Source organism: Onychostoma macrolepis, chromosome 07 (assembly GCF_012432095.1).
Source record: "Onychostoma macrolepis isolate SWU-2019 chromosome 07, ASM1243209v1, whole genome shotgun sequence".
Lineage (NCBI taxonomy): Eukaryota > Metazoa > Chordata > Actinopteri > Cypriniformes > Cyprinidae > Onychostoma > Onychostoma macrolepis.
In genome coordinates, this window is record NC_081161.1 from 14,833,990 (window position 1) to 14,955,885 (window position 121,896).

The window sequence follows — 121,896 nt, forward strand, 5'->3', positions numbered from 1 at the left end:
AGTAGTTTAAGTCTTTGGTTCTTTTAATTGTGATGATATTGGCTCACATTTAACAAAAACCCACCAATACCCTTCCATTAAAGAAAGAAAAATCCACAATGGTCAATGAAATAACTTGAAATTGACAAAAGTAATAATAAATAAAATAAAAAATTGGAAATTAACTAATAAAAATCAGACATTGCTTTTGAATTGTGGTTCAACAGAAGCATTAAAGAAAAAAAGAAAAGAAAAAAAAAACTTATGAAACTGGCCTGGACAAAAATGATGGTATACCCCTAGAAAGGATTTATAATTGTCAGACTGTGTCTCAGCGTCTTGTGTTTCCCCTCCTCTTGTGACCATATTTGGTGTTCCTGTCCTTGTTTAGTTAATTAGTCCCCAGCCCTGTGTAGTTAATTTCCTAGTCTCCCAGTGTTCTTAAGCCCTGTGCTTCCTTGTCCCTGTGTTCAGTCTTAGATTGTCTACATTGTCATTTTGGTTATGGCAGTCGATAGTAGTTTTGTCAATAAAGTAATTTGTTCCACGTCTCCGCGTTTCCCTGGTCCCTACGAACCGTGACAGAAGATGGAAGTCGTCGCCCGCACCAGCCTGCCGCCGCTGATTCGTATGCGGCTGGTCCCGGCCCGCTGGGCAAACCTCAGGCCATATATATATATATATATATATATATATATATATATATATATACACACAAAACCAATTCACATGCACAAAATAAGAATATATATTCATAAAATACATTTCACAAATGCAAAACACAATTCACAGATGTACAACTGTGTAGAAAAATTTAGAATGTTTAAAATTCACGAGTATATTATGAACTGTGAATGTGAATCGCCTTGGATTTGTGTGTATTTTTGAGACTTTCCTGGCAGCGAACTCCTGGGGACCGTTCTTCATACCTCATTTAATACATCTGAGGTGATTTGAAAGATGCCAGATCTTCTAATCCTGATAACTGATCTGGCTAATTTGGTTCTTCAAACGAATTTGCGGATTTGATTAAAATGTCTGGTGTTCTCGTGTTCCCCCGAAAAGGGCAGATATATCGATACTCAAAACCACGATCAGCAATGCAGCGATTGGCTGGCGGCAAGACAGCAACGTAATGACATCATATATTTAAAAAAGTTAGAAAAACTTGACAAATTTCTGGACTTTTATAAGGAAACAGCCAAGCGAACAAAACCACACAAATGGTATAATAGATAAATGAAATGTGCACAGTTTTTATTTTATTTTATTTTTTTACATGATTCCCAATTATTTATATTCACAATTTCTAGTATTTGTACAGACTTTACATTTTTATTTCAATGTTGTAATTAGCAATTAATTTAATTGTATCTTTGAAACAGATTTGGTACGTGACAGCATTAATTAAAGTTTCTTAAGGGTCAAGATCAAGTTATCTGCGCTCTATTAAGCCACTCCCACAATATCTGTCACTACTCAAATTAATGCACAACTCAGATGAATTGTAATACAATTATAAAGTAATTATTTTATCACAAATAAATATTTCAATGAGTAAAACTGGCCGTGTCTATAGTATTATAGACTACACAACATTATTATAGTATTTTTCAACTAATTTTTAAATTATTATTTTAAATTACTGTCCCTGGATCAGTAGGGTACTCTTCTAATAAAGTAGCAGTGGCTTTTAAGTATAAATTCTGCTTTAAAAGATGCAATCTAATCCTGTTTACATTAAATAAGCCTGCAGGTTTAAACTTATGGATCTGTTGCTATGACAGCAATTCTGGGATGAGCTTTGAAGAACCAAACAATCCAAGATCAAGCGAAATCGTCAACAATTGAATCCCGCTAACTGAGTTAGCAACATACGAAGAACGGACCCCTGATGTTTCATTTGGAACTAACTCTTTCAAAACATGTTGCAACCCATGCATTTTGACAGTTTCAACAGATATTTTTAGCCATGCATTATTACTACATTCATTGTATAATAGTACCTATGACCTAAATATTCAAGGCGTAAAGCCTTGTTATGCATTGTTAAATGTTCTTGTTGTTGTTCTGGTTTAATGTTAGAATTAAAACATTCAAAAACATGTCAGTTGTTACAGACGCTGTATAAGATTTATTCCAGTATTGAATGGTTAAAGGGACTTGTTCGAGAGTGGTTCCAAACCTGAAATATGGAAACTAGAAATGAGGGTAAAATATAATCCAAATCCACACAAATCCAAGGCGATTCACATTCACAGTCCATAATAAACTCCTGAATTTTAAACATTCTAAATTTTTCTACACAGTTGTACACCTGTGAATTGTGTTTTGCATTTGTGAAACGTATTTTATGAATATATATTCTTATTTTATGCACGTGAATTGGTTTTTGTGAATATATATATTTTTGTGCACGTGAATTAGGTTTCCTGAATGTGAATTGGGATATGCACGTGTGCATCATGTCTTTTGCGTGCATTAAAATTGAGATCAATCTAGCTCCATAGTGTCCTGTAATTAGCATCACGTGTCTTCAAACTTGTAATCAGTCAGTATGCTATTTAAAAGGTGAAAAGTACTCACTGTGCTTTTTGGTATCATGGTGTTCACCACACTGAACATGGAACACAGAAATAAAATTATAGACATGCATGTTAAAGGTAAAGGCTATAAGACCATTTCCAAGCAGCTTGATGCTCCTATGACTACAGTTGCACATATTATTCAGAAGTTTAAGGTCCACAAAGCTTCTGGGAGAATGTCCTTTGGACAGAGGAGACAAAACTGGAGCTTTTTGGCAAGTTACATCAGCTCTGTGCTCACATATGCAAAAATGAAGCATACAAAGAAAAGAACACTGTACCTACTGTGAAACACAGAGGAGGCTCGGTTATATTCTGGGGCTGCTTTGATGCATCTGGCACAGGGTGTTTTGAATCTGTGCATGGTACAATGAAATCTCAAGACTATCAAGGCATTCTGGAGTGAAATGTGCTGCCCAGTGTCAGAAAGCTTGGTCTCAGTCGAAGGTCATGACCCAAAAGACACAGCTAAAAACACCCAAGAATGGCTAAGAACAAAACATTTGGACTATTCTGAAATTACCTTCTATAAACCCTGATCTAAATCCTATTAGACATCTGTGGAAAGAGCTGAAACATGCAGTCTGGAGAAGGCACCCTTCAAACCTGAGACAGCTAGAGCAGTTTGCTCATGAGGAATGGGTCAAAATACCTGTCAACAGGTGCAGAAGTCTCATTGAGAGTTAGCGAAATCGCTTGATTGCAATGATTGCCTCAAAAGGTTGTGCAACAAAATATTAAGTTAATGGTACCATCATTTTTGTCCAGGTCAGTTTCATTAGTTTGTTTTTTAAAATGCTTCTTTTGAACCACAATTTAAAAGCAACGTCTGATTTGTATTAGTTAATTTTCAGTCAATTTTTATTTATTATTTTATTTGCAGAAAATGACAACTGGTCAAAATAAAAAATAAAAAACATGAAGTGTTTTCAGATCTCAAATAATGCTAAGAAAACAAGTTCATAATCATTTTAAAAAACACCTGATTTTCAATCACTGCTTTCATGCATCTTGGCATGCTCTCCGTGAGTCTTTCACATTGCTGCTGGGTGACTTTATGCCAATCCTGGTGCAAAAATTCAAGCAGCTCGGCTTTGATGGATATTGACCATCCATCTTCCTCTTGATCACATTCCAGAGGTTTTCAAAGGGGTTCAGGTCTGGAGATGGCCCTTCATCCACACCTTGATTGACCTGGCTGGGTGGCATAGAGCATTGTTCTGCTGGAAAAACTAATCCTCAGAGTTGGGAAACATTGTCAGAGAAGTAGGAAGCAAGTTTTCTTCACAAAGGCGATTGTACCGATTCCAGCCTTGCTGAAGCACCCCCAGATCATCACCGATCCTTCACGAAATTTCACAGTGGGTGCAAGACACTGAGGCTTGTAGGCCTCTCCTGGTCTCCATAACCATTAGATGACCAGGTGTTGGGCAAAGCTAATAACTGGACTCATCAGAGAAGATGACCTTACTCCAGCCGTCTACAGTCCATTACTTACAGTCTTTTGCAAACCTCAGCCTGCCTCTTCTTCTGGCTTCTTCTCATTGATGAATGGTGTTTTTCTAGCTTTGCATGACTTCAGCCCTGCCCCTATGAGCTTGCTTCAAACCATTCTTGCCGTGCACTTCACCCCATGCCATTTTTTTGTAGGTCTCTTGATGTCATCCTACAGTTGTTGAGTGACATTCGAATGAGTTGGCGGTCATTCCGTTCAGTGGAGAATCATTTTTTCGAGTCATTTTCAGATCTTTGCCTGTCTGTAGCTTTGTTGTCCTGGTCCCCAACGTCTGCAGCTTGACCTCCTTCTTATTAACTGCTGTCTTTGAAATTTTAAGGATGGAAGCATCCTGACACTCACTGTATCCCTCTGCCAGTAAGGCCAGTATTGAACTCCCCTTCTCTTCCTTCCCTTCCAGCTGGTCCTGTTGCAAGAAGATAGTGATGACCACAGCAGCGGTTTTTATACTTTTCCTTGTTAAATAAGATTTGGTTGAGGTGATCATGTAATTAGTACTTCATTAAGCAGAATGAGGTGTGCCTGTGTTGGAATTCAACAGAGACTGGAATGAATGGCTGCCATACATGTAGAGATGCTGATTTAAAATTTGGAGTGGTCTCTCAATTTTTTCCAGAGCTGTGTGTGTGTGTGTGTGTGTGTGTGTGTGCGTGTGTGTGCATGTGTTTTTGTGACAAATGAGGACAGAAATTTGTATAATGACATATGTATTACAAGGAGAAGGTGACTTTTCAGGACATTGCCATTTTTCAAAACGCTTATAAATCACATAGAATGGAGTGTATTGAAAATCTGAAATAGTTTCCTGTAAGGCATATGGGTAGGTGTAGGGTTGGTGTAGGGCAATAGCACATACAGTTTGTACAGTATAAAAACCATTACACCTATGGGATATCCCCACTTTTCACAAAAACAAACGTGTGTGTGTGTGTGTGTGTGAATAAGCAATATCACACTCGTAGACATGAGATATGGCTGTATATCGGCACGGCTGTGATTTGGCCGTAGTAATCACAGCCAGCCGATATACAGCCATATCTCATGTCTACGAGTGTGATATTGCATTTATACAACAGTTCGACGGCACGAGTGTGTAAATACATAAAAAAATAACAACGGAGTGTCTTTAAAAGCCCTCTTTTGTGCAGAACTACTTCCTTCCACCACAGATTCAAATCCAAATTTGACAGTTTAACAGCTGAGCCCAAGCCTCCATTACTAATTCCAAAACGTCACTTTAGAACTAGTAACAATAGGTGCAGGGGTGGATTTAGTGAATTGGGGGCCCCAGGCAAATATAGGAATGGGGTCCTATACATTTGCACACATTTACCTAGACCAACCTTGAGGTTCCTTTTTTCTCGTGATGCTTGCTGTTGCACAATGGTGCCCCATAGTTGTATCCACTGTTTCTAAATTTGTCATGTACATGTTATAATGGGATTCTTTCATTTACATTTACATTTACATTTACATTTATGTTATGTGTGGTTGCATTTTTAATGTTTGTGCGTATCTGTATGTATATATATATATATATATATATATATATATATATACACACAGGTGCTTCTCAAAAAATTTGAATATCATGGAAAAGTTCTTTATTTTTTGTAATTTAACATCAATCAAAAAAAAGATTTACAAAACAGAAATGTTCAAGATCTCCAAAGTAGGTTTAATTATGCACTCAATACTTGCTTGGGACTCCTTTTGCATGAATTACTGCTTCAGTGTGGCGTGGCATGGAGGCGATCAGCCTGTTGCACTGCTGAGGCGTTATTGAAGCCCAGATTGTTTTGATAGCAGCCTTCAGCTCGTCTGTATTGTTTGGTCGGATGTTACTTATCTTCCTCTTGACAATAGTTACATTCATGTCAGGCGAGTTGGCTGGCCAATCAAGCACAGTAATATCATGGTCAGCAAACCACTTAGAAGTAGTTTTGGCACTGTGGGCAGGTGCTAAGTCCTGTTGCAAAATGAAATCAGCATCTCCAAAAAGCTTGAAGGAAGCATGAAGTACTCTAAAATCTCCTGGTAGACAGCTGCATTGATTTTGGACTTGATAAAACACAGTGGACCAACACCAGCAGATGACATGACACCCCAAATCATCACAGACTGTGGAAACTTCACACTGGACTTCAAGCAACTTGGCAACTTTCGTGCCTCTCCACTTTTCCTCCAGACTCTGGGACCTTGATTTCCAAATGAAATGCAAAATTTACTTTCATCTGAAAAGAGGAATGTTGACCACTGAGCAATAGTCCAGTTCTTTTTCTCCTTAGCCCAGGTGAGACGCTTCTTACGTTGTTTCTGGTTCAGGAGTAGCTTGGTTCTAGGAATGTGACAGCTGTAGTCCATTTCCTGAAGACGTCTGTGTGTGGTGGCTCCTGATGCGCTGACTCCGGCTTCAGTCCACTCCTTGTGAAGCTGTCCCAAGTTCTTGAATCGGCTTTTCCTGAAAATCTTCCCAAGGCTGCGGTCATCCCTGTTGCTTGTGCACCTTTTCCTACCACTCTCTTTCCTTCCAGTCAACTTTCTATGAATATATTTCGCTACAGCACTCTGTGAACAGCCAGCCCTTTCAGCGATGACCTTCTATGGTTTACCCTCCTTGTGGAGGGTGTCGATGATTGTCTTCTGGACATTGTCTTCCCCATAATTGTGGTTGCATGTTCTAAACTAGCCCAGTATTTATACACAAAATTAATCAAACTAATCAAGCACAAAATGGAATATTTTAATTTTCTGAGATACTGAATTTTTAATTTTCCTAAACTGTAAGTCGTAACCATCAGAATTAAAACAAAAAACTGAAATATTTCAGTTTGTGTGCAATGAATCTGGAATATAAGAAAGTTTCAATATAAGAATCTACAATATAAGAAAATAATATAAGAAAATTACAAAAAATATAAGTTTTCCATGATATTCTAATTTTTGAGATGCACCTGTATGTATATATATATATATATATATATATATATATATATATATATATATATACACAGTTCTTATAAATTCTTACACACAAACAAAAATACAACACCAATGACAACATGGTAGGAAAAATCACCATGAGCTGAACTTTGTCCTTGAAAGTATTTTATTTTCAAAAAACAACTTACAATGTAGATTATACTAATCATAAAATAATATAGTACTTTAACTAAACAGGTTGTCACTGCTCAACATAATTTCATTCTATAACTTTTCACATCAATGGACTATTATAGAGACTAAAAGAGTCATAAAAGACTAAAAAGCTGTTTAAAGCTTTGTAATGTCACACAGATGACATTAATAGTTATGTGTGGTTACAGCACATTCGTGAGACATCATGACATGTTAATTACCCTTTTATTATGTCATTGTACCAAAGCCAAACAAGGTTTTGAGGAAACCTTTAACAAGCGTTGATCACTGTTTTGACCAATTTCTATATACCCTCAGCTACAGTAGATCTAGCAGCACAGCAGTGATTCTAGTAATGTTGCATCTAGAAAATGTCTTGGTGTACATATGCACTCTGGCACTTATTCTGCTCTGACCATAGATGTATTGTAGAGCTTTATAAACTGCTGAAAAATCGGCTTATTAAAAACACGTCCTTTTGTTTACTTACTATGGAATGCCTCTTCAATTTTCTGCTTCACACATGGCCATAAGGACACCTGGGATTCAGTTTACACGATATAGAAATGATTACAGGCATTTCAGCACAAGCTGACAGATGATTAAATAGTCCTATAACAGCCCTGAAGTTATTAGAGTGCTATGTGTCTTAATGTTGATTGTTATTTTTTGGCTCAATTGATGTTGCTAAAAAAAGTATGTTTTAAGACATCGGAATACTGTCTGAAGTTTTATTAAACTGGAAAAAAAAAAACTAAATCCAGGTTAGCTAGTACATGTCTTTTTCCATGACATTAACAGCCATAATGTCATAATTGGTCAGTGTGTACCATGTCCTTAACCTAACCAAACATTTTCACCTCAAATACCACTAATTTCACCTTCAAAAAAATAATAATGCTAATCAATTGGTTTATTTGCTAAATCTGTGGGAAGACCAGCAACTATTTATCTATTATTTCACACAGCACTATGACAATGTCAGTCGACAGATAGAGATGGATCACAGGTGCATGTTCTGCCTCACAAATGAATGGGACTGACATCTGGCACAGGGTTGTACTATTAGAGCCAGCAATGCCTTTGCATACATCAAGGACACCGGAGCAGCAATCAAGTGTCAGATTCTCTTCAGAGACAGAGATTTATGGGTTAATGTGTTGGAAGGCAGAAAACTGGAAAACTGTCAAGTGCTTTCACACATGGGCTTCCAATTGTGAATGAGTAGATTCAAATACTCCGCCTGGACTTTCAGTCTCCATATTGGCCCACACCCTGAGAACTAAGATTTGCTATGGACTACTGAATGTTTAAGATGCATGATGACCATCTATTTCCCCTATTATGCATGTCAGGAATCAAATGATAATTTCCAAAGATAATTCAACAGGCCTGATCATTTCAACAGGCCTATTACATATAAAGAGAAAAAGAGGTAAACAGAAAGTCCTGATCTAGTGACACTGTAATGGGTGCTGCATACCTAAGGCCATTTAAGGAAACATGGCTTTGGAATATATTATGTTATTACACGGCTTTGTGGAATATTTGATTCTGACTGGTCAGTCGTGACATTCCTAGGTGTGTTATTCCTCAATAAAAACAAGTAAAAGCTGATAACACAGGCTCATCCAGGTAACTGATGTCTGCATTATACGCTTGCCAGTAACCGTTTTTCTTTGTTGAAGTTTTGCACTTGGTTAGCTAATAATATATTAAAACTCAAATCAATATTATGTGTACAATTATTTAATTGTGTCATCCTGGTATCACCGACTCGCTCTCTCTTGTTTCATACAAATACAGCTGCAGCCATTTTGCAACAACTGTTTTGTACACTGTAATGGATTATAAGATAACTAATAAACTGGTAAGTTTAAACTTAAATCAATATATTTTATTGCCATAATTATTTATGTGGTGAAATGTCGTGTAATAAGTGGTATACCTGTACTATCTCCCTTAAATGTCTGTTATGTACATTATTCCTTATATATAAGGTGATATTAATCATAAATATCTAATTTATGTAACCTTATTGTATCCAGCCTCTTGATCATGATCTTTTTGTCCTTCCCCTCATATGAGCAGTTAAAATTTAGCATAGAGCTCAGAGTATTATACTGGTGGTTGTTTTGTACAGAGGAACATCTTACCCAATGAGTGTATTTTAAAAGACATCTTTATCTTTAAAATACCTTATGTCTAAGTGGTCTAAGTCTTATGTCCACCCAAACAAAATGACTTATAACTCCTTATTTAGAAGGAAATATATTAGTCTCAGTTTTGAAACTAAACAGATCATAAATAACAGAAAAGTTCCCAAAATGCAAATGTAATAGGTTTAATGTAAAACAATTTGGTGGCCCTTTTTATCCAGAGTGATAAACATGAAGGAAAAACACTTGAGGCACAATTTGGGGTTCTTCAGGCTGTTTCACCAGAGTGCAAATCTGAAGAACTCCAAATTGTGCCTCAAGCATCTGTAGAAATCATTTTTACCATGATGAAAACAGGCTTCGACCTCAATTTGAGTCTAAACTCTTGTACTTAGGCAATAAGCATTATAATTTTCCATAACGTAACACTCCACTTTGCTTGCTGAATGGCTTAATTGTATTAAAGCAGAAGTTGGCCGCCTAACATAAACCATAATTACCGAACAGATTCTTCATCATCGAGGCAAACAGAGGTAAACGCAATGTGTGGGTGACAGTGTCTATAACTCAAGTTATTCATCACGCAATTAGGTGAACACGAATGTAAATTTCCTCTTTACCAACTGTCACATTTACTCTTACTGCGTTTCGTCGAAAAGCGCATCTCTTCAGTCATTTTCCTGCTGTGAAACGCCAATACGGCAATTAAAGCAGAATAATAATGAACAATAATCAGGGTGCATGCCAATGGATGACAAAAAGAGAAAAGTGCAATTCATTCATTCATTCATTGCAATGGGGATCTTATTGTTTTGGAGGATAGACAGTAAAGGCATGCCAAGTGCTGAGCTGTTACCAGTACTAACTCACGTCCTGCCTGCTTTCACTGACGCCAAATGGCAAACAGCAGGTGACCTGCGCGCCACTCATCTCTGACCAGCGCGCACACCTGCAACTCATTATGCTGCCCGAGGTACTTAATGCAGCGCAGGTGGGAAAGTGTTGCATGCAGAGGCCTGGGAGAAAGCACAAATTCACATAACAAATACAAATACACACCTGTCGACACATAGTCCGACATACAGGGTAATTGAAACACTATTGAGCACAGAGAACCTCATGTCTTTAAACGCACCGTCCTGTCTTTACACACCAAATATCATGTTCAGAACACAAATGCACACACAACTATCAACAACATATATGAAGCATATCTCTCATATCCTTTATCTTTCACTTCAACTAGACTACATAGTAATGGTTTTAATTCAGCCACGTCCAAAGTGGCCCAATTAACAAATAGGGGTGAACAAATTACGTGCTCCTCATTGAAATAATAGCTCTCACATACTCACACATGCTCATTCAGTGCAGCTTGTTTTCCCCAATTCTTACTACAGGCCTGAGCAAAATTCAGCTAGGTGATCTGGGAGTACATTTGGCACTTATGTAGCCAGCAATCTCAGCTGGAGCACATATAGTCACATTTAACAGAGTTGAAGTAGAAAACAATTAGTTGCTCTATTGTTTCTTTCTTTTCAATGCTAGACAATGATCTATGCTTAAATATGTTTTTTTCTTTTTTTTTTACTACTGCAAAAATGTTTATTAAAAAAATTTTTTTGCATAGACAGATATAGTGTAAGTATGCCATTTGTAAGTTGATTTCCATATAAAGTGTAAATACTGTGGAGTATACACTATCAAACTGCTTTTTTTTTAATTATTATTTTTTTAATGCTTCCTGAGGCACATTTATAATGTTAGTATAATTTTTACATTAAAAAATGTAGAAATAAAAGTCCATTTTCTACCCTGACTTTAGCCCTCTGATAAAACACTTCATTTAAAGCGCCGTTTCTCCTTGAAGACTTCAGTATGAATTCCCACTGGTATGACTAGGTAATATCTTTGCATATGAAATAAGTATTATATTTGGAACTCTTTTTTGGAAAACGTTTTTACTAATACAGCTGTCGTGATTAACTAATTGCAAAAAATATTTGATTGTAGCATTATATTTAAATCTACTCCAATAGCATAAAAGGCTGCAGCGATGAGCATTGTAGCAGATGGCAGACATTTCTGTTGAGGGCATAAATACATTGATCTCGATGTAAAAGAAATGGATGTGAGCCAAACTAAAAAGTAAATTACCCATAGATGGTTTCTGTCATTTCACGTAGTTCATATCATGCTGAGGTTTGTTCAAGTGTTCACTTTTTTCTGTAAAGTTTGGTTTTAGTTAGTTATTTAATGCTATAAAAACAGGTGCTATAAACACGTCATGATTGTGTGCCTGTTATTAGGTCTGTGGGAGTTTGGGCAGGAGTTTGATACCACGGTTCCACATCATGATCACTTCTGCACAGACAAATAAATCACTACTGCACAAATTCTGTTTGTAAATGACGTCATCAGCGCAAGGTGGAAGCGACCATCTTGGGATATTTTGGCTTCAATTTTTACAGTCTATGGGTGGCATATTTTCAGAACAAGCACCGCATGTCCATTCTGACTAAAACCTCAAACAGGTTCTCCCCACTCAGCAGGGCTGGACTAGTAATCGGGCATACCGGGCATTTTCCTGGTGGGCCGACGCACTGAAGGGGCCGACAGAATGTTTTTTTTTGTTTTTTGTTTTGCCAAGGACCATCACGCAGGGACTACGAGCAGCCAGTGGCCCATTGGTTTGTCTCCTGTATTGACAGCGTAAACCACCCAATCACAATGCGCTATAGACGGAGTGTTTTGCTCCGCCTATAGACCTTTTTCTGAACGCGGAAGTCTCCCCCGATTAGAACGGTGCTTTACATTTCCGGTTTCTAGTCACATTTACATATTTTCAGAGCCGATAATATAATGTGAAACCTATGAAAGTCATTTTAAAAAATCATGTGGCGCCATTGTTTCATCACTTTACAGTGTCGCAATGACCGTCTTTTTGCAGTAAAAGACCAGTCATAGTTCAATGAGTGGGAAGATGACGAAGCGACGCGAGGCTAGCTGCACTGAAAACAGATGAGTGCACATACAGCTCCCGATCGGGGTGAAGTTCATGGGATTTTGTACACAGAATGATAAGAGCAAACATTATTTTAACATATATTATTATTTCACACTCAGTATTTTAACTTAAGCCTGCAAGCCATGTATACAGTGCCTGACAAGACAAATTTTCTGATACGCAAAACAAGTACTTTAAAGGAATTCCTTAGCTTACTGCCGTACTGTGGCAGCCAACAACAGCACAGCAACCCTCCGCACATTTTTATATGTAGTTATATTGAAAAAGTTTCAATTCTATGTAGACCGGAACACGAGAGCACCCAAATGGAAGTTAGAATCCATCATGGCGCCGCTCATCGGTTATTCAGGAAAAAGGTCTATATAAAGAACGCTTCACCCCAACTTCTTCCTCGTCAGCTTTTCCCACGTTTTCACAGCAGCTTTATACTCGCAACGTAGGCAGGCATCTATCCTGTGTGCGCGTGACATTAGTGCAGAATATGCAAACACTTTTTAATAAAACATAAATTCGTCCACCGCGATTTTTTGGCCAAGTCATGTCAAGTGTGTTCATAGAGGTTTCCATGGGCCAATGCGAATAAAAATAGATTTAAATTCGAAAAGACACGATATTGTCAGACCTGGCGTTTTTTTATTGTCCAAAACAACTAGATGCAATGATACATATCTACACTACCAGTCAAAAGTTATTGAACAGTAAGATTTTTAATGTTTTTTTAAAGAATTCTCTTCTGCTCACCAAGCCTGCATTTATTTTATCCAAAATACAGCAAAAACAGTATTATTGTGAAACATTTTTACTATTTAAAAATAATTGCTTTCTATTTGAATATATTTTAAAATGTAATTTATTCCTGATCAAAGCTGAATTTTCAGCATCATTACTCCAGTCTTCAGTGTCACATGATCCTTCAGAAATCATTCTAATATGCTGATTTGCTGCTCAAGAAATATTTATTATTAATGGATTCTTTGATGAATAGAAAGATCCAAAGATCAGCATTTATCTGAAATAAAAAAAGCTTTTGTAACATTATACAATACACCATTCAAAAGATTGGAGTCAGTATAATTTTGGTTTTGGTTTTTGGGAAATAAATTATGGAAATTAATACTTTTATTTAGCAAGGATGCTTTAAATTGATCAAAAATGATGATAAAGACATTTATAATGTTACAAAAGATTTCTATTTCAGATAAATGCTGTTCTTCTGAACCTTCTATTCATCAAAGAAACCTGAAAAAAATATATACTCAGCTGTTTTCAACATAATAATAATAATAATAATAAATGTATTTTGAGCAGCAAATCAGAATATTTGAATGATTTCTGAACGATAATGTGACTGGAGTAATGATGCTGAAAATTCAGCTTTGATCACAGGAATAAATTACATTTTAAAATATATTCAAATAGAAAACAGTTATTTTAAATAGTAAAAATATTTCACAATATTACTGTTTTTGCTGTATTTTGGATAAAATAAATGCAGGCTTGGTGAGCAGAAGAGAATTCTTTAAAAAAAAACATTCAAAATCTTACTGTTCAATCACTTTTGAATGCTAGTGTGTATATATATATATGATGGGCCACCAGGACCAAAAAATGCCAGGGCCGATTTTTTTGTCCCAGTCCAGCCCTGCCCCTCAGTGACACCTCCACTAAAAACCCTGTTGAAAGTGGTATTGTATTGAACTAAGAAACTAGGGGCTTTGCACCGAGTAGTTGTGCGGTGCCCTGAAAACAATTTTTTCCCCTATAGGGCCATTTTCCTGATTGCATTTGCACCACCAGTAGGAACTCCGAAGTGACATAAGCCAGCTGACAATGATGTAATTTAAGCGTGGCATTCAACAATGTCAACAATTGGAGGATGGAGGATGGAGAAGTGCCTGAACTTTGGTGTCAGTCCACCTATTGCTGTGCACATGCGTTCGACCAATCAACGTACACTTACGTCACTGGTAGTTCCTATTGTGCTGGCTTAGACCCTACTCTGACCCTTAGACCCTATTCTCAGATGCCTGTCTATGTGACGTCACACAGACCCAGGCCCCTCCCACGATTGTTGATTGACTCTAGCGTTTTACCTTAGACCCGCCCTGAGTGAGCTGTCATCAGTCCGCCATTGTTTCAACACGGGAACAGGTGTAGACAAGAATGTCTCCTAAGCGATTGAGATTTTCTGTTGTTGGATGTAATAATGAACATAGCAGTCGTCATTTACTCCCGACATCTAAGCTGCTGAAGATGCAGTGGATTACCTTTCCACTGAAGGGAATTCTGAAGGGAATGCGCCTCCCGATCTACCTAAATGCATTTATGTTCGCACAAATCATTCGTGATCCAGCCTCACCTAGAAGTCAGTATAAGGTTCTTTTATGAATCATTGCAAATCGCCTTTCCTAATAACATGCTAGTTAGCAAGTTCCACGGCTAAAGTAAATAATCTCATGAGAACGGCTCATCACCCCACGGAAGAGAGGGGCAGGGTGAGCAGAGCTCATTAGCATTTAAAGGAACATGCACTAAAATGGGTTGCTGAAAACAGAGCTGATTTTGACTGGTTAAAATTTATCAATGGTAGTTTAAAACAACACCCTTTTTACCCTAAGTATGTTATAGACTTTTCATTAAGACCCTAAAGAATCATATCAACTTGTGGAAAATGGGCATCCGATGACCCCTTTAACCCTTTTTCTATACTAAACTGTATGTGTGTATATTAGAATAGTTTAAGTGTTTAATTAATAAAGTCCTGTTTGTATCACACATTTTGACAATCAGAGGTGCATGCTCATATAAGTGTTTGATCAGTATTATATTATCTATGACCAAGAGAGTATACTAATATCCTATATCCTAACATAGTCAATAGACATTCTCACTAAACATTAGCTGGACGAGATTTGGTGGAACAGCTAAGACTGACTCATTTACTCATTTACTCGATCCAAATGTTTTTATTGATCGTAATAAATCTTAACATAGTTCCCTTTGGGCTAACTTGCTACAGTTCATATAAAAAATTGCATGACTAATAACTACTAGTATGGCTACTACTAACTTTAAAACAGAGATTTTATTTATTGGACCAAAAACATCCATCCAAGGTACAGATCCCTACAGCCAGGTTTGAACGCGTCATGACAGGACCAACTGGGACTGAAACACAGCTTTAACAAGAAGGATGTCCATTGTGCTTAAGGCCACTGATAGGCCAGTGGCCTACTACTAAACGACAGCTCTACCTTCATATTTCAACCTGCTAAACAGACTAAAACTCTTTCTTTTCCCACCTAATGCCAGTGTGACATGTCTCAATCAATATCACACTGTGTTCATTCACTAAGGCCAGAGCAGAACTATCAAAATATTGTTTTTGTAGGGACTGAAAGTTAAGTGTAAAGTTTTAAGACTTTGAATAGTATTTGGGGAATATCATGAGAGCAACTCCCAGCGATTGATACATAACAGGAGATCTGGAGAAAAGGTAAATGGGGGTACAATATGTTGTGGCCAATTCATGATGTTGCCCTAAAATGTTCATTAAACAAGTGTTACAGTATGCTCGTTTAATGAACAACAGAGCTTCTTGTACCTGTCTTCCATATGCCAGTGATACTCAATAGATGGAATGAGAGAAGAACCCTTGAATAAACCCTTAAGAACTGAAGCTGAATTTATAACATCTATAAACCAAGTGTTAATTTTTTTTGAGCCAAGGATCTATATGGAGAAATAGATCTGTTATCATACACATTCATCTCAACTAAAGAATGTGGTGTAAAATCTACTTGTTGCTCATGATGTCACACTTCGGCTTGGGCAAGGAGCGAGGAGATAAGGAGAGAATTCAATAATCCTTTTATTGAATATAACACCAGGAACATGGAACTTGGGGGTAGAAAAACAGAATGATATTTATGATGATTTATGATGATTTAAGACTGGACACTGAGGCAGGGAAACACAGGGCTTATAAACACTGGGGAAAACTAGATAATTAATATCTGGAAGCGCGGACACTTGGGGGCGCTCTGGAAGCGCGGAGATAGGAAGACGCCTTCGTGGCACAGGCACTGGGGGGCGCTCTGGAAGCGCAGAGCTGGACGGGATCAGCGGGGACTCTTGGGGGCGCTCTGGAAGCGCGGAGCTGGACGGGACCAGCGGAGACATAGGAGGGCACTTGCGAGGAGCAGGCACTGGCGGGCACTTGAGATTCTCTGGCGGGCTTGCCATACTCTCAGATGGCGGGCTTGCCATACTCTCAGACAGCAGGCTTGGGAGAGCCGCGAACGGCGGCTGGCTTGCGTGGGCCGCGGACGGCGGCGGGTGACTAGGGCTGAGGACGAGGGTGGAGCTATGGAGGACATGGGGGTATTTGGGGTCGGGCCGGTGGTCCGAGCCGTTGGCGCGGTATGTGGGGGTTCATTTGTATTGGGGTGAATACTTAGGGACATTTTGCTCTGTTTTGTTTGGATTCAGGAAATGTAATAAAATAAATTATATTGCCCATCCTCTCAGGACACCTGGAATCAGTGTTACAAGTACCCCAGTCACATCGTTTTTCCATTTTTGAAGCATAAACCCCATAAAACCGATGCGAGCTTCGGATCTTCCAATGTTTCTCTATGGCGCTGGGGGGTGGGAGGGGGTACTTGTCCCCACCAATGTCAAAAGCAAATCTACGCCCTTGGATTAAATCATTAAGAGCCTGATGAACTGTTAAGGAGTAAGAAATAAACAGTATCAATATAAGAAAATATTAAGTTAGATTGAAAATGTTAAGTTAGATACAACTACTATTGATTTTGTATTTAATAATTTATAACTGATATATAATTTTCCATGAAGGCTGGAAGTGAAAAACTCCTTATATTCAGGTGTGCAGAATTATTAGGCATGTTTCCTTTACTGATCAAATTAGCCAAAAAAAAAAGAGGTTTAACAGACTGAGATGTCAAAAATTATAAAATCCCCATGAGAAATATTCAAAACTAATGCAATACAGAAATTGCAAAGTTAATACATGACCACTAGACAGCAAAATTCTCACTGGGACAGCGGGGTCAGGAAAAAACAGGTGGAGAAGAAAAGACACGTTAACTGCAAAAGTATTAAGAATTAATGTGAAGAATTAGGTGTAAAACCATCAAGAACCATTTAGTCTCCAGTGCCACCATTTTCCAGGACTGAAACCTTCCTAGAATCTCCAGTATTACATGGTGTCAGGTTCTCAGAGACTTTGCTTGAGTAAAAAATCCTAAAAAAGACCCTACTTAATAAGAATAACATGCTGAAGTATTATGAAATACATTAAGACTACTTTTTTATAGGCTTTATGGACATATAAGTTGTGAGTGACTCTTGAAGGACTAGCACCACATCCTCTTGTACCACTGTTTGAAGAATTTGTCTTCCAGAATCTGGCAGTAAGTTTTAGGAGCTCATTTTCAGTCAATCCTGCAAGACAGAGTTTTCAGGATAGGAGATGGAATAAAAATTATAGAGTTACACTATATACTGTATATCAAGAAATAACATTTACTGATCCATATTTTTGCTAGACTGCTGTTTTGTTTGTAAATTTGAATTAAATAATACTTACCTATTAATAGTTGCCTTAGTTAAAAACCTACTTATGTTAATGAGTACATATCCAGGATGCATTACTGTTAATAACATTGCTGAAGTGAGACAAAATATTTCTTAAATCATAAAATCAGTTTTTTGATTGTTTGGTGATACACAGCGGTGCTAATAAAATGCAACATCCACAACAGCAAAAGTTAATGTGCAATTCTGCCGAAGTGGTCATCACATCAGCATTACAATGATAAAAAGCAATCATCTGCTGCCTGCCTTGTACGTCCTCCATATTTTTTCACTAAAGACGCAGTGAGCCACAAAACCAGGACAATAAGCTTCCAGAGAATCACTGCTCTTCAGCACTGTAATAACAGACTTTGTGGTGACATCTGCTTTAACTTAGACCCAAACAGCCCAGCACTTAATAAAGCAGCAGCAGTGTTGTATTGGGGATGAGAAAATGAATGTCTGTTGGAAGGAGTGGGGGAGGAATTCCTTCTCTCTTCACCATGTGAACTGCCTTGAAGAAGATCTCTCAGATGTGGGAAAGAAGAGTGAGAGTCACAGAGTTGCCTGTTTTACATTTGTTAGTAGATGAGAATCTACAACAAATCAAAATAGCCAAAAAGCCCTAGACAAAAAGCCCTTTCCTACTCATCCCATACACAAACATAATTGAAAGATCAGCCATGCATGTCTGCCGTTGCAGACACAAGCAGGTGGTTGTCTGGTTTTGGCTCTCACATACATTTGTTTTGGAGTTCTAAACACAGCATTGACATTGCTGATCTAGTCTTATTTAGCCTGGCTAAATGGTTAAGATGTACTGTAGCAATATACGGTGGGAACATGACAAGAACCGGATAACTATCTGGTTCTTGTCATGTTCCCACCATATATTGCTATGGTGATTTACAAAGGTTTAGTCAGTCTACTGATATTTGTGCCATTATTTAACACCCAAAAAACCTGTCTTAACCAATTCATTTGTTGCTAGTAGATTACACACTTGATTATCATTGCCTCTACTTGTTTGTGACCCTAACTCTATTTGCGCTATATTTCGTAGATTGCCGCAGAACGCTCCACTCCCATTGGCTCTTTTATGGGATCGAGCTCTCACTCTAATCGCCCTGTTTAGTAAATCTGGCCCTTAAACCAAAAATGTTGTGAATATGAATACTGTAAATTGTAAAGTTTGGGGTGGGTTGATTTTTTCTTGTTTTAAAAGAAATCTCTTATTTGATCAAAGATACAGTAAAACAGTAACGTTGTGAAATACCACTTTAGTTTGAAATGATTAATTTCCATGATTAATTTTAAAGTATTAATGTCTATTATTAATATCTACTATTAATATATTTTACCATAATATATTATTACCAATGTTTAAGGAAAATTATGCTATGATAGCTCTAAATGACTGATGGCACCACAGAAATGTGCATAGTAATACTTTTCAAGAATTTTTAGATAAAAAGTTCTAAAGTAAATTCTGATCGATATATTGGGTCCTTGCTGGGGGGAAAAAAATCAAACAAACAAAAAGAAAACAAACAGATTTATTTATTTAAAAAAAAGGTTCTTACTGACCCCAAACATTTGATTGATTGATTGATTGACTGTTTTTGTCCAAACAAAGTATTAAACCAAGCCATTTTCTTTCTTTATTTTTTATTTTTTTGAATATCTTTCCACAGAACCAAGAATTTAGCAAGAAAGGTTTTAAGCCACATGATGGTGAGAAAATGATGATAGAATATTCATTTTTAGAGAACTACCTCTTTAAAATAATTTCTTATAGACTTTTTAGCAATGTCTTCATATCAAAATAATGTTTGCTTGAAGAAGAGAGGTACAGTGCAGTCTGAATCTTTTCTGTTTTTGTAATGTATTCATTATTGGTAAGAAGCTTAACTTACACTGAAATGTAATATTCTTCTTTTGGCAAGGAGTCCTAATCCTTTTGCGTTGAGACATAAGGCCATAAGCTCCATCAGCTCCTTACTTGAGACATCACCCTGACTCCACACAGGTAACCTAATCCACAGCCATTTCTCAGCACACCCCAGCTGCCTGCTTTCCCCTTCCTTGTCATCACAATGAGCCCAGTCAGGGTCCATTTGGAATGTGATTTATGAGCTAAGATGGCCGCTCTGATTTGCGACTGTAAATCTAGCATGTCCTGGGTTTTTGTGACTAGCAAAGCATTAAGCAGATTGGGCAGTAAACTTGCACTGTAGAAATGTAAACTGTTGTTGCTGACGTACTATAGACAGCCAACACAATTATCTGGTAAAAACCTCAAAATCTATCAATTTACCTCTCCTTGTGATGGTAATATTTATCAATTTTCAACAGGAATTATTCCCTCATCATTGCTCAGATGAAATCTCACAGAGATCTGGATCAGCATAAGGCCCCTTGTATATTTACAGTGACTCGTGACAGCTGCATAAGTGAATCTAGCAGTTGGTATCGAGAGCAATACCCTTGCTCCACTAACAGCAAAATGTTTTAAACTGAGGCTGCGGAATGTCTTAGGAATCATAAATCAAGGCCTTGATAGAAACTTGGCAGCTGCAGCAGTGCTTCGATGTAATGTTACAGTAAAATGGACTTTACAGTAAAGTGGCTCTGTTTATAAGTTACTAAACAGTTCAGGGATAGACTTTTTAAGGGGGAGGGACAATTTGTATTAAGTGATAATTTGAGAACATCCCTCTTTCTTGTCACTGCGGCCACTGCAATTCAGAGAGAAGGTCCACATTCCGGCAGTAGATAATTACTGAGATCATCGTGGGGATGCACACATCATTCTGTGTCAGCATCTGCTGCCTTTCATCTGCAGATCACTCGCTGTGCTACACCTCAAGCAGACACACACCATATAGAAATCCCCTTCCCAACAAAGCATCCCTGCTTGTTGCAGGAGAAACCCAAGGCTGTGTGAGAATGATGCTGTGGGAGTGGGTGAAATCTATTGAACAGCCAGTCACGGCTCAATATGAAGTTTGTTTGTTGCCTCCCTTGTCTGTGGCATATGCAAATCGCCTGAGTGGGAGGGGTGCGTGTGTGTGTGTTTAGTGGTGTCGGTCTGTGGGAAAGTGAAGGAGCTAATCCTGAGTGTTTCACAGGGGAGGAGAGGACCATTCAGTCACCCGCCTCCCAAGAGCCCACCCCACCACTACAACTCACTGCATGCCACTTCTCAAGACAAGGACGTTGTGTTTTCTCTTTGTATCAAAGTCCCCTCTCACCCCACCCCCCTGTACACACACAAACACTTTAATGCTGAACACCTGTTTCTGTACACACACATCCCGCTGATGCGGAGACATGATAAAATCCCACGCTCCCATCTACCGTGGACCCCTCACAAAACAGACAAGTTATTCAGCATATTAATTACTAAAATATTCAAGTTAATCTGGCATCTAATAGGTATCCCACACTTGCAATCAAAAGTGTCGCACTACAGACAGAGTCTTATGTATTTCTGAAATTATCTCAAGACATTTCATGACTGATATATATATATATATATTCCATTGTATGTGACAAAAGATAATTTTGCATAAAGCTAATTTTGAAAGGAGAGTGATCAACTTTAATTTTTCTTTAAGTTATTAATTTATAGTGCCTTGTTTAAACAAAATAAATAAATAAAAATTATTAAAATTTCCTGTGATGGCAAAGCTGAATTTCCAAGCTGAATATGTCAAATGATTCTTCATAAATCATTCTAACATGCTGATTTGGTGCTTAAGTAACATTCCTTATTATTATAAATGGCGAAAAAATGTTGCATAATATTTTGTGGAAATTGTGATTCTTTGATGAATAGAAAGTTCAAAAGAACGACCTTTATTTATTTGAAATTTATTTTTTTGTAACAATGTAAAAGTCTTTATGTTGTCATTTTTTAGCAATTTAATGCATTCTTACGGAATAATAATAATAATAACAATAAAAATTATGTTGAGAATTATGTTGACTAGTATGACGAACTGGCAGTTTTAACAAAAAAAAATTAAATATATTCAAAAAACAAAAGAAAAAGACTAACTTAAAAGACATGTCTTAGCAGTTTATGCACCTGGTCCCCTGGGTGTCTTCATGTCCATTCTGTACCTTCTGTTTCATGACAGGGCTCACTACACCCAACCTTCAGCTGCCTCTCTCTGCAAAGCCAATCACCCAGAATTCTGCTGTGCCTATTCCCCGCCAAAGATTATCGGTCATCAACATCATCAGATCACCAACAGCAGGCCTTGATAGAAAAAAGAAAGCCTTGGAAAATATGTGAGACACTCTGAGAGCCAAAACCCTACAGACTTCAGCCGCACTATTGAAGCCAGATGTTTACTTAACTGGCCAATTTTGATAAATGGTGTAATGATAACCATTATGCATTGGGGTAATTTTATATCAGCACAGCACCACATTGTTTTTCTTTTGCAGCCAAACAAACTCTGTTTGTGCCCACGGCCAGGTGCTTGTTTCGACCTAATTGATAAGCAGACAGCAGGACCATGGTTTTCATGTTCTTCCAACATGACATCCACAAAGGCCTAAACTGTCTTATCCTCAGGCCTCAGTGAACTACAGCAGAAGAGCTGCTGTGCTATACAAAGTGCTTATATCTTATCTAGGGGACCCAGTGGTGGGTATTTGCTGTTTTTCTGAGTCAAATCAGTCTAGCTTTTGTGTGCACATCTTCCTATCCATAAAAACTTGAACACTGGTTAAGCAAAAAGCATTTTTCCTGCACATACACTGTAGTCTTTGCCCAAAATGCCGAGATTTGCCTAAGGCTCCCATCGAGTTGTTTGATGCTTTGGCTACGTTTGGTTTAAAGAAAACCACAGAAGGAATGATTTCAGTGTGATTATATTTTTCACTTGAAACAATATGGGACATTGTATTTCACCTACAAACAATAGTTTCATATCTAGTCATTGATATATTACTTCTTCAAGAAAAAACATACAACAATGAAAAAGCAATGAGTCCAAACAACAGTTGCTTTGTAGCATAGCTCATTTTATTGTTTAAACAGATTTGCATAGGAAATATATCCACTTCCAGTAATTGACTGCAGTAAAAACAGCTGCTAGCAGTATAGGCTGGATATAACAGTAACAATCACAAAAAAGTCAAGCGTTATTTACACTCATTTGTAATCTTGTGGCATTTTTAGCCCCTGCAACAACTGCAACCAGCTCGAAGGCAAGGCAGTGCCTACTGTTTATAGCTGTGAAAACGGAAAAGCTTGAAATCAACAGAAGAAAATAAAACAAGGCCTTCACTATACAGCTTCTTGAAGGACACCTGTTTTTCTTAAACTGTGAGTAAAAGCACAAAAACTTGATAAATTGATTCTATAATGTACATTCAGAACATACATTAATATTTGCATACAATGCTGTGTTTCCACAATCACTACTAATAATCGTTATGACTTTACAACATTTGTTGGTGTTAGTGTTGTTGTCATGTTATAAACCCACCTACCATAATACCACTGAATTTGCAACGGGCATAAAAGTGTCACAAGACCCCCTCCCCCCTTCAAAAAGCAAAAGAAAAAAATAAAACAACTCTGCTGTGGAGCCGGCAATCTTTTTTTTTTTTTCACCTGACATTTTTGTCATCTACTATAGTACTAAGTGTAGTCTAGAGAAACACACTGCCAAACTATTACTGGGTCTCTGTTAAATAGAGACTGGGGTATCCCATTTGACAAAATTATCCAAAATTGAACAAAGCACAAAAAAACAAACAAACACAGAACAAAGACCAAAAAACAAAAATAAAAATAATTAAAACAAGCAGAAACTTTTGGGGGGATTAAAACATGGGAAGAGGCATCCCATAGATTCTGTGTTGACTGTTTTTTTGTATTCCCTAAAGAAAATTCCATGTTTTCATATTTACAATGGAAAGTCCACTGAGACTTTGAGCTGAAACAGGCACTGCTTGAAATATTTTTCTTTCTTTTTCTCTTTTTTTTTGTTTTTTTTTGGTAAACATCTCATAATATGCTGGTTTTTATGTTACTGTTATGTCAATGATCACTCATGCTGTTGTAAATGCCCTAGAAATGGAAATATGAGAATAGATGTGGACGAAAATGTCCTGTCGTTTCCCTGCACTGACGCACAGAAGAGCTGAAAATACACATCGAATGAGTTCCACTAGTCCTCCTTGCATACATTACTTCCATGTGGCTTCTCAAAAGCCATGACCTTGGCTTTTACAGCTTTACCAGGCCATCACCACTTACTGCTTTTAACAACTGAATTCTGCAACAAAGACTATTTTCTAAAAGATCAGCCCTTTGAAAAAAGAAACTGCTGTATATCGCTACTATGGTGAGGGGAAGTGCTCCAAGCTACTTTGACAACATTCAGTCCAACTAGATACGAACACTCAGGCTAATCAGAGCATCATCACTAGCTAGACGTAATCCAAACAACAAACAATGTGCCAATGAAAGGGGTAGTGGGAACTGCAGAAAGTGCAAATGCTCATCTGTTTTTCTCCCGTGATGGCAACATGGAAAAGACATCTGTGGGTCCACACAAAGGCTTCTGGGAGTACCGAGCCTGCCCTGAAAACTATGCAGCATTCATTCTAACATGTTCATCGCTGCCCACGGCAGACAAATGTAAACACTGCAGAATGGAGGTGCCTACATGCCGTTGTCGGCACAGCAGAAAAATCTCTGTACATGAGATCAGTGGGTCAGCCTCTATTGACGGGGGAAATAACGCACGTTTTATTTTGCACAAGACAGCAGAACAATCTGTGAAGTTGTGTAGCGACATTACCCTGGTATTTTTTGTTGGGAGACTCAAATCAGGTGCCTTTATACTAAAGTGACTAGGAGTTCCCCAACGGATCAAAATAACAAAAAAATAAAAATAAAAAAAAATAATAAAACAAATTAAAATAATGACCCTACAAATTTAAACATTATTCATCTTGTCCTGTTTTCAATATCACATAATCACATCACACACACTCTATGGCCACACTAACAAAACAACACTTCAAACATTTATGAAATGTCTCAAGGATCCAAGTTACTCAACACGAAAAACAACAAAAGACCTTCATCATTTTGTTTTAAACATTTACAGTCCCATACAGGAATTCACTCCACTTTATAAGTACAGCAAAATAAAAATAAAGAATTACATATTCAACCTTTTTATGTACTGTATTGGACAGCTGTTAAGTCGTAACACGAATCTAAAGTCAAAACATTATTTTGTGTTTTTTGAATGCTTTTGTGTTTCACTAAAAAATATGGACATCACTTTCACGAATACATGTCAAAAGTTTTTTTTTTACAAACGGGGAAAGATAAATTTACAGTGTACACACTTTTGTCAACAAGGAAGGCATTTCAATAGAAAGAGCCTCATGTACTCTCCTTTCATAGTGTCAGAATCATCTTGAAACACACACTGACGTATTCATCTACAAACACGGTGCACAAAGCTGCCAGAGCAGATTTTCAACCCACACCGATTACTACTGAAACTATTGCTATTGCCAAACTATTACAATGGTCATCAAGATGACCCCTACCTATGGCCTCCTTCACGACTTCCAGCATGAGAATGATTCTATGACCCTGACACTCCCACCACTCCAGGAGGAAATGCACTTCAGTGGCACTGCCAACGGCCAGAAGGCTGCAAAGCACTTATTTTTCACAAATGAACAACAACAAAAAGACGAAACAGTGCACATTGAACAGGGTGGCTTTTTTTCTAGCTTAATCACATATATGACAAAAAATAAAAAATAAAAAACATCTCAGTGAAGGAGGAGAGATTCAGCTTGACTTGAGGTCTCAGAAACAGACTGAATAGTGATTTAAGGGCTACAATTTAAAACCATGGTGATAAGAAGTGTTATTATAAAGAGGCCATCCATTAATTGATGCTGGTAATGCCCTGTTAAGCAAAACGCCTGAGTTTTTGTTTTGTTTTTTCTTTAAAAAACTGAAACTTTAACTGAAAGACACTGTGGGTGGATGATTGCCTATATGCTGTAGGTGCAAAACCATGTTTGTGATCCTCAAGACCATAAGAGCATTAAGTTATTCCCTTTCACCGGATATTGAAAATAACCATATATAACTTGGGATAAATATAAAATTGATTCTCCCCATGGGGGTATTTGTCTATGGACTGTGATCTCAATAAGGCTGTAAATTTTAACACTTCAAAGGGAAGAATAAAAAACAGTGAAATTTACTGATTGTGACAGATCTAACACGCAGTAACTTTGCGTGACAGTGATTGTAGCGCATTTTATAACAAGTCACTTGTTTGTAAAAATTTAAGGCATTTACTTGGGAATTGCATATAGCTACATTGTTAACCGGAAAAGGTGAACAGGGTAGGGAAGCTATCTGATAAAAAAATGCCAGCATTTAACACTTTGCCCTAGTGTGCATAATTCGCCGGTGATTGTCACTCTCAAGTCAAGCTGTCTCCCCTATGAAAGTCATCTTCTTCCGAAGGTCAAACTAGCACCCCAGGTGGGAAGTTTGAAGGAGTTTGTTAGTCACAGTAGACAAATCAGTGACTTTGCAGCCATATTAGACCAAATGGTGCCTTCTTTGCAGACATGCTTCAAAGTGTAGAAAAAAGGCCTCCCCTTGCAGAGAATACAAAACAAACGTCTCTCTTACGCACCTATCTGCCTTTACACTCAAGGGAAAAAAGACCTTGTCGCACACTGCATAGAAAGCAGTTCCCACTTTGGTCAATTACCAAAAAAAAAAAAAAAAAAAAGAATGGAAAATAACAACAATGTCAACAACATCATCATCAACAACAACATAGAAAGAAAATAAATGTTTAAACTATGTGTATTTCTGTACTAGCTTCTAATAATCCACATAGCTAAAAGCACTACCTACATAGGCAAAACTTGGTATTGCATAATTCTTATAAATCTGGACCCGCCCTCCCCAATAATGACTGGAAGATGGAAAAACAAACAAACAACACATGATTCAACAAAATCAAAAAATGACAACCACCAAAATACTGGAAAAAAAATAAAATAATAATGCTGGTTGATTATAAACTTTAGAACGGCAACTATACACAGCCTTGATACGCACTTTAAATGTGAGATAAAGTAGTAAATGAAGCTAAAAATCAATGTCACAATTTCATCCAGAGTACAAAATATTTCTTATCATAAAAATGTTACTTTTTCCCCTAAAACGGTAATAAATGCAGCAAAAACAAGTGTAGTGATGTTTTCTATAGTCGAAGGCAAGGCACGTAATGTGGACTATATATTTTCGTGCAAATTAAGATTATTGGAAAGATTAATTATATAAATATGTCTGATTGGAGAGGCAATGGCATTGCAAATGCCAAGAAGCAATCGTCGATTTCTGGGACTGCGACAGTTGAAACTACCAAAGTGGGTTTGAAATAAGCACCTTGAGACCTCGCCTCAACCTGCAGGTTAGTGTTGAAATGAGTACAGCTTTACACATACACATCACCAGCCTGCATTCCTCTTGTTTCTCATGATATCAAATGTAAACAGTAGCTTTACAAGCCAACATCTGACTAAACATGCATCTAGATCGGTGAGTAATATGTCAAAAAAAGCCATTTTATACACGCTATGTGTCTGAGTCTTTTTTCATCGACTTTGTTTTCATTTTAATAAATAAAAAAAAGAAAAACTACCCGCATGTTTGGGTACGGCTCAAAGTAAGTGCTGTCTTGTTCATGTTCAGTTATGCTCACGTAAACGTTCGCTGTCAATCCCACTTTTCTCTTCCACCCTCAGCTTTCCCTAGTATCGCGAATCAAGGATGAAAGTTTTATTTTTTATGATTTAGGTTCACTTTTTTCATTAAATTTTTTTTTGTTTTTTTTTTGTTAAATTAACATTTACTCCCCGTTCCTTTAGAGTCTTAGGGCAGACAGACTGTGATAGCTTCCCTTCAGTAAAATCATTTAAATTGCACTTGCCTCTTGTGAGATATTGTCTTATTTTTCTCAAAATCGTTTTCGAAGGAAATAAAAAAAAAAGGGTAGTATTTCTTACCTAGTAATTCAGGCTTTTTCTTTCCTTGAAGGAAAAAAAGTTTTCAGAGTTCTTAACTCTGGATAGTAAATTCCAACCTTTACCTTAAAAGAAAATTAGTACAGGATTGACATGATTACATATTCAAAAGATTTTGCACCATGGGCAAATTAAATTTTGAGGGTAATATGAAAATAGAAACATTCAGTTCATTGAAAATTGTTCCTATGGTTATGTAACGAATACGATGAGCCTTTGTTTGATGATAGTTCGTTCCAATTGCAGCCTGCTTTACAAACCATCCAATCAGCCAGCCCTTGTGTGATCACCCCTTCTAAATCGTTTTGTAAACCAAAACTAGTAATCGTGACATGAGAACAAGAGAAACACTAACAAGAGACTAGCATGTCATGCATATACAGTAAGGCATCTAAAGTTTGTATGGTAAAGATCACAGTATCTCAGTTCAGGGACTTTTTTACACAATGACTGACTGGCGTGGAGTGGCTCATATCAGAAGAGAACGCTTTGACCCAACTCACTCTACTGCGCTAAGCCAATGTCCTTGAGAGGCTGGGACAAAGGTCCATGTCGATTGTATAAGTGCTGCTTGCTGGTTTGTCCGAGGACCTGTCTCTCCTGGGTCCAGTTTTAGGCCCCCTTTAATTGCTTGATTCTGCCTGGAGGAGGGGCTCACCAATGATGTTTATGCTGTAATTCTGGACATTTGTTGGCAGAATCGGAGTCCCGTTCGACACTTGGAATGGAATTAAGCTCGCCCAGGTACCAGGACTGCAGACACACAGGGGAAAGACAGATTTATGAGAGTTATTAAAATCAACATTAAAAAAATTATTCAAATATATTGCACAAGATAAATGCGTTAGACTGATCACAACTAATCACAAACAATACTACAGTATTTATTACAAATACTGTTTACAAAGTAACTCTAGATGCCTTACTGTGGGCATGACACACACACACAGTTTTAAAATACAGTTACATTACTACATGTTTATTTAAAGTTTTCATTAAACATCATCAAATTATTTAAATCTGAAACAGTTCATGAAAAAGAGCCATGTCAGGTCTAGACTTTTTTCCACCCTCTTTTGAAAAATACCGCTTTCCATTAAACAAGATATCCCAGAGAAACAAAGCAACCATAATGCAAATGCACGGGGGAAGTTTCCCGAAAAACACACACCCATCTCAGCCCCCTGCAGCTGACACCCACTTTCAGATCAATAGGGTTAAGTCAGCGGGACTGTCTACAGAACTTTCCTATCTGCATTCAGCACGTTAATGGCACAACAACACGAGACTGTTAATTGCGAGCCGTGGTGCGAATCTCGGCTGCAAAAGCACTGGGGTGGACAAACAGCATGTTGTTCCCTGGGGGGAGGACAGGGGAGCTGAATGGTGCGTACATGTGTCGAATAATTAGACAGGCCAGAAACCAGAGCCCTGGTATGCCCCCCTTCTTTTCCCTAGCCCTGGTCTGAAATACCTGTCTCACCCAATCGCCTAACACAATCTTTCTGCTCACAGATTACAGGCTGTACTCCTGCTCTGTCAACAGTGCCCGGCGCACACAGCCACCTCTTTGTTTTTCCCCCCACTCGTTTCTTTTTTGCCCCTGAAAAAGAAAAGGGACAGGCCCGGGGAGGGGTGGAGGGCGGTTGAGGAGAAGGAAGGAGACAGTTGTGTGCAAAGACTTTTCCCTGGGTTCACTGCTTTGGATGCAGGTGCAAAGCTTTAGTGGGCTTTTCTTTGGGAGTTTGTTGTTTGTTTTCTGAGGGGGAGACAAGGGCTAAAGCCAGTGGCTGGTGAAGGACAGGGACCCAGCGGATGTGGAACAGTGACTTTATTCTTCCTGAGGTAGCCCGGGGTTATACGGCTGCCTGTCACCCTGAATGCAGCTAAGGCTTCAGTCTGAGATTTACACAAATCACTTGAAGCCAATGCCTGAAATCTTGTTTAAACAAAAGAGCTGCAAATTATGATTTCAGCGCACACTGTCAGACTTTAAGGAGAAAGAGTCACAAAGAGAGTCAAGTTGTTGTATCAACGGAAACTAAATCAAATGTGGACTAAACTCTCTTTAAAAAGGGTTAAATATATTACAAGAAGGACTAACTGGGTTCTGTCTCTCTTCTTTCCTGCAGCCCCTCTGCTGTCCTGGCTTGCTTGAAATCATCTAACAGGAAACGAGAGATTAAGTGTTTTAGAGATGTGGATGGGAGAGTCAGACTTAAATCACTGTTTGGAGGATTTATGACTTGACTTACTAAGTATTAAAGTACTTAAGGCTTGATTTTGACTTTGTTGCATTTACCTGTGACTTGAGCTGATGACTAGAGTCTCGTCGTTTCCTATGAAAAATCCAATGGTATTACAATTACACACTGCATTTTTTTTTTAAATCTTTTTTTTTTTTTTTTCCCATTTCTGAAAAATCAAGCAGTATGTACCAGGTAGTCATATGATCTACCAATATCTACCACCAAATAATCTTTTCCCTAGCTAAATCTCTTGAACCTTAGGCAATGTATGTACGTGTATGCTCTTCACTATTCTCTGACTATATTACGCAGTTTCTGCAAAAATATCATGCAGCACGTTATCAGCACTGATAACTGAAATGAGCACCAAATCAGAATATTACATTTCTGAAGGATCAAGCGACACTGAAAACTAGAGTAATGACAATTCATCTCTGCCATCACAGAAATAAAGTACAGCCTTTGTGAGCATAAGAGTTTTCTTTCTGTTAAAACATTACATTAAATATGCAGTATTTAATTTTCTTTCTTTCTTTCTTACTTACTATATTTATTACATTTAAAGGTGTCTTGCTAATCAGCCCTGCTAAAAAGACTATCATTTTCATATTTCCATCTGCAAAAAAATCCAATCAACCAGTTTCAATTTTTTTTTTTTTTTTTTTTTTTAAGAATTCTGACCAGTCTTGATGGTCAGATTAATTAAGGAGCTGGTTCATATATACCAGAATCCCAAACACAACATAATGGTCTCTTAGACAGGGAAAGTGAGCACAAAGAAATAAAAGCATCTGGGAAAAGGATCACTAATGGGCCAGAAAAAACAGACTACCACCCATCAAGCTCGTAAACTGTCTCATGTACTACTGCCCTAAACTTTGCCTTTGCACAGCATCAATAAAAAGTGTCTGATGGATTGCCATGGAGCGGGGTACTACCCCTTGTTTCCCAAGTTCAAGGTTCAGTCTGGTGTTACCTACTGTCTGGTTTCCCCGGCTACCAGACAAGCGCAGATGTGATGGGCCCCTTTCACATGGGAGATGGGTGTTATGTGGGATAAAAGGGAGAACAAACAACTTTCCTCCCTTATCAGATTCTTGCTTCTTCACTAGTCGCTTATGGGTGTCTCATCTCAAAAGTTCACCCTCCTGCAGGAGTAAGCATGGGCCTGCTTCATTTTGGAATCAGACGCTAAATTAGATTATCTAATGCCATTTTAATGGATTGCTGACCCAATTCCTACAGGATGGCAACAAGCAAGTCTGGCTTGAATCCAATTTGTGTTGAGCTGTGGACTGGCATGCATCACACTGCGGCACTGCAGCTTTGCTAGTACATGCAACCGACAAATCACATTTCCAATGTCAATGACCTGAAGTCAACTTCATCTGAAGCACAAAGCACACATTCTGCCTCTATCAACTGTGTTGTAAGTTTGTTTTTTGCAGTTGACAGAAACATGATAATTAGTAAACTTTTAATGAATATTTTGAATGTAACATCTGTGCGTTGTATTTCAATGCTCAATAATGTTAGCCATAAAAATAAAATAAAAAAACATAAAAGGGTGAGCCACTGCTAGGGAACATTTTCCCCTCGTACTCCGTGTGGTCTATTAGGAGGCCAGAAAAGGGGCTGGAAAGAAAGCAGGGGCCTGTAACCCTGATGCCTACAGAAGGAAGTGAGAGTGTGTTCAGTGTGACTTTTCCACAGAGTTACTGCAGTGAGGAAGTGCTGAGCAAGCCCTTTCCCACTGCAGAGACCTGGAGAGACTACAAAAGTGGAAGAAAGAGGATATAGTTCAAGGACATATTGCTCACACTAAGCCCACCTTACACTAAGATTTGATTGCATATAGTAGCAGTGACTACTCTAAGAATACATGGCTTTCCCTTAAAATGCCATAAATATGTGGCAATGATATAGACTATAATATATGAATAACAAAATTTATAGGCACAATATATTTGTGTATATACATATACTGCATGCAACATACATTCACCCTAAGCACACAAGAAGTTATCACAAATCTGTTTTTTTGATTTGGAGAATGTAGACTGATGTGGAGAAAAAATAAAAAACATTTTAGCCTAAGGCAGCAACATAAAATGTGTAAGCCCTGTATGATCCATTATCATCTGAAGAGGGGATTCAAGAAATAGAATTTTCTTGAATTGATCTTGATTTCAATTTAAAATTCTTTCACTGTAAGGCATTTATTTAAAAAATAAATAAAATAAAAAAATGAGAACAGTGCAAAGCTTTAATGCAGACGGGCAGATGAGGTTATTAACCAGAGTAAACAGTCTTGACTGCCTCAGCTTTGAAAACCCATGCTTAGCGGTGACCTTTGCAAATATGCAGCTCTCTCCTGTCAGTGAGCCTTAGACAGATGCTGCTGCACTAATGCTGGAGTTCTGCTCTTTCCCAGCAGTAATCATCTTTCTAACTTCCTGACTTTCCGGAAGGTAAGGATGTTAACCATTAATATATCTGATTAATGAATTCATCAACTGTTCTTCTTTATAACTACAGTAGATAGATATATACTGTAGTTATGAAGAAGAACAGTTGATTAATATAGCCTGCTTGAAGTCTGACAACAAATGTCAAGGGAGGCTGACCAAGTGTGACTTTACAAATATACTGCTAAATAAATCATTAATCATAAACAATATTGTCTCTAAGATGGGCAGAGGCACATAAGGTGCCAGAAGCAAGTCTTGCCTCTGAGACCCATTTGTATCAAATGCTGTCTGTCACTAACAGTCAGTGAATGACAAAAGCATTTATATAGTTAAATTATAGTTTTTTTTTAATTTGTATTTTTTTTATATATAGTAGTTTTTAACACGGGATAAATTCATCTCTTAGTGAAATGTGTCTTATGACTAGTTTGAAACAGGATGACTGGCTATAGTCATCCAACCTCAATAATTTTATCTCATATGTTTATCTTAGTAAAGCTTTTGCTCAAATATTTTTAGCAGCATTTGTTGAATGAATCAGTAGATTTAACTTGAAGATGGCTCTAGTGAGCTGTGCTTTAGCATGCTAACAATAACTGCTTTACACCAGTATATCAAAGCCTCTGAGAAGCTGCATCTCTAAATGCATCCACATGTAGCACCTACAACCATCAAATCCACCAATTTCAGCGAATAATTCTCTCATGTTATTTCACTGTGAAGTTCCTATGAATTTGGCCGCAGATTGCTCATCCAGATGTTCACAGTCTTGCAACAGCCTGAAAAAGGTTTGTGAAGTTCCCTTTATGACACTTTGAGAAACCAAAGTTTAATGAAGGGCAAATGAGATGGACCTAAAACATTTGGAAATATAGTTAGAAGTCAAAAAGCAAAAATAAGCACATATTCAGTTTTCTATCATGTTGTTTGCACATCTTTATCTTGACAATTTTAGCCATTATATAAATGAGTGATGCATTAACAAAATTGAATGAACAAAATTCATCACAAATACACTTCTGCTTTTGTCTGTATTTTTCATTTTATTTTTTATTTTTTGTGATGAGTGTAAAAGCACAGAAAAAGGGGGGCTTGATCTGGACTGGACTGGAAGTGGTGCTGGACAATTGCAGATATAGGTTGTACATGGTAATATTTAATGGAGAGGTGGGTTGAAAATAAAGGAAACGTTTACCTTTGCCAAGAAATCCCCAAAGCCTCCTCTGAGCCATATGACCTGATGTTTTGATTCACGGGCCAGTCACAAATCCTCAGCTGTCAATCAAACACCTCTCAGTCAGACAACTGGGCTAGCACAACGGCACTAACACACATTTAGCATGCAACAAGACCTGGAGCAAGACCTAAGCTCATCTCAACACATATTCTTACATTTATCTGATGATAATCTTACATGAATAGATTAAGAAAACACCATCACTAATGGTCAGGATTAATAATTCTAAATTAGATTTGAAATCTAACGTTCTGGGCCTAATTTAAATTACAATTAGATTCCATTAAAGAAAGTTGCCATCAAAATGTAAATAAACAAAAGGCAATAGTCACAAGTGTCATGCAATACCATTAGTGGTCTAATTATTAACCATCCTGAAAGCAAAAGAAGAGGTTAGTATACAAAAATGGGGGCTGGGTTACATGGAAGCTATTCGTCTATCCCAGAATGCACTGGAATAGGAGGAGGCACATGCATTCCAAGTGGTACATGCAGTTACAATCACTTAATTGCTGTTAGAAATTGTCAAAGCAACCTGTTTTCACTGAAGCATACCTTGAGACATGCAATGTGAGAGACTTATCTTGGTCAATAGAGTCAGATTGTTTTTGGTCACAACTGAATAAAACACCAATTTTTTAAAATTGTAAATATGAGAGGGGGGGGAGGGGATTAAATGGTCATATTTACACACAAGCATGCAACAAGCTGTATGCATGAAAGTGTGAGAAGCCATCCATAAAAAAACAACATCAGAGTAAATCCTGACACTTAGTGAAACATTCCATTTGCTAATGCCACCCCATCACATACAAAAGTGGTAAACGAGTCTTCATCAGGTGCAGCCACTCTCTTAATATTCAGTGGCAGACTGTCAATAGGTCTTGCCATTCCTGGAAAGCACCTATACACTCCCAAATCAAATCCGTATTCTGTTGCATTAAAACTAGGAAGGTGAATTGATTTTCTATATTTACTTCAAAGATTAATGCTCACCCGAAGAGTTTTGGGTGGCTGAAATACACATAGTCTAATATTTAGTCTGATAATCTGATATTTCCCAGGGTGAAAGAAACATAAATCAGGTGAGAAACTCTAACACTGTACAGGAACTTCAATTGTAGCTTGGGGCAGGGCCGGACTGGACGCAATTTCAGGCCGGGAAATCTCACACTCATCCAGGCCACACAGAAAAAAAGAGTCCAAAAGGGTACATACTGGGGTACAACAGCTTGTCACTGGAGCAGTACCTTTAAAAGAACATCTTTGTACCTTTTTTACCCCTAATAGGTACATATTAGTACATTATAGTAATTTGTACACACAAGGTACTAATATTTAGGGGTAAAAAAGGCATCCTTTTTAAGGGTACTGCTCCAGTGACAAGTTTAAAGGTACAATTTTGGCCCCTTTTTTCCGTATATAGCCTATACACCGACTTCAAATTCCGAAATCAAAGATAGCCTAACCCTATTATTAAAATGGCCATCTCGTAAAAAGGTCTAAATCATTGCCTTAGGGTAAATAATTAAAGGTTGTCTCTTCATTTTTCTCTTGTACCTGTCACTTCTTCACCAACATGTCTACTATTAGGAACAGAAATGTGTCCACCTTGTTGCAAAACAACCACCTCATAATTTGTTATCACAGAATGTTATTTATCTTAAAATGACTTAAATACCCAAGATTTTAAACCTATAGGCTATTTCATACAAATATATCAAAACACATTTTCTAAAGGGTCTAAATGTCAAAATCAGTACAATATCTTTTTTGAAAAATCCTAATACTAAACACGCTATTGCATTATAGGCTGTGATATTTTCTGTGTTGCTGTCTGCTCAAGCTCCCTCCCTTCCTATACAATAAGTCCATATTTATTAATGTAACTTTCCAATCGATAATGATATCCTTTATAAAAGTATTCTGAATGATGATAAGAATGGGGTGCCCAGATAGCCTAACAGGTGCTAGTAGTTTAATACTCAACTAGGTTAATAAAGACAAAATCCTTTAGCGTATTTACAGATGAAATTGACCTGCACCTGAAGCCCTGAACAGGTCAGTGATGTTGCTACATTTCGCTGCTTCTTCTGACCACTTCCCCTCCTTCATCGAGTCCCGCGCATCGACTCTGTTCGGAACCGTTTGACGGAAGCGCGGAACAGATGCATGCTGATTCCTATAGCGCAGGGCTGCCAGTCAAGACTAACCGATTTGTGATTTATCATCGATTTGACAAAATCTGAAATGATCCCTTTGGTACATTGAGAAGGCAAAAATATAAAATATTAATAATACAACCCGAATTCCGGAAATGTTGAAAACAAAAGACTTTCAAATCACATGAGCCAATATTTTATTGACAATGGAACACAGACAACATAACAAATGTTTAAACGGAGAAATTTTACACTTCTATCCACTAAATGAGCTCATTTCAAATTTGATGCCTGCTACAGGTCTCAAAAAAGGCACGAGGGCAACAAAGGGCTGAAAAAGCAAGAAATTTTGAAAATTTTCAGCTGGGAGAACATTTAGCAACTAATTAAGTTAACTGACATCAGGTCTGTAGCATGATTAGCTATAAAAGGGATGTCTTAGAGAGGCAGAGTCTCTCAGAAGTAAAGATGGGCAGAGGCTCTCCAATCTTTGAAAGAGCGCGGAAAAAGATTGTGGAATACTAATACAAGCGCCGTCGTGTCCTGTGGGCCAAGGCTCATTTAAAATGGACATTTGGCGCATAATTAAACAAAAAATATGACCACGAACTCTTCAGCAGCTGGAAACCTATATCAGGCAAGAATGGGACCAAATTCCAACACCAAAACTCCAGAAACTCATAACCTCGATGGCCAGACGTCTTCAAACTATATTGAAAAGAAGAGGAGATGCTACACCATGGTAAAAATGCCCCCGTCCCAACTATTTTGAGACCTACAGCAGGCATCAAATTTGAAATGAGCTCATTTTGTGCATAAAATTGTAAAATTTCTATTGTGAATAAAATACTGGCTCATGTGATTTGAAAGTCTTTTAATTTAAAAAACGTCCCAACATTCAGGTTGTAATAACTAAAAAAAAAATTTAAATTAAAACAAAATTAAAAACAGGGCACCCTGCTCCCGATGGCCAGTCCGGGCCTAGCTTGGGGGTCCTGTCAAAAGTTGGGGTTGTAAGATTGTAAGTGTTTTTGAAAGAAGTCTCTTATGCTCAAGGCTGCATTTATTTGGTCAAAAATACAGTAAAAACTGTAATACTGTTAAATATGATTACAATTTTAATATTTTTAAATGTAATTCATTTCTGTAATGGCAAAGCTAAATTTTCAGTCTTCAATGTTACATGATCCTTCAGAATTCATTCTAATATGGCCTACTGATTTGGTGCTCAAGTAACATTTATTATTACTATCAATTTTAATATTATCATTAATATTATTAATATTAACGGTCTCACGTTAATTCCACGAGATCGTAGGGTATCCCATTCATCATTTGTGACCCAGGACTACAAAACCAGTCATATGTGTAAATTTTTTTAAATTGATATTTATACATCATATGAAAGCTGAATAAATACGATTTCCATTGATGTATGGTTTGTTAGGATAGGACGATATTTGGCTGAGATACAAATATTTGAAAATCTGGAATCTGAGGGTGCAATAAAATCAAAATACTGAGAAAATTGCCTTTCAAGTTGTCCAAATTAAGTACTTAGCAATCCATATTACTAATCAAAAATTAAGTTTTAATATATTTACGGTAGGAAATTTGTAAAATATCTTCATGGAACATGATCTTTACTTAATATCCTAATGATTTTTGGCATAAAAGAAAAAATGGATAATTTTGACCCAAACAATGTATTTTTGGCTATTGCTACAAATATACCCCAGTGACATAAGACTGGTTTTGTGGTCCAGGGTCACATTTTAGCATTCAGAAGGGTGCTCACGAGCGCCCTCGATGGGTTAAGGCTAGAAGGGATACGTATGGTGCTACTGGGCATGCGCACATCAATACAGTGTAATTTTTGTCACACTGTACAACAATAATTACTATTTTTTCATTATTGTAAGGGGTAGGTTTAGGTTTGGGGTAGGTGTAGATGTTAATAAAACAAAATCTGTTAGGTAGAAAATTAAATTTCATTGTTCGTTTCCAGTCAGAGCTGTATCCCTTCTTGCCACAACCCCTCGATGTGCACTTCTACTGAGCCCGCAAGCTATGCAGCCGACCTCTACCCAGCAATCAAAGCGGCATTACGTCACAAAAGTGCGGACTCTGAAGAAGACCGTGAGGGTTTAGGGTGCCATTTGGGACAGGGCCTATGTTTGCGTGAATAGCCTATTTAAATACTGTAATTCTGTGTATACTGTGCGTATATTTATTGGGATCGCACGTTGGCAGAAGCATCATTATGTGTGTGATTCGAATGTCAGTCAGTGGCAATACGAGAAGCGAGCAGAGAAAAAGGTACTCCTCTCAGAAAACGTACAAATAAAGAAAATTTTAGATGTTTAATTACTATTTGGGGCCTTGAGATTGCTAGACGAGGGTTTAATGAACTCATTTTGTGAAAACCTGAAATGAAACAAAAATTGATATTTTTTCATCTGTACATTAGCTCAAAATTAGTCAGAGCATATTCCGAGTAATTTTGCCAGCACGGGTCACATGCATTATTTTATCAAAGGATTCTCTGACGGAGAGAATTAGGCCCCGTTTACACTAGTGCATTTTCGTTTTAAAACACATAACTTTTGCTACGGTTATGCCTATCGTTTACACTACTGCAGCATGTTCAAGGTCGAAAATTGAGACTTTTGAAAACACTCCGGGGTTGCGTTTCAGTGTAAATGGACCAAAACAGAGACTTTTAAAAACGATGGCGTGGCTGCCCACATTCGCTCTGCGTATCCTTGACGACCGTGTAAACAATAACATCATGCTCTTTGTTGTACCCATAGATATGTATGGGTAGATTCCCCATTCGACCGCTGCTAGCCATCCGCGTCCGCCATCTAAATAATAGGAAATCTACCTATACATATCTATGGTTGTACCTGGATGAATGGTCATGTGACATGCGTTTTCAGTTGTGTAGTGTAAACAAGATCGTTTCTGAAATGCAGCGGAAACGGCAGTATAAACGGGGATCATTTTCATTCTAAAAAGCCGTTTTAAAACAAAAACGCACTAGTGTAAACGGGCATTAGATTCTCCGAACTTAAGCTTTTGAAAAAAAGTTAAGTGCCATTAAAGCTCGATTTGTTCTGAAGAGTAACTATAGAAAAATATGTGAGGTATTTTCACATTTCTACATGCGGATATCCACCTCCCTCAGTAGCCTACTGCCAATCCTACTTCAACAAACTCTAGCAATAAGCATGTGTGTGTCTGAGAGAGATTGAGAGAGAGAGAGAAAGAGAGCGTTCTCGAGTGACCTGAAGCCAGAAAACAATGGCACTGGGGCAAAGTCTGAGGTCAGCTATCAGACTGTTTTGGTAGTGCACATTCCTTCATCCTGTTTTGGTCGACCTCACACATTGAAAAAACATTCACTCATACAATATGTGCTGAAAGGCTCCTAGATGTGTTGTATTGCGTGTATCCTCAGTGTACAATTTTACTGAGGGTATTAAGAGTGGGGATTAAGAGGGGTGATTTCAGGTCTTCAGATTTGTTTGAACAGGTCGAAAACACAAAAGACATATACACTAGAAAGTGTAAGAAAAACTAGAAAAAAAATGTTACTTGTTAAGAAGTTTCTCCTCTGCAAATATACCTTGAATTTTAGCCTAAGCACAAGCGTGATGTTTCCAATTTCTCTTTTATTTTAGTAGAGCACAGCTATTAGCTGAACTTGACAGTCTCATGTACAATGGAACATCTAAAACACCACAGTGACGCATAAAATGCCATAGTCTGTTATTAAATGCATAATAGGCTCTAGACTCGAGGTCGGTGGTGTTCTCATCACAGGTGCCATCTGTCACTGGCACCAGAGTATCACAAAGGTACACCACGGCACAGCTAGCACCTTCACAGCTGTTAGTGGTGGCTGCTTTAGCATGTTTGCATTTGATAAAGCCAAATGAGATTGTGATCACTGGTCGAGGGTGAGACGGAAGGGAAACGCTGAAAGAAATGAACCCCTGGGGAAAGCGTCTAATGAAATCTTCTCCTCATTGGTGTTTTCACAAACACAATACACAGGGGTATCAGTCTAGAGCAGGTGCTGCTTGGTTATGTGCATGAATTCTCATCTGTCATTCTCCCCTGTGTGTTTGGGTTTGGAGTAAGTTGTGAATGAACTTGATTTAACAACAGTGCTATCGTGATGTTCAAACTATAAGGACATCTGTCAATAAATGGTCTGCTAAACTAAACTACAACTAAACTGAGCTAGACAATGACATCTCTGAATTCAATATTGAAATGCCTTTAACTGAAAATTGAAAATTGAGTGTTTAATCTTATCATTATACATTACTGACACTCTATCCTGCAATTTGATACTGTTAAGTGCTTTGACACAATCTGTATTGTAAAAGCGCTATATAAATAAAGGTGACTTGACTTGACTTGCTATCTGTCTGATGCATTATAGATATAAATATGCACATCTAGCTCTATGAACATCATACCACCAAATCATTAGACAAAACTTATAACTGCACTTGCTATCTATTTATCTTTAAACTGTTTAATCATCTAAACATTTATATGCTGTATATTAATTTCTTTCTGCAGCCAAAAAAACAAAACAAAAAAAAAAAACAATAAAAATTGTTTTTGGAAAGATTGGTTAGAATGATTTATAGGCATACATTTTGCTTTTTTAAATGATTAGTTTCTATAATTTCTATAATTTGATCATTTAGAGTAGTGAGTCATATTAAATTATTATTTTAAAAATTAACTTTAAGCAAACAATATATATTTTTCATACCCAACGTTTATGTTGATCAGCCAGTTGGTTCCAGTTATCATCTGAAGCTGATATTCTCAAAATGGCCAAATATTGGCCTGTAATAAATTTGGGGTAATTATTTAAATTCAGATTTTTTTTTTTTTGCAGGTCTCGTTTGGCCTTAAATTAAATTCTGCATCCTACTTTCTAGATATCGGTGTCAGTCTTTGAAAAACCAATGTCGGTTGACCACTAAAGCTTTCTTTTTTAGGTTCAATGAACACACGGCCACAGCTCTCTGCAACAATGTCACTACTTTGGATGAATTTTCTTTATGGCTTATAACAGGAAACTGTCCATTACTCTAATGGCCACCATTTGAAAGCAGCCACTTCACAGTCTGAGCACCATACCATACAGTGTCATACATCATGTGTGCTGCGACAACAGACAACAAGCACATTATATGAAGGAGAAACATCTCAACATCTCACATAGGCACTATAAGCATAAAGATGGTTCTTGTAAATGAAATAAGCTCAAACAGTTGCTATGGGACCAATAGGAGGAGTGATTATGTATGGACACACCCGATTGATTTACTGACTCCAGTATATGGAGGCTAAAGACAAGGCATGAATGTTTATGTAATGGAGACATTACAGTGATGGTGTGTTTGAACATATACAGAGACCCTCTCTATGCTAGAAGAGAAATACAGAGATAGAGAGAGGGAGAAAAAGAAAAAAGGACAGAAAGGAAAGTAAGAACAAAAAATGAGGTAAAGAGAGAGAAAAAATCTTGGATTTGAATGAACAGTCAGAGAATGAGAGGAGGCATTAGGCAACAGAGAGAAAGAAAGAAAGTGTCCCGCTGAGCGTCTGGAGCTTTCCCAGTTTCCAGACGGCCTAGCTGAGCTGTAGGCAGCACCCTGCCCCACAGCATGCTGGGAAAGGAGTGCTACGGGTCTGTAAGGTGACGCCACGGTGACGGCTGTAATCCATACGCCCCACGTGTCACACCGCACGCTCTGACAAAAGCCCAGCAGGGGAACACAGGTGTCAATACATCTCATAATATCCTATGATAAATCACCCAGAATAAAGGCTGCTGTGTACGGGAGACATTATTTACCCAACGAAAGCGCCTGCTCAATGGCCGCAGGTTAACTCGGGTCGGGACTGGCTATACAATTCTCACTTTCAAGGACAAACAAAAGCTCCGGCTTATATAAACATGATGGATGGTTGATATATCATCCTGTCTACATCTGATCCCTCTCCCGGTTAAGTGAACTAGAGCTAAAACAAAAGGCATTAAGCCAGCCGTATGAGACACTACAGCAGCTGCGGTGCCTGTATGCAATACCTGCTAGAAGATATTCTAATCACTCATTCATCCAGCTCATGCACTGAATCCCTTTTATCAATATCAATTCCTCCTTCTGTCCATCGCTTTGAACTTCTGCATTTTTATAAAGTAATTCTCAATGAAGAAAATATCCCCATGTTTTTTATTTATTTTTTTTTATTTTTTTTTAAATGAGGCCTGCAGCATTGTCACTGTTGGTGAGCTGTGCATTTACTGGCCCTGTCCAAGGATGCCAAAACAGAGAGCAATAAAAGCAAGGCTTGCCATTACTGTAACTCAGGAGCAGGGCAAGAGAAAACCACTAATTATGATGTCGCCGCGTGCAGATGAATTCAATTAGAGGAGGGTGGAAAATACTGGCCTCAAACCAGCCCTTTCATGCTGCAGAAGACTGTTGTGCACGCAAACACACACACACACACACACACACACACACACACACACTACTCTTTATTACTCTTTTTACAATACTAAATGTTTTGCCAAAAAAGATAATTTCACTAAATGCCTTATAAGCCAGGCCCGACATAAACCAAATCACTCAAGTTAAGTACTGCATTTAGCCGTATATCATTATGTCCATCTGAAGACAATGCTAGCTATTGTTTCACAGTAGTTTTAACACTGCAAGACAAGATAAATGTTATGTTGGAATGGGTCTCAAGGGAGGTGATCGCAATAAAAATTCAAGTTCAACAAACGTCCCCTGCTGTGTATAAATCCATCAATTACTTTTTAACATAAACTAAATGGTTGAAAATGGAATTAAATTGGACTGTCTGAAACTACTTTATACTGAGTATAAGCATTACGTACTACATATTATGTATGTCATTTCTACATTTTAAAAGCAGCCCCAAAAAGTATTTTGACACTTTGAACACTTTCTGGTTGTCAAATGATGGTGGAGCATGTCCATAGCTAATGTGAGGCACCTCTGGTTACTCTTCTAGGACACCTGTGTGTACCTGAGGGCAAGTGACCTCATACATCCACTAAAATCAGACTGAAACCAGTTGGTTAATCAAAAAAAAAAAAATTGTTCTGAGAAAATGTCTCAGCATCATTTGTTGTTTTGATATTTTGTATTTTGAGAGTATTTATATGGAAATACATTAAAAAAGGTTTAATCTTAGCTTATTTCTGAGAATTTGGACTCTGTATCTATGAATTTATGGAAACCAACAGATTCCTCGTAAAAGTGACATTAACCCACACTTGCAAAACCATAAACCTCTAAACGTGACTGTGGTTACAGAGCAAGTGGAAAGACATGCTCAATAACAGTGACTAACAGAGAAAATCTTGCCAGGAATGTCTATGGCATTAAACACTTTCTACGCAGCATCTCAAAATATGCTATATGTGCCCAGCAGACACAGTTGATTAACAAATGCTGACACAGGCAGAGAGTTTCCTCCTCATTCTTTCTCAACAGTCCTGTATCTTTACAGGGCCACGACAGTGCCTAAACTTCATGACCAGGTTATTTGATGGGCTACCTGTCTGACAGCTCTGACCCCTGTTGGGAATACAGAACAGTTGGATGGGGATTTGAGAGAGAACAGGGGAAGGGACAGGGAGGAAAAAGAGAAAGGTAAAGGGGATGGGTCATGTCTCACCTGTTGCTGGTGAAGAAAGGCTGGGTCTCTGGAGCTCAGTCCCACAAAACGGTTGGCAGTGGGAGTTCCTGGAGCTGAATAACCTAAATATACCACACACGTTCAATCAGTATTAAATATATTAATAAAGCTTGTGTTGAAAAGTAATACATCAGTGTTCAAAAGTTTGGGGTCTGTACTTTTTCCACAAAAATACTATGCAGAACACTGTTTTCAAATGTGAAAAGAAATGTTCTCATAACATTCCTAACGGTAGTGCAGAAGCGAGATTAACTCACCTTCTGAGGATGTGGTGATTGGCTTGGTGTCAGCCATCGAGAGAGACACTGGTCTGACAGTGCCGTGGTGGGGCGAGGGGGCCAACACCGGCGTGAAGTGACCGGGCACTTTCCCCAGTACCTGGCCACTGCTGTTCGGCTGTGACATTCAAAGAAAAAGCAGTCCCTTAACACACCAGGCCAAACGGTGAAATGTTTTTAAATTAAGCTAATGATCATGTTAACGCATTAATGCAATCTTTTGATGTTATCCCATCTTCCAGCATAGGCGCTAGACAGCTGAGTGTGCATTTTTCATGACTCATTCCAAGTTTATACAAAAAACAGAAATAGAGGGGGTTGAGGGAACACAGGATGGAGAGGCAGACAGAGTGAGCGTCTACCTCCTTCCACTCCTGACTGCAGGAGACAGACTCGACTGAATTCACATAGCGGGGCCCTAAGTTCAAAACTCAAACAGGCCTTTATTAAAGAGAATGGTGTCCATGGGGTTCCCCAATGTGAATAGAATGTTTAATTAGGGTGTAATATAATCTGCGTTAAAGCAAGCATAAAAACATCCTGGCTCCCATCCACCCGATTATATGCCCCGTGTTATTTGCAGAGCGATCTCCCCCCACCAAGCTCCGGACCCCGGCAACGGCAAATATTTACGACCTTTATCGTTCCCTGCGGTTTCTCCCGAGTAACAGTTCCAGCGTGCTATGACTCGTCCAGTCTATGAGCCCTTTGTTTACAGTTCGAGCGGCGGGGATATAAAACTCAGTAGTATCACGACCTTGCTTTCAGTCACACAGTGAAAGAAGAAATCCCTCAGACAATCAGTGCCGTGTTCAAATCACAGCAGATATTTCTTACACTACTTTGATAATAATTCCTAATAAATACATTTGTTTAAAACTGAATTATTTTGGAAGAACAATGGGAAAGTGGGACTGTGATGTGTTAATTGTGATACTACAAGTAAATAAGATAATTTTACAGAATTACCCATAATAATGTAACTATGTTTTTTTTGTTGTTGTTGACGTTCCACACTTTTTCACTTTTTCATACAAAATATGCATCAACTGCTTTCAAGCAATAGAGAACTACAAGTATTAACCATCCACAATATCATCCAAAATGGGAAAAAAAATTAAATATCCCCTTAACAAAATGTTTGGAGAGGCTTGGCCTTTTTTAAGATTTTGTGGTACTAATTAAGATGAGTGGGACAGTCTGAGTTGCTTGGCAGAGATGCAGAAAGTTCTTTAAAATGCGGCCTCACCAAGAGCCCCATCAATCACCTGCTAAAGAGGAGGAGTTAGCCACCATGACCACAGCAGAGTAAAAAAAAACTGAGCATGTTTGAAGTCCTTCAATAGAGTGGAGGAACTATGACGTCACTTTGTAGGCGGATCGGCTGTTAGCATGAAACTGATTCCCTCGACAAAAAGCCAATAGGATTTTTCCATAGGCTTTTGGATAATCGCAAAAAAAAAAAAAGCTCTGTGTTCAATCATAGTTCATGAAACTTACACGTTTTGTCCATCAAGATAATCTTCACAAAATAATATAACTTCGACGAATTTTGAAGCTTAAATAAAAGCGCCAGAACTAAAAAGCTAAACTTAGGCTATAAACGAACTACTGCACCACGGTCACTCGCCTTTAACGTCACGACCACCGTGCTTCTGACAACTTTTTCAAACTTATTTTTAACGTTCAGTGAAAAGGATTTACACTGTATATGAATTTTAATCCACGCTACATGAACCGTTTCATATAAACTGGAATAAATACAAAACTAGAGCCAAACTAAAACTGAAATGAGACATTAGTAATAAATAGTATTGTGAATAAATGAAATAATCTTAACTAAAGGACATTTGAAACTACGTATTTCTGTACATTTCGAAATAAGTAAATAAATCCTTGATTGATATGAATATTTTATTTAAAAATGTATCCCCACGTACTATTCAATAAAATTTGAGTGCATTTAATCTATTAAATTACAGCAGAGTGAGCGAGTTTTTGGATATGGTAAGATTAAACTTATTTTAGTGAACAAAGTACCACATTTCAGCTATCATTTTGTTGGGCAAAATGTTATTTTATCCTTGCTTCTAGGAAATCCTCAATCTATATGCTTTCTAACAGCTTCATGCGGCTGTAAACATTTAATTGTAACGTGGCTTTAAGCACTATGCATCATTAAAGTTTCACTTTCACCACGTAAAGCCGGTAAATGTGGATTGATATGAGTTTACCTTATGGTACAAACCCAGAGTCTCCGCATCAGTAAGTGATAAAACAAGCATCTTCCATCTGAAGACTTGTGTTGCAAATAGAGGTCGACCGATTCATCGATTTTGCCGATTAATCGGCACCGATAGTTGATTTGCGGAACTATCGGTTATCGGCAAAAATCCATGCCGATAGTTTTCCGTGTTGTGTCTGTTGCTGGAGTGGCTGAGAATGGTCTGCTGTCATTATACAGTACGAGAGCGGCCTCTAGAGGCGGAAATCATTGACAGCACGTGTTGTTTGTTTTGGCATGTGACACTGCGCGTTGCACAGAGCGGGAAACTTCAAATGTGCATTTAAATGCAGCCGACAGAATATTCTGCCACGGAACAGAGCGCCATTCACATAGTTTTCCATTAAATAACATTATATTTGTCCCAAATCATTGTTAATTTACATAATGACTTCACCCTAGGCTATAAATTATGTATTGTGCATTTTTCAGCAAATCGTTTGTCTTTCTGTGGCTCTAATACAGTCTGTATGCTTCATATAGAGAGCTGTAATATAGATTGCGCATTCTCTTTCCGTTTACTCTGTTTTTTTAAACACCGAACTACAAACTCATTTATGCCACATAGTTCATTCTTGAAGCAAACTTATGTCCGTTTGGTGATAATAAAGTTTTAGACCGCTGCTTGAATTGAACGTGACACGTCTGTTGTGTGGGACTTCTCCAAGACGCAGCGCTGCGCTTTTGCACAGTGTGTCACTTGCATATTTTTTAAATTTTGATTAGATAATCGTGCAGTGTTCTATAATAGCAAAAATAAAATGTGAGAGTATACATACAATATCAATAACTTGTGCATGTAATTTGAATATGGTCTTGTGTAGGTATTTCAAGATGGCTATCTTTAAGCATGTTGAAATTAAATGGTAACACTTAACAATAAGAGTCCATTTGTAACATTAATGAAAGCTGTAGAAGTATTGTTCCTTGTTAGAGTGTTAATTTCATTTCAACATTTACTATTACTAATAGGCTTAATTTTTTAATTTGAAAGTTTCTTCTTTTAACATTAGTAAACTATGAAATAACTAATGATCAATATAATAATTAATATTAATACTAAATTTTTATTCATTTACAAAGTATGGTTCAGTACTGTTACTGGTTTTTAAAAATAGTAAAGCTCTATTTTAGTTTTCGTTCATTTCGTTTCGTGATTAATCGGTATCGGCCAGTGTGGTCCAACCTAGCTATCGGTATCGGTAAAATCCACTATCGGTCGACCTCTAGTTGCAAAGCAAAAAAACATTGTCGAACAACAATATAAAATGCGAGAAACTATTCATTGGTTATTCTACAATTGATTGAATTACAAATTATACTACAATTGGAAAATACTGTAAATTGATAAACTGTTCGGCGTGATGACGTTGAATGTCTCCGACAGCGCCTGTAGTCCCATTTAGCAACTTGTTAGCAACCGTCTTTTTTAAGAAATATAATGGTTTTAAAAAATCACAAGTGGGGTGTAACTGGTGTGTTTTATGTTGTAGAATAAAACATGAAAGTATCTTGAGCCTGTGTGAACCACAGACCTTATGTAAGGGATTTAACCAAAATCCCATTCAAAAAACCCATTGACTCTGGGACGATGGAACCGGAAATGCTAAAATGCACTCGCTTCCGGGTTTTTGCCTACAAAGTGACATCATAGTTCCACCACTCTATTAACAGGAATGAGGTAAAAGCTTGCGTTTTTTTTGCTTCATACTTCATACTTCATTATGAAGACATAATGGCCTATATAATGGTATTAAATTACATAATAGCACAATAAATATAATAACTATTCCCACTCGTTTTTTATTAATTCATACTTTAGGGGATCTCAACTCCAGTAAAACGTTCAGTAACAGTCGTTTTCATAGAGTTGGAGACACATTGAACACATATGTGTTTGTGCTAATGCGCAGTGGCTGCCCTGGTTGGAGTGTTTATTGACTTGCTTTTGTTGTTACGTTTTTTCCCCTCTTTCTTTTCGTTCCCCTTCGCTTCATTTACGCTGCTGCTGGTAAACAGAGTCACCACAGCGATGGAGAGCCGTCGTTTGGCTCTACACTCGGCTCAGAGCTGATTTAGACAAGGCGCCGACAGAGAAAACCACTAATGATTTTGTGTTCGTTAGCTAAACTGGGTCAATTACCGTGCTGAAACAATGTGGCCTGTTAATCAAACTTGAGCCTGATGCAGTGGGAACAACCAAAGACACCAAGACAGACAAGCAGCCAGAGATAGAGGCAGAAAAAGAAGGAAATGGTGCTAAAGCACCTTTGTGTTTACAGCATATGCTCTTACAATGAGGGTCTCATTAGTTTTAGGGGGTAGAGCGGCTTTAGCTTGCAGTATGGTTAACACATGTGACAACATGATGATCATTATTGGAGAACGTACGGCACACGTGATACAAGTATGCTATACATGTGAGTGAGTCTGCTCTTCTAAGGAAAAGGAGCATTTCAACTGAGACGTTATACCAAAACCCTATTTTAACAGCTGGCATCTATTATGTTTTGTGGACACAGTCACAAGATTTAAAGGCTCCATTCCAGTACAGATAAACTGTACTAATTATGTATGATTTTGTTAGGGTCGGGGTTAATGTACATGTACGTTAGTCTTTGTGCATGTACGTGAGTATTCAGTACTTACCTGGCTGCTCTGTGGGCTGGACGGGTCGTAAGGCTGCATGTAGTTCTTGAGGGAGTCGGGTGGGTTGAGGTGTGGCGGGTAGCGGATGGCGCCTTGAGAGATGTAGGGCGAGGGGACCGGGGGAAGGATGGAAGGGGCAGAGAACTGCAGTGGAGGTGGACTCCTGGTGGAAATTACTGCACATACAATGAGAACAACTACTTTACTAACAGATTTTAATTAGACAATATGCAAACTCAATGAAAAAAACTAGTGCTGTCAAATGATTAAAAAAGTTTTTGTTTACATAATATATGTGTGTGTACTGTGTATATTTATTATGTATATATTTAAAAAAAATATGTTATATTTGTACATTAAATATATGTATATACAATATAAATTATATAAATATAAACATAAAATATTTTCAAAATATATACTGTATGAGTGTGTATTTATATATACATAATAAATATACACAGTACACACACATATATTATGTAAACAAAAACTTTTATTTTGGATGCGATTAATCACGATTAATCATTTGACAGCACTAAAAAAAACAATCATATCGGAGGAAATTTGGCAGACAAAAGGGAAACACTCTTCCTGCACCCAAAAATGTGGGAGTTCAACAAAGTGGGAGTATTTTGGATTCCATAAAAAAGAGGGGCTGTTAGACACCCTAGTCTGCAGAAAGTGCCGATCAACTTCTTTTTGTATGCTTTCATACAGCTGGTGACAAACTCTCTTTCCACCCCGTATTTTTTTCCTAGCGGCAATATGATCATGATAAATGCATCAATTACTGTACACACTTAATTCACATTATTGTGTTTATCTAGCCCTAAAATGCTTTCTGATTTGTCAGGAAGTAAAACATAAATAAAGAATTTCAAATTTAAAAGGAAATTCTGTCATTATTTACTCACCCTTGTGTTGTTCTAAACCTGTATGAATTTCTGTCTTCTATTCAACACAAAACAAAACATTTTTTGAAGAATGTTGGTAACCCAGCAATTACTGATACTGTAAACACTGACTTACATAGTATTTTTTTCCATACTATAATGGCTACCAGCAACTGTTTGTTTACCAGCATTTTTCAAAATATCTTATTTTGCATTCAACAGAAATTCATACAGGTTACAACTTGAAGGTGAGTAAATTATGAATTTTCATTTTTGGGTGAACTATCCCTCCAAGATTACATTAAAATGAATTTCCAACTCCTGCAGTAAATAGGAAATTCTGAGGAGTATTGTAAGGCAGAATAAGCATTCAGAAGGTTGAGCAGAATTTGTTTGGATCAGGGAAAGATTGTGAGAAGTATTTTTAGAAAAGTCGTACCGCTATGGCCAACGGTGGTCAGTCCTGGGTGGTGGTGTTGGGGGAAGGTGCTGAGCCGAGGTGAAGAGTCTTGTGGAGACGTGGGGCTGAATAATGGCTTCTCTGGCTTCTTCATGGTGGGAGAGGACATGTCTGCTGAAAATAAAAAAGACAGGGGAGGTCAGATATAAGCATTAATAGTGTAGGAAATCAAATCTACTGGATGAGCAGAAGTACACATTTTTAAAATTGACTTAAAAAAGAAAAGAAAAAAGTTGACTAAATCGGCATAAAAATTACTGAACTGAGCGTCCAAGTAAAGAGTCAACAACATACGGACATGATTTCTTTTGACATTTTCATGTCTCACTATGCAGTTTCTCTTTTGCGTTCCCTCTCTGTAGTGCAATGCAGTGTATAATCTATCTAGTTTGATTGTGTAAGGAAAACATTATCTTCATATCTACATCCAACAAGAGTCAAGAAAGTCTCTTCATCAGCAGACATGAAGGAGACATTGTGCTTGGCCTGTGTGTCTCTGGCACTCCTCCCTGACAATCATAGATGAGATGAGAAAACAGAAAAGAAGGGGAGGCACACGCAGTCAAATCAAAATAATGAAATAACAAAAACAGAGGGAGGGAGAAGAAAATAGAACCGTGAGCTAACGACATTTCAGCAAGCACTATTCGTGTCTTATTGTGTTTGGACATGCGCAGATGCTAAATATTGAACTTCATAAAAGCTCCATCTCTCTCACTCTCTCTCTCAGTCTCGTTGTTGTGATAGCAGGAAAAAGGTAAATGATCTCACAAAAAAAACACAAAGGCATTGGAATGTAGGGGGATTCCATGTGGCTGTGTGTCCTTTCATGGTCCAAAATTAACTTTTTACCACCATTGCCTCTGACAAGACAATTAAGAAAATTCAGCTGGCAGAAATTTTCCAACCAAACAAATAGAATTTTGTAGTATTTTTTATTTAATTCTATTTTAAACATATTTAAATAATTTTATTTTAAAATGTATATAAAAAAATAAATAAAAAAAAAAACATTAAAAGAGTCACAAATGCCCTGCTCCATATAGAATATGATGATCACATAAAACAATAAAAACAATGTTTCCTAAACATTATCTACAACTAAAATGCAGTTAGGGCATTTTAACAAAGAGCCTGGATACACTGTTGGCTGTAAACGGTTATGAAACCGTATGGATTATGTTTTTTTTTTTTCCTCAACAAAATTTTGAACTGCATTTTCTTGTCTCAACATGTTCGAATTCAACAAAGTTTTTGAATAATATTTTTGTCACACCTGTAACAACAGAACAAGAATAAGCTGTTAGAAGGCAAAATGGTGCTCCCTCAGGAGTGTATTTAAGTGCGTTTGAGAAGAGAGGGAGGGAAGGAAAGAAGAAGAGAAGGAAGCTGGGCGGTATATAGAGAGAAAGAAGGTGACAGGAGGAAAATTTGCTCTCTCAAAAACCTTCACAAAAAGCCTAAACAAACGTGCGTGTGGAGAAAAGGGACCGACAACACACGTCAGGAAAACGTATGTATCTGTTGTTTTTTTTTTGTTTTTGTTGTTGTTGTTTTTCAGGCCACATCATCAATTCCTAGGGCTGTTCCATACCAGAGAAAAAGAGGAGAGAGTGAGAGCTTGGCGACTGAATCGAGGTGGTGGTCCAATGACATTTTCTTTTCAGGTTGATTTGATATTAAATCAGAAAGGTATATTACTGTTTCAGTGTGTTTGTATGTGTTTTTCTGTGCACATGAAGACTGGGTTTTGGCTGATGCAGTTTCCTTCTGTCAAGGCCTCATATGGCTTTAATATCCATGCTTCGCTCCTTCTGATTTGGGTTTTACAAAACAAACCACTTTCTCATGGACTCTACCCTATCCACCCTATCCTCCTCCCATCTCTCACAACAGCTGCATCTAAGAAAAACAATGGCATCAGAAAAAAAAAAAAAAAAGATGAAAAATAATACATAATTTATACTTGATTGATTAAATGAATCAATATTTGTTCAGAAACATCCACAAATTAAAATCATTTTAAGTCACTGTTTTCGCAGATGAGTAAATAATTACAGCAATTGATTCAACTGAGTTTGTCAATGTTTCCAACATAGACTTGGAGGCTGTAATTTTGCATCACCTTATTTTCTTCATTAAAAAAAACATGAACCTGTTAAATTGACAGCCCTAACGTAAGCAACAAAAACTAGTGCACACAAGGAGGAGGTGTGTCCTGTTTTCAGGGAAAAGAGTATGGAACTTGAATTAACTACAAGTGAAGAAAAAATGTTAAAATAGTTGAGTGCTTTCTGTTTCTAGCACACACACACACCCTTACCCTATCCCTACCCCTAAACCTACCCCTTACAGAAAACTACTGGCAATTTTTGAAAAAACAAAAACACCATTTTATGTTTTTTAAGCCATTTGTTTTACAGGGACACAGGAAGTGTCCTCATAAACAATGTTTATGTTGTAGTACCCATGTCATAATAATACACTTATATGTTCTCATAAACCATATATACCAGAAAACACACACACTATACAAATACCATCTCTCTTGACCAAATGTTTCCCAGGGAAAGTTTTTAATATATTAAAACCTTCTTATAGCAATCCTTTGGCTAAATTCTAAACTGTCTACTATAAAAAAAATGTAAATAAAAATAGGTGACAGGCATATGAGCGTGTGAGTAATGAGGGTAACTAATGGTGCAGACTCAGCATTAGAATAGGAGTTCTCTCCAACCAATCCCACAACCCCCTCACCCCCCAAACCAGTTCCCACCTAGATCTGGTGTCTAAACTCGAAGGTCACAACCCTGCTCTGACCTTTGACACACCCATTTTAGAGATCAGGTCAAGTTCAATAGTTGCCACACGCCAGACAAATCCCCCTTATGAGGGGGGAAACATGGCTAATCAATTACCAACACATGCAGACAGGAAACCAGGCTTGTCTGATCTAAATCTAAAGGATCTGTTCTTATATATACATTTAAGTTTTTCATTAACTTTCTTTTTTTTCCCCAAAAATGAAGAAAATGTCATGTCACTATATTGTTTACACTAGGCTTAAATTGAGCCTAAAAAAACATTCCTGTAAATGTAGCCATTAAACCAATTCTGACACACACATGCCCACAAAACAAAGACTGGACAGATCCACCCAGCAGAAATGTGACACTTCTCCTTAATAAATGAAGGTTTCACTCAAAACATAGAACAGGACAAATGACACAGAACATAGAACAGTCTCTTTTTTTCTAGTTATGTTTAACAGCAGCACACTGGAAAGTACCACACAGGAAGAAAAATCCTTGTCTTAAATCCAAAATGTATGGACACATTAGGCTGGATTTAATGTTAAAAGTTGATAAGGTTGATACTCCAATGTGCAGTCACAGACATTGTAAGTGACATTTCAAAGCAATGAAATTTTCAATAATTCAGAATTTTAGGAAATCATTATTTGTTGCTTCAATGTTTTATAAGCATTCAGAAGAACAGCAGAGGTTGTGTGAATGCCACAGGTTGATCCTGACAGATGTTTTTTTCAGTTTTGAATAAAGAGTTCACAAAGCACTGCAAGAGTAAAGACCAGTTTATCAACATTACACTTTACCGAGATCTGAAAACAGAGGGGAGAGAGAGAAGGGGAGCGTTAAGAGAGAAACAGTGCTGAATAGCTCTAAGGAGTAACTCTTGACTATAAATGGTCTCTCTCTCACCTTGGTCTCTCTCATGCCAGGGTCTGCTGGCCGGTGAACTAGGGGACGGGTAGAAGTCTGGCCCAGTGGGACTAGTCTCCATACTGTCCTCTTGGATCGTCTTAGGCCGCTTACTGCAGAGGACATAAGAACGTTTTTTTAATGTGCGTCAAATTTTCACAGATAATTTTTTTTTTAAATAAATAATTATTTCTATAAAATAGTTCAATTTACAAAAATAGCTTCTGTTATGTTTGTTTAGTTGATCTTGGCAAAGTCTGGTTACAAAATCATTTTTGGATCAAAATGACACGAAGACAAGGAGTTTAATTATGTCTGTGTATGTGTGTGTTGTTTGAACATGCATGCTAACCTGCCATGAGGGGACGAGAGGGACCGGTGTAAACTCACTCCTGAGTTCAGGTCTTGATAATATGGCTGACTTGGCATGTCAGCCATAGGGAAGTTCACTCCAGCACCCTGTGTGATAGGAGCTGGTGAGAAGAGAGAGAGACAAAAAAAACAGTGGTTTGGGATAGGTTGAAATGCGGAGTATCTTACATCATACTGTACATTTTGCATGACGAGTCAATCGGCTAAATCACTTTTGAAACACTCTTTGTTGCTCTCGGTTAAAAGCTGTTTTCAGGGCAACATCTGCATGAAGGCAAACCCAAACATGATTGTAGCTGTAACTCAATCTGGGAGAGAACAGCCTGTAACAGAATGAAAGGAGCTGTAACAGTATGAAGTGTGTCAGCGATATCATATCTACAGAGAAACCACAAGAGCCAGAGCACCATTCAGTGGTCTAACCACTGCCACTAGCTTCTTTGTTTACATACAATAGAAGGACACAGCTAGTTTAGTCTTTTATGAAAAGAGAGATCGATACTATATTACGAAAGGTACCAAATTGTGTACATACCTTTCATAATATGCATAAGTGATTTATTAGATGGCTAGTGTATACTCTAGAATTGACACATCTTTCATTGGCAATATTTGTTTATTTATTACGGCAGTGGTTTTTGTGTTCTGCTGATAACCATGTTACCATAAGTTTCTCTGAATAGAAACATTTGCCAACTGCAAAAAAAAATATTTTAAAATGCAAATATTAAGTAAACACATATTAAATGTACTCTATACTGTATAACTGTCCCTAAAAATAAAACAGGAAAAAATAATCACAATTACTTAATAAGATATCAATTATGATGTCTTACCCATGCAAAACTAAAAACATTCTTACTGAATTAATACCCAAGGCTTGTGTAACTGTTGGTGTAATAGTGTTAGTTTCATATTTAATTTCTGTTTGTTTGTTTTCTGCTTTGCAGCAGATTGGGTAGGTAGCATTAAGTTTTAGCAGAATGTGTGTTCTCATGTATGACATGATATGGCCTGAGGGTCTGAGGTGAAAGAAACATGTGAAATTACTGTCAGTCACTGCTGGCGATGAGCCCAGGACCTGCTACTGCCACATGAATGCAGTAAGCAGGTATGGCATTTGTACTTAAAATGAGCAATCACAACAATATGCAGAGTTTTCACTATAACCTTATCTGAACTGCATTACAGGAGAACACAATGGTCACTAAATTATCTATTTAAGACCTTAAGTATGCAGTAAACTGGCAATTTGTTCAAGGAGATTAAATTTATTTATTTATTTTATTTTTGGTGGTACATGCAGTATTCTCTAAGTCATATGGCTATAGTGCTGTTAATGCATGAAAGCCTTTCCAAACAGCAGAGAATCATTGAAGCCAAATTGATGGTAGTGTGTGTGTGTGTGTATGTGGGACAGATCATGAGCGTTGTGTTACATTTAGGTGTGACATGGATCAGTTACAGCGTCACCGAGTGCATTCACCCTTAGGGTGAATACGAGTGTCTTTGTGTTTGTGTGTGTGTGTTTGTGTGTGTGTGTGCCTGTCCTGATAACCCCTTTGGCAATTTGTACAAATCTTGCCTGAGGGCAAAACTGTCCTCAGCCATCAGAGAAAGATTCCTTCTGGAACATCTGTCTTCGTCTTTGATGAAGGCAGGCATGTCGACACATAAACTACTACGTGTTTGTGCACCAAAACTAGTGAACACACACACACGACTCGCCAGACTGGATTTTCCACACATGTTCTGGGCAAGTCCCTCCCTTGCTAAATCAGGAATGCTTAGGCATAAAGCATGCTGGTTGTGTTGCTCTGTATGTTTACTTTAGCTATACTTGTAGGATGAAACTGTCAAAACTATCTGTACATTTTACAGAAATTCCCTTTGAAGACATCATTCCTAAATTAATTTGTAAATTATACAAAAATGCTTTTTAAATATTTTTGAGAGTCACATTTTTGATAATGTCCCAACCCATATAGTTAAAAATGTCAGCTTGTCAGCATATATGAAGTGGTCCACGCTATTTGAATGTCATGTTTTACATTAAATCTATTGACTTCAACAGATTTATCTCAGACTTTAGAGTATCTTTACTTCTGTAAAACATTTCTGTAAAAACAGTGTGTCTGCACTCTAAAAAATGCTGGGTTAAAAACAACCCAGCACTGGGTGAAATATGGACAAACCCAGCAACTGGGTTGTTTTAAATGTTTAACCCGACCTTCTGGATAGTTTTATTTTACAGAACTATTGCTTAAAAATTACTGTATTTTCTGTTTAAAGTGAACCCAAAATAGGTTGGAAATTAACATTTATTAATAAGTTCAATAAATAACAATTAAATAATAACATTTTTAAAGTGCTTATTACTAAATATTCACCTTTTGATTGGGTTTATTTTAAGCCAGCCATATAGTAATTTTTAAACAGTTGAGTTAAATAAAACTATTCAAGAGTTAGGGTTAAACATTTAACCCAACCGCTGGGTTTGTTCATATTTCACTCAGCGCTGGGGTATGAAATGCCCTTACTAACATACAGTAGTAAAATCAGTATGTGTGCGTGTGTGAGTGTATGTGAGTGAAGAGAGAGGGAGACTTACTTCTGGATACTCTAACCAGCTCCGAAACACTAAAGACCCCTGATTTAACAAAGCTGTCTTCCAAGTAAACTGTGGGAGACAAGAGAATTTTCTTCAGATACATGTCCTTACTTAACACATACACATGAGGACATTTCAAATTCTGTGTATTTGGTAAGCAGACATCTGAGTGAAAATATTTTAGATTAGATTAAACAAATAATCTTTTGTCCATATCACCATTTAATCTTTTCTTTCAGGAACATGACAACACTAACTGTGACTTGTAATATGTACAGACTAGATGGATTAGGTTCAGAGAAAGCCAACTAATACTTAACACTGCATTCCAGACTCATGTTTAAAAAAGACCAGCCCCACAGGGTGAGCCTCACAGAGCATGCCAGGATGTCCAAGTCTTTCCCACAATGCACCGCAAACCCCAATAGGAAGTGCAGTGAGGGCCAGGGTTTCCATAGTAGCAGCACTGGTTGGGTCTAAGTTGTGGCCCGAGAGCTTTATTTTACTTGGCAGGGGCAAACGCACAACCTACTCTTGAGGTAAAGAACTAATTACACTCTCCATTATTTTCATTCTTTACACATTACATAGCAGTAACCGCCAACACACACACACAGGTGAGTCCAAGGGAACCAACACAGATTTAGCTGGCATGAGAAATAGACACTGTTACTCGCTACTCGCTCCACATGCCAACAGCAAAACCTGCTCAAACTAAGATCTGACAGGACTGGTGATGTCATGACATGGCTTGTTTTATATAAATGGCAATTTTTGTTTTTCTTGTAAAAATCACAGACATTACATGGTGGCTTTGCAGTTGACTTTAATTTGTGCTGAGAACTAAGTATAATTATGGTCAAAACCAACATATTCTGATCAAATAAGCCTGTTTCTTTGAAAGAGATGAATTTGAGGGCATTTATTTATTAGATTTTTTTGGCACTGTGCAAAGTTCAAAGTTTAGCTGTAATGCAGCTGATAAATAATCTAATGAAATTATATTTGAAGAGTTTTTTGAAGAATTTGTTAATGGAAAATTTTGCAATATATATTTTCTCAATACCCAGCAATAATATCACATCGTGGGGTGTCTGAGGATTCCCACCCCTAGAAAAATTGGTAACCAAAATGAAATAATGAATAATGAGACTGAAACAAACACCTAACACGGATGTCATGCAGGAAGGTTTGTAGATTTATCTATATGAGACCTTAATTGTTTTATAGTGTGTCATTATTAAGGGTACACCAGCACCTGGCAGTAGGTATGTGCATTTCCATATTGTGTTGACATACCTGGAGGGTTCTTGCCAGGCTCATTGTTGCTAGGACTTCCTGACTGTTGCGAGTCTGAAAACACAAATAAAGGTGGTGGATTAAAACACAAAACCGAGAATGATCAGTAGATCTACAGATGACAGTACTGCACTTCACTGTAATTTATCATCCACTTGCAGTGTTTTCTCATGTTTGTTTAGCTCTTATGGTTTTTGTTGATGCCTTAGACATTAACAAAAAAATAATAAACTTAATAAACTGAAATTTTTCAACATGGATTTTACTTTTTTTTTTTTTCTTGATATAAAATTAATAAGAAATATTTCAGATTTTGAACTAGATCACTAACAAAATAAGCACATTTGTGACACTGATCAAGTGAATTTGTACAAATAGTCATGCTAGAGAACATGATCGTCAGGTTTTACATATGTTTGTGGAGTTTGGTATAGCAGACAGCCGTTATGGTCGTTGCTGCCCCTTCGTTGCTTCCTGAAAAGGAAACTACATTTACTGGGTCCTGACAGGACAGGCCAGATGTGTGCAGAAACATGCTTGTTTCTTTCAATGAGGGGGAAGAACAGAAGAAAGGGGAGAGAAAGCAGAATGTAAAAACAGGCAAAGGCCAAGCTGAAACGTTCCTCACAAAAGTAAAATGGAAACACACATGTACAACACTCGCCCCACCTTGTAGGGTGTGAGCAAAAGAAGAGAGTGGGGGAGGAAAAGATGAAAAAATGAGAAGAATCCTGTCTGTTGCTGATGTGTGCTTTAATGTTCACATGATTAATAATGTTACTGTACCTTACAGAACCTTTAGGAGGGCCCTCCCTAGATTCTACTGCTAATGACACAACTCCAAAGGAGCACATTCACCCAGTCTTTTCAGGAACTAATAATTAGCTTTTTCAAGATCAGAACAAGCACAATATTACTGATGCTCTGATATAAAAAAAAATAAAAATAAAAATAAAAATAAATTCTGACTGGTAGCAATAAAGCAAGAAGTATTTTCATGTTGTGGCTGATATTACAATCTAAATTAAATTTAGGTAAATGTTAGATGACAACATAAGTAATCTAAATGTAAAGATAGGAGAAATTAGCTTTTACAATTAATTATGAATTATTCAATATAAGTCAATATACAGTATATCCAATATGGACCAATACAATGCAATGCCTAAACAACCCATCACAGAGGGTAATCTCGACACTGTTATCAGCCAATGCAATCTTAAGATGCCAATATATTGGCTTGGCCAGTAAATACAAAATGCAAAATGAGTTCCTTTTCTCCTTGAGCTCCATTTCAGAAGTGAAAGTTAAAGGGGAGAGGTAAAGAAATAGAGAGAGAAATAAATCCCACCCCCTCAAAAATGACCATTAGGCCTAGCTGCAAATACGGAATGTTCTTGGCTTCAGCTCAACAATGACAAAGAAAGGAAGGGAACAACATACATTAATGATAAAAAAAAAAGCCCAGAGAAAACTTTTGTTTTTTTCTACTGCATTTGTGAGAATTTTAAGAGCTATTTCTGCATTAAGCTTTGACATTTTTTTATTCTTTGATTGGTCAGAAGCGTTATTGTGACACTATTGTGACAGTGCCCGTTCCTATGCCAACCCCCCAATTCACATTCAAGTTCTACACCATCCATCAGTCTGCTTAAAGACATCTCCTACCATGCCGATGCCTCAAGAGAGAGAAAAAAATGGAGGAAGATGAAGGAATAGCTTGCATCTCTAAATACAAACTTGCATAGCTGTTGAGTGATTAAACAGAGAGCACAACAATGTACCAGCTGGCACACACAGTTAAATAGCTCTGATCCAGATACACTGCTAAGGTACACAATGATATAAACTAAATTAACCATGGTTCACTTCAGCAGGATATTCAATATTTTTGTATTAAATATTAAATAACATTTATGTTTTGCCATAATAAAGTAATATATCTACAAATACCAGCTCTTTTGTAATTTTTAAAGACACTGATATACAGTATATATACATATACAGTATATAAACACACACACACACACACACATACACACATGGTAAGGGATTTTGAACAACATTTAAACAGTTTGGCCAGGGTGAAGCTGATTGTGTGTCTATGTGTATGTGTGTAAAAGAGACACAGCTCCCAGAAACACTATAAGCTTCTCCAAGCTCAACAACCCTTGGCACCCAACAGCCCTGCCACTTGTTTAAACAAATAAACTGTCCAAGGAGAGAACAAGGAAGAGAGAGGGCAGACTGAAAAGGGGAAATCCATATTTTCTTTCTTTGCACGGTAACCCATAAGAAATGTAAGGTATAATTGCATTTTTATAAAGAAAATGTGAGCTGTTTGCACGTGCTAAACTCTTCGCCATGATGGTAGGGTGCTCTGAATAGATTCCAGGGACTTGCAGTGCAGTTTCTAAAGTTGTGGTTAGTAGCATGTAATGCGGTTGCTATTCCTGGTGGTTAGGTTTGCTAGTTCATTGCTCACTGGCCCATAAGAGTCAAAAGAGCCCACTCCCAAGTACCATGATATTGTTCCCTAAAAGCTTGATGGTATTTTTTTTCCTGTATTATCATCCTCCAAGAGACAATTAAAAGCCTGATGGGTTAGAAAAGCAGCAGCTGAGTTCTCCTTAAAGGCTGACACACTGTGAACTAGTGGCAATGAAAGCCTATAGCCGTACGTTCTGTGTGAGACGAAATAACTCTCCATACCATCAGTTGGCAGTAGTCTATATTTGTCATTCAAAATGGAAAACTGGAACTAGGACTTTGGATATACAGTCTTGCACTTGTTTATCATTTTGAATACGAGATAACATAGTTTAGGGACCAATTCTCACTTTTACCTAGTTGCTTATTAGCATGAATGTTACTAGCATATTGGCTGTTTAATAGTACTTATAAAGCACATATTAATGCTTTATTCTGCATGAACTTATTTTAGATCCCTTAATGCTACCCCACAATTCAACTTAACAACTACTTCACTAACTATTAATAAGCAGCAAATTAGGAGTTTATTGAGGCAAAAATCATAGTTAATAGCTAATAATGAGAATTGGTCCCCAAACTAAAGTGTGACGAATATGAATCATGTTCATCGGTTGGTCTTCCCTTTCTACAGTCTGTGCCAATTCAACATCAGAGACCCTCAACGATGGCTTGACAACCATCGGCTTGGTGTCACCATACTAAAAAATTCTGTCATTCTTACCATCATGACGTTTCAAACCTGTATAATTTTCTGTCCTTTGTGGAACATAAAAGTCTCTTTTCTTTATCTAAACAATGTAAGTCAATGGGTACCAAAATAGTTTGGTTAACAGTTTTTTTCAAAAATATATTTTGTGTTCAGCAAAGTCTATGCGAGGGAGAGTAAATGATAACAGAATTTTCCTTCTTGGGTGAACTATCCCTTTAAAGTTATGGGTTTGTTGAATAGTGTAAGCAAAAGTAGGCCTAATAGTGACGCTTGCCTTGGCAACTTAAAATCTAGGATGAAGACATCTGATCTAGGATCATCTACATGAATAGAAGCATGATGAGCTCATTGCAGATCGCGTGAGCTTCATAAATACAATGCGTCAATGTAATTGTGCCACCTTATCTGTTGGATAGCAACCATACAGCTGTAACAATTATACCTTCTGCACTTCTTCCACCCGCAACGTAAGGTAATGTCATTATGCAGGATGAATACCTCCAATACCTGAATCTAGGATCTATGAACCCAAACCCGCAAGCGCACACACTTACACTTGGCTCCGTTCCTGTGTAATCTAAGCAGTCTTTGTTTTGTGCGTGGTTGAGAGCTATCACATACTTCAGCAACTTTAATTCAATGTATCACACCCCCACCCCGCTCACGTAAACGCACGCGCAAACAGACCTGACGCGTGCATACCGTCGACATTTCAGGAGGAGGCGTCTGGCAGCCATTTTAGAAAGCTGCACACATGTACTGTTATGTTTGCCAAAGAAACCAGGCCTGAGCCAAGAACACTCTCTCTCTCTCCTCTTACTCTATCCTGAGTCCTGAGCCAAGCAGAGGGAGGGAGAGCGAGAGAGAGCGAGAGAGAGAGAGAGAGCAGAGGAGACCAAGAGGCAAAAATATCTCCTAATTATGGGCAGTCCTGGCCGAAATGTTTTGAACGGTACAGCTGCAATCTTGTAAATATTGTGTGAGTGAGTGACACCCAGCGACTGAGAGTGTGTTTCTGTGTGCTGGTCACCCACTCTTGTAACCTCGCACTATGGCTGTGACATTAGTGCACATACAGCAAAAAGTGCCTACATCAATCTTTCAGATGTGTATCTTTCTCTATCTGTTACTCTATCCACTTTCTCCCTCTCTTCATTACGGCAATTGTTGATAAATCACAGCTCTTTATCAAAGTTTGCTATAGCCCAAACACAGATATAGTGAGCAGCATGCCAGCTCTAGAGCTCTAGAGAGTGAATGTCAGATAAGACTCGTGCCAGCAGGCATCTTATCTAAAAGCACAACTACAGATGAGCTGATGGTCATTTCATAGCGCAGTTAATGCCACCTCACTTCTGTAAATTTAGGTAACCGTTTAATTAACAAAATATCAACTTTAAGAAATATTATGCATGCTAAGCGTAATGTGTCTATACCAAAGTATTTTGTTAATTAATACTACATATATTAGATGCTTTTATGATTTATATAATGCAAAAATCTGAAATGCAAATAAATAAATAATTGCTCTATTCTGCATGAATACTACACAACACACACTAGAATAATTAACTGTTATTGGTCAAACACCTCTTTTTTTTCCTTGTATAATGACCGCAAACCATACATTTTTTATATTTCTTCTCACATAATAAAAAAATGTAACTCAATTTCATAACTGCATTGCTGCAATTTTGCTCAAAACTGCATTGCAGCATTGTTTTGTTTGTCTGTTTTAACAAACTGACTCTTTAAAAATATAAATAGGCATAACATAAATATACTACACAAATGTGAATAAAGAAATATATATTATACACTACCATTCAAAAGTTTCTTAAGAGGGTTGGTAAGATTTTTAATGCCCACCAAGGGTGCAAACATTTGAAAAAAAATACTGTTAAAACAGCAATACTGTGAAATGTTATTACAATTCAAAATAACTGTTTGCTATTTTGATACATTTTGAAATGAATTTATTCCAGTAATGGCAAAGCTGAATGTTCTGCAGCCATTACTCCAGCCTTTAGCGTCTCTTAAAGAAACATTTCTTACTATTAGCACAGTAATAAACAAATAAATACCTTACCCCAAACTTTTAAGGGGTAATGTATATTATACAAAGCAATATTCATTTAAATATTTCTTTAAATAGCCCTATTTAAAATACAAGTAAAGTAAATGTAAATACTTGTAAATGTAAATGTGGATTTCCTGCATTTGAAAATCTTTAGGTCTATCATTGGACTGTTTTTATTATAGGCTCTGATTTGATTACAGCCCGAGTTTTCTCCTATTGAGTATCCTTTCACAAGGGTCTGCACGTCACAGATCAGACTTTACACACACACACAGTCTGAAACATACACTGACCCTCTCTGAGACACAATCTATCTACTTACACACACACACACAACACAGACACGGTGTGAAAGTGGGACCAAAGCCCGAATGACAGACACATACACCCCGCCTCCCCCCAATCCTTTCCAAAAAAAGAAAAGTTTATCCCCAGCCACACATCCTCAGTTGCCCTCAGTTTCCCGCCCGAGTTCAAGCACTTGATTGCAGACATGAAGAGGAGAGGCTAAAGTCAGAATCTCCAGGGATGAATGATTGAGCAGAAAGAGAGAAAGAAAGGGGGTGGGAAAGAGAGACAGAGTTGAAAAGAAGAACCTAACAATAGTAGAGACAGGACGGGCTGTTAAATAGGAGTGGGGTGGATCATGCTAGGACAAACTAGACAGAGAGAGAGAGAGAGAGAGAGAGAGAGAAAGAGAAAGAGAGAGAGAGAAAGCAAGACTGAAACAAAAGACAAATTGTGTGCATTTCAGACTGCCTTCTGTGGCTCAAAAAAGTGCAAATAAAAGAAGTGTCTGGGAAAACAAGTCACTCGGGGCACCTTACACACACACACACACACGTCCAACTTTGGGCACACGTATTCACAATAACACACTGTGTTAATAAAGACATACAGCCATAAAGCGTACACAATGGCTGAGATGCACACTGCATCACGCAGAGAGCGCTGATGTACACATGTTCCCATGTCAGCACAACACTGAACCCAGGGTGGCTCATCCGTCACGTTAAAAATAACCAGACCGCTGTGACAGCACTGTGTGTGTGTGTGTGTGTGTGTGTGTGCACTTTCCACCTCAGTAACAAAGGAAGCCTATAGAGGTCATGTCAAATCAAACTCGTCTACAACTGCTGTGTCTGGCCTTACAAACTTTAGTCACACTTTCTTTCCAAAGGGACCTTAGTTCCTAGTCATCATAACACACATCAATAAAGTTGACAAGTGTCGACCAAACCTCCCAATCCCCGATAGTGTATCACTTCTGCTTGTATTGTTGTTTGATTGGCCTAGTGAACGGTCCATTTGCATGAGTGTGCGTGGAATCGTGGGATGGCACCATTGGCTTGATCCATCCGTAGCTGTGGCAAATGTCCAAGCCTTTTTGTAGCCATCAGACGTGAGGAAGGGAGGAGTGAAGAGAAGGAGGGAGGGAGGGATGGAGAGACTGAGACTATAGATTCAATTATGCATGCACATTTCATTTCCCCATTCATGGAGTTTTCTACGGACGAGGCTGGAGGAAGCAGAAGGGGGGAACCAATGACATTCTGCTGTACGTAGCTCCTGTTGAGAGGAACACTAATGAGGTGACACTCAGTGGTTGGAGTCCAGCCAAAACAGTCCATTAACTCTGCACAAGTAGTTAAGAGGAGGAGAGATGGGGAGGGGAATGGCTTGAGCAAAATGAAGGAGAAGAAAGAAAGACAGAGAAAGAAAGTTGTGAATGACATGACGGGAGGCAAATGCCTGCGTGGAGTATGTTTATGATCAGTAGCAGTATAGTGTATGTGAAAGATTTGTGCAAAACTACGCATACTCAAAGTCAGCTAGTTGACATGTGCATTGAAAGGGTTCTTGAGATGTCTTTTAACCCGACAGTAAAATCAAAGTTACAACTAAAAATTATAATAATAAAAACATAATAATGACTTAAATGATTAATTTGAACAATTAATAAAAGTAATTAAATCAAAATGAAATTCATAAGAAAAAAATCTACGACCTCACTTATCTACTAGTCAGTCATTGGATATCTAAGTTGACAATTGTGAAAACTAATAAAGCTCCACGCAAACCTGTAAACTAAGACAGACCATGATTTCTTCTGTTTTCATCTCATGTTTACCCGGTTGGAAGAGTGCAAGCTAAGAACAAACTTTTCTCTTTCAGAGAGTCTTGGCTTACACAGTGCAAGTCCTGACAAGAATTAACCTTTCACGGGCTGCACAGGTCACAGCTCTCAGTCTTTATTGTTCAAAACAAAACCAATCATCTAAAACAATAGTTTATGCTTATTCTATCAGTTACAAGCTCACCAGGGTGCTATTCTCAAAAATTTTAAATTAAAAGCCAAATTAGCATTGCTCACACATCTATGCATGCATACTTGGACACTCACAGTGTGAGAAGAAATCCTGTTCAACCACTTTGCAATGCTTCCACTGTCAGGACATGTCATAATAAGTGTATCTTTCTTGTACACAATGTGCAGTTACTCTCATTAAAGCTATATTCGCATGAACAAAATAAATGGAATGCCGAGGAATGACGAATCAGACGATGTTGAATTTATGGAGGAGCTGAACTACTCTACAATATAGAATGCATAGTTTATGCTAGCAGTCTAGGTGTCAACATTTGCATATTGTAGCAAACCAAAGCAGGTTAGTCAGGATCTACTCCAGCATGCTTCAGGGGTTTCTGTGGTTTGTTAAAACAACAATTAAAAGTGCATTCTTTATATTTGAATAAAATAAAGTTATAAAAACTGAGAAACACTGAGAACAGACTTAAGTTGCCCTCCACACTGCAAATTTTATGCTAGTTTGCTAGTGATGTAAAAATATGTTTTAAAAATGAACTAATATTGTTTCTTTACGATTGGCACCGTTACTGATTATTTATAAGCACCTAGTAACCACTGTGCAGAAATAGTTGTTATTTATTGTTCAATTAAAAAAAGTTACTTTACCAGTTAACAAGGTAAACAAGTGGCATCCAGTATATCATGTATCAGTAGATCCAATATCAAAGAACTGATTACAAGTGAAGAAAAAAAACAATCTTGGTGAAGAAAATCAGTAAAGATTGTGTTTCAAATCCAGTTGTTATGTACGAGTTGGTAAATGGTTACCTTAAAATTACATGTTCACTGACACTTAAAGGGCATCTATTATGCAAAATCCACTTTTACATGGTGTTTGGACATAAATGTGTGTTGGCAGTGTGTGAACACAACCACCCTACAATAATAAAAATCCACCCACTCCTCATTTTTTAATCCCCTTTAAACCAAGTCAGTCTCACTAGGCCTGCCGTTTTGATTTTCACTGCAGTGTGACGTCACATTTCGGAGGGCCGGGCCACTGGGGTTACACTGTCCTTCATTTTCTCCGCGCTCGAGCAGCTGTAACGTCAACAATGTCTCGCAAGCAATCCCGTTACTCTGTGTTTGGATATAAGACTGAACATAAGAGTCTTGATTTTATCCCAATATCCAAGCTGCTGAGGACGCTGTGGATTACTTACATTTTTCAAGGTAATGCCCCTCAAAATCAACATAAATACGTGTATCAATCCAGACTCCTTTGTGAATGTCATGTCGTTATAGTGCTTAGCGTTTTATCTGTATTTGTGTGCGTACATTAAGTATTTTTAACTGATCAGCGTCGTGCTAGTGAGATTAGTTCACGCCGTTCGTAGCGCGAGATTCGTTCGGTAGCGTGGTCACGCGGCTCGGTCAGTTGATCCACGCCGATGACAGGTTAGCGCGGTGCGAGCTCTGTAACATTGTGCTGTTTTGTCCCACTTTCAGTGTATTTGGCTTCCCATATGTACAGCTGAACACCGGTTCTCTCGCTCTCAGTTATGTTGCTTCTACCGGCTGTTTATTGCTGTAGATATGCAATGCAGAGAGACATATACGTGACGCCCTCTTCTGGAGATGGGGCGGGAATATGCAGCTCATTTGCATTTAAAGTCATACACTCCAAATCAGATCTTTTTAGACACACAGCAAAAAATGACATTTTCCAGCTGTTATAATAAATGATCTGTGGGGTATTTTGGGCCGAAACTTCACAGACACATTCTGGGGACACCCAAGGCCAATATTACATCTTGTAAAAAGGGGCATAATAGGAGCCCTTTAACATCCACAAAATTGTCATCTTACATTGCATAAGGGGTTGTGGGCAATATCAGCATACATGGATTCACACTTTAAATCTAAAATCAAACGCAATAGCATATCATTGACACACTTTTGACTTACAATTTTAACATACTATGATCCGGGTTGTGCTAATTCTAATCTTGCATAGTTTTTAGGATGCACAGTATGCAAACTGGGATACAGGATGGATAAGCACACAGAACAGCATCCCTTATGCAACTGAGTTTCCTTCAGCTAAAAGTCATCACAGTGCCAACCTCAGCTGATAGCCAAGCTTCCGTTTGTGGTGAGGGCCAATGGGGTGTCAGCTCAAGCATAAGGAGGTGGGGCAATGTGCCAGAACAGTAGAGGCATAGTACCCAAGTATGGCCTCACTCCAGCAGGGCCAGAAGCGATAGACAGCCACTGTTTAGCACCCATATACACACACAAACACACACACGCACACACACACGCAACCTAATTAGGATGTTGAGGGAATTATTGGATCATATAATGCCACATCTAAGGCGAGATCTTGGCCCGAAACAAAGAAGAAACAAAGCACACACTCATTTAGACAGCTCCACTGGCACACGTTTCTGGAACAAGATGGGAGGAAACACTGAGTTTAATGTGTCATTACAAACATAAAAACTGACTCCCAACATAGCCAACAGATGTCTGAGCACTTTTATAGTGCTACGACACCACTAATTTCAGTGCACACAGAAAAAACCTCAGCCAGGGCTAAAATAGAGGCTGCAGGTGTCTCTCAGTGCAACAGCACTCTATTACCTGTAAACCACTCTTGACATTCAGTGCCTTGTCCTCACCTACATAAAATGCTGAATTATGAGTCCTTATGTCCCTAGTTTAGTCAGATAGTCCCTTGATTAATGGGAAACATGCTTCTGGTGTCAAGAAAGGATCTCCATAAGCCAATATAAACTGAGAGATCGAATTTAAAAAGCAAGCATCTAGAATTATGTCGCTGTTGGTTGTGGCTTTAAAAGGTGAGTCCTTGACAATAAGTAATCCTCTCAGCTATTGTTTGAAGATTTGAATTTCTTTACATTAATATGCCTCACCATGATATCTGAATTTTCTCTGGAATAGTCTTTAGAGGGTGATGCCTGAATCTATCAGAAGTAGATCAGAGAGAGCGGAGCTCCCTGCAGCAGATGTTGATTTTCCCTTCCACCTTAGTACCTGACAGTCCTTCTCCTGGACCCCCTCCATCGCAAACACCCTCCTGCCTATCAGGTATGTATCAACTGCTCTTAACTCTGCATCATGTTGATATGTATCTGAAGCCCTCTATGGCAGGGCTGTACAATCCTGCTCTTGGAGGTCCAACATCCTGCAGAGTTCAGCTAAAAACCTGCCCCAACACACCTGCCAGGAAGTTTTCTTTAGTAAACCTGAAGACCTCAGTTAGCTGGTTCGGGTGTTTGATTAGGATTGGAACTAAACTCTGCAGGATAGGAACAGGATTAGAAACCCCTGCTCTATGATGACTATTTCTGAAAAATTATACATATTCAAGAATCAAATCTCTAGAGCCTTTTTTGACATAAGGCCGAAGAAGTGCCTGAGCTAAGACTCTTAAATATTGTAACATGCTTACCTCATTGCCAAGCTGCAGATGCACAAAGAACCAAAGTATTACTGAGATTAGCATGTAGCCACGATTTGGTCAACAGCTGCTGTAACTATCAGGTACTGTCTTTCAGTAGGTGTATTTGATATAACATGAAGGAAACATCAGTCTGATTACCCTAAAATCCATCATAAGAACCAACTGTATTTTTACCATGTGGTCAACCAGTGACCTTAACCATAAGTTCCATTTCTCAAAATTTGTCCCCCATAGTAATGTGTTTTTTTTTTTTTGTTTTTTTTTTTCCTGGGACAGTTATGTAATTGAGCTTCTTGAGAAAGCTGTCTTATTTAAAACAAAAAGCTTCAGTTTACAATATTTATTTCTGGCAAATGTAGCAAGTGCATGAAACAGCTTGCAAAGACAGAATGGTGTTCCCCTGACAAAGCCTTTCCTGTGAAGAGTGTCAGAAAGCCAGCGGTTGATGATTAATACAAGCATAATAAAGCAGGCTCTCTTTTCACTCTGGAGAGCGCACACGACCGCTGCAAGGTCAGCAAGCAGGCGATCGGCCAATTGACTGGTCTTGCTGCAGCAATTGTCCAACAGCCTCAAAGAACTCCGGCTAGCTCAACAGAATGGAGCGACGCAATTCCATAATTCACGTGGCAGGATCCCTCATCCCTGGCAGATGCTCAGGCAGGCAAATCCTCCATGTGCTTCTTTGGCTTGCCGGGGTGGCCTTGGGCTTCAACAGTAACATGTGGTTTGGCTCCAGTGCTCAGTTTATATGGGCGATGGTAAGAAGAGGAACCGCTAAATGAATTTCAGATTCTGTTGTTCTAAAACCATAAACAATTTTACACAAAGCCTGGCATTAAAGAACGGGGTCCTGGTGCAAAATGAGGAATGCTTCCAATAACAAACCTATTATGCAAAAAGCTCTGTCTTCATCCTTCTGTAACCTGCAAATCTCTCCAAAAAAAGAGATTGCATCTACTTCTAGTAAAATATCTCAACAAACATCTCATTAAAAGCATGTTCAGTAGGTCATTTGAGAGTGCTGTCTGAGAGATTATAAAAAGAAAAGACTGTTTATTTTCACATTTCCTCTGAATGCTGTCTTTCAGGTTTGATCAATTCTAAGCAAACACATACAAAGATAAAAGGAGGCATTGTAATGGCTTGCAAGAGGTTGCAAGACCATCAAGCAAACAGTGTCCAACTTTTTTTATAAATCATACTTTGTCTAGAATAAAAGTTACAGCAGGCGTTCATGCACAGTGTGGCAACGGCTACCCTCCCTCTCTTTAGGGGATGGAATGCAAAAGGTCTTTGTGTGCGGTTTCGTTGTTGGGGCAGGTTGCCAAAACACTAAAATGATATAAAGAACAATGCCAAGCTGTCATGCAGATGAATTCAGTGGAGGCCTGTTAATTCTCCTTCACCTACAAAGGTGGCATTTCTTAACAAACCTCCTAGCAGACACCTCTCAGAGGGAAAGGAAGCTGAGGAAGGCTTAAGAAAAAGGGGGAGAGCTCAAAGCAGCATTAGGAGGCCTGAAATGTTAGTTCATGGTTTTTGTTCACATGACCTCAAAAGGCAAGTTCACATGTTAATCACATAAGTGCTCTTTTGTGCAAACGTTATAGCCTCTCCTTCATAAGAATGAAGTGGCGGATGGAACTCTTAGTCCCAACAGTCAACTTTTCCAAGAGCCAACTCAGGAATTTCCCGTCCGGCATTTTTTCTTCTCCTGTTGTTTTTTCTCCCACTTCCTCTGTTCTTTGCGACTTTCTACTTGACCTAACGTAAGCAGACCTTTTTCTCTTAACAGCCAAACCTGTCACCTTCCGTGATGGCGATCAACGGGTCAAAGGTGACCGCATTGTCACATGTGGGAAGACAAACAACATGAAGGAGAGACGGGTCTTCTTCTTTGTGTTTTGTGGGATTCAGAGGCAGGGCTCAAGGAAAGAAGTGAAGAAAAGGAAGCGGAGGAAAACAACTCGATACATGGTGTGATGTGATCTAGTTTTTCAACACCGAGCAACCACCCCTCCAACACACCCCTGAAGATCTCCAGTGCACCAACACATTGCCACTGTTCTAGACAACACACACACATTGTTTCCATTCAGTTACTGCTGCATGTTGGGAGATCAGGGCTCAGAGGCACACCCTGTCTCTTCACCTCAAGAATAATTCTAATGGCCAGAACACTTTTAAGCTTTTTTTACAGCCCAGGTATGCTACCATCGTGTGCATTAATTATTATTGCCTTCAGCAATTTTCCATCGTCTGAGGAAAACCCCCAGCTACATTTTACTGCCTTTTTTCTGCCTTGTATGGCACTGCTATAAACACATAAACGTTTGATCAACTACCTTTTCATTTCATTACAGAGTAAAACTGCATACCACACAAATGGATACATCATTGTAACTGTAATATAATTATACAACGCTATAAGGTATGTGTGGTTCCCAACTAAAAGATCCCTCCTGAACTTATCAAAATTGATTTTAATTTAGAAATTAAATACATGTGCATATATGTGAATTCAGGACGCTATGTATGAATCACATTTTTTATTTTATTTATTTTTTATTTATTTATTGTTTTTATTGACCCAAAAGGCAATAATAACAAATGCCTTTGCTCAGCACTGGGTGTTTATTTACTACATGTTCATAACTAATTCACCAAACCAGAAATGGACTTGTTTTACACACTCAGCAGCAAGCTCTATAACTCCTGATGCTCTTCTAATTGACAATATTTGGGAATAAACTGCCCACTAGTTTCTAACCAATTAGCATGGCTTTTGCAAATGTAACTAGACTGTAACCAATGTAAGCAACAACAGTCCAGAAATTTGTTCTCCCCACAATAAAACCGGTTGCTTTATAGAGACTGATGCTCAAGTGATACTCCCCTAGCGCTTCCCTGCAGAGACTGTAAAATGTTATCTGTGCCGGGCCTGGACATGCCATTGCATCATGGGAACTGGAGGGGATATCAAAGAGCCACCATTGGATCTGACACACTAATCCTCACTCTTGGCAACTTTTTGCATGTATGTAGGCCCCCAACCTTCAATACTGGACTACTTTTTCCAAATGTTCCTTAGAAGTGAGGTCAATCTTGTTGCTGACACCAGTGGCAGGCGTCAGGCAGCAGGGCTTCGGCCACATTCCCAGGCGGTTGGCAGAGGTGCTGCAACATTTCCCATCCGTGGCCTAGGGCCGCAATCCAAGCCACTCGAGTTTGGCATGCCTCACTTGGAACAGCCCATGCCTCCATTCGTAAACATTTACTATGGCAAACCCGGGAGGCCACAGTGTCACATCGCTAAAAGTACAGTAAAACAGATCCTCCCCAAAGCTACAGCAGATAAAGAAGGAAAATGCTGGGGGGAGGGCCTTTATTTAAGCTTTTTCATGCCGAGCACACAAAGAACAGGGCATGCAAGGTGGGTTTTTTATCATTTGAAGGAATTATACAGATCGTATGTCACCATATGGAATTCCTTTTACACATAATGCATTTCCTTCATGGAGACAGTCTGTGAGAGGCCATATAGCATGTCTACAGGGAACACTTTTTAGGACAGAGAAAAAACTCCAGTGACTTGCAGTGCACGTGGGGTGGGGGTGGGGGCCTCCAGCAGGGGCGGTCTCTTCTCGCTGAAGAGAAATATGCCATATGCACTCGTTGAACTGGGGCCTGCGCAGGCTCCTCTCAAGGTTATTAGAAAATCCTGCACACCAAGTAGCCAGTGCAAAAACAAACAGTGCAGAAGCAAACTTCAAGAGAGTTCTGCCATGGTCTGTGACTTGATGGGAACTTTCTGAATATCCCCACACAGTCAAACTAAAATTTCCATAATTTAAATAGAAGGAATTCACTTAGTTTGTCGTATCGGACGCCTCATAATGGCAGTGATTTGTCTCTGCCCCAGATAGCTGAGCTGCTGCCTTTGACACAGAGCTTCCTTCCCCTTCAAAGCAGCAAGCGCTGGGGCAGAGCATCCGTTGCTGCACCCCTGGGCCCTCATCCACACAAAGGTAGGAAACGTCAGCCACAGCGATTTACATTGTGACCGGGTCTCTAAATCACATCTTGTTTCATGCACTGCTCTTCATGCAAGTTGCACAAGAGGAAATTATAAATACAACAGTGGCTTATAAAGGTATCTGCCCACAGCCATTAGAGCACTCGGGAAAACCAGGCAACTAATCGAGTAACGCCACGGCCTATTTCAGTGGCATCAAGTTACAGTGTGCTGTAAACAAAGCCTGAACATCTACAGACAAAATTCTGTATAAAAAAAAGATACTATCAGGGCCAGGATGAGCAAATCACAGACAAGTTCAGTTTATTAAGGATTAATCATCAGTTAAAACAGAAACGTTAAGTCTAAATAAAGGAATATGCCACAGTAGAAATCATTTGAAGATATTACCAGCTTACTTGTATTGGTCACTGCAAAGTATATGAACTGCTAGGGGATTCCTGTCAGCCTGCTCTCATTAGGGGGTGGTTAACCTGTCAACATTTCTTCCGTGGTCTGAATAGAGGCATACCTCGATAGGCAGTAAATAAACAAGCAGGTAGATGAATTGGTTCCTTTGCATTAACAGACCATTAGCACCTCGTAAAGAAGCTCTTTTCAGTTTTACTACAGATTAACCCCCGTCTTCATAAAACCAGGCCCAGGAACTCATCTGCCACAGGTATCTAGACCTCACAGTGGGAAAGGGGCTCTGTGATATCAGCCTAAGGAATCTCTGGTCTCTCCAGACCCACAGACATTAGAAGAGTGGGACATTCAAGAGAAGGTCATTCATGTTCACTCAATCATGGCTCATGCCATTTTATCATGTCATAAATTATTGCAGAGAGCAGAAGGGTGGGGAAGTAAGAAACTTCAGGTACCTGGTAAAAAGGTCTTCAGCTCATGTGGTCTTGTGATAAGAGCACACAACTGAAAGAAGCTTAGACAGTTTCAGGTGCTTTTAATTGAGACTGTAAGGCAGAAGATAAACAAGGTCATAAATATCTTGACAAGGCACAACGGCTTTCCAGTACATTAAAGGAACCTCCGCTGCAACACAGAAGCAAAACGGATTAGATATCACTGGTAGATGTTTACTCAAACTGTTCAATTTCACAAGAGACTGTGGGTGACTGCTCCTTGGATTAGTTGTGGTTTTATTAGCCGTCTTCTCTGGCTGCTCTTTGACAAATTCGCCGTTCTTATTAAAAGGTCTTGAGTGCTTCTGCTGAAAGGGGAGGGTTTAAACAAAGGCAATAACTAATCTTTTTTTATTGGAAGTTGTAATCACTCCAATTGCTGGGCTGACTGATAATACACCACTAGCATAACTTACTGTACACAACCCTCCCAACTATCTGAAGTGGGCAGGCTTAATGACAAACCAGCCAAACTTGATGGAACATTTCAGCAAGTAAACGATTTGCTATCACCTTATTTAACCTTGGCAGCTGCGACTAAAGCTCAGTGGAAGACGTCTGGAGTGTTAACCCTTAGTGCACATGAGGTGAAATCCCTGAGCCACTGTGTACTTGAATCAGCACTTCATAAAACACTGGCCTTGGTCATGGGAAGGAGTGTTGAGTGCTTTAAAAGACCAAAATAGTTTCATTAAAAACAAAGCTACAGGTTTTGAAATAGTGACAATCAATTCTCCATAGAGCTCTTTTGAAGATTCTTTTTTTTTTTTTTGCTTTCTTTCTTTTTGTTTTGTGCAAATAACAGAATAATGACTTTAGCAGGTATGTTAGTACATAACAGGTACTGAGCAGCCTCCAACACTATACACATATAAGTAAAGTGTTTTAAAGACTGGTGATATCTGGCCTTTGACATATTAACGGTTTCCTGTCATGTTGAAAAGTGACAATGGTACCAAGAACACTAAATGCTGAGCTGTTTATTTTAGACCTCACTGTGACCCTTCGGCTGGGCCTTATAATCATACACCTTAACAGCATACATACCGTTGTTTTCTTCTCAACTAGTGCTGCTGCTATCAGCTATTGTAATTATTGATTATTTAATTAATGAGGAGAAGAAAAAACACTTTACTGACAAATCTTTTTCCTAAGTGGACTGTATAATCAAAAGTGGTTCAAAATTACACAAACATTATTTATAGAACCTGAAACATCATAGCCTCAGTGTGATTAGAGATGAACATGTTCTCAGGGTTGATACTATCTAAACATTAAAGTTAGTTAACAGCCTAAAGATAAAACCAACTTAAATATCTTACTACATTTGCAGTAGGTTTTCGATGCCATATCTTCACAATTTAGAACAACAATAGAAAGGTTTTAAGGAAGGCAAGCACAGCCCTAACTTCAGTTTGCAGTGAAATCACTGTGCTCATAGTTAGTTGGGAAAGAGGGCCAAGGATAATATTAGGCTAGCATGCTAAGATAGGTGATACAACTAAGAAGTGTTTTGATTGGCAAAATATATCAAGGTAAATGACCACCCGATGGCTGGAGTAAACATTCAGGCAGTATTTTACAATCAACTCAATTCTTTCCCTCAGTTAACCTGCAACAAGGAAATAAATTCCCCACTTCTCAAGGTTTTGCATTGTCATGTCTCTTTTCCTGTAACTCAGCTGCATCAAACAGTGTTTCCTTATGGTATGACTTGATATCACTTGATGTTAGGATGACAATGGCAGTTTCACTTTTTACCGGTACAAGAAGGTGATAGAAGAGGTCCAGATAACACTAAGCTAACTCTTAAAAGCTGTCGATCATGTCTAAGTAGGGCCAATTCTATTAGAGGACATGAAAGCCATGGCGCTAGACTTGGTTTACATTCTGTCTTAGTGGTTTTTACTGTGTGGAAAGAGGATAAGCATCAGCCTGGCTTTATCTTTCCAGCAGCACTCTGTAGAAGACATAAACATTTGTGTAATCAGGTCTTAGAGGCCTCTGTTGGAAAAGGGGTGAAGGCATGCTGTCAAGATGGGAGGTCATTAAAGTAGATTATACTCCCAGTTAATAAAGAGATGATGCTTAAAAGAACTAGATCAAAATTGTGGCTTAAAACACATTGAAGTCTTACAAAAAGAGGTCCAAATTTATAACAGATTCTCATAAACCCCTACTACCATTGCTTGCCCACAAACAACAAGCAGGCACTCATTTACATCCTCTCCACAACACCCATAGTTTTAATATGGTGACCAACTCAGATGGATTAAGCAGTGCGTACAAACAATGCTGCATAAAAAAATTCTGGGAGCCTCTTGCAGGGGACGTGGGGTGAAAAATGACAGACATGTGTATGTGAGATATGTCTACTCATTCAAGTGCAGCGACCAGCACTGCTCCCAATGCTAAGCTTATCACAGTGAAACTGCACAAGTAACTTTCAAAAGCATCAATGGCAGTCTTCCATGTGTGTTATGGACTTTCCTAACAACTCAAAATAAAGTTAACTGGTAAGTATTGCGACTACAATAGGGACAAAAATATGACATGAGGACAGCTAGCACTGCTTTACAATAAGTTTTATTTGTTAACATTATACAACAGTTCTGTGATTACTTCCAGCAGTTGGCCTACAGGCAATTCACAGCCATGCTGATATTCAGCAAAGCTGACCTCTTACTTGTGCAATGTTGTTTAATTATGTCATGCACATTTCACTGCAACAGATCATGTTTTGCTAGCATAAACACACATCTGACTGCCAACCAAATTCCTGAGTGTGTACATGCTGACTAACATAAGACAGCAACGGTGCCTCAAATGGGGCTAAACGAGTCACCATGTTCTCAATCATCTCATTACCAACTGAGCGAACGCAGCCAAGAATCACATCACGCACACTGTAGTATATGTAATGCAATAACTTGAACTAATAAGTTCAGTACATGCTATTTTACATGCTGGGTCTTATTGGGTATAGATTATGAAAGACCACTGCAGATCACTAAAATGCCAAATAAAACAGAATTCTTGTACATTCAAAGATTCCTACACTCCTCCTTTAAACAGAACCAGTGCCATGTCCTGTAAACATGAATAAGTGGACATTTGTTAGGTCAATGAGTCTTTAGTTCGTTGTCCCACAGGGTCCCAATAAAAAAAGAGAGAGAGGACAGAAAGAGTTAAACACTAGGAGTCTCTCAAGCTTGACAGTCAAGTATACAGTGCAGCGTACAGCTATTCAGCAGGTGACTCTCAACTCTTTAGCCTGGTATGCAGCTCATTTCCTGATTACAAGTACATGCAAGTGAAGCTGTAAGAGAAAGAAAGGTTGAGTGAGATGGTGGGAGAGCAGTGTTTGGTTAGTGGCAGTATACATTAGCCTAGCTTTCAATGCTTTAAAGGAACACAAGTACCAACCCCTATGGACACACATCCCAGTGGAGCTTGGGATTTAAAATCTTCTAAGAACAAACACAAACTTTCCAATAGGCTATTCAGTAGTCAAATATAGGTGTGTTCACTATTTTACAGATCACAGGAAATCTAGGGAACTTTGTCAAAGATACTAGCAAAGAAAAAAGCAATGTCAATTTCTCGCCAATTTCAAAGTTCACTAGTTGGCTTACTGATCCTATCTGGAAGACTAGTATAATTAGGCTAGTTTTTGGTATAATCTGGCCTTGAACTGTTAAAAAAAAATGGATTGCAAGGGAATGGAACTGAATGCAAGAGGCTCTATAATGTATTATTATTTTTTATTTAATTTTATATTTATAAAAATGCAACATTTGTGGTGAGATGTTAAAAACAGTGCTCCAATATTTATCTTTGTACCACGAATATAATCACGACATACAGGAGCAGAACACAATGCGCTTGCATCACGGGTACAATATCAGATTCTGTATTGCTCCAAAGTACCACCATGTCTTTGCTTGTCCTCATCTCTGCTTTCAATTTGAAGTCTGGAGAGCCATAATGGCCAGCGTGTTTTTGCGGTTGGTTGAAGCATATGGTGTGTAGTAGCGTGTGGCTTCCACGCTCGGGTGAGAGGAGAAGATTGTGAGATTTATTTCTGTAAAATTACAACAATAGTGCTGGTTTATATTAGTGCCTGATTTGAGTGGAACGGCCTCAGCCACCAGAACATGAGACATGTATCCCCTGTGGAAGGGTCACACATCACTGAGCCACATGTTAAACATCATGTAGTGGGAACGATGATCTAGTAAAAAAAATAATTGCAACTTTCACTGAGGTTTATAGATGTATTATTTAAAGTTGATGAAATGGAAGTAGTGACAGACTTTTCTTCTGTGAATTATCAAAAATAAAAAAGCAGATCGGAGACTTGGTTCTATCTATGCTTGTTCATTGGATGGCAGCAGATCTGAATGCAATCTGTCTTGGGCAAAATGTCTGTTGTCAATTGTACAAGAAATATTACTTTTCTTCCACTGTTTCTGTGTCAAAATTAACTACAAACCACATTTTATATACAAATACAAAACTGTCACTTCCTATTTCTCAAAAAGAGCAAATGTATGAACTGTCTGATCCCATCAGAGCTATTTTCACTCAAACTAAAAGCAGTATAATTACTATGCTTAATATATAAAATACGTTTTCTGTACCACTTTTCACCTGTGTTCAGGCTGTGCCTGGCTGCTTGTAGAGTTTTCAGTTTTCTTTTGTTTGGCTTCTCTTATCAATCCCCCTCCTGAGCTAATCTCTCCTTACAAAGCTCTCCATTTTGTGTTCCTTTCTAGAGATACTGTTACATGCAGCCCAGACACAACTTTGCAGGGCTGTGGTGGGGTGGAGGGAGAGCGCAGGGCCGATTAGCGTACTTCCGCCCTCCAGCAGCATGCGATACATGTGCACTCCGTTTACTCCCTCAGTGCGCGCTTTGTGCCGTACCACCGGAAGAGTGGGACGAGCAACCGGCCGGTGAGAGGAGATGATGTCATTTGGCGGGAATGCAGATGGCCGGATCAGTGGAACATGAAATCGCACAGGGTGGACACAAGATCTTGTGTCACTAATATACTTTACTTCATATTTCTGTTCCATATACAGAGAAATTAGTGTTTTTAGCATACCTTGCAAAGCAGGTCAATAATGGTTTGTAGTATAAATGGCCAGTGTTGACACACACATACACTATATTTTTGATGTTATATGAATTTACATTAGCAAAAGCATCAATGTAAGTCAGAAGTATCCACAAGCATTCATTTCATTTCCCACAAATGCAGCCCTCTGTATGTGTACAGTTCCAGTAGATGGCTATCAGCTAGACTGTGGGGACTTATCTCAAACGCAATTGTGCTATGATCTTATCTGTCTTGTGTGTGTTGTTTATCATTGTTGACATGGAGGCCTGGAGTGGAGTGTGAGGGTTTGGAGTTCCCCTGCACTGCTAATCTAGTGAAACGACCAAGTGTGTGTGTGTGTGTGTGTGTGTGTGTGTGTGTGTGTGAATGACAGTTGGAGATGGGTTGTTTCGAGGAGCTTGAATTGACGCAACATTTAGTCACTCCCCTCATACACCTTCCAAAGATCACATGCGTGCTTTCTGGACAACCTCTCAGTTGACCACTGGCTTTAGGGTCATTCTGCGTGTGTCTTCATTTTTCTTTCTTGGAAAAAGGGAAGGGGGAAGAAAGGAGGAATTTTCTCATATGCAGAGAAGGGAGGGACAAGAGAGACCCCCACACAGCGAGCTGGTATGGAAGACAGCACAAAAGAGTGAGTGAGAGAGGGAGAGCTGACAGGATCTTTTCCTCAGAGGAGAGGAGTGATAGGCCCTGTGTTTACACAGGTGTTTTACGAGCTTAGCAGATTGAGCCGAGCGTTCCGCAGCATCTTACTATAAATACTGCAGTGCACATACATGGACCTCAAATCCAAACCACAAAATGCACAAAACACAGAAAATAAATGTTTGACTTTCAAATAGAAAAATAATGGCCACTGAAAACTAAATGGCTATTGTCATTGGGCTCATGACAGCTCTTATAAACCTTTAATTGTTGCTGAGGATGTACACTGTACAAGCAACTACATTAAAGAAAGAAGTGGCACTTTTTGTCCATCTTGTGACTTCTATTCTTTGGCTAAGACAAAAAAGTTAATACGCATTTCTGTATTCACTGTCACTAGTATTCAACTGAGTAAACCAAAGCATTATCAGCTGATAACACACACTAACCTTTGAACCTTTTGATATGTGGCGTCTTTGATGTTGCCAGACCCAGTTTACACAATATACTGTATATACTGCTTATAAAGTGTGTAAGCATTCTGTCAATGAATAGCACAGTGTCTATGGCCGTTTCTCAATATGTGTTCTTCAGCGATCTTGCGTCCTTGTGTTCTCGTTCTACGTCATCATCAACCGTCGAAGTTCAGTTCCATTTCTCAAGAACGCAAGTACAGAGGACACATCAAAGTTCCCGGATGTGTTCTTGATATCGAGGATGCATCGAGTGCAGACTTGAGAGAATCGAGCCGTCAGAAATCCCAAAAGACGCTGCGGGTGGCCGGTGTACGGAAGCCTGTAAGCTTTAAACTCGCTCTCGCAAATACTTGACGGCTCTTGAAAGTAAACATTTATCGGGTTTTTTTGCTTAATTTTAATAAAGTGGTAAGACCCGGAGAAAGTCTGCAGTATTTTTATTGGCATATTAAAATGAATCTTAACATAGTCATAGTTAAACATATAACACTGTAAAATAAAACTATATACAATTATATGAAAACAATATCTATAATAGTATGAAATGTTTTAATAAGTTATGACATTTGTTTGTAATGTTATGTTATATTTATTGTTCATTGGCCGCTGCTTATGCTGAGACTATGCGGTCAGTTAAGCAAGAACGCAGCACATCTCAATTCTTACAAGGATGCGTTCTGTGTTCTCGCGTCCTTCTGAGTTCGCTCTTCCAAGGAAGCCTTGCAAGACTGGTCTCCACGGGGAAGTCTGTTCTCTGCGTTCTTGGAATTGAGAAACAGCCTATGTCTAACCAGAGGTGTTTGAAACTCTGTGCTAATGTATGTGTAGTGTATGTGGTCAGACTGAAGGAGGGTTATCTTGGCAGTCAGGCTTATGATCAGGGTTGATGGGGAGCATGTAGAGGGGGCGAGTGGAAATCATCCAATCAGCTGCCTTTACTGCTCAGTAAAAGCAGATTGCTCCAAAAACAAGTACCAAACCACCATGAAACCCACTATACAAACAACCATTGAGAGGCCTCTGAAAATGACTCACAGTAATAATTAATCATAGTCAGCATTTTATTTTGAGCAATTTTTGGAACTCATTTTACTGTCTCCTTAGGATAAATCATTTTTGCTCCCCATCTGTAAAACTCTCAAGGTAAAAGAATTAGATAAATTAATAATTGTAAATATTCAGGTTTATAACAACCATGCCAAACATGCTATTTAAATTGTAAAACATTAATGTATGCCTTATTTATTTTATATTATATAAATGTTGAGCTTTTTAAGGTTTTATTATAAAAAGCTATAATCCACTACTTGACAGCCTAGCTCATCTTTTTATCACTGAATTTCATCACTGGAATTTCAAAGACGTCAAAGATATTATATGTTCCCGCCATTTTGTTGGCATGTCATTCACCATCAGAAGCAGAGCTCACCTCAGATTCAGTGGAATGCAGCTGTGGCTCCACCCACCATAGTGCGTTCACCTCAACAAGCCAAAACTACAGCTGTGAGTAAACTCACTGAGGAAATTGCTCCAAACACTTTGCTCTGTCACAGATTACAGCAAAATAAAGCCTGCATGCCAAACACAACACATCCTTTGTACTTGAACTGGTGTTTGTGTGTAAAAATTGAAAGTGTTTGGAATGAGAGAATAAAAAATGTAGACTAGTGAGAAGGTTTTATAAATAAACTTGCCCTTATATACAAAAAATAACACCATACATAGGTGTGTGTTTGTATGTGTGTGTGTGGGAGGTAATGGTAGTTAGTCTTCTAAGGTAAAAGAAAAGAATTGAAGTCACTACAGCTAAGATGTGTGAGCAGCTCATGCAACAGCTCTCTCAAAATGTGCCCTGTGCATCCTAAACAAACCCAGACTCTCACACAGTCATAACACTGATCCCTCCCCACACTCCATAAATACACCTAGAACAGCACTAATAAACTATAATAGTAATAATGTATCTCACTGTGTTGAGTGTTACCTCACTTAAACACACTGCAAAATGCTGTGTTAACACTTCCACACACATACTAACAAACTAGTACAAGATGTCTGAAGACTGAAACCAATACCAGCACTAAAACTAAGCAAAGTTTTGGGAGTGACAGCCACAGGTAAATAATACTTAGGCATTGGTATTGATACAGACTCTCAAATTTAATTCTGATTGGAAGATTTTAGTTACAGCGTAATTTGGCATACATATGAAAGGAATTTTTTCTCTGCTAATTTGTTAAAATACTGTATATAGGACATAGCTTCTTAAAATAACTTGCTCGTAAGAATCTAGCTACACTGGTCATGTTGCATGTTTTTGATTCACTAAAAAAGAACCGCTTAAAAAAGTCATATGATTGTGTATTTAACTATTTTGGTCTTGTTGGTTTTTGAGTGCATCCAAAAGACATTTTTCTCTCTGTCTGTATTCCTCTTTCACTCTTAAACCTTTTAGTTGCTCTGCACATATAAGTACCAGCAAGCCGACAGACAAGTGCCTGGCACTCGAGCTGTTTCACATACACTCAGACACACACACAACCACACACACCGACTGTAAACACTCTTTAAGGGGACATGAGGCCCTATGCAAACACAGCAAGCTTCTATTGAGCTCTCTATTGAGACGGCTGCTGAACAATAGCAGGCCAGAATGTCTATCCGCAGATGTGTGTGTGTGTGTGTCTGTGTGTTTTTTGCAGACTGTGTGAGTAAAATCCAATTATCAAGGCCACAGCATTAACATTCCTGCAGTCTGGCAGGTGACGGCAGAGTCTTTTCAGGCAGTAGGGCCGCCACACCCCGACAAAGGCTGGCGATGAAGATGTATAGACGCAGAGCGGAGGTCTCGCGGGGGTGTGCTCACAAACACAAGGCCATTCTTAAGGAATTCATAGCTTTTGTTGGTGTAGTACAACAAGACTGTCTGTGTCATTTGACTACATGGCGGCTTATGGTGAGAGCTGGAGTTTCTTTGTGAAGACATGGCAGACCAGACGGGAGAAATTTTTGCACTGGGAAGTCAAATTCCATAACAAAAATAAATTCCTGTCAAACCGTAGGCAAGAAAAAAAAATCATGCAAGAGATCTTTAATGAGATCTCAACCGCTTCTCATAGACAGTAACGATATGAAATTTAGAGCAAATTAGCTAAAGTGTTCTGCTTCTCAAATTGTCTCTAGAGAACAAGACCCCTCTAGAGTTACAGAAAAAAATAAACAATCAACAAACAATTAAACAAACTGTGCTCAGATTTGCCAAGATAAAGACTTCAATCAAAAGTCAGAGTTCACTATATAATGAACTCATCTCTACAACAACAAAACCAAATTATCAGAAAATGCTATTTAAATTCATTTGAAAATCATTAGAGGTGCACCATATCAGTGATATATTAGATATTTTTTAATTAATTGAAATTTGTTGATATTGGACATTTATTTGGTCATCCTCATTTCCACAGTTTTTACACCTAAATTACCTTTGTCATCACTTAAAGTTAAACTTTATAAATAAAAAAAAGGGATGAATCAATACCACTTTTTCCAGAAAGAGTATGATAACAATACCAATACCAATTACCAATACCTGTATGTTCTGTATTTGTAATTTTTAAAACTAAAAGAATATGAATCATATTAGTTGGCTTAATTTGTTTTGCAAATAAATGTTTCCCTTAGTTATTTCAGGTTTAATTATTCCCATTAAAATGTATTGTATATATGAGCTTCTTTTACTTTCGCTGTTTATTCTATTGTTCTATCATATTTTTCATTTAATGGCACAGCACACATTTAGAGCTGCTCCAGTGCAGCTTCACAGTAATCATATGTGCTTCACTTTCTTTGCTATTGACATATCTGACCAAACTACAAACTTTTCAGCAATGTCTGTGAGAAAGAGATGTTTGTTTTTCTTTGTATTTCGGTATATATACCAATTAAATTTAATTTAATTTAATTTAAGCATAACATTTCCTAAACTATGAAATAAACAACCTAGCAGCGAAAACACTTACTAAATAAGATATTACTAAATAAATTCACCCTGATGACCCACTATATTAAGTGTCATTTTAACATTTTCCCTAATCACACAATCACGACAATACATACAGTGAATTATACTGAGGTTGCCACTGTGGGTGTGCGTGACGGAGGTCATGTCACATGCTACATGCCAGTCAGTGTCCTGCTCTGAACTTAAGTATATATAAAAAGAGAAACACACATACACACTCCATCAGCATACCTGAGCTCTTAAAGAGATTTTGATGCTATAATAGCTGTAAAATCCTGTGTGATTTATTATATAGCAGTGATGTAGCTGCTGAAACAGCCTTTCTCACACACACACACACACATTCTCTCACAGGGTGATCTGATCTCCTTGGGAGATGCCAGACGTGCGCGGCAGCAGAATGATTGGCGGTGGCCCTTTATACTTTGTGAATCCGCAGGTGCAGCGGATCCCTTACTGAGAAGAACGAGTGTGTGTGCATGTCGTCACAAAGGCCTGTGCTGTTCTGCTTGCTGCACTCACACATCAGCTCATCTAAGATCAGATCCTCTTTTAAGAGCACCAGCCTTACCAACTTCCAGCCAAACCGCAACATTAAACAAAGCTGACTGTCCAAATCCCACAAGATAACTTAAGAGAAAGAGAGAAATAACAAGAGCAAGAGCTTTCCTCTAAATGTTAAGGAATAAAGAAATTGAACCTAGATGAAGCCAACACTCTGAATCAGTACTGCTCTCTTATGAAAGGTGAATAAAATTAAAACGCATGCCAGGAGATCCTTGTGTAAATGTTATTCAAAGTCTTTAACTTCTCCAATCCTAACCAACTGAATGGGATCACTTTTTAAAACACAAGCCAAAATAGATTTTTTTAATGCTTTCTAGATAAAATGTTGGTGATGTTTGCCTGTGTAAAACCCACTAGTACCACAATGCCAGGTTGTTGTGGGTGAGACATTCTAAATGTCCTTTGATCCATTGCTAAGGAAATGCTAATTTGTTTTTTTTTAAACCAAGAAAAACATTATGTATATGAGCTATCTCTGACGGAAGGTAAATGTGTGTGTGTTGGAGGTAATATTGGTTGGCATGTTCCACTTAGTAGGGTATTCTGAGGTAAATTAAAATAATTTAGGTCACTATCTGTAATGTAGTTTTGAGGAAAACGTACAGTATTTTCTTACAGGGCAGTTGTATTCCAAAGGGCAATGTTCAAAACTACAGCATCATGCATTAAAATATGACCCATCAAATAGGCCCAATGTTTATCCTAATCCTTTAGCAAGACTAAAAAGATGAAGGCTAAAAAAAACAGCCTCGACATGAAAGCTAGAATGAAAGATTTTAATGAGTGAATCCTGTGTGTGTGTGTGTGTGTGTGTGTGTGCCTTCAGCATTGGGTTGGTCACTACTCTTGTCAGGGCTGGTTACAACTCCCCCACACTCTTCCAGACTTTCTCTCTCTCTCTCTCTCTCTCTCTCTTCAATAAGTCTGTGGCTTTGCCTGCAGCCAGAGGGACTGAGCTTAATTATTCTTGGATGCAGCATAGAAAAAAAGTCAAGCCCTTTTCACATTCAGGTTTTTCATTCATGCATTCTGGTACTACTCAGCCATTTCATGCCTGGCACAGTGGAACACTTATATCAAGCTGTCATTAATTTTTTATTCTTTATTTACTTCTACAATACGCTTCTAAACCAACTTTCCATGCATGACCCCAACCACTCAAGGATCTTAAAAAACTGTGGCCCTCTCATCATACAGTTTACAAATGGTTCTTATGGATTTATTCCAAAACATAGTTAGCTGACATCTAAGGGAGCGACCGTCGCAAGTGAAACTAAAGTATGGGTTTTCAGTGTTTACAAACAAAAAGCATTACATTTGAAATAACTTTCATGTACCACAGAATTTTAAAATCCCTATGTCTATATAGCTGTCCACAAAACCTTTCAGGACCTTCAGAGATCTCTGGTTGAACCCCATAACTAGGTAGGTAGCACACTTGGTTGTGGAACATAGCTAGTGTTTATTAAATATGAGCCAAAATATAAATTACTAACACTAGAGTGTTAGTACCGCTAGGGAAAGTGAGTGAAATTGCTGATCCTCTGTGGAATGGTGGGACATTGGTCTCTTGAAGGGATTCATTTGAGTGGAGTTGAGCTGACAGTGACCACTGTAACGTACACTTCATCATTACAAACCCAGTGGGAATGTAGCCCCTGACAAGCCACTTCCCGCCACACGTACACACAAGCAAGCCCCAGCAGCTGTGTAAGTGTGCGTGCATGCACAAGCATCTTTGGGCTACAATATAGTGACCTAAATACCTTAACTATTTCTATTCATAAACACTGTACATGTGTTAATGCTATATCATGCAAAAGCGCACTTGACTGACCTACACAAACCCACATTTGATTGACCTAGACCCGCCAAGCTAATGTCAGCTCAATAAAAACACGTCAAGAACTTTAAGAAAGTTCTCCACACTCACACACATACACATGCAGAGGTTTGCTAGGCCAGCGGGAGTAGGGGCAGGTTGGCAAGCTGTGGATTACAGTCTGACAGTGGCCCATTGTTAATTGAATGCCATGTGTGAAAGCTACAGAGAGATTAGTTTGTACAGCTGCTGCCATTTGTCATAACTGCCCTTAACAAGACACACATGGTGGGTTGTGGTTCAAGCCACAAGAGTCTTGGCTTCTTTCTTTTTTTTATAATGGCCAATACTTTACCGTTAGCTAATGAAGATGTTTCAATACCAAAACACATCACTGTCCTTGAAGGACATTTTACTCTTTATTGCTAGGTTTTCTTAAAAGGTTTCCGTATTGTAGCTCCTCTCTGTGCAAGCAAAGTCAGCTTTAGTTTTAACTTAGGATTTTTAAAACTGCATATTTTCAAAATCAACTTGCTAGAATTATTATTAGCGTCTAATCGGTCTTAGGGAAGCCCTAAATAATTAGGCTGGTTTTTGGGATCACCTGACCCCAACAGGACACATTTCTCAAGACTAGTTTACACAAGCTCTTGTGTACTTAAAGTTTTTTAAAGTTAAACTAGATTATTATTTTTATTATTTTATTTTTTTAACATTCGACAGACAGACAGTCAGACAGACAGTATTTATGCTGTCTACTGCACAGGATATCTACCTTTCTCTCTGTTCCATACACCATCACTCTGCCTCTGTTTTCTGTCTAAAGAAGTGCAGCACAAATATTTAAAATACTTTTGAGCAATGTAGCCTACTTACAGCAGTGCATATAAAAAAATAAATATAATAAAGTAAAATAAATACAAATAATTTTTATTTCTGTTTCAAATGAACATTATCACACAAACATTCACTATTTAGAAATGAAAATTTAGCAGTTGTGCATTTGTCAATGTAAGGGAAAGGCTAAATACAATACATCCTCTCTGGAGAACAATGGTCAACTTTCCTCTAATCCTTCTTAACGCAGATTCAAAAGTTCAGAGTCTGAGCAAAGGTGGCATTGTTCTGGTGCTCGGAAAAGACACTACAAAACATTGTAATGCATCCCCCACTGATGGCAAACGAACGAGCTGCAGGAAATTCCAGCTGGCAGTTATGGATTGGGATGTTTTCAGGTTTGGGGGTAAATGTGGTCAAGCGGGTATCAGGAAACTGAAGTGAAAAAAGTGAAGCCAGGACTAGTTTCCAACCCAGTAATCATAAAGCCTACTTTGACCTATAAAGTGTCCCCTTCCTGCATGCCTTTACTTTACAGCCTATGACGTCCTCACAATCTGTTTTATTGATTGTACACTGACATGGGTGAACAGTAAAAATACAATGCGTACGCCGTTGACCCAGCATAGCTGCAGTAAGTATGCCTTCTCTGTCACGGCAAACCTTATTGGACCGCATCATTACATTATTATTTTGGGAAAGAAGCATAAAGTAACTGTGGGTTCAGGGCCTATGCACATGTAACAGCCTTAATTACAAACTTCTACAGCTGAACTCGGGACCCAAATCTGAAGAGCTCGCACACAAAAATACACAGGCAGTACTGACAAATGTCATGGCGGAGCTGCGGTTATCAAGGCTGTACGCTCGATTTTGTCTAAATGCAGGCTTCAAGAACTGAAGTGTGGGCGAGCATGTGTGTTTCTGCATGTGTGTGTGAGAGAGTTTGCATGTGGGTGGGTACATGTTCTACTAAAGTCAGAGAGACACAACGGGGGAGAAGGAGAGAGAGGGAAAAAAACAGCAGCAAGATTCCTTGGCCAGCAGAAAGGCAGGCCAATTTGAGAAAAATTCCAGTAATCTGGAGCCAATGCGTATATCCTTTCAGTGCAGGCTTTCATAATGAGGCACATACGTAGCCGTTAAAGCCCTGTATTCATTAGCGGCCCCGTTACCGGCAGAGTGCGTTTAATCACAGCCGCCCAACTGCTAGTTCCGAAGCGCTCTGCGTTTAACACACCAACTTCCCAGAACCCTCGGCCCTCAACTGTCACCGGATAGGGCAAATTACAGGAACAGGCTTCTTCAGAAACGAAGAGCTGAAAGCAGTAACAAGTTCGCAATCAGCGACAGGTGGATACACACTGGTAGTAAGGCAGGAAGAATAGATTCCCATGCACCCGCTTGGCAGTTTTTTGGAACCCTAATTTTGTCTAGTTAAGATTTTTTGATGTTGCCGAGGTCAACTAATGTCCCATAGGTTTCGTTTGGCGGCCATCTTGAAATTATGTCATCACGAGTGGCAAAAAACATATTTTGATAACTCCTGAACCGTACAACATACAAACACAAATGAACCCACTTTTTCATATAATTCTGACACCAGAAATCAAATGACATGATACAACCACTATTTATTGGTGAAAAACAGACAAATTACAAATTTTTCGGCTCAAAACAATGTAACTTTTGCTATTTTGTTCCGCAATCGTTTCCTGCATTAGCCAAATGACGCTAGATTTTCTCTAATGTCAATTGCAAGGTTATTAAATGGATGTAAGTAAATGGCAAGTAACATAAATGGCAATCTGATAATACTAGCTAACTGAAAGCATGAGCCATCAAAACCCTGTTTCAGGCTATTAACAAGAAATTAGTTTCATGGAACTGTAATTTCTGGTAGACTACTTACTAACCAGTGCTGAAATTTACTCAAGTAATGTACTTAATTACAAATTCAAGGTACTTGAGTATTTCTATTTATTCATACTTCTATTGCGCTACATCTCAGAGGCAAATACAGTATGTTACTTTTTACTCCACTAAAGTTATCTGACAGCTTTAGGTACTGTTTTTCGGATTACAATTTTTCATATCCTACGCGTCCAGTGAAAATTGACATTTTAGAGATACGTGGTTCTCACAGGACAGTGGCGCTACAAACAAATGATCTTATAGAATATAATGCATTTCTGTAGAATAACCCAACAGCATATAAAGTAGTTAAAATTGGCTCAACCTTAAACATCTACAGCAGTAAAATGCAACACACATTAATGCAGCAGTAATATTAATCTAAAAACATCATACTGTATAATGGTAAAACACTGACAGGGACCATTTTACTGCACAATGAGCACATTTATCTTTTATCTAGTTTTAGCTAGCTATCTAGCAGGTAAGTTAATTTGATGGTACTATATACCCATATTATCAATGTACAGTAGTGACATATTTCCAGTTGCACAAAAGGGAGACAATATAGATCAGATGTAAAAGCTTCTTGCTGTATCTTGCTGAGTGGTGGCGATTGATATCTGAAATGTGTAAGTAGCAGTTAAAAGTAGCCAATGAGAGTTTGGCAAAACTCCTGGCAAAAAAGGAGTTAGAATGTAGCAGCATTGGGCTGCTGTTCATGCCAATTTCAACTTTGATTTGTGTAGATTTTTTTCTGAGTTATATTTTAGATTTTTAACATACTGGTTTGTTTTGATTATACTTTCATTGCAAAGATATTGAAAGACTGATGACTGGAGACTGAAACGGGGTTTTGATGGCTCATGCTTTCAGTTAGCTAGTATTATCAGATTGCCATTTATGTTACTTGGAGTAATTGACATCCATTTAACAACCTTGCAATTGACATTAGAGAAAATCTAGTGTCATTTGGCTAATGCAGGAAACTATTGCAGAACAAAATAGCAAAAGTTACATTGTTTTGAGCCGAAAAATGTGTAATTTGTCTGTTTTTCTCCCATAAAGAGTGGTTGTATCATGTCAATGACCTTTCCATTTGATTCCTGGTGTCAGAATTATATGAAAAAGTGGGTTCATTTGTGTTTGTATGTTGTACGTTTCAGGAGTTATCAAAATATGTGTTTTTCGCCACTGCGATGACATTATTTCAAGATGGCCGCCAAACGAACCCCATGGGACATTAGTTGACCTCAGCAACATAAAAAATTCTTAACTAGACACCATTAGGGTAACAAAAAACTGCCAAGCGGGTGCATGGGAACCTGTTCTTCCTGCCCTACTATGGGCATGTCAAGAAAGAGCGATATTTTACTGCCAAGACAATACTAAAATAAAAGACTTTTATGCTTAAGATAAATTATTAAATCTTTCTAAAAATCAAAATGACTGGAACTGTAGTGCAGTTTACTAGCCTAAAAGACCTATTACGCTTATAGAGAAAGCACTCATTGCTCTTAATTTACCTTTGTTCTTCATTTATTGAATGTTTATATGACTAATTACTCAAAAAACCTGAAGTAAGGTTTAAGTAATACCAGGAAACTTGTTAATATTTAACCTTTAAAATAAAGGAATGAGTTTCACATATTAGTTTCACAGTGGAATCGAACCATGTACCTTGAATTGTGAAATCTTACTGCTGAAATTGTGATATCATGCAAACACTAATACACAAACTACTCATGATCAAGTAAGAAAGTGTTAGAATCACTAATTTAATAGGACTTTAATATCTCTGCTCATCTTTGTCGATTAACACTAAATTGTGGCAAATATTTATTCTGTGGGTGGATTACTAGTGAAATGAAAGAAACTGCTAACTCCCACAAACCTGTGCAAACCTGAATCAGAAATAAACCTTGTGTTACCTGAACTCACTAACTTACTTTTCTCTGTACTATCAGGTCTATCAGCGATCTTCTTGTTCTCTCCTGCTCTTTCTTTTTTACTGAAATCTGCCGTTATACAATTTTATTTTTATTTTATTTAACCTTTATTTAACCAGGAAAAGTCCCATTGAGTTACAATAACTCTTCTCCCAGGGAGTCCTGGCCAAGATAGGCGGCACAAAGTTTCAAAGAAAGAAAACATTAAAAGACAGGACAAAAATAAAATAAAATGTTCATACTACACAACAAATCGCTATACATAGACTATACATATACAAACAAAACATTATGTTTAACTTAAGTAAATACAAGCATATAATTTAAAGGGTACCTAGTTTAAAAACAATTCTGACACCAGAAATCAAAATGACATGATACAACCACTATTTATTGGTGAAAAACAGACAAATTACAAATTTTTCGCTCAAAACAATGTAACTTTTGCTATTTTGTTCATAATCGTTTCCTGCATTAGCCAAATGACGCTAGATTTTCTCTAATGTCAATTGCAAGGTTATTAAATGGATGTAAGTAAATGGCAAGTAACATAAATGGCAATCTGATAATACTAGCTAACTGAAAGCATGAGCCATCAAAACCCTGTTTCAGGCTATTAACAAGAAATTAGTTTCATGGAACTGTAATTTCTGGTAGACTACTTACTAACCAGTGCTGAAATTTACTCAAGTAATGTACTTAATTACAAATTCAAGGTACTTGTACTTGAGTATTTCTATTTATTCATACTTCTATTGCGCTACATCTCAGAGGCAAATACAGTATGTTACTTTTACTCCACTAAAGTTATCTGACAGCTTTAGGTACTGTTTTTCGGATTACAATTTTTCATATCCCTACGCGTCCAGTGAAAATTGACATTTTAGAGATACGTGGTTCTCACAGGACAGTGGCGCTACAAACAAATGATCTTATAGAATATAATGCATTTCTGTAGAATAACCCAACAGCATATAAAGTAGTTAAAATTGGCTCAACCTTAAACATCTACAGCAGTAAAATGCAACACACATTAATGCAGCAGTAATATTAATCTAAAAACATCATACTGTATAATGGTAAAACACTGACAGGGACCATTTTACTGCACAATGAGCACATTTATCTTTTATCTAGTTTTAGCTAGCTATCTAGCAGGTAAGTTAATTTGATGGTACTATATACCCATATTATCAATGTACAGTAGTGACATATTTCCAGTTGCACAAAAGGGAGACAATATAGATCAGATGTAAAAGCTTCTTGCTGTATCTTGCTGAGTGGTGGCGATTGATATCTGAAATGTGTAAGTAGCAGTTAAAAGTAGCCAATGAGAGTTTGGCAAAACTCCTGGCAAAAAAGGAGTTAGAATGTAGCAGCATTGGGCTGCTGTTCATGCCAATTTCAACTTTGATTTGTGTAGATTTTTTTCTGAGTTATATTTTAGATTTTTAACATACTGGTTTGTTTTGATTATACTTTCATTGCAAAGATATTGAAAGACTGATGACTGGAGACTGAAACGGGGTTTTGATGGCTCATGCTTTCAGTTAGCTAGTATTATCAGATTGCCATTTATGTTACTTGGAGTAATTGACATCCATTTAACAACCTTGCAATTGACATTAGAGAAAATCTAGTGTCATTTGGCTAATGCAGGAAACTATTGCAGAACAAAATAGCAAAAGTTACATTGTTTTGAGCCGAAAATGTGTAATTTGTCTGTTTTTCTCCCATAAAGAGTGGTTGTATCATGTCAATGACCTTTCCATTTGATTCCTGGTGTCAGAATTATATGAAAAAGTGGGTTCATTTGTGTTTGTATGTTGTACGTTTCAGGAGTTATCAAAATATGTGTTTTTCGCCACTCGCGATGACATTATTTCAAGATGGCCGCCAAACGAACCCCATGGGACATTAGTTGACCTCAGCAACATAAAAAATTCTTAACTAGACACCATTAGGGTAACAAAAAACTGCCAAGCGGGTGCATGGGAACCTGTTCTTCCTGCCCTACTATGGGCATGTCAAGAAAGAGCGATATTTTACTGCCAAGACAATACTAAAATAAAAGACTTTTATGCTTAAGATAAATTATTAAATCTTTCTAAAAATCAAAATGACTGGAACTGTAGTGCAGTTTACTAGCCTAAAAGACCTATTACGCTTATAGAGAAAGCACTCATTGCTCTTAATTTACCTTTGTTCTTCATTTATTGAATGTTTATATGACTAATTACTCAAAAAACCTGAAGTAAGGTTTAAGTAATACCAGGAAACTTGTTAATATTTAACCTTTAAAATAAAGGAATGAGTTTCACATATTAGTTTCACAGTGGAATCGAACCATGTACCTTGAATTGTGAAATCTTACTGCTGAAATTGTGATATCATGCAAACACTAATACACAAACTACTCATGATCAAGTAAGAAAGTGTTAGAATCACTAATTTAATAGGACTTTAATATCTCTGCTCATCTTTGTCGATTAACACTAAATTGTGGCAAATATTTATTCTGTGGGTGGATTACTAGTGAAATGAAAGAAACTGCTAACTCCCACAAACCTGTGCAAACCTGAATCAGAAATAAACCTTGTGTTACCTGAACTCACTAACTTACTTTTCTCTGTACTATCAGGTCTATCAGCGATCTTCTTGTTCTCTCCTGCTCTTTCTTTTTTACTGAAATCTGCCGTTATACAATGAAGCCATGTGAAAACAGGATGCTATTATCACTGGGGGAAAGCGGCTGGAAAAGCAAAGTTTTGACATCTGTCGTTCCCATGATTGCAGAGGGTTAGATCTTATGTTGATCTACCTCACAGGATGTCTACTAGAACTAGAGCTAGAACTAGAGCACTTGTATGACTGAACTTAATGGACTAGTAATAGCTGCAGACCTGGACAGAAGCATACTTATTTTCTTTAGAAAAACTACAGTTTTACATTATCCGAAGAAAATGTGAGTGGCGCCTTCCCATGAAAAACCCATGAGACCATGATGTTAGGGTGTTATACATGGTTTCCAAACAGTTGCTATGTAGTTGCTGAGGTCTTCTTAGTGGTTTTTACTCTATTTCTCTGAGGTTGATAAGGTGTTCTGAACCCTAGATAGAGATCCCTTCTTTAAATTAAATTGTAAATTCTGTAAATTAAAGCAGTTTTTTCACCTTCTTATCATCCAGATGACAATTCTATGCCTGATTGTATAGGAAGGTTATTCTAGATGCATGCATTGAATAAGCCCAGTAAAGAGTGTGTGACATATTGTGCTATGAATAATGCTTCTGGAGAAACCTTTAACCTCACACAAAGTTATTCATAATGTGTTTTACGTCTTGGGGGCCATCTTTTGACAGACTTGACCCCATTGTGGCTTCCTAACTCTTCCACACTGTTACCTCTGAGTCGTCCGTCTCATTGGTGGGGGGTACTGTACCAGACACCACAAAAGAATAGATGGCCATCACTCTGAATCCTGTCTGCCATGAAAAGACCTCAACTGTGGGCCGAGGGGGGAGAAGTCACTGTCTCCCATGGCAACCTCCTCGATTGTCTCTGGCCTTCTCTGGCAGCTATTCATCGAGCCCGTCCCCCTAATGAAGGATGCCCATCAGTGTAGAGATGTGAAAGACACTGAATGTCCCACCATGGAGGAATCCAGACTCTCTCTCTTCATGTCTGTCTCGTGCCCTCTTCAGCTCCCCAAGTCTCAATATGAGTTTCTCTGCTACCTTCACCCTAAGCCCCCTCTGTCTTTGCCTTTTGTCTGGCCCTCTCTGGATGATCTCCATTGGCGCAGCTGCAAGATAAGCATGTTTGGTTAATGGCAAAGAGGAGAAGAGGCCATTATGGAGTGGTGCTGGTCCAGTCTGGGGTTGGGGGGAGGGGGGGGGGGGATTTGGGGAAGACCCAGACACCCCATACAGTGAGATACAGTAAGGGAGGATGAGGCCATCCGTCTTCATTTGGAGAGAAGGAGGGGTCAGTGCTGGTTCTCTTGTCAAGTGGGCCCCAGGGATAAGCAATGTATTCCGGGTTCTCATAAAGCCTCCGTCTGCACCGATGATGTGGGGATGTATGGAAGCGGCTTTGAGTAATGCAAGATAAGTCTTTGTTTAAAAAAAAAAAAAGGCAAGAGGCAAAGCAGGAAAGTCTGTGACCCCTGAAAAGAGAGTTCATTTTCCAACATACTTTCCCATTTTTTCATGATAGTAGACTCTGGCATTTAAGTCAACATTAATGATAGGCTGCGCTTCCACCACTTTTGATAAAACATTCCAAAGGGAATATCCCTTCTCCCGACCACACACTCAGACACCCACTCACACACGGGGTGAAGTTGCACCCACACTGCAGCACAGACCCTTCCACACTCCTCGCAACCATGGAGATTTATGTACACATTACAGTGTGTGAAAGAAGACGAGGGAGGTTATAGTGTGCTTGAGCCTGAGGGTATTCAGTCAACAAAGAGTCCCAGAGATAGCGTACACAAACACAGTCTCCAACACACACATCAACTGTTTATAAAATCTAGCAGCACCTTAGACGGAAATTGTGTGGTGAGGGAGGAAGACAGAAAGAAAGAAAACAAAACAAAACAAGAAAAAAATCAATCAACACTCTTAAAAATAAAGGTGCTTCAAAAGGTTCTTCAAGCGATGCCATAGAAGAACCATTTTTGGTTCCACAAAGAACCATTCAGTCAAAGGATCTTTAAATAACCATCTCTTTCTTAACTTTTTATAATCTAAAGAACACCACAAAGAACCTTTTGTGAAACAGAAAGGTTCTTCAGATGTTAAAGGTTCTGTATGGAACCATTTAGACAGAAAGGTTCTTCTATGGCATCGTGAAGCACCTTTATTTTTAAGAGTGTAAAGCAAAAGAATTCAAGATTTGTTTTCCCTCAACTTACTTTCTTCAAAAGCAAATTATTACTTAAAAGAAAAGAAGACAGAAACAATGAAGAAGAAAAAAACAAAAAGAAAAACAACGAAGGAAGAACTCATTCAAAGTAAGAAGTCATTCAAAAAAAAACAAAAGAAACAATAAAAGAAAAAAACAGAAGAAAGGAAAGAATGAAAGGTAAAAAGAACAAACACAAGACGAAAGAAAGAAAGAAACAAAGAAAAGCAACAGGCGACAAGGTAGAAGATAAACAAAGTGCACAGCAAAAGACAGCACGACAGAAAGGAAAGAGAGAGAGAACAAATGACAGGGTGGGGGGAGATTTCCTTTGCGGCAGCATGTGGAGTAACAGTACACCGCTGAATTGAACCAACACCGAGGCTGAGAGGAGAGACTGAGCACAGGGAGGGGGGGAAATCAATAAGGGAGGCCAGAGAGCTGGAGGGAGCTCTAAATGGATTAGACTAAGGGAATGTGTTCGATAGGTTATGGCTTTTGCGTGAGCTAGTCACCGCGGGCCATGCAGAATACTAATCAGTGCTGCAGTCTCTGCTTCAGAGACCTCACTGCATGCTCAGCACAAACGCACAGCGACCTCATCCCCCTCTCTGCTCCAGCTCTGAGATCATAGAAGCATCTGTAGATTTGTACAGCAGATTTGTCTGCAGTATTGTTGTGGATCCCAAAGTTTTCCAGTAACATTCCTGTGATGCTTACATCACAAAGCGATGCGATCAGATGGCCTCGTACCGTTGGGCTGCTTGGAGTGGAAGGGGATCAAGTTCCTTCAAAAGAAAACCAAATTAATGGCGGAGGTTAAATAAGGCCAGTGTCTTTATCTCTGCTTTGGTATTCAACAGCCTGCATGAGCTTCTCTACACATATGCCACCATAAAATTGCAGCTTACATACTTTGAAATGCACTAGTAGTTAAAGAAAGGGTGTTTCTGGATTAAAAACCTGTTTAATCCAACTTTTAGTACAGATTTCTCAAGCGAGAATAAACAGAGATGCAAAGAAATGTGTGTTTTAGTCAATCAGGCTCTTTAATCAGAGCAAACGCAGCAAAAAAGAACTCACAACACCCACAGGCCACTAAGATTATCGTCTGGATTGAAGTCGTAGTGGCAAATCCTTTCACTGCTCCTCTACCGCTACCCCCCTTCTTCCTTCTCTTTCCCTCTTTATGTTTAATGTGGCGGTACACCAGTGTACTAAAACATCAAACAGAAGCTATTGCCTTTCATTTCCACAACTGAAACCAAGTCGTGCGTTGTAGTTCTTTTTTGAAAGCAAAGCACCAACAAATGCGTGGTTCAGAGGAGAAACCGAGAGCAAGGGAGAGAAAAAGAGGGAGTGGAAAAAGAGACCATCTGTACTGATTTTTGGGAGCGAGTCAGTAGCTGCGGGCCATCAAGTGGATGTGCTGAACACTTTTTTGTCTCTCTCCAAAAGGACAAACTCTTGACTGCCTCTGCCACATGGACCCACTGGAAACAATCAGCAAATAAATAAATAAATAAATAAATGACTAGACAAAAACAAATGCTGTGGCCCTGTTGCATTCCATACACTCGTAGTTCCGTAACTCTTTTCCTACAAGTTTCGGCTAGGGCCCCAAATTGTCAATGGGTTTGTGTGTGTGTGTGTGTGTTTCGTCCCAGCCAGCTGCCCCTTTAATTCTCACTATCACAGCACACTGGAGTTTATATTGCGTCTGCAAACACTGCCAATGGGAACAATGTGTCACATGGACGTAAAGGAAAAATGCAAGGGTTTACAAAAGCGGAGCTCCATATAGAAATCAAAAGTTGAGAATAGGGATGGTAACTGTAAAGACGTTAACAGCTCCAGTTAATTTCATTAATGATTCATTAGTACTTGTAAAAAGTAAATGTTTGGGAAAAAAAGAAAAAAACACAATTCCACAGTGAAATTGTAAGATAATTTCAATAAAAGCACATTTAAATCAGTTCTCACAAAAGGTGCATTTAAACAGCCTTTTTAAAGGCACCATCAATACATGTCAATACTGTCCTTTACTACATATTAAACAACCAAAAATGTGGTAACATATTTTATTCATCTATTTTTATAAAATATTACTCAGGATGTGCACTTTTAACTACACACTGTTTTATGATCAAGCAGTCAAGTGCATGGATTTAAGATGCAAACTTTGGGTGTTTGACTCATAAAAATTGTTTATTCAGGAATAGAACTACACTGGTTGTGTAATGGATACAAATCCAATGTGCTGTATTTTGGTTTCATTTAAAATCTTGCCATAACCCTAAATACCTCTTACGCTTACACAATAAAATTACACAAACTGTCCGGCACTCCATCAGAGTTTTCTCTAGTGCCCTTAATCAGGAAGAAAAATCACATGGTGGTTTCAAGAATAATTCTGGTCTAACTTTCCATGTGTGTGGACATCAGGGACAAAGTGAATTATATAGGAGGAGACAGACAGCAAGAAAAAGTGAAAAGTGGAGAAACCACAATCTGTACTTAGTCATCGACAGGGGTGACAACCTCTAGGTCATGTGGCTAGTCCTGACCCTGCCGTATACTCAGCCAGCTGGAAAACTAGGCGCAAACAGCCCTTCTACAGAGCGCACACACACGGCTAATAAAGGCCCAATAGGGAACTCAGTGTGTGTGTGTGTGTGTGTGTATTTGTGTGTTGGGGGTTCTGGCAAGTTGAGAGAGGGAGTTTGATGAATGACCAGCTCTTCTCAAGGAGTTGGCAACCGCTCCACTGACCCAGGCATCCAAATGTCATGTGCAAGTTGGGGGTCCAGGTGCCTCCTGAAATGACCCCCTGGCCTGCCCCCACGTGCCGCAGGCCGCCACCTTGTTTTTAAAGATCTGTTGTGCTCAATTAAACTTCATGTGACACCTTCTGCATCTTTAGCGAGGTCTTGACACGAGGGGCAAAAGCTATGTCCTGCAGTCGTAAAACAAGACCTCTTTAACATGCTAGAACAAATGAGAAATAATCCGGCCGACACCAGAAAAGCAGCCAATAAAACACTGCCTACTTCACAAGGGAACAAAATAAACTTTGGGGAGTTTGGGGCAGGAAATCACAGCACCTTCACACTGTTATTGATACATTGCGCTCTTGTGATTGTGTAACACCTTCTAGTTGTTGAGTAACGCTTGCTTTGCCTGCACAAAACATGACCATATGTTTTTGGTGTTCAATTACTGGAAACCATAAGAAAAAGTCAAATCTATATATTAAATGTTAATTCATTTCCTTAAATTATTCAGCTTTACAAAAGGAAAGCTAGGTGTTTAAAACAAACCAACTGCCAGACCAATGTAAATATTTATTAGAGGCTTGAACCAGCACTTAATTTACACTGGCATTTTTTAGGTTTTGTGTAATGTCATATGTAAACATTGAGATAAAGGTTGTGAACATATTCCAGCATGGGATGGAAAATAAATAGCTTGGGTTAAATTGAAAAATGCTCGTTTGATATAAACCGGCTGGTCCCTTTTCAAATCTATTTCTGCCTAGTCACTGTTCTAGTATAAAAGCCTGTACATTATAAAATGCAACAGACTCAAAAACAAAGTTGCAATATTGAAACACGTCATCATCATACAATACAAACTATTAGGAAACGTTCCCTGTCTAAAAGGAGGCCTGGTAAATGAGAGATGTGATTTATGAGTTCTGAAGTGAAAAGAGCATCACTTCACATGAACAGGCTTGATTTGCAGGGGCCAACGTGGACAATCACACAAAACAGATTCAAAATATCTTCTCCTCATTGCTTTCTCATTTGCTAGCAATGCAAATAATCAAAAGTGAATTCTGCTGAACTGTTTTCACAGAGAATAACTGATCTGGATAATGTTAGAATTATTTCACGAGAGAATGGAGCTGAACAGCACTCGTAGAAGCGCAGGCACAATGGCATGGCCAGACTTGGTGAAGTGCAGAGGCAGGGCATGGCACAATGCCCACCAACAAGCCTGCCGCCCCTCATTCCTGTCCTCTCAACCACCTTTTCAATGGGTATTCAGCTGGGCATTTACTAAGGTGCTATTACAAACGCAGGCGAGTCAGCCTAAACCCAAGGCAAACTGTTTGATGTCCCAGATACCAGGTGCTGTAGCTAGCAGTTAAAACACCTTAAAATTTAATCCAGAACATGCAATCGATCACAAATTGTACACAAACAACAGTAGTTGTGTTGTAGTATGAAAATACATACAATCATACTGTGAAAATGTAAAACAGTTAATGTATTAGAACATGGTTTGCAGTCACCTTACAAAGGACCTTTCGCTGGCATACAGACATGAAAATCGCTGAACACAATTTACTTTTTCAGTTCACAGCCAAGGACCACAACCACAATTTCCTTTATGATGTGGGTAAAGATTTTCCTTTTGCTTTACATTCAGTTTTATTTTGATGGATTTTATAAATGTGAATAATGTCAACTGCTATTCCGCTGCCATCAGGAAACTTTCCTCCGTGCCCACTGCATTGCGGATGCCAACTAACGAATCAAAGGCATGCAGCAAGCAGACAAAGAGGGTTTGATACCAAATCCTCAGTCGCTGGCACTCTCCCTACCACTCTCCTGGCACAACGCTAACAAAATGGCCGCCCTGGGTGCACTGGCACAATGTGAGATCATTGTCTAGAGATGGGCGCTGGATACTAGAGGCAAAACACGCCGCAATGCCATGGTTAAGTCCTTAATAGAGAACCCAATAATCATTTGCTGACACTAATTTACTTGATTAGTTTCTTCCATACTCTTCTTTTTTTCAGATTATAAAAAGGTCAGAAATATCTTTAATGAGTAACATTTATAACATCAGTCAGTAGCAGTGATTATGTTACACAAATGGGTAAAATAATTTGAAACTGTTACAATATATATATACAAATTATGCATATGTTAAAATATTTTATATATATATATATATATATATATATATATATATATATATATATATATATATTTTTTTTTTTTTTTTTTATAAACAAAAGTAGAGACTATGGTCTATTAAGTACATTAGAGATTTAGGTTGCCGTGTGAGTGCGAACAGGCGAATGCACGCCATCTTACAAAGACACAAAAGAGATTCTGATGCCAACCATGGTGCCAGTGGCAACCATTATTGTCCCTCCACTCTGCCTTCTGCTTACCCTGGCACTTCAGTTTCACAAAATGGAGGTGCCGTGCCTGATGATAAACCAACTCTTTGTGAAAACATTCAGAGTCACAAAAGTAACACTTTGATATTATTAAAATAACAAAATATGGATGACGTCGAAATAAATAAATAAATAAAAGGAATAGTTTAAGTGGCAGCATTCCTCATTTGTACATCATTTTGGATAAAAGTGCATGTTAAATGAATAAATGTGAAGGTACATAAGTGTGCGGACTTAATTTTCCAAGTACTCAAACAAAAGAAGAAAACCAAGAGAGTTAAATAACTGTGTAAATTACCAGAACAAATCTAGCTGGGAATATGGCAATAAAAACAAACGAGAGATAAATTTTAGAGAAAAAAAGGAAAGAGAGAAAAAAGATTTCTTTTAGAACATTATTGTGTAATTGTGCCATTTGCAGAAATTCTCCACCTTAGGAAATATATAATTAGCATATATTTATATAATGAGGGGAATTTATATGTTTATATGAATTATGCTGAAATATTTGTCACTTTTATATGCCAAAAAATTTGTGAAATGTAAAATCTTCTAATACAACCATTTTAATACTATTTAAATGTACCAAATTGAGATCTTTTTGAAACTTTCTTTGCATGTAACACCACAAATGTATGCCCTTAGTTTTATGTACATAACAACTGGAAATTACATGTATATTATTCTGTCTCTACACCCTTCAATCTGCTAGTTAAGTGTAGCACCTAAATTAAATAAATGTTATTTCCCAACCTCTCATCAGACTTACCTTGGTCCTGGACGTAGTATGCCAGAAACAAGTCCAGCTCTTTAACCGAGACAGTGATGTGGTGGGGCTGGACGCAAAGTGCCGGGTTGGTGCAGTGCGGGGACTTGACTAGCCGCTCCCCATCTGTGCTCTCCAGCGGAATACCTTTAAACAGGATGACCATCACCAGGTCCAGCCGCCACACTTTATCAGCCTGCCTCAGGCAGTCGATTCGGCGGATCTTGCCCTTCTGATCGGGGTTGGAGAGAACACAGCACGGGTGCTTCTTGCCTGTTACACTGAGCACAAAGTCCTCCCGGTACTCCTGCCGGATGTCCTTGCGCAGCTTGGCCAGGAGACGGGATGCCCACTTCTGTTTGATTTCAGGCTTCTCGCTGAGCAGCTCATCTTTCACGGCCCGTTCCTCATCCTTGGACATCCGCTTTTCGTGCTTCTTGAAGTACTTGCGCTTTCGCGCCTGTAGGTTGAACCAGGTGTAGGCTATGGCACGGACATGAGGGAGCAGTGCCTCGATGAAGGGATGAAACTCATCCTGAGAAGAGAGAGGGAGGGAAAAAGGAGAAAAATTGAGCAGGAGCAGAAGTGACCTTTTGGCATGGGTTCCCGCCTGAATTAGCCAACAGCCCGTGCAGCCAGAAACGAAAGAGGAAAAAAGCAGTTTAGAAATCAATTCAGATAAAAATCATTTATAAGTAGATAAAAGTTATACAAATGACCATTTAATGTTCCAGAAAAATCATTAAACAGAGTTACAGTTACAAATACCAGTTGCAAATATATTTTTCTAACTCTAGCATTCCATTTCCTGCTTTTAAAGAACTTTTAAGCACTAAAGTTTTTTTAAAATGAAATTTTAAAGCATCAACATGACACGTTTATCTACCATCTCCACTGCGATTGCAGGCAGCGCTGGCCTGCCTGCAGGTGTCGAAGGCACGCTGAAAAAGGATGCCACTGTTTACTGCGTCTGCCCGCGCCGTGCCAGCGTAGAGCAGACAGTTCCAGAATCACCAATCACTCTCTCCCCTTCTCTCTCTCTAACCCCCTTCTCTCACTCACTCACTCACTCACTCTCCTTCTCCAGCCATGCTCAAAGCACCAGTCCGTGTGTTGGCACAGGAGAGCATGCATCCCCCATACTTCCAGATCTCTTATCAAAGCGCCCTGCATTCCTGAAACAGCCCCTACCACAGAGCCCTGCAGAACCTCTTAGAATCCTGGAAAAACGAGTCACTAAATGCCTTAGACAAGGACAACTGAGGACACGATCATCCACCACACTTGCAAAGACATCAAGACAAATGGGAACATGTATTTTGTCTAAAATAAGAGTACAAACATACACAAGGTCAGAAGTATTGGTTAAAGCTTTTAACTAAACTTGGGAAAGTGAAAAAAAAAAATCTATTTTACACCTTCAGCTTTTACTCTTAACTATGAGGAAGTGTTTACAGTCCTTGGGAATCACTTAATTTGTTAGCATTAATGTACCACAATTATTCCAAGGCCCTCAAAAATCAAACCAAGATGGACAATGAAAATGACATCTTGGCACAAAAGTCACATTCTTCAGGCCTCAGATCCGTTTGGGTAAGTGTGGCATTAAAATGCCAAACCAAAACTTAAGTGGCCTGACTCCTCAAACAAGCGGCACAACTAATTCACACTTGCCTTATTCAGCGTAAGGCTTTTTGTCTTCATATGCCTCAACTTGTTATATAGCTTTACACTACAAACTGAGCAAACGCAGTTGCCAATTTTACAGACCATTGAGTAACATTTGCTCAGTTTTTTTTTCTTCGACACATATAATCTCCTCATCATCTCAGCAAAAGAAAATGATTTAATATTACCGAGCAATTTCAATCATGTTTTAAAATATAAAACAGAACAGGATAACTTTTCACACTAAACAATGAAAGACAAATACCACCACTTTCTGAGTCCACGTTGTAATTTTTAATGCAAGAAAAAAAGACTATTCTTCTACAGTCAAAATTTCCATAAACATTGCAAATTCTTATTAAAGGACAAGAAGGTTTAAGATGTAAAAAGACAATGAGAGCAATGTGTGAGAATCTCAACACAATGAAAAAGAGAAAACCACCTTTATGTACACACTCTGCAAACTTCTTTGTCAATTTTCCACTGCCACATTGAAATATGAACAAGGACTGCAGTGAATGGATCTAAGAAGAGTTAAACCACATATTGTTCTGTGTGCAGGCGGACGGCAGCTCTTTGGGAAACCTCAACCAGCACACCACTGCCTGTATTTCAGTGACAGCCCCACACACATAGCCCACACTCAACCACTGTATAAATACAAACAAACTACACAACTTGGAAATGCATGTGAAATCTATCACGCGACAATGTGCAATAGTGTGTTGCTCAAGAAAAATGTAACTCACTGAAGAGTGTAAGTTTTCACACTGTCTGCTCTAGTCCTGGAATGTGTAAAAACTCAAATACATTCAAAGTGCTAATTTCCTAAGAAATCAGATCAGACAGATTAATTAAAGTATAGTATATTATTATTATTATTATTATCATAGCTAACTCAATATAGCCTAATAATAATGTGCGTGTGTGTGTGTGTGTGTGTGTGTGTGTGTGTGTGTAAAGCTGTTGTAAATCTATAATTTGTAATGAAAATTGTATTACAACCAAATGCACACTGCAAAGTCCACTCAACAAAAATATACACAGTCAAATAACAATACAGACAATATGCAAAAAAGGACCTTCGTTCAATCGTTTTGTTCTACTATAAATGTAATGTCAAGAAAAAATGTTATTTGACTGAAAAAAAGCCATTATTATTTCATTACTATTTTTGTCATATTTTCATTACTGAGGCCTTGCAAGATCACATATCCCAACGATGTAACATTAAAATCATAGTAAATGTAATGTGAAATTAAAACATTACATTTATCTGTTGTCATAATAGTTGTTATGCAAACTGGTCTCATATCACCATGTTAAGAAATCACACGGATTTTATAAGTGTAACACGAGGTTGTGGGCTGCGCAGGCTCGAGGTCCTCTGTAGCCTACTCACCATATCTCAGTCAATCACTCTCTGATGCCAAGGAAAATATAAACAGTAAAATTGTGTCAGCCAAAGCCGGCGGACTCTGTCCAACCGCTGAATCAACCTTATCATTGTTTTAATCTTAATTCACTCTATGAGAGGATCTCCCAGATCAAACTAAAGCAAGTTTTCTTTAGTTGAAGGTAAGGCTAAACAGTGAGCTCTCCAAAAGTGAATTCAAATTCACTGTCCTAACCTCGCGTTTGAGATTAACAGTATTGAGATATCGCCCTGTTGTTCACCTCACATAAAGTTGCTTTGTTTAATCAAGTTCATTTCTATAGCAAAATAAATTGAGTAATTTACGGACGACATCAAATTAGATCAACTTTATCTGAACACTGGTCTGTTCAGAGATTAATAAAGTAAACATAGTCTCGCTTATGTGATGTGCGCATTGTATCACATCACCCAATCTTTAGCCTATATCAAATTGAATGTCCGGTTGGATACTTTAAATAAAACTGCTTTAAATTTAAAATCTACTGCACTCATAAAAAGAGTTCTTCAAAGAAGCATCTTACCAAGAACAATGTCTCGCTGTGTAAATTGGTTATATGGTTCTGTGAAGGTTAAAAAAAAAGTTCTTGTACATTAATCTATAGGTTTGTCAGATTAGGGAAGGCTATTGGGTAATTTAAAGTACCAATATGTAGATGGTTTTCCTAAGAACTATAGAGTAAATATTCTTTACTGAATTTAAAAAAGGTTCTTCAAAACGGCTTCTTCGTTCTAATTTGAATCTTTATTTTAGGAGTGTTACTTAAAGGCTGCAGATAGGCTACGTTTCAATGCATCGATTTTCTTAAATGCCTTTTGTAAGGCACGACGTCGAAGAAGTTGTTGAACTACTATACTTCAAAAGACGAGGGAAGTGTAAAATAAATGCGCATATAGACTATGTAAATGCAGCAGTTCTTCAATTAATCAAAGCACAGCGAATAATGTGAATAAAAAAAGTATCAGAAATCACCTACAGAGTGATAATTCAAAAATATATAATATACCTGTGTGAGACAAATCGGCGAATACATCGTAGATCGCGCTGTTATTCAAAGTCCTGAAGGGTATCACAGATGATTGATATTATCGCTTCATTCTTCAGAGCCCGTGCTGCTCCGTGCACGTTTGACTAAGACCTGATATCCTCATTCAAAAAAACACGCTCTTATCCGGCACCAGAGAACAACTGGAGATCCCACACTTGGCATTTAACCGATCTTGACCGCTGTTTAAGAGCACAAAAGATTGTAAACGGAGTGGATCTAGACGCATCCACAGCGCGTGAGATGAACCCGCCGCGGAGTAAAAGAGACCGGAGAGTTGAGTTTTAAAGAGGAATCTTAAATATTATATCGCACGTGCAATAAGAAAACTTGAAGGCGCCTAATTTCTGATCATGTGTTTGCTTTTCAAACTTGATATAATATGGGCCGGTAACACCCTCTAGTCTGCTGGAGCCTAACAAATCAGTCTGAAGAATTTTTTTCGCCTTTAATTACACAGTCATACTCCTCCTCTTCCAGCAAGCGCATATCCCATATTTCCAGCCCACCTCGACTGCACCTCCGTGACACTGACAAAGATTTAAGCAATTTCTCACTTTTTATACAAGTGTCATTATTTTTCGAGGCAAGCACTTCAGGCATGTAGAACTATGAAACACGATAAAGCACAGCGTGACAGTATGTAAAGGTTTTTGCTGGTTTCTTCCATTACAAATTAAAACAATTTAGGCCATTCATATCTGTTCACAATAATGAGACAATCAATACTTAAAAGCTTATTCGTTGACCTTATTTTGCGTCCATACAGCCAACTGCGTGCTTTAGTTATATACATTTGAATTTGAATTATGCCTTTAACTTTGATTAGCTACATTTTATACAGGTCATTGTCTTAATAAAAACAAAATTGCTTGTATGATCAAATCATATCAGGGTACACAAAGAAAGTCATTTTTGATTGGTTTAAGTTTACTTTCACTATCAGCTATTAGAAACCAGTTACAGACATAGGGCATTACTTTTAAAACACCAAGGCTCTTTTATTACATCATACGCTTGGAAATGCACGGATTATTACAGATGCGAATGCAAGTTTGGGCCTGCAGCGTTCGCAAAAGAAGTAAAAACTGAATAAATGACATAGCCTATCACAAATATCCACTGTGATTTCAGTGCGATTTAAATGTAGGACGACAGTTTAATTTGGGGAGAAAGGAGAAAAGTCTGCGGTGGTGCACGGTTCTATTATGCATACCAGTGAGGGCCAGTTTGTTTGCTGGACAGATAATGATTCCTTTCGCTTTACATCGGCATCTTGTGTCAAAGTCAAAGCCAAAGCCCACCCCCTCCGTCCAACTCATAAGTCCAAAACGTTCAACAATGATTTTATGAAGAAGACTGAATCAATTACTAAAATGTAACACAATGGACCGCAACAAAAGCGCAACGCAACAAACTCCAAACGTGTTAATGGTAAAACAATTGATCGGTTTGTGGACGTAAACTATTCTGCAGACAAACATCGACGTATTCATAACGCAACGTTTCTTAGATATAAAGTATCATTTGTCGAAAGAAAACAGTTGATACAATGTAAAAATAGACACAGCAAATGCCGTTACGTAAAACAGTGCGAGACGAGGGTTTAAATAACAGGAGAACTGTGCGAGTAAATATCAACAAGACTTGTCCAGGTATTCGCGCTGCTGCTCCGTGCCAGAAGTGCACTGCTATTCAATAGGGGGAGAGTTTTAGCGAACATAGGATGCATGCCAAGAGGCACAAACTCGACTTCTCACACAATGATATGACCCGTATGGGACGTTTGCCAGGGCATGACATAAACAAGCCAACATTACTATCATTCTGTCTGCAGTTTTAAAGTGTCTTGTTCTTTTCAACTGTGAAACGTAATGCTATTGCCCTTTTGAGGTTACATACGTACAACACAGCAACTCGAGAAAAATATTCACAAATGTTAGTAAGACAGTGTTTTCCATCGTAACGTACCATTGCACTGTATTGCATGGAATTGACGGGGGTTCCTGGAGGCCGGATGAAACTGAAGCCGGTACGCTCACATGTCTCAAGTTCAAAAAATTGTGCTTTTTATTTTTTTTCCTCTCTCTCTCTCTCTCTCTCTCTCTCTCTTACTCTCTCTCTCTCTTCGTTTCACGTTGTAGTGCTTACAAAAATGAACACCGGAAGAGAATTCTTGGCAGACTGGCGGCAAAATCAACTCAGCGAGCACCTCTGATATTTTTTATCTTCCTTCCTCTGCAAGTCAGTCTTTTTGGATAGCTTTTGGTGGTTAAGTTGAACGCGGTCCAGAATAGGCTGAGTTTTTGGAAGTGGGTAGGTCTGCGCCTTCACTTTCTCTGTCTGTCGTCGCTGTTGCTCGCAGGCAGCAGCCAAACGTAGCTGCGCATTTGGAATTACATCCTCGTTTTTGATTGGCTGGCGCACCGGCGGAGCTCCGCTCTGCTTTCCATGCCCTAGGCCCCTCACTTCCGCTCGGCAGGCAGTGTCACTATTTGCATATTAACATTGACCATGTCCCATCAAACCGAGACCGAGAGAAATTTAGACTAGTGGCTGAAGATAGGTCAAATTCCTGTGTGCATTTTGGCTTTGGGGATTAAGAATTCCTTGTGGACCGGCATGAAAGCAAATAAATTACTACTAAATCAATTCGTATTATTAAAAGAAAAGAAAAGAAAAGAAAAGAAAAGAAAAGAAAAGAAAAATTTAATTTGAATTAAATTGATAATAACGGTTCTCTCATTCACACTGTTGTTTGTTGGTGTATGTCCTATTTTGATACATAATCTTAACATTGTAATATTGGACACCCCAGTTCTAATAATACAGACCGTATATATATATATATATTACTAAAACATTAAGATTTTCTATGATATAGCAAATAAAGACACCACTGTTCGGGAGCACAATGATGGCACTGATCCAGCCCAGAACACCAGAGCGCAGCACACCACACACACACACACACACACACACACGAGTCCAACAGCATAAGAATGAAACGCGCATTTGAGCGTGTTTATCGATGTCATCAAAGCATGCGATAGAAGTATTAAAACGGAGTATAGATTATACGTTATACGTCACTTATTTATAGATAAGAACTGCAATAATGGCATATAACAGATAACACAAACAACACGTATGAATTAGCTATTAGTTATTCTGACGAATTGTATTTTTATATATATGCCGCAATTTATGTGTTGATCTTAAACAAAACAATTGTCTGATCCTTGAGTCTTTAATTTAGGTCAGTTGTTACAAATTCAATCGAGAAATGTCACTTATATTAAACACTATGTAGTGTGACAAATTGTTTAATCCTTCGGTAGGCTAGGACTTTTTTATTTATTATTATTATTATTTCAACAGAAGAAATTGCATCAAGTTATGGTTATGTAGCTATATAATGCATTTTTTTTTTTTTTTTTTTTTTTATCTGTCAGACATACGAACTTTTAAAACTCTTTCACCTACAATGAAGCGTGCCGACCCGAACACCCACATAACACTGTCATTTGGGGACATCCTTGCTCTCCACGATATAAATCGTCACCTCGGAAAGTTCGTTTTGGTTGTGACTGTACTCGTGCTTCACCAAATGAACCTGCCAAGATAAACAACTTTTACAGAATGACTCGTTTATTCAGGTTTACATCGCACACTTGTAGTTAAAACACACGGCTTGTTGGAGCATTATCGAGTAGGTGGAGTGTGATACGAAATGAAGGGAAAGGGCTCTAAATTCTTAGACGTAAACTTTGGCAAGCTCAGTTGTGAGTGGGGGACAGGAAACCATTATTAACGTATAGAAACAACGATGTCCAGCTGAAGAGTTTAGTTAATTCTGCTCCCTTGTACCTGCCTAGTTTCACATGAGTTTGGATGTGTCGCGTGCGCACAGCGAGCCTCGGTACTGCCTCCGTAAGTTCACTTCATTTCATGTACAGAGGTATTCTATTCTCTCGCATCGAGACATTCAACGCCAAACCTTTCTATTCATAAATTCTCGTTTTACTTGTGCAGTACGTAGGCTATATACACGGATCAGTGGGTCGCTGTATTAAGATGATATTTCGTTTCAAATGCCTCTAGAAATTATAAAGATTCTAATTCTTTTCAGACCATGGTGTAAAGAAGAGCAGGGAATGTGTTTTCATGTTTTCATAGGTTAGGAAACCTATTTCGCTGTTCAGTAAGCATTCGTCAAGTCCTACGAGTGAATATCAATATGCTACATAAGTGTATTTATTGTTTCAAAAAACATCTAAAATTGATTTCTAAAGCTGGCAAACAGTTGAGTGGCGAAATGTTTTCATTAAATGGAAACCAATGACCTGGGGCTTTTGAATGAATAGCCTTTTCCACTTCTTTTTATGTCTATACCATAATCAGTTAAGCGGACAGCAAAGGGACATACGACCGTCTAGAAAGTGCTTGAAGACTATCCATAGCTCATTACCGTCTGATCTATTCTACATGTCTCCCATATACGTTATAGTTTTTCTGCAAACGATGTTAAAAAGTTATTATTGTTATTATTATTATTATTGTTATAAGCAACTGATAGTCTACCAGCCCATCATTTCCATTTAAACCTTTCACTCTGAGACCTAGAAGCGCTTCTCTACCATGTTTTAGTGGCATTTCTATTTATTATATCATTAATTAATTTAACATTTATTCTAGTGCTTTAAATCGTTTGAGCCAGAATTGACAATCAATAATTAATCAATTGTAGTTAGGCTATTATTTTTATATATAAATTACATATTTATATATAGGCCTATATATGAATTAGTCTAGATTACACAAGTCAAGTCATATATGGCAGGATATTTCTCTTTTTATGTCGATAAAAAGAGAATGCACATTTATTGTTTTTAATAACACTACCTCTCTAACCAAGCAACCTTTTAAATGCCGCGTTGGATTTGGATGTCTGTTTTGTGTTAAAAAATAACACGTGTTTCTTGGCGGCCACTTTGACCAATTTAAAAACTGCAGCTAGAATATTTGTAGCTATTAATAAAACTATGTATTATATTTTCCATTTATTTTTATCAGCTTATCAATTTTATCATCATGCTCAAGTTAGATGAACATTAATATAGGTCTACATATGAATATGAAATTGATCAATAATTTATTTATTTTAATTTCTCAGTCTGCTTTTCAGGTGATTAACGTAGGCTAACTTTTCCTTTTTTTAAAACAATAATTATTGTGTGGTCATGTTTTGTCTATTCAGTTTTCAATAAATTCATACTATAATTTCATATTACATTTTACACATGAAGGCCATCCTGTCAGGGTGTCCCCCGTCTGTGGCCCGAGACTCTGGGCTTCAGCCCCCGCGACCCTAAAGAGGATAAAGCATTTTGGGGAAATGGATGGATGGATTTACATATTTCGTGTAATTCCGCTTCATAATTGGAATCTTTGTGAAGTGCTAAATTCTAAAACAATTGTGCTAAAACACAAATGTTTAACAATTAGACGTAGTCAGTTTTTGTTCAGCGCACAAGCCGCACGCTGGTCGAGTATTATACTATTATTATAATATGTAGGCTAGTTTTGCAGTGTAAGTTGTCTTTGCTCTTAAGTGGCCTGAATACATCCAATGCATTTTCATATCGCGCCACAAGGCCATATTTGTATCAGTGGGCCTAGACTGCAAGCAGGTGATGTTAAATAAACTAATATAGGAGAGGCTCAGATGAATAACACATTCTCAAGATGCATTTTGGTCATTTACAAAAGAACGTGTGTAGACTGCATCAAAGAATGCCAGCCCTTATGAAAATTAATCACGGTTTTATTTTAGTAAAAGTGTAGTAACCATGTTTTTTTTGGTGTATTGATTACCATTTGTATAACCAGTTTTACTACACATACCATGGTTAAACTATGGTTAGTGTAGCAAAACCATTGCTAATTTGTGGATACCATGGTTTAACTATAACCACAAATAAAAACAAAAAAACTATGGTAACTAATAATAACCATAGTTATTTGGTTTTATCTGTGGTAAAACCAATGGTTAATTTTTAAAGGGAGTGACCACGCTCTGCTGTCTTTGAGTCCCATACATTTAGGCCTACTACCAAAAAAGCACATCGTTTAAGAATGGCTTAGAAACCTGCAACCTACCTTGGACATCAAATAACAGTTTTGACTATTAACCAATGCACAAATGTCCTTTAATCAATTTAATTTTGCGGTTTTATAGCTACTTAACAGGACCACAGAGTGCCCACAGGTTAGCCACTTAAAGCCATCTGTGAATCATATATAGGTCTATATGATTATATATATACACACTTAGAGCCATGACGTGTCATTTCTAAGTATTTTTTCGGAGATCGTTGTTGCGGTGCCACAGTAATGGTAAAACATTAGATATGTGTGAATGAACCTTGGGTGTTAATCAGCTCTCATAGCTCGCTGTGATTGTATAGTGGTCAGCCTACACTGCGTTCTGGCCACAGCAACCTCAGCTCGAATCCGGATCACGGCAGTGAAAATATAAAAGCAACTTTTGCATTGTTACTTGATTTGACTTGATAGAAATAAAGAATCGGCAGCATGTTAGCTGATTAGTTAATAATATGCTGTTCGAAAACGGTCAGCTACGGAGTGTCGGTATAAATAAGCTGACAATAATCTAACCTTCACAGAAAAAAAAAAAAAAAAATCTAACTTTTAATAATTGTGGTTATTTCTTTTAATTAGGCCTACATAAAAAAAAAAAAAAAAAAAAAATATTTGGTTAGAATAAAATATTTGCTCTTTGTTGATCAGTTTAATATGTAAATAAATTCAAAATACCATTTTCTAAGGCAGAATGTGCGGCACCTCTTGGATATTTTACTCTTCCAGAAGTTTGAGGCGGAGTGTACGTACAGCGCAGTTTCCATTCAGCCCACAAGGATGCGGTAGGGAACTGAATGTTGGCGAGCCGCGCGCTGTGATCGTATAGTGGTTAGTACTCTGCGTTGTGGCCGCAGCAACCCCGGTTCGAATCCGGGTCACGGCAAACGTTCCTATGCAAGGCTGCTATTTTGAGTGACAAAATTATATGTTCATATTTTGAAAATGTTAAAGAAAAAATCTAAATGCCTAAAAGTCTGCAAGTGTCCTAAGCTTATTGGTGATTGTAGTCTACCATATAGCCTAGTGTCTTTTTACACTTTTAAACCTCCCTTTAATTGAAATATTTACTTTCAATTAATACTCTTGTAACTCAGAAATAGGCTATATATATATATATATATATGTGTGTGTGTATATGTGTATGTATATATATGTATGTGTGTGTGTGTGTGTGTGTGTGTGTGTGTGTGTGTGTGTGTGTTCCCTTTACAGTGACGACAGAAAGGAGGCCAACATCTGACTGAACTGTATGTTTTTTTGGATATTTTAAGACACCCTCGGTTTTTAATATGTACGCACCAGACGAGATAGGCACCAGAGGGCAGCAAACGACCATGTATATGAAACCACTGCTACAAATGGATCATTAGAAAAACTTGGCAGAGATAAAGACTGATTAATTACCTTACTGTGTCCAGTTGAGATTACCGCACCTGTAGTAATTCTAGACACGGATATTTCTAACTGTTGGATGGTAGAGACTACTAAAAGTGTAGCTAATGTTATTAATGAAAACGCATCAACAATGGCCCAAACCAGTGTTGTCTTTACCATCAAAGGTGTGTCAAATAATTTATTTATTTTAAACATTCACTTAGTGAAATGTAGCAAAATGCAATTAAAGTTAGAAACATACGTGTAAGTGTTGTTTTTGTTACAATGTCATTTTATTTTTAATGTTAGTTTTCTTATTTCCTGTCTCTTTGCCCAATGATTCATCTTTAAAAGCAAAACAAAACAAAAACTCTCACACACTTACACATCAAAAACCACAAAGACACACTCAAAGACACGCAGAAGGAGCTCTTTTGCACCTGTTGACAACCATGAAAGACTGTCCTTGTTCCTCGCTACTACGAACCAGCCACCAAGAACAAGAGCAACAACGAGATGCACGCTCAAATAAACAAGGAGAAAGCTTATAGTAAACATGGAATCCTGCCAAAACCACTGCGTCCCATTCACACTCACACACACACACCCGTGCATGCATCGCAAATCCTTCAGCTACGAGAAAAAAGCAGCAGGCCTCCACAGAAGAGCCAGGCAAAACTGCTGTGTGCTTGCTTTCTCTCTCTATGTGCGTCTGTCTCCCTCCTCACTTCAATAGGTCTTGATTGACAGGACAAGCATGCACCTATGTCGCATGAAATGTGCATCCCTGCAGGCCTTTGTCTTGTCTCAGAACACATGTTCCTGTAACAATGTGCATCTTCATTAGCCACAACTACAGAAGCATGATATTTTATCTTTCATCTTCGCTTAAGAGGGGGTTTTCTTGTGATCACATCACATTAAAAGTTTGTGTGTGAAGGGTATGTTGAAGGATATCAAGAATATTAGCATGTGCAATGTTGAGTCCTATTAATACTCCAAGAAATTAGGGTCTGCAGGTCTCACATTACTTCTGCTGGGGTGTAAGCAAGTCTGCATTGAGTGAATTAAGGTTTAAACAAAAGCAAGTTTTTCTCTTTTTTTTTTTTCATGAGGTTTTAAAAAGATAAAAAACAAAGAGAAACATGACAACGAGCAGTAAACAAGAATAAACAAGAATATTGTTATAGCATTAAACTCAGCCTTACTGCACAATTATTATTGATGACCTTAATTCATAATCTCAATTTATACTTAATTATCCTTTATTTAATGAGAACAGTTAAGATAAGTGGCCCGGTTACATTGATACACACCATTCCTCCATGCAGCAGTTCTGGTCCATACCTTGATGATTCCCTTTTTCCTCTCTCAAGGCTCCTTTCTTTCTTAACGTCCCCTCATCGACCCCCCCAACCCTGTTTAGAACAAAGAGGCCTTTTGTTTCCTAATTGCCCTAAGCAGATCTTCGTCAGGCATGGCTACACATTGCTGTAACAGTTAAAGAACCCCTGGTCAATCATTCTCTTCAAAATGCTCTCCATCTGATCTCTCAAAGATAAGTCAACAGATAGTTAAGCATACTAATATACGCCTTTTCACAGCTTTTTGAAAAAAAGTCTCACGTGTATACATATTATAAGTGCCAAATTCCAAAAGGATTCAATAAGTACTCAGGCTGCATCCGAATATGCATACTTACCTACCATATAGTAGGCAAGAAAAAGTATGTAAAAAGAGTAGGGTGTCCAAATTCACAGTTGATGAATTCAGAACCACATACTTAGCATAATACTCTTACTACGTTTACCATATACTATAGTAAGTGACAAGTAAAACATTTTTTAATGAAGTTTGCTATGTATCACATGATTGTATGGGATTTCTTTTCCTCATTAAAGATGCTAAGTACAGTCTTGTGTCTTTTTGTCTGTTTATATATATATTATACTTTTTAGGCATCAGATCAACGCTAGTAATGTTTTGATTTCTACATAATGTTTAACCTTGTTGCCGATTGGTTTGGTTCTTGACATATGTTTAACGAAAACTTTGCAAAGTCCCTATGGGAAAAATACTTCTGGAACCAAGGCACCTGAAAAAGTGTGCAGGCACTGTTGCTCTCTGACAATGATAGGTCACATGACAACATGGTAAATGTAGTACATCTGGATTACATTCATACTATAGAGCATAAGTCCTGTTCGGACAGGACTAGTTTTCTTTGTGATTTGTACAACTCAGTGGTCCTCTGAGAAATCTAATCCTGAATATGAATGTCTGCCATGTGTGTTTTTGACTAACCTGACCTACTATGTGTGCACTAATCTTCGGTACATATGAACAGCATCTTAGGAAACAAAAATAGATCATATAAATATAAAATACAATAAAAAATAACATTATGAAGAGTCGAATCGCTTAAATTTCTAAGACTAAACATTTTAATATCAGCATCAGGCAAGCTATATGTATAGATTTATCTGCTTAGTTACTTGGATTAATTATAAGCAGCCATTTCTATAAACACATGTTAAGTTCATTTAAATAATGTCTCAAACGTCATTCAGAAAACTCAGCAAAGGTTGTTCAATCCCATCCGAATATAGGGCTATGCTTTTTAAATGGCCACAAAGTAATTAATTGTTCAACAGAAATACCTACGATTAATAGTATTGTGCTAACTGATATGACAGTTGTCTCAGACTTGTACTGACACCTATGGGTGCAATATCATGCAAAATAAATACTTCGTAGTACCACTGGCTCTACTCACAGTCAGCTAAAAGTGTCCAATAAAAGCAAAGATAAAGCGAGTAGTGTTTAGGTGGTCATGTGATCTTAAAATGGCGGTCCACATGGGGTGACCTGCTTCATGTAAAGTAAAACAACTAGGTATTTTACATTTTCTAAATTCTCTGTATTAATCTGATTGCAGCTTGTCCTTCAGTTTTGGAAAGACTCTAAACAAATAACAACAACAGCAACGACGACAACAACAATAATGTAAAATGTATTGCCATTGAATATGTTTCATCCATAATGACACAAACTGTACTATTAGAAGAATTATTAAAAATAATATTAATAATTATTATGGCAGTAGTGGTGGTAGAGTAATAGTGGTACTACAGTTTGATGGTGAGATGAAGGTGGCAGAAGCTTCAAACATGCTGCTGTGATACACACTGCTGGCAGAGAGCAAGTCAGAGGAAGTTGAGCTTGATCCCTACGATAATGATCAAACTAACCTGAGGTGTGCCCAACAGCCGGAATAATTAACACTGTGATTACGAAGAGAGTTTAGCTTCCAGACAAACAAAACATTTAGCTGTTAGATCAGTTTGAGGATTTGAGTCTAAATCAAAAGCACCAAGGTGACCTATCTAAAAAAGTACAACGTCACTACTGTCATAATGTCAGCTGACACTAATCCCATGTTGTGATCAAGTTTCACGCTGGTTACTGAAGGGTTAAACCCTAAGCTCCTCATGACTCTTCTCTTTTTAGGAATGTCCTTTACCAAAAACCTATATTTGTTCTTACATATTCCATTAATACATATTTAGACCGACCTTATCGAGTGTTCACTATTGTCCTCTTGCATTATCGACACACTGTTTTCCTGTTTAATACTGTAAAGCTGCTTTGACACAATCTGTATTGTAAAAAGCGCTATATAAATAAAGGTGACTTGGCTTGACATTTACAGAATAATTAATACAGTCGCCACACCTGGCGTAAAAACAGACAAGTCCTAACATAAACTGGTCACCATGTTGGTCATCATCTGACCAACAGCCCTGAGCATCTGAGCCCAGTGGTCATCCAATCAATATCATAAACATAGTTGTCACAGAATTTCCTCATTTATTTCTTCCCCTACTGCTAATCCTTTTAATTACTGCCTTACTCAATGCTAATGTTATTCACGATTAGTTGGTATTATGCTAATCTTCGACCCACATTCGGCAGGAGAGCAGGAGCATCGTCTGAAGGCCAGATTGCTGGGAGGCTGGCATGCAGACTGACATCAGTCTCCCAGCTGCACAAAGCAAGCCAGACAGAGGGACTCTTGCAAAAAAAAAAAAAAGAGACCCTTAATAAACAAAAAAAATGGGGGACCGTAGTGTGTACCTTAATGAACGACTGTTGGCCACAGGGATTAGCGATAAATGCTGCTTTCCTCTCTTTCCTAGCCCACCCCAGCATCTGCTGACAGTTCTGACATTTTGAGCCAGTTTCTTAGTCTTGAGTGTCTGAGTGGTTTGTGTTTCAAATTAAACCATGTCTTTTTTTTTTTTTTTCTGTATGTGAAACACATGTTCCAAATTCTTGATTGAACTCAGATATTCCATTGGACATTGCATCTGTCAATATTCAGTAGTAAACACATGGCATATTTTAAGTTTTTATTAATGTATACATATCTACAGTATAATATTCATGTATACTAACATTTGTGACCCTGTCTCTGAAATCCAGGCTAAAGTCTCAAAATCTAATTATGAGATAACAAGCATCAAAGTTTGATTTCAACCATTAATTTCATTATGATTTCAATCTTTGACACAGCCTTACTCAGTCAATATTAAAGATATCAAGGTTACATTTTCACAGAATGTTCTTTACCTTATAAAGGATGATTTTATGTAGAAAACAGTAAATCACAAAATAACAAAAACTGAAAATGATTAACTATAAAGGCTGTGTCAGTGTTCACGATTCAACTACTGCATTTTTATTTACTAATTTTCAGTAAGAAAATACACAATATGCATAATATTTTAGAAATCACTATTTTAATAGTGCACAATAAAACACTACACTAATGAGTGTGTAACCCCTAACCCTAACCCTGTCTACAACCAGAAAAGACAAATGTTAACATTCCTTATAAGCAAAGAACGATTGTCATTGCAATCGTCCTCAAATAAACACATAAAAATAATGTAACTTTAAATGATGTATAATCCTTACAATTTAATTTTTGTTTGCTATTTAATTTGTAGATGAGTCCCACAGATGCATAGACAAATGGCTCAGACAGAAGCCACAGTTTTACACAAAATGAATGACTAATTACTTAATGACTATAACTGAAAACACAAAAGTGTTATATTGTATCCAAATAAGCAAAGCAAGTTATTGTGTAAATTTTGGACTTCGTCTTGTGCAACAAAAAGGTGATTCCTTTCTAAACAATGTTTTAGCTATAAAGTGTTAATAATGCTAAATCATGCTAATAATGTTTCTAATGCTAATAATAATAATACAATTAAAATGAAAACACTGATTTTGAAGCACCCCATAACACCCTAATTGTTGTAACTGCCCTATTAAAACACATCGATAAACTGTTAACTCACAAGATGGCTGGCAAAAGGAAAAAGTATTTAACTTAAAAAAATAAATAAATACAATTACATTCATTGTGGAATGAGAACCAGCAGTAGCTTCATTGAAAGCGACACTCAAACAAGAGGCTTTTGTCTGCCAAGAGGGAAAATAGATAAACACAGAGAAAAATGTCAACAAGTGCCGGGCAAGACCACATCTTGTGCGACAGTGTCTAGTGAAGTAAGTCACGAAATCAACCAAGCAACATCCAAAATATCATCAGAAATCAATCAAGCAACGGCTGCAAGAAACATCATCTGGAATAACACTTTATCTCTTATATTTCTTCTTTTAATTTTCATCTAAAGTGGCCATGGATCGTCGCCGATATACTCTCAAAATCCCCATAACAACAAGAATTGTGATTGACCTCTTAAACATGATTAAAGGCGAGTTAAAACCTAAAATTAGTATAGATCGTAGTATGCAAACAGAAGCGGGACTCTGCAAAAAAAAAAAAAAACTTGACCTCCTGACACAGAGTTTAACGCAGGGTCCTGACCTCACCTGACACCAGTGACATCCGTATCCAACACACATTTTGCTAAATAACACATTAGAAGACCGGGTATAAAGCAGGATTACAAACAGCAATATGCTAAAATAAATATAAAAGAAATAAAAGTACAGCAGCAGCAAAAAAAATAAATAAAGCAAATATATACATACATGACAAAAAGATTCTGTAAATAATTATGTAAATATTGCTAAATAACTTTCTCAAATGATAAAACAAAGAATTCAAATTCAAAGAACTACTCTGCAAAACCTTTTCTCTAAGACATGCTATGAATGAAGGAGGAGTTACGTCACTCAAAAAAATTGGTGGGAAAAGGCGAAGAAAAAAAAAACTCCAAAAAGCACCAAACTTACCATCCACCAGGTCCTGGCTGTCATGTCATAACATAGCTGCCATTTGATGGAGCTGTCTGCCGTTTTCCCAGCCATTCTCCCGTCAGTAGCTTTCATCAGGAGCAGCTCAGGAGTAGATAACACACTAATCAAGCCTTCATCAGACGCCACTCTCTCAGCCCCATGTAGGCCAATCCTTATCACACTGCATTATGGGAGAAAAAAGTGCACGCACACGCACACACACACACACACACACGCACGTAAGCAGCCCTGTGCTGCAGCGATGACTCCAGCCTCCAGTGCTGCCTATAATGACAGGATCAGGATCTGAATCCCTCACACACACACACACAGAGAAAGCCCCCCCACCTCGGCCAGGACTTTAATTTTTTAAGCTGCACAGAACAGGAGCATGGAATTTTTTTTTTTTTTGTTTTTGTTTTTGGCATCTTGAACAGTACAACAAGTGGGTAACCAATGAGGTGTCTCTGTGCAAGGACGGTTTACAAAGTTGTTTTTTGCATTTTCATTGGTTCTATATTGTTGATTATGGTTTTGGACACCCCCCCCCCACCCATAAATACACACACACACATTTTGGCCTCCCTCCCCCATACGCTCCTCATGTTGATGAAGGGAGGCCCAAATGGGAATTATATTCCCCAAACAAAGACTGGGGAGTTTCATAGACATGAGAGCCGGGCACGGTTCAGATATCACAGACTTACAGCAAATGAGGGAGGGAGGGAGAGAGAGAGGGAGCAGGAAAGAGAGAAAGAAAGAGAGGCGCAAACACAGACAGGTATTCCAAGTCCATTCACTAACAAACCTGGCGTACTTCACCAAGCTTTGACCATCACTTTCTAAACATTAAAGGGCAAACTCTACTGATTCAGAAAAAGCAAGAGGATTTAAACATCTTCATTCACAGACAGATGAAAGAACTAAAATTCTCAATTGTTGATCCTTTTAAAAATTATATAATTGTTTCTACAGTGTAGTTAATCAAATTAAGGCGTGCTGCTATGCCAATGAATTTAAGAAAAATTTAGAAAAATTGTCGTATTCTGAACTGAAACATGAGGTTGGTGTTGATAAAACATTTTC

At 38.1% G+C, this 121,896-nt stretch overlaps 1 protein-coding gene and 1 non-coding gene across 17 annotated transcripts; one reads left to right on the plus strand and one right to left on the minus strand.

Moving 5' to 3' along the window:
• Positions 1-24,980: 24,980 nt before the first annotated feature.
• On the minus strand, positions 24,981-121,058 carry LOC131543557 (nuclear factor 1 B-type-like). Of its 16 annotated transcripts, none has more exons than XM_058780996.1 (14): positions 120,808-121,058; positions 102,850-103,381; positions 58,583-58,636; positions 57,284-57,352; positions 54,653-54,773; positions 54,301-54,413; positions 50,561-50,692; positions 49,226-49,401; positions 44,272-44,410; positions 43,994-44,076; positions 34,038-34,117; positions 30,425-30,461; positions 30,227-30,286; positions 24,981-28,875 (listed from the first exon to the last, which is right to left on the minus strand). In XM_058780996.1, the coding sequence occupies exons 1-14, from the start codon at positions 120,901-120,903 to the stop codon at positions 28,777-28,779; spliced, it is 1,791 nt and encodes a 596-aa protein (XP_058636979.1). In that variant the 5' UTR covers positions 120,904-121,058; the 3' UTR covers positions 24,981-28,776. The 16 variants fall into 16 exon arrangements, 15 of the variants coding, with proteins under 15 accessions (XP_058636979.1, XP_058636978.1, XP_058636987.1 ...); XM_058780995.1 differs by having other exon boundaries at positions 50,561-50,695; positions 120,808-120,958; XM_058781004.1 differs by lacking the exon at positions 120,808-121,058 and adding an exon at positions 108,967-109,410.
• trnah-gug (transfer RNA histidin (anticodon GUG)) lies at positions 113,972-114,043 on the plus strand. The gene has a single exon. It is a non-coding gene; the product is annotated as a tRNA-His (tRNA).
• Positions 121,059-121,896: the final 838 nt, after the last annotated feature.

Excerpts from the sequence above, each read along its gene's own strand:
- LOC131543557 (XM_058780995.1), bottom strand. The coding sequence starts at position 120,903 with ATGAAAGCTACTGACGGGAGAATGGCTGGGAAAACGGCAGACAGCTCC. Across the intron at positions 54,774-57,283 it reads GCTGGTTAGAGTATCCAGAA|CTCCTATCACACAGGGTGCT; the intron begins GTAAGTCTCCCT and ends TCTTCTCACCAG. Across the intron at positions 34,118-43,993 it reads CCTTTCTTCACCAGCAACAG|CTGAGGATTTGTGACTGGCC; the intron begins GTGAGACATGAC and ends TTTGATTGACAG.